Genomic DNA, 133428 nt, shown 5'->3' with positions numbered 1-133428 from the left:
TAGTTCACACATATTTTTAGTGGGAGACTGCATTCCAGATATCAAATATGGTTAATGATAATTATGCTCATTACCATGTAGGCTTATTTTGAAAATCTATGTTCATAAACATGTTCAAAAATATCAAAGTAAAATGTTTTCTTCACAAACATTTTTATTGAAATGGTAATTTCCGATGATTATGGTCAGTGAGCATATATAACTTCAATGTAACATATCTGCACAATTAACATTTTTATATGTGTTCCCAGAACAATTTTTTCTTTAGAGAAATTTTTAATGAGGGTGCATATTTTAGAAGCCAGATATAATTGATGTTCATTATGTTTAAAATCATAAACATTAACTTATAACATAATGAATTATAAATTTATATATATTATATATATATATATATATATATATATATATATATATATATATATATATATATATATATATATATATATATATATATATATATATATATATATATATATATATATATATATTTCCTTTTCTTCAATGCTTTAATTTGTCCCAGTGACAAGTTAAAAAAGTACCTCTCAAACCTATTTTGTAGAAAAGTGCAAATTTAAAAGCAGCAAAGCACGTTATTACGAAGAAAAAATGAAAGAAACTGTGAGAAAGATAAGTAGAAAGAAATGGAAAATCCGTGTCTTTGGTATTTTTCTGCAAGAAATTTTTTTCTGTAAGATTTTTATTCTTTAGGATTTTTCTGGAAGATTTTTTATTTTTTATTCTTTAGGGCTTAAAAGTAAGTAAGCATAGTGTCACAGTATGGTTCTCTTCACATATGTTATTGTGTTGAACTTGAAATATGAGCATAATTGATAAATGTCCAGTGCTCGCACCCAGTCCTGTAAACAAAAAGAAAAAAATGTGGGACGCTATGCGATAAGTACATGAAGTAAATGTTTTTAATTATATTAAATTAAAAAAAGTTTTTTTTAAATGAAAGTAAGGAGGAACATTAAAACTGAAAACGAACAGAAATTACTTCGTATATGAAAGGAGCCTTTTCTCCTCGACGCTCCGCTCTTTACGCTAAATTTTGAGTCTTTCTCTTAACTCTACTTTTTAAAACAGTAAAAAGCTTTAGCGTAAAGAGCGGGGCATTGAGGAGAAAAAACCCCTTTCATATACGAAGTAATTTCTGTTCGTTTTAAGTTCTAATGTTGCTCCTTACTTTCATTAAAAAAACTTGTTTTTTCTAATTTAATTTCTGGACGTTTTTGAATTAATACATGTTTTGATCTTGGCTTTCCGCACATAAATAATTAAAGCGAAATTTGCATATTAATTAATTGCAATTAATCGGAAGATTTTGAGAAAAAAGGAGCGAGGGAGGAGGCCTTGTTGCCTTCCAATTTTTTGATTACTTAAAAAAGCAACTAGAACTTTTAATTTTTTACAAACATTTTCGTTGGTAAAAAATATACTTAACTTACGAATTAATTTACGTAACGAACTTCTATATTCGTATGTTCTTATTGCGTGTATGAGGGGGTTGAACCATCGTCGATACCTCGCTCTTTACCCTAAAGCTTAAATTTTGTCTCAATTCCTTAAGAATGAGTTCTGAATCACAAAGGTCGTAGAATAAATAGTTGAAATTACTAAAAATACTTTAGCGTAAAGAGTGAGGTATAACGAGGAGATAAACCCCTCATATGTCTAATAATTTTTTTTCGTTTTAAGTTTTAATGCTGCTCCTTACTTTCAGTAGAAAAAACTTTTCATATTTATTTTTTCATTGTTTTTTCAAATAATGCTAGAAAAATCTGCGCCCCCTTCATTGAAATTCTCTTCCCCCATGACAAGTTTCTTTATGGAAATATCCTCCCATGTAACCCCCTCTTCAAATCTCCCCCCTAAACAAAAAATTCCCCCTGAAAACGTCTGTACACTTCTCAGTAACAATTACTGTATGTAAACACAGGTTAAAGCTTGTAACTTGCAGCCCCTCCCACGGGGACTGCGGGGGAGTAAGTCGTCCCTAAAGACATAGTTATTAGGGCTATCGACTATGGTAAATAAAATGGCTATCTCAGAATTTTGGTCGGTGACTTTTGGGAAAAAATGAGCGTGGGAGGGGGCCTAGGTTGCCTCCAATTTTTTTCGTCACTTAAAAAGGCCACTAGAGCTTTCAATTTCCGTTGCAATGAGCCCTCTCGCGACATTCTAGGACCACTCAGCCGATACGATCACCCCTGGGGAAAAAAACAAAAAATCAATAAACAAAAAAACACACATCCGTGATCTGTCTTCTGGGGAAAAAACGCGAAATTCCACATTTTTGTAGATAGGAGCTTGAAACTTCTACAATAAGGTTCTCTGATACGCTGAATCGGATGGTGTGATTTTCGTTAAGATTGTGTGACTTTTACGGGATGTTTTCCCCTATTTTCTAAAATGAGGCAAATTTTCTCATGCTCGTAACTTTTGAGGGGTATAACTGATCTTGATGAAACTTATATATTTAAAATCAGAATTAAAATGCGATTCTTTTGATGTCACTATTGGTATCAAAATTCCATTTTTAGAGTTTCGATTACTATTGAGCCGGGTCGCTCCTTACTACAGTTCGTTACCACGACCTGTTAGATACGAATGCAGTCAGTGGGTTTCTGATCTTCACGAGCGAGTATAAGCTGTGTTTTTTTCTTTTGATGTCTGTCGTACGACTTACACTGCAGCTAATCGAACAGTTAAGGAGCGACCCGGCTCAATAGTAACCAAAACTCTAAAAACCGTAATTTTGATACCAATAGTTACATCCAAAGAACTTAATATATATAATTTAACATTTAATATATGATTTTAAATATATAAGTTTCATCAAGTCTAGTCTTGCTAATCAAAAGTTACAAGCCTGAGAAAATTAGCCTTAGTTTAAAAAATAAGGGGAAAAACCCTTCAAAAGTCATAGAATCTTAACAAAATCAAACCATCAGATTCAGCGTATCAGAAAACCCTACTATAGAACTTTCAAGCTCCTATCTACAAAAACGTGGAATTTTGTATTTTTTGCCAGAAGACAGATCGTGGTTGCATGTTCGTTAGTTTGTTGTTTTTTTTCCCAGGGGTGATTGTATCGACCCAGAGATCCTACAATGTCGCAAGAGGGCTCATTCTAACAGAAATTAAAAGTTCTAGTGTCCTTTTAAGTGCCCAAAAAAATTAGAAGGCACTTAGGCCCCCTCCCACTCACATTTCTCCCCAAAGTGATCGGCTCAAAATTTTGAGATAGCCACTTTATTCAAAGTGTTCGAAAACCTAATTACTATGTCTTTCGGGACGACTTAATCCCCCACAGTCCCCGGGGGAAGGGCTGCAAGTTATAAACATTGACCATTGTTTACACACAGCAATGGCAATTATGAAGCGTACAGACGTTTTCAGGGGGACTTTTTCGCCTTGGAGTGTGGGTGAGTCAGGGGGAGGGGGTTACGTGAGAGGATCTTTCCATGAAGGAATTTATCATGAAGGAAGAAAATTTACATGAAGGGGGCTAAGGGTTTTCTCGAATTATTTAAAAAGAAAAACAGTGAGAAAATAAGTATTTTTTTCAACTTGAACTAATCAGCAGCATTAAAACTTAAAACGAACACAAAATATTACGTATATATGAGGGGTTTGTCTCATCTACAATACCTTACTCTTTACGCTAAAGTATTTTTAGTAATTTCAACTATTTATTCTACGCCCTTTGTGATTCATGGGTCATTCTTAAGGATTTGGGATAAAATTAAAGCTTTAGTGTATATTGCGAGGTATTGACACGAGGGCAAAACACCTCATATACATAATAAAAATACACATATAATTAAGTTCGTTACGTAAGTTAATTCAAAAGGTACGTATATTTATTACTAACAAAAACGTTCATAAAAAAATCTAGTTGCATTTTTTGCAACTAAAACTTGAAGCGACATTAAAATTTAAAACGTACAGAAATTACTCCGTATATGAAAGGGGTTGTCCTCTCCTCAACCCCCTAGCTGCAGCCTTGGTTTAAGGTAGATGATGCCAGTGACCGAAAATGATACTCCTATTTATACTCCAAATTATACCTTCCTGAGGAAAGTCCCCCTCCCCGCAGAAAACGCCCCCTCGGAGAACAACCCGCACAAAATACATCCCCCCGCAGAAAATACCCGCCGTGGAATATAGCCCCCATCTCCCATGAAAAATACTCCCGATAAATACCCCCTGGTAAATAAGACTTTCCAAACTTAAGTATTTTATTGGATTTTTGTTTTTTAGTTTTCGTTGGGGGGAGGAATTTTGGTACATGTGTATTATGCGGCACTCACTCAAGTTCACGCTGTGTAAAACTCGAGAAAAAAACTCGAGTTTTCTTTTAAAATTTTAAAACAAAGTTTATTAATCTAATTAAATAGCCATTGTGTTACAGGAATCGTTCTTAAGGGGAAAAAAAAATAACTGAAAGTAAGGAGCGACTTTAAAACTTAAAACGATTTTATTTTAATTTAAAAAAAATTCAAAACTTAAAAGAGTTTGACTCTTTCTCTCAACTTTACTTTTTAAAACAGTTATAAAACTTTAGCGTAAATAGAGGGGCGTTGAGGAGGGAAAAGCCCCTTTAATATACGGAGTAATTTCGGTTCGTTTAAGTTTTAATGTAGATCCTTACTTTCCGTTAAAAAATTTGATTTTTTTTCATTTAATTTCTGAACGTTTTTGAGTTAATACAGTTTTTGATTTTGACTGTCCGCACATGAATAATTGAAACGCAATTTCCAAATTAATTTTTTTTTTGGCTAAATAGCTTTCTCTTAGTTTTGATCGAGAGATTTTGAGGAAAAAGGGGTGGGGGAGGAGGCCTAGTTGCCCTCCAATATTTGGTTCCTTAAAAAGGCAACTAGAACTTCTATTTTTTTACGAACGTTTTTAGTAGTAGAAAATAAACGTAACTTTCGAATTAACTTACGGAACGAACTTCTATATTTGTATATTTTTATTAAGTATATTAGGGGGTTTCCCCTCGTTAATACCTCACTCTTTACACTAAAGCCTAAATTTTGTCCCAATTCTTTAAGAATGACCCCCGGATCACAAAGGCCGTAAAATAAGTAGTTGAAATGGCTAAAAATACTTTAGTGTAAAGAGCGAGGTATTTAGGAGGAGATGAACACCACATGTGCGTAATAATTTCTGTTCGTTTTAACTTTTAATACTGTTCTTTACTTTCAGTTGAAAAAACTTTTCTATATTTATTTTCTCATTTTTTTAAGTAGTGCTAGAATATTCTACGCCCTCTCATGGATATTATCTTCCCCCATAACAAATTACTCCATGGAAAGATCTTCCCACGTGAACCCCTCCCCTCAATCCCCCTTCCAACCATAAAATCCCCCTGAAAACTTTGTGCACTTCCCAATAACCATTACTATACTTAAACACTGGACAACTTTTGTAACTTGCAGCCCCTCTCCTTGAACTGTAGAGGAGTAAGTCATCCCCAAAGACATTGCTATTAGGCTTTTGGACAACGCCAAACAAAATTGCTATCTCAAATTTTTGATCCGCTGACTTTGGGAAAAAAAATGAGCGTGGGAGGGGCCCTAGGTTGCCTCTGATTTTTTGGTCACTTAAAAAGGGCAATAGAATTTTTATTTTTATTTAGAATGAGCCCTTTCATGACATTCTAGCACCACTGGGTCGATAAGAACACCCCCGGAAAAAAATAAAATAAACACGCACCGGTGATCGGGCTTCTGGCAAGAAATACGAAATTCCACATTTTTGTAGATGGGAGCTTGAAACTTCTATAGCAAGGTATTCTGATACGATGAATTCGATGGTGTGATTTTAGTTAAGATTCTATGACTATTAGGGGGTGTTTCCCGCTTTTTCAAAAATAAGGCAAATTTTCTCAGACTAGTAACTTTTGATTGGTAAAACTAAACTTGAAACTTATATATTTAAAATCAACATTAAAATGTGATTCTTTTGATATAGCTATTGGTATAAAAATTTCATTTTTTAGAGTTTTGTTTGCTATGGAGCCGGGTCGCTCCTTACTACAGTTCGTTACCACTACCTGTTGGATAGGGCAAAAAGTCAAAACTTCTGCGAAAAGAGCAAGGCATTGTGGAAGCGGCACTCCTCTCAATAGTTTCTTTTTGTTTTAAGTTTTGATGTTACTCCTTAACATCAAACTCCTTAACATCAAACTCCTTAACATCAATGTATCGACTTGATTTATACGAACAAAAGCTGTTAATACTGAAGAAGGGCGTATTTCGATTCTTCTACATGTATCGATTTGGTTTGTACGAACAAAATCTGTTAATACTAAAGAAGGGCGTATATTCGATTCTTCTACATGTATCGATTTGATTTCTACGAAAAAAGCTGTTAATACTAAACAATGGCCTATATTGGATACTTCTACATGTATCGATTTGATTTGTACGAACAAAAGCTGCTCAAACAGTTCGTGGTAACTAACTGTAGTAAGGAGGGAACCAGCTCAATAGTAACCAAAACTCTAAAAAATGTTTTGATGTCAATAGTTTCATCAAAAGAATTACATTTTGATGTTGATTTTAAATATATAAGTTTCATCAAGATTAGTTTTACCCGTCAAAAGTTACGAGCCTGAGAAAAATTGACCTCATTTTAGAAAATAGGGGAAAATACCCCCTAAAAGTCATACGACTTAACAAAAATCACACCATCAGATTCAGCTCATCAGAGAACCTTCTTGTAGAAGTTTCAAGCCCCTATCTACAAAAATGTGGAATTTTGCATTTTTTGCCAGAAGACAAATCACGGATGCGTGTTTATTTGTTTGTTTGTTTGTTTTTTTTTTGTTTTTTTTTTCAATGGGTGATCGTATCAACTCAGTGGTCCTAGAATGTCGCAAAAGGGCTCATTCTAATGGAAATTATAAGTTCTAGTGCCCTTTTAAGTGACCAAAATATTGGATGGCACCTATGCCCCTCCCACGCTCATTTTTTCCCCAAAGTCACCAGACCAAAATTCTCAGATAGCCATTTTATTCACCATAGTCCAAACACCTAATAACTATGTCTTTGGGGACGACTTACTCCCCGCAATCCCCGTTGAAGGGGCTGCAAATTACAAACTTTGGCCTGTGTTTACATATAGTAATGGTTACTGGGAAGTGTACAGACGTTTTCAGGGGGATTTTTTGGCTTGGGGGGAGAGTTGGGGGGTTACGTGGGAGGATCTTTCAATGGAGGAACTTCTCATGGGGGAAGAGACTTTCAATGGAGGGGGTGCAGGATTTTCTAACATTATTTAGAAAAAAACAATGAAAAAATAAATATGAACAGTTTTTTCTACTGAAAGTGAGGAGCAGTATTAAAACTTAAAACGAACAGAGATTATTACGCATATGAGGGGTTTACCTCCTCGTAATACCTCGCTCTTTACGCTAAAGTATTTTTAGTAATTTCAACTATTTATTCTACGGCCTTTGTGATTCAGGGGTCATTCTTAAGGAATTGGGACAAAATTTAAGCTTTAGTGTAAAGAGCGAGGTATCGACGAGGGGTGAACCCCCTCATATACGCAATAAAAACATACGAATATAGAAGTTCGCTACTTAAGTAGGTAGGTAGGTAATTTTATTCAAAAAACAATACAATAAACTTTCATTCATCAGCTAAAAAAAAAATAGGCCGCGATGGCCTGTAAGCATAGCTGACATCAAATACGATCCAATTCCTTAAAATATTTCACTTACATCAAAAATAAAAATAAATAAGATAAATAAACTACAAAAAAAGAAAAAAAAACACAAAAAAGAAAAAAAAACAAAAACTAATGGTCAATTTAACAAAATGGGGGGAGATACCCTTCTCTCAATCTAAAATACTCAACATTACTAAATGTTCAGAAGATGGGCCTTGAGGCGACACTTCAGCTGAGGCAGACTCTCTGATTCCTTAACTTGCTGTGGGAATGGATTCCAGACGGACGGTCCCATGTATCTGATGACCTGAGCCGACCGGGAAGTATTCCGAAACTCATGAACAAGATTATTTGAATTTCGCGTGTCATAATCATGATAGGAAGAACCCAAGCTAAAAAAATCATTTAAAATATCAGGCCCTTAACTAATATAAGTTAATTCGTAAGTTACGTATATTTTTTACTTATGAAAACGTTCTTAAGAAATTAAAATTTATAGTTGCCTTTTTAAGTAATCAAAAAATGGGAGGGCAACTAGGCCTCCTCTCTCGCTCCTTTTTTCTCAAAATCTTCCAGTTAAAACTATGAAAAAGCCATTTAGCCCAAAAAAATTAATATGCGAATTTTGTTTTAATTATTTATGCGCGGAGAGCCAAGATAAAAAAAAATGCATTAATTCAAAAATTTCTAGAAATTAAACAGAAGAAACAAGTTTTTTTTTTAATGAAAGTAAGGAGTGACATTAAAACTTAAAACGAACAGAAATTACTCCGTATATGAAAGGGGCTTTTCCTCCTCAACGCCCCGCTCTTTACGCTAAAGTTTTTTACTGTTTTGAAATATAAAGTTAAGAGAAAGAGTCAAACTTTAGCGTAAAAAGCGTGGCATCGAGGAGGAAAACCCCCTTTCATATACGGAGTAATTTCTGTTCGTTTTAAGTTTTAATGTCGCTCCTTGCTTTCATTTATAAAAAACTTGTTTTTTTTGTTTAATAATACTAAAAGAAGCGCCTCTATTCGATATTTCTACGTGTATAGATTTGATTTGTACGAACGAAAGCTGTTAATACTAAAGAAGGGGCTATATTCGACACTTCTACATGTATCGATTTGATTTGTACGAACCAACAAAATCTGTTAAAATAAAAGAAGGGCCTATATTCGATACTTCTACATATATTGATTTGATTTGTACGAACAAAAGCTGTTCATACTCGACACTTCGACTGATCCAAACTATCCTAGGAAGCCATAAGGTAGTCATCTCGAAGGTAGAAACATTTTGGAGGACTTGTAGTTTTGTTTCAGAAGGAATGAAGGTTTTTTTTAATAAAAAACTAATAAACATATTTTGTTGTTTTTTTTAAGTATTCGTCTACTAAAAACCTTGGTTCATGACTCTAAAATTATTCATTTTATTTCTTTTTCAGTTGGCTTGGTAGCCTTTTTGGCTGAAAGTTGACATTTTAACTGCAGTAGGTATGGCTGTTTTCTTGACTGAGGTTTTCTTAGCTATGGGCTTGGCAGGCTTTCCTGCCTTGGAATTTTCGGCTTTGACAGGCTTTACGAGCTTGAAAGAACCACTGACGCCAGTACCTTTGGGATTTATAACAATTCCATTTGCAAGGCAACGCTTCAAAGCTTGCTTAAGATGCATATTCACAACTTTGGCATCATTGCCAACCTGGAAATTCGCCATTATGTATTTGACAATGGCCTGACGGCTAGATCTCCCGCGTTCTTTCAGGTCAGCAATGGATTTGGTGACCATTTCCGTGTATTTTGGGTGGTTTACTGGTGCCTTGACCTTTTTATTCCCTTTAGGTTTTGCAGCCTTAGATGGTTTTGGAGCCTTTGCTTTCTTTTCCTTCTTGGCTGGTGAAGCCTTGCTCTGGGATTCTACAAATGCTGGTGCCACTGCAGCTTCAATTTAAGAGATATTCAATTCTTCTCTACTTCTCTCAATCACTAGTGCGACTAAATATCGTATATATGCATATTTTCGAAGTTTTGCGTTTATATTTCGGAAACCGCCGTACCCGGGTTAACATTTCTCTGTGTGCGCGACCTGAGAAATTTCAGCCGTGCTTGTGTTTGTTTGGAATGGCTTTATTCGAATTTTTGATTAGGAGGTAAGCTTTTGAGGAATGAAACCTATACTAAAGAATAGACAGATCCTTTTTTTATATGTAGACATTTTTTTCATTGCTTCATCCGTGGTAATTTGCCAGCAAAGGGACAGAGAATAGTGGAAATCCGTCAAAACTAGTGTTCGATGTCAATAAACATCTTTTTGCTAGGAGTTTAGATCCTTATGTCCGCTTTTTATTTTTTATTAGTGAAATCCAGTGCAAGTGCTTTCAGACAATGCAACATACATGCATGTGTGTTTGCAAAATCCCTTTGAAATTAATTCCGAAACTCAAACTAAATTAATTAATTCCGAAACTCAAACTAAAAACACAAAAGATAAAGCAACAAGAAACGACACCTAAATTTGAGGCTCAAAGTGTCAAACTCGTATTCCAATGAAAATAATTTCATTTTATTCTAGCACTATATTTAAAAGACATGAATTACGCTGTAAGGTTTCCTAGATGCGGAGGGAGGGGGGGGGTTAGTGGAAATGAACCGTTTTTATTTGTTTTGATCACAGCCTAAATAAAAGTTCAATACACATTCCACTTAAGACTAATTTACTTGTAACTTGAGGAATGTCCCTTTATGCAGTATATTTTTGACTTTGTTTGATATCGAACAAAGAAAATCACAAATTATCCTAATTGTAAAAAAAAAATCGACACATTTACAATCATTATATAAATATGAATAAGTAAGTAAAGAATGTCTGCCTTTTAGATTTTGGTATTGAAATATCTACTAGCGGTAGTACAGGGAGAATATGAGGAGGACAAGGAGGCTTCTAAAAACAGGCATCTCGGAATTTCTTTTCTTTTTTTTTGCCTTTTTTTTATCAGAATCCCCTTAGCACGACAGTTTTCAGCAAAAGATGAGTCAAAGGAACTCGGATGCATTTTCTTGTATTTCAAAAGGCCCAAAATATTGAAATTTTGAGGCTTGTATGTCAAATTTGTATTAAAAAATCACTTTATCTTAGCATTATTTTTGGAAAGATAAAAATAGCATGATAATATTTTTGAAATGCAGGGGAGGGCAAAGTTGAGGAAAACCGCTTTTATTTGTTTTAATCACAGGCTATCTGAAAGTTTATTGTAAGTTCCACTCAAAAAGGAATTGTTTTAATGGGAAAAATGTCCCTTTCTGCATTATATTTTTTAGTTTTGCTTAAAAACAAACATTAGAAATCATAAATAAATAAAAAGAAAACGCAAAAGGTTAAAACACAAATGGTAAAAAGTTTTTGCAAAAGTTGACTGCCTTGGAACACCGAGTGCTGTTGGCATCTTCTTTTTTATTTAGGAAACAAAAGAGGAAGCAAAGCTACTACATGTACATTTACAAATTTCCAACCGGACAAAGCAAGTGAACCCTGACACTTGTGTTTCTAGTAAGGCAGTGAGCATCATGAATAGCTTTGTCAACGATAACTTTGAAAGGATTACTGCGGAAGCCTCTCGTCTATCCTCTACAACAAGAGGTCCACCATCACTAGCAGAGAGGTTCAAACTGCTCTGAGGCTGCTCTTACCCGGAGAGCTGCCATGCAGGCTATTAGTGAAGGTACTAAAGCTGTAACAAAATACACAAGCAACAATAAGGGGGTTTTCCCCCTTTATTATCGCCCAATCAGCCGGTTCCTCCCATACAGCCCTTTTCTACTAAACCACAATGAAAAGGTTCCCTGTTTCGAAGGCAGGTCTCAATTTGCTTCTTGTATAGAAAGTAATATCTATCGGCGAATAGTTAAAGAGAATGGAAAAGGGGACTTCGACTTTTTAATGATATTCCATCGAAATAAATTTTAGAGGCCTGCGGGCCCCATTTGGAGCAGTTCATTTAATTTGGGGTGTTTTTGGATTTATTACGCTGGCCTAAATTGCCTTTTTGCGTGTTTCCTTTTCATTAAGATGTTTTGGATCTCCTTATTAGGATTGTATAAAAATGAGTGTTCATTTTTTTTTGGGGGGGGGGTATTTTTGGATTTATTAGAGTGGCTTAAATTAGCTTTTTGTGTCTTTCCTGTTCATTAGATAGTTTGGATCTTGTTTAATGCCACGTCGAATCTTATGACTCATTTCAGTAGCAAAGAGGCTAGTGAACTTGTAGGCTCACTTTCGGGGTCGAATTTAGCTGAAGATAATGAAGATTATACTGGCCCTGTTTCTTATACACTGGTTCCCTGTTTCGAATTATAACTTACATTCTAAAAAATTAAGGGAGAATACTTTGCTGGCCTATACTGGGCCAACTCTCCAGCATTGACTTTATTGAACTTTATTATGTATACTCTTCAGGTGTTGAGGGCCTATACTGGCCCTGTTTCTTATATACTGGTTCCTTTTTTCGAATTATAGCTCACCTTCTAAAAAGTTAAGGAAGATTATTTTGCTGTAAGACCATTGAGACTGACACAGTGAAAAGTGACTGTGTCAGTTTTTGCGTTGGCCAGGTCGAGCCAACGCAAAAAAGGTAAAAAAAATGTGACGAAAAATTGTTAGATAAACAAAAGTTTATCTAACAAGCACTATAAAGTACGCAATTGAAAAATAAACACCAAAACTCTAAGATAAAAGTAGAGTGAGAAGAGGGGGCTATTGATTTAAAATTTCAACTATGTTAGGGATGAACGTTCTTCTATATCTTTCAGTGGAAACTCTTATTGAGGTAAGAAGGGGATTTTTCTTGAAGCAAAGCGTGGGGGGGCGGGTTCGGGGGGGGGGGTTGAAATGATCACTAGGGAAAAGAGAAGTAGGACGAGGGTTGTGCACGGCATTGTAAGCAAAACGCAAGGAAAATTGTGCTCTCCTTTTCATAAGGGTGACTTAATTTACTCTCCGAAGAAGGGAAATGTAAGGCACTGTACCCTCATTGAAGATAATTCTTAGGCACCTTTTTTGAACTGCCTCTATTCTGTTTGACACTTTATTGGAGATGCCAGAATGCCAAACAGGACAAGCGTATTAGAGGGTAGGACCTACAAAGAGGCAGTTACAAAGAGGTAATTTCGTAGTATTAATAGACATTTCAGGGGGGATAGGACAGGAGAAAGAAAGAGGAGTTTATAGGAAACTAATTGTCAAAACTGTTGACTTTAAAGGGTTGACTCTCACATCACTAGCAACAGCTTCATCTGATTTTTACTCCAAGATGTCCCTTGGGTTACTTTTTAGATTTTTGATACATGTTTCTAAGACAGTTAAATCTTCAAAGAATTTCCATCTATTCGGGGATTCAACACCAAGACTGTTTATCATGGTAAGAAATAAAATTTGGCCTAAGAGGTTTCCTTGGGGTACACCATTATAAATTGGGAGGGGATCAGAGTAAACATTCAGGTATTTGACGACTTGCGTTTTAGGTCAACTAGGAAGTCACTGGTTAGTTTTTTTACTAATGTATTGTTGTTCATTAAATCAAAATCTTTTTGTAAGTCAACTGCGATAATATTGAGCCAGGTATTTCAAGTTTAATACATATGCTGTCCAAAAGGTGAACCAGATAGTGTGTGATAGAAGTAGAGCACACATTTCTGAATTGCCTTTGATCAACATTTGTGGTTATTTTTACTTTCAACCAATTAGCTAAAAAGCTTTTATGTAACTTGGAAAATACCTGAGTAAGAGTAATGGGACAGGGACTAGCGAAATCTTGTTTGCTACCCTTCTTTTTTACAGGAGCAATAAAACCTAATGTCTAACAACCAGGTAACTTACTAGTCGAGGTAGTTTCATCGAAGTTTCATTTAGACACTTCTTCAAAACCCAACTTTTTTTTAAAATAAAAAACTTTAGGGTAATGAGCGAGGCGTTGAGGAGGGGACAGCTTCTTTCATAAACGGAATAATTTCTGTTCGTTTTAATTTTTAATTTCGTTCCTTACTTACAGTTAAAAAACTCGATTTATTTATTTAATTTCTGAATGTTTTGAATTAATGCATGTTTTGATTTTGGCTCACCGCATATGAATAATTAAAACGAAATTTGCATATATTTTTTTTTGTTTGGCTAAATGGCTTTCATATAGTTTTGACTGGACAATTTTGATAAGAAAAAGGTAAGGGAGGAGGCCTAGTTGCACTTCAATTTTTAGCTACTTAAAAAGGCAATTAGAACTTCTTTTTTTTACGAACGTTTTTATTAATAATAAATATACGTAACTTACGAATTAACTTACTTAACGAAATTCTATATTTGTATATTTTTATTACGCATATGAAGGGTTCTCCCCCTTGTCAATACCTCGCTCTTTACACTAAAGCTTCAACTTGGTCCCAATTCTTTAACGACCCCTGAATCACAAACGCCGTAGAATAAATAGTTGAAATTAGTAGAAATACTTTAGCGTAGATAGTGAGGTATTGTGGAGGAGAGGAACCTCCTTATATATGTGCAATAATTTCTGCTCGTTTTAGGTTCTATCGCTGCTCCTTACTTCCACCAGAAAAAACCTTTCTTTTTTATTTATTTTCTCATTGTTCTTTAAAATAATACTAGAAAATCCTGCTAGTCGTCCCTAGGCCCCTTCATGGAAATTTTCATCCCTCGTGATAAATTCATCCATGGAACGATCCTCCCACGTAACTCCCTCCCCCAACCCCCTTTAATGTGAAAAATTTCCCCTGAAATCGTCTTTACACGTCCCCAAAATTTGCAGCCCCTCCCCCAGGGAGTTTGGGGGAGCTAGTCGTCCCCAAAGACATAATAAATAGTTTTTCAACTTTGTTGAACAAACAGTTATCTCAAAATTTGGATCCTGTGACTTTGGGGAAAAATGAGCTTGGGAGGGGGCCTAGGTGCCGTCCAATTTTTTTGTTACTGAAAAAGAGCACTAGAACTTTTAATTTTCATTAGAATGAGCCCTCTTGCGACATTCTAGGACCACTGGGTTGATACGATCACCCCTGGAGAAAAGAAAAAACAAATAAACACGCATCTGTGATCTGTCTTCTGGCAAAAAATACAAAATTCCTACTTCTACAGTAGGGTTCTCTGATACGCTGAATCTGATGGTGTGATTTTTGTTAACATTCTTTGACTTTTAGGGGGTGTTTCCCCTTATTTTCTAAAATAAGGCAAATTTTCTCAGCCTCGTAACTTTTGATGGGTAAAACTAAACTTGATGAAACTTGTATATTTAGAATCAGCGTAAAAATGTGATTCTTTTAATGTAACTATTGGTATCAAAATTCCATTTTTTAGAGTTTCTGTTACTATTGAGCCGGGTAGCTCCTTATTACAGTTCGTTACCACGAACTGTCTGATTAATATTTAGAAGGATCTAGTCTCTCAGAGCTTTTATTTTAAATTTCGACCAAATCCGGTGACATTGGGGGAACTTAGAGGGGGAATGATCGTAATGAAACTTGGTGGGATGAAGCTCTTGGCTCTTCCGACCTCGTCACAAGTGCCATATGAGCTCTTGGCTTTTCTTTTCTTTTCAACTGGCTAAAAATCAGCCTCGCTTTAGCTTCTTAAGCTTTTTCTTGTAAAATATGCTGCAAGTACACATGGCAAATAAAATGTATTTCTATTATCTAAGTGGTTTGAGCAGAAACTCTAACTATCTGTATTTTTAAATATTGGAAAAAAAATCTTGAATTTAATTTCTAATGGGAAAGATCTCACGCGGGTACATAGCTTTTAGTAGTAGTGAAAGCTAAGTAGAAAATGAACAGAGGCCAGAGAAAGAGCAAAAAATAAATAAAAATATATGGTCATAATCAGCTTAACACTGACAAAAATGCAATTTTCACCCTAAAAATACTAGTATTTTGATAAAAAAAAAAGTGAAACCTGCTGTTTTTAGTCATGAATGGGTTGAACTATTGTCCAAGATACGCATGGACCTGGGGAGTTGTGGTGGCACCGTAGTTTTTGTAATCTGAGTTGAGAAATATTAAAAAAAAATGGTTATCTCAAGGATGGTTCGTTTGGGCTGTTGATACTGAAGTTTTTGTTATCTCAGTTTGAACTATATGAAAATAGATGACCATCTCAAAATTTTTTTTCGAATGGTTTTTGGGGAAACGAGCATTGGGGGGGCTGGATGCCCTTCAATCTCTTTTGACTCTTCAAAATCGAACTAGAACTTTCACTTTTTAAGCAATGAGCCTTCTATGAATTTTATACGAGCTTCCCCTCCATAAGAACCGCATATACCCCCAGGAAATAACTCACAACGACTGCTTCCGGTCCCTAGGGGGTTGTTTTGAGACCAGAGTTTTTGTTATCTGAGTTTTAAACTATTCAAAAATATTTCGGAAAATCATACACTGTTTATCTAATGCCCTTGGGGGAAAAGGGCGTGGGGGGGCTAGTTACCCTCCGATCTATTTTGACTCTTAAAAAGTGAACTACAACTTGTAATTTCCAATAAAATAATATGTTAATGAAAGTTTAAATACGTTAAATGAGCTGAAAATTAATTTTAAAGAACTTCTAAGACGGAAAAATCCGTATTGAAATCGAAATTGGAGGTGGAAAATGTTAATCCTAAAGTGATAAGAATTAAGGTAAAAACCAAAGATTTGAAGAGCCATATTTAAATGCTGGTTGATGAAAATTCTTTTCTGAAATCCCAGTTATCTAGCCTAAAGCATACAATGATGAAGCTAGAAAGCAACAAAACAGATAAAAACATTATAGTCTGGAACGTGGCAGTGAATGATACTGGAAACGCTAAGGCCATTTTTGGTAATATAATTTTTGGCAGGCCTTAGGATTAATGAGGTACCAAACTGCGAGATAGCTGACGTTAAGCCTGAAAAAAGATAATAAAGGTTGCTATAGAAAATAAAGAGCTGAAAGTGGCAGTTCTAAAACAGGCTTGTAATCTTCCTAACTATCAAGGGCAATCAGAATGTTTTTTTAACCAATGATTCTCCCCGTATGTTTGAGAAGTTCGAAAAAAACTTTTGGCTATCCGAACTAGTATTCGTAAATCTAAAGGTTTTGAAACTTGTATTACGAGATCTATTCCACCATTTCTATGTATTTGTCGACTTTTTAAGGGCCAGTGGATATTTTTTTGATTGATGAAATCCCACCGGATATTAGTAGCCTGATTCAAACACATCGACAGCGTAGGCAAGGAAATGGCAGGGGCAACTCTATGGACTTGATTGCATGAGCGAATAAAAAAAATTTTGTTTAGTGAATTTGTGGAGATTCGGACATTTTATGTCTTTTAATAAGAAAAAAGTAGTGCTTATGAGCTATTTGTTGAGTTATTTTGGTTCGATATAACAAAAATAATATTAGTTATTTATTAATTGGTAACTTTTGCTGTCTGAGTATATTTATGAATTCACTTATTATTATTTGCTACATAGAAGGAGGTATACAAGCACGAATTCAAGGTATGTACATAGGGCTAAAACTGATTGTGATGTAACTTAAAGATAAAATTGAACTGCTTGAGTGAAATTCTGTGAAATTTTCTTAGGAAATTTACGATTTTTTGCATGATGATTGGGATGAGGTGACTTTTCATAGTATTCAAGGTGTAAATGAGCTGTCGAAGTATATTTTTGGTTGTGAATTAATGAATGATTTGGATTTGAATCGACAAGATCATTTAGCGCTTCTTCGTTTAAATTGTCAAGGGCTGAATAGTTCTTATGATTATTTATCTGAGTTCTGTTATAATGTGCAAAAAATGGATGTTTTTGATTTGACTAAAACTTGGTTGAGTGCTGGAAATGAAGAGCTATTCGATATTGAGTCTTATGATTTTTTAGGAAGAATAGGAGCGAGTTCAGGCCTGGTGGGTTGGTGGCGTACGTTAGATCTGGCCTCGAAGCTAGGGTAAGAGAGGATTTAGCGGTGTTTGTTGAGATGATGTGTGAGACTTTAGTGTTGGAGGCTGGAACCCAGACGCACGATAAATTTTTCATGGTTATTGTGTATAAACCCCCTTCAGTGCCGAATCAAAAATTTCTTGAATTGATTGAAACGCAATTAGAAAAGATCCCGGTGATGTCCGGATTGTGTAGTTTTATGGGTGATTTTAATTTGGTTTAATGCAACAGAATGATAAAACTTGCTGAAGCTTTTGTGATGTGATGTATAGTTTCAGTATGTTTCCTACTATTAATGTTTGCACAAGAGTAACGGAGAATACTTTTACTATAATTGATAATTTATTCGTCTGTAAGACCGATCAGACCAATGCATGTCTTTATTGTTTGTTGTGATATTAAAACTTCTCATTATGGTTCAATTACTCGTAATAGTTTTAATCAGGAGATTTTTGTGAAAGGTGATCTCTGGAAGTTTTGGGCAGGTCTGATTGGTCTTTTTTAAACCAGTTTACCACTTTTGGTGATAAATTTAGTGAATCGTATAGCAAAATCATAGATTTTCTTCGTGAAACGTGCATAAAAAAAGCAACACAGACAAGATGTGAAACCCAGATAGCCTTAAATAACATGGAGTTTTATTAAGTCAATTGAAAAAAGACATGCATTACATAGAAAAAGTATTTTAAGTAACAATGACTTGGATCGAGATATATATATATATATATATATATATATATATATATATATATATATATATATATATATATATATATATATATATATATATATATAAGAAATACAATATTGCATTTGACAAATTGTTAAGAAAGGTGAAACCGAATTATTTTACAAAGTAGTTTGAAGAGGCTAGGGTTCCTCTGCAAAGATTTGGCAAATTATTCAATCGGTTATTGTTGAGAAAAATTTACCATTGCCACAATTTGTTGGTAACATTTATTTTTTTAAAGTTGGAAGGAATATAAAAGCATCGATTGAGGAACGCTTTGAAGAAGGAACTTATGAGAAATATTTGCCTCCTCCAAGTGATACAAGCTTGCTATCACAGAAAATCAACGCTCTCAAAGTGACAGAATGTTTGAACGAGATGAACAATGGCACCACAGGATCTGACTAGGTTTCTCTAAGTGTTGTTAAGGCCATTTTGTCATCTATTTTACCCATGTTTGTGGAAATGGTAAATGGGTGTTTCAAGGATGGGACGTTTCCGGATATTTTCAAAAGGGCGAGAATTATGCCATTGCATAAAGGTGGTGACTGAGATGATTACAGTAATTTCGGACCGATATCGCTTCTACCTATATTTTCCAGAATTTTTGAAAAATTGATTTATGTTCAATTTTATGTTCGAATCGAACAGTGTTTAGAGAAAGATAAAAAAAAATCGTAATCAGTTTGGTTTCAGAAAGAAATACTGAACTGAAAATTCGTTGCAGTTTTTGACGACTTTGGTTAATGATGCTTTGGATAGTAAGATGAAGATCGTCACAGTATTTTTCGATATTTTGAAAGCTTTTGCCACAGTTGACCATGGAATTTTATTGAAGAAATTAGAGAATTGCGGAGTGAGAGGTAACTACACCAAAGAACCTACACCAAAGAAATGAAGCTAATGATGAGACACCTAAACCAGTGAAATCTTTAATATTATTTTCTGATGACATTGTATATACAGTGGCACGAAGGTCTGAACAAGAGCTGGTTCAGACGCTATCAGATGATATGGCCAAGATTGATAAGTGGATGCACCTCAACAAATTGAAACTCAATTATAGTAAATCAGCGTTCATAGTTTTTGGCCGTTCAAATTTGGTCATGCAACTGTGCCTCGAAGGAAATCAGTAAATTATATTGATGTCATTTTGGACGAAGTATGAAGTTTTTTTAGATAATATTCACTGTATCACTTCAAAACTTGCACGAAATATAGGAATTATTAGAAAAATGAAGCATTTTTTCCACAATATGTTTTAAGACTATTGTATTTTTCACTTGTCCATCCTTACTTGTTATATTATTGTTTGGTTTGGTCAAGTACATTCATTATTCACCTTAAACTATTACGTATATTACAAAATTGTGTTAATTGTATTTTGATTGGATATGATTCTCGGTTTTCAGTAAGATCAGCTTGTACAAAAGTCTGTATTATGCCGCTTGCTGGCCTATTTATTTCTTATAAGTGTCAGTTTATGTTTGATTTGTTACATTTTCCTGATTGTTTTGGAAATATTTTTATTACTCTATCGCAATCTCATAATTAGAATGTACGAAATTGTGCGGAATTTAGGGAACCACGTAAAAAATCTACGCGCTCTGGGTTTTCAATTTTTCAAATCTTGCCTGTTGTATGGAATATTATTCCTGTGAGTTTGTGGGAGGAGGCTGAGAGGCCAGCCTTTCGGGAGCTGCTTAGGAACCATTTTCTGGGTTGCTATGAATTCTGATTTATTTTTTTTATTTATTTGATTTTTTCTTGTCATGAAAATGATGAGTAATTGTGGTTGTAATTCTCATAAGCAGTATGTGATATTTGAGTTCTGTTTTGGAACCCGTATTTGTTTGTTAAGTTACGTTTATTGTTTATTTTATTATTAGCTCTTAATAATTTTATGTCTGGAGTATACCGGACAAGCCTAGATTTCTGGACTTCTTTTTTTTAGTTTTAGTTCAGAATAAAGCTCCCTTATAAAAAAAACCACCCTCTGAAGTTTATACGAGCACCCCTTCCATAAGAACCATATATACCCCCAGGGAATAGCTTACAACGCCTGTCCTCGGGCCTTGCGAGGTGGGTTAGACGCTGGAGTTTTTTATCTAACATTTTAAATATTTTTCACAAAATGGCTATCTCCAAATTTTTCCCAGATGTATTTGGGTGAAAATGGCGTAGAGGGGGGAGGAGCTAGTTGCCCTCTGATCTCTTTTGACTCTGAAAAGTTAACTAGGACTTTTACTGTCCAAACAAATGAGCCCTCTCTGAAGTTTATACGAGCTTCCATAAGAACCATATATACCCCCATGGCATAACTGCAACGCCTACCTCCGGGCCTTAGGGGTTTGTTTCGACACATAATTTTTTTTTATCTGGCCTTTGAACTATCTTTAACAAAATGGCTATGTCAAAGTTTTTATCCGATATATTTGGGAGAAATAGGGCGTAGAGGGGGCTAGTTTTCCTTGCTTTCAGTTCAATTTTGACTCTTAAAAAGTGAACTACAAATTTCAATTCTCAATCAAATGAGCCCTCTGAAGTTTATACGAGAATACCTTCCATAAAAACTATATAGGCCCCCACGGCATAACTTACAACGCCTGCCCCCGGGCTCTGGGGGCTTTGTCTACATCATAGTTTTTGTTACCTGACGTATAAACTATTTTTAACAGAATGTCTATCTCAAGGTTTTTATCTAATGCATTTGGGGAAAAGGGGAGGGGGGCTAGCTGCCTTCCGATCACTTTTGACTCTTTAAAAGTAGACTAAAACTGTCAGTTTCCAAACAAATGAGCCCTATCTTAAGTATATATACGTATCCCTTCTATTAGAACCATATATGCACCCACGACATAACTTACAAAGCCTGCTCCCCCTCCGGCCCTGGGGGTTAATGTCGACACTGGTGTTTTTGCTATCTGATTTTAGAGCTATTTTTAAGAAAATTGCTATCTTAAAAAAATTTTCGGATGGGTTTGGGGAAAAAGGATGGGGGTTAGTTGGCCTTGGATATCTTTGACTTTTAAAAAGTGAACTAGAGCTTTCAATTTCCAATCAAATGATCCCTCTCTAAATTTTATACGAGTATCTTTTCCATAAGAACCATACAAACCCCCAGGGTATAGCTCAAAACGACTGCCCTGGGCACTGGGCAAAACACCTTCCCCCGGGCCCTGCTGGGTTTTTTCGAGACCAGAGTTTCTGTTGGCTGAGCTTTCAACTATTTTAAAAAAATGGCTATCTCAAAATATTTATCTTATGCATTTGAGGGAAAAGGGTATGGGGGGGGGGGCTAGTTGCCTTCTTGTCTCTTTTGACTTTTAAAAAGTAAACAAGAACTTTCACTTTCCAGACAAATTAGATGTCTTTGAAGTATAGACGAGCATTCCTTCCATAAGAACTATAAATTCTCCCAGGACAAAACTCACAACCTTTTGCCCCCGGGCCGCGGGGGTTGTTTCAAAACCGAATTTTTCGTTATCTGATCTTTGAGCTATTTGATAAAATGGCTGTCTCAAAATTTTTATGTCACACATTTGGGAAAAAAGGGCTTGGGGGAGGCTTACAGCCATCCCATCACTTTTGAATCTTATAAAGTGAACTACAATTTTTAATTTCCAATGAAATGAGCCATCTCTGAAGTTTATATGAGTATCCCTTCTATAAGAATTATATATGCCCCCAGGATGTAACTAACAGCGTCTGCCCCTGGGCCTTGGGGGGTTGTGTCGAAACTGGAGTTTGTATTATTTGAGTTTTGAACTATTTAAACAAAAATGCTATCTCAAAATTGGGCCCTGGGGGGTTGTTTTGTTACCGGAGTTTTTGTTATCTGAGTTTTTAAGTATTTAAAAAAAAGGCTATGACAAAATTCTTTTGAATTGATTTGGGGGAAAAGGGCATGAAGGCGGCTTAGCTGCCCTTGGATCTCTTTTGACTTTTAAAAAGTGAACTAGAACTTTCAATCTTCTATAAAAGTAGCCCTCTCTGAAGTCTTTACGATCATCCCTTCTATAATATAAGCCCCCAGGGCATAACTTACACCTACTACCCCCCGGCCCTGGGGGTTGTGTTGAAACCAGAGTTTTTATTACGTGAGCTTTTAACTATTTTTAGCAAAATAGGTATCTCAGATTTTTTATCTGATGCATTTAGGGGAAAAAGGGGGTTTTCGGGGGGGGGGGGGCTAGTTGCCCTACAATCCCTTTTTACTCTTAAAAAGTGAACAAAAATGTTCCTTTCCAAACAAATTAAACCTCTCTGGAGTATATACGAGCATCCCTTCCATATGAACCATATATGCTCCAGAGCATAACTTACAACACCTCCCCCGGGCCCTGCTGGGTTTTTTCGACACCTCAGTTTTGGTGTTTAACTTTTTAACTATTTTTAACTAATTGGCTATCTCAAAATTTTTATCTAATGCATTTTTGGGAAAGGGAGCGGGGAGGGGGGCTAGTTGTCCTTCGATATTTTTTTACTTTTAAAAAGAGAACTAAAACTTTCACTTTTCAAACAAATGAGCCTTCTCTGAAGTTTATGCGAGCTCCCTTCCATAAGAACCATATATACCCCAGGGCATAACTTAAAACACCCGCCCCCGGGCCCTAGGGGGCCGTGTCGACACAGGAAATTTTCTTATCTGACCTTTGAACAATTTTTAGCAAAATGGTTAGCTCAGATTTTGTATCCGATACATTTGGGTTAAATAGGGATTGAAGGGGAGGAGAGCTAGCTGCCCTCAGATTACTTTTGATTCTTCAATTTTCCAATCAAATGAGCCCACTGAAATTTATACGAACATCCCTTCCATAAGAACCATATTACCCTAGGGCATAACTTGCAACGCCTTTCCCAGGCCCTGGGGGCTTTGACGAAATGTTAATTTTTGTTTTCTGACCTTCGAATTATTTTGTACAAGATCTCTATCTCAAGGTTTTTATCTGATGCATTCGGGAGAAAAAAGGGGGCTTACTGCAATCCGATCACTTTTGGCTCTTGAAATGGAAACTAGAATTTTAAATTTCCAAGCAAATGAGCCTTTTCTGAAGTTTATACGATCATCCCTTCCATATGAGCCCTTTATGCCCCCAGGGAATAACTTACAACGCCGGCCCCCTTGCCCGGGGGGGAGGGGGTTGTGCCAACATTGATTTTTTTTTACCTCTGAACTTTTTTCTTAACAAAATGGCCATCTCAAAATGTATGGCTATCCGCTTTTCCTTTAAGAAAAGCTTTAAAGGAATTTTGAACTTCCTGTGAGGTTGTTAAGAGAAAGGTTTTGAATACATAGTGATTGAGGAAGGGTGTTCTAAGCGGTTTATGCCTCAGGTGACTTGGTACTTAAGTGAGTTGTTAGTAGTAGAAATTGAATGGAAGAATCCTAAAACGATATTAACCTAAAATAAATAATTGAGTCAAAGTTGAAAATAATAAAATTACCACAAACAGAATCATTTCTTCCAAGTAGCGGAGATATTCCCTATCTGCTATCCCCTTCTTTTTTTATTCAAAAGTGATGATTTTTGTCAGTGGCTTCGTTGGGGGGAGGGGGAGTCGATCCACCCACAATAATTTGGAGAAAAAAAAATTGATTGACATAAAAACTCTTGCTCGTTGCAAGTCTCAACTTTGTTCTTTACTTTGGACACATAACTTTTTTTTAATTAATCCATCCTTGTTTTTATTTTTTTAAATGCACAAAAACTAGGGGTTAAGCTTCTTAATGTCTTCTGCATTAATATTTATACAAATTATATCGCGGTAAAAACCTTATCATCAAGTAAATAGACGAGCCTAGTTAATGGCAAAACTATGAAAATGTGCTATACTTCCTGTTTCGCCACCTTTGCTCAGGTTAAATAGTTTTCGCTGATAGGAAAGGGTCTTCCTAAAATCTATCAGTTCAATATAAGATTTCATTGTTTTATAACATACAAAATGGATATGAATGCACCTTGAATATTTACGAATAGGACAGACATGGGATCAATGAAAAACAAGAAATCATTGAAAACAAGGCTAATAAAATATTGTTCAGTTCAATTGCGAGATTTCGTCTCCTTTGGTACGGGATTTGAAGGAATTGGAAGGGGGATATGAATTTCATGGCAGATATGAAGTTTGAAGAATATCCCTTCCTTCTAATTTAATTTAGGATAGGACTTGATATGCATTATATCAGATAGCTTAAAAGCTTGAAAATATTGGGGAGACAATCTAGACCCTAATCATGTATTACTTTTGAAACGCTCACTTTTTATTTACAATTGTTATGCTAGCTTTAATTTATTTTTCTCTTACTTTAGAGATAATGAGTTCTACTCTGAGCCATTCTGATGGCACAGTTCAACCAAATCTCTTAGGCCCAAAACTAATCGTTGTCGTGAAAATGCTGACAGAGAAGGCTATAGAAGAATTAACTGCTGGGATCTGGCGTTGTGACTCCTGTGGCAAAACCGAGAAATTTGTTTTTGATGCTGGATCTTCATTATGACACTGGCTGTGAAAAACGTTCACCAATCGAGTGCGATGTCTGCCCTGCAATAGTTCGTAACTATAGAGACCTTGTTCCACATTTTTTTGAACATCTAATTAGAGAAACAAGAAGATGACTTATTTGTTTGTGTGAATGTATTGGCGATATTAAACAACATCTAACACTAAAATGTCCCTTTTCATCGACCTTGTCAGAACTAGACCTTCAGGGAAATGCATTGCTAGCGGTTTCACAGAATCCGTTCACTGGTATTTCCTCAAATTTGGGACCAAAAGTGAAAGGCCCAGGCAATCAGGAATCAAATAGCCACTTGCACAGTAAAAACCGTAGAAAATTAGAAAGACATCAAAGATTAAATACGGGAAAAAAAATATATAAGGTTGATGTATGCAAGAAAAGCTTTTCTTATTCAAGCAATTTGATTGTACACCAGAGGTGAAAACCGTTTAAGTGTGATGCATGTAACAAATGCTTTTGTCAGTCAAGTAATTTGATTGTGCACCAGAGCTTTTTGTGCACAAAAGCTTTTGTAACAAAAGCTTTTCTCAGTATAGCAATTTGTATAAACACCAGAGAACATGATGGAGAGCAATGAACCCCCCCCCCCCATCTACATCCTCTTTTCCCAAAACAAATTAAATTGAAATTTTGAGATACCAATAGTCCAATTATCATACAACAATGTCTTTAGGGTGGACACAATCTCCCAGAGCCCATGGGCAAGGGGTGTAAGTTATGCCCCAGGACATTTAATGTTTTTATTGAATGGGTGGTTGTATATGCTTTGAAACATATAAAGCTCATGTGATTGGAAGTTTTAGTGCCTTTTTAAGAGTCAAAAATAAATGAAGGGCAATCAGGTGAAAACCGCTTGAATATGAAATTTGCAACAAAAGTTTTTCTCAATCAAACAATTCGATTGAGCACAAGAGAGCGCACATAGCTTAAAACTGCTTAAGCGTGATGTATGTAACAAATTTTTTTTCTCGATCATGCGATTTGATTAAGCAGCAGAGAATGCATGCAGGTGAAAAACCGTTTAAACGTAATCTATGTAACAAATACTTTTCTCAATCAAACAGTTTGATTGTGCACCAGAGAGTACTTACAGGTAAAAAACCGTTAAAATGTGATGTGTGTAAGAAATACTTTTCTAGATCAAGCAATTTGAACGAGCATAAAAAAAACCACACATAGGTGAAAAACTGTTTATTTGAGATGTATGTAACAAATGCCTTTCTTTAATTGGCAATTTGATTAAACAACAGAAAACACACAAAGGTGAAAAACCGTTTAAATGTGATTTATGTAACAGATGCTTTTCTAATTCAAGTAGTTCAATTTTGCAACAGGAAGTGCATATTGGTAAAAACTGTTTAAATTTAATGTGTATGAAAATTCTTTCTCGATCTCACCATTTGAACGAGCATCAAAAAAAACTATATACATACGATAAACCCTTAAAACGTGGTATTTGTTAGAAGGAATTTTCTCAAGTGCTTCAAGGCCCATCAAGTATTTCACACACTTGAGAACAAAAAAAAACTAATTTTGAGGTGTGTGGTGTGGTTGAGGTTGAAATGTGTGCAAGTATCTGCTGTTTTAACTATAGTTTTTGCTGTTACACATACAGTGGATATTCAAAAGGACAGTAGTTTTTAAGCCTTTTGGTTTTCCTCTTGTCTTACTGAATTAGTCTGTATCTTTCTTGAGGTTGCTGTTTTCAAGTTGATTTTTCACCTCAGGGGGCAATCTTTGTGTAATCTTTGTAATGAATAATTTAAGTTAGTTTATAATTAGTGAAATTAGTGAAATTATACAATCGGAAATGCTGCATTAGTTTAAATATATAAATTTAAAACAATATATTGGCCATCAAATTTGCACTTGGACAATAATTAGAAATATTTTAAAGTTGATAAAATCAGAATATCCATATAAGCTACAAAAACATACGAGAAAGAGATAAAACCAAACGTGAAACTATCCCCAAATTATCCTAATGATTTTTATTTGATTTTGTGTAGAGGGCATATGAGAACTTACATATCATACCTCTTTCCCAACATCCTGGTTTTCCCAACATCCCCCTTTAGAATAATCAAACTGTATGCGGACAACAAAATAAGTTAAATTATGTATAACCCTTGTTTCAGAGGCTGTGCGGGATGTCGTTTGTGAAATCGTAGTTATTGAACTTTATAATTACACCCGAACATTTAAAATTTAATCATTGTTCAGAAGTAAGTATGGCTGGTTCCCCTCAAACTTATGTTCACTTTAGAAAATGTTGTAAAACTTGTAATTTTCAGTTAAATAAAGCCTGTTGGAAGTTTCCATGTCAAATCCTTCTATACGAAGTGGCCTGACAGAAAAAATGGTCATACATAGTTAAATTTTCTCTTTAATTAGGCTCCGCTATTGATCTGCCTGTCATAAATTTAATAGGTTCGAAACAGGGTCGATTTTCATTCATTCAGTAAGGATCTCAACTAAATTCTTAAGTTTATTTTTACGCTCCTAAATTTAGTCCCTTCTTTACTGCGAAATGAAACTGTTCTTAATAGATTCCAACATTATTATGATTAAGCTGGTGTAAAGACTACCGGATAGTTAAAATAACAAATAGTCTTCTCAATTCATTGTGTCTTTATAGTGGATGGTTTGGTTTTGGACCAAAATAAAGGAATTCTACACATAAATGATATATTTTTTTAAAATATATTGTTAGCCATTTTAATTTGCTTGGTAATCTTAAGTAATATTTGTAATTTAAAGTAAACAGGAGAAAATAAATGTCAATAATGGTTACATTTAGATTTTGTATATTCTATTATAGCTGTCAGCAAATGACTGAAGGGTTTAAGCTACTGTAGATATTTCATTCTCATTTGAAAGTCCTTCTATTTTATGCAAAGTATGTGGTTTTGTGTATTTTAAGGTGGAGACAATCATAGAAATCATTGTTGACGACTTTCGCAAGGGTATGATTGAGCTAGACAATCTACAGAGGTGGATAAACTCGGCCACGATAATTTATTCCTGCTTAGGGTATAAAACTAAATTCCTTATGGTTATGATAGGTGGCGATCGGTGTTATTTTCTAAGACGGATTTTAAAGTTTCAGTTTCTTTAGCTTCCCCTACTTAGTATATTATTCCCATAGCAGTAATTTTGTGAAATACGCTAGAACATATGTAGGATCAGTAGCAGGTCGTACAAAAGGTACCATTAAAACTGTCATACCTGTGAAAGTATATTATTATGATCTAAAAGTTAGAAGAATAGATTTTGCACAGGGTTGAATCGAGTTGAAATCAGATGTTTTAGTTACCCCTGCATAGGGGATAAAAACAAATATATTCCATTTTGGTTACGCCAGAGGGCACCGTTCATTAAGAGTTTCCGTTTACTACTTCTCCTTACTTTTTTACTCTGTTTTTCCTTTTCCTGAGTTTCCTTAATCACTGAATAAAGATAACGAACTTTAATCAGATTTGCGATGTATATAAATTTTCTGGATTCAATCCTAACAGGTCTTAATTTAATCTGCTTAAGTTGGTTTTGCTTTCTAAGATGTGGATACTTATTAAATCCAACTAAATTATTTTTCTTCTTTAAATTCTTTTCCAAGACTCCTTTTTAACCTTGTTATTTAAACCTGTCATTCATTCCATTTTGCTTCCCTTTCTGTGATTTGTATCATTTAAATTTGATTAGTCAACTATTAATTATTACTTTAAGACATGTGAAGAGTCATTTCTATGTTCTGGTACAGTTTACTTTAAAAGTTATTCTTTGTTTGAGGTGCACTGTTTTCGAATATCCGTCTTGACTATTTGTTGTTTCTTTTCCATTGGCTGAAAATCAGCCTCACTTTGGCTTCTTAAACAATTTAATTTTGTTTTGTTTTAAATCTTAAATCGGCTATAAGTACATAATGCAGTTAAAATAGGTTACTCTTACCTCTGTTAGTTGAGAAGAGACTTCCTAACTATCTATATCTTTAAAAACTGAATTCAATTCCTAATTGGAAAGATCTGACACGGGTATGTAGTTTTTAGTAGTAGATAATACCCAATAAAAAATGAATATATTGCGGGAAAAACAGCTGAAAATCATTAAAACATTTGGTCTTGAGCAGCTTAAAATAATTTAATTGCTTTTTATGTTATGTTCTACAAATATTGTTATTGTGAAAAAAATAAAAAATGTTTCTTTCATCTTCGGAAACTGCAGAAATATTTTTGAAAACTATTTTTTTCAGTTATGAATGGGCTGAAGATGTGTCCAGGGTCTAGTTTTCTTATTTGGGTTTCGTGGATAACTCAAGCAATAAAAGTTAAGAGACAACAAAGAAAATGTAAATCTGGTTGAAACATGCGTCGTTTTGAGAATCTGGCTAGGATAGCTAACAAAGAAGAAGTTATATATAGCATATAAACAAACATATTTTCACTTAGGCTCACAAATTTCCCTAATCCCTTTTTTCTGCGAGGCATTACTTTAAAGATTCAGTCAGCTTTTGCAATTATGATCAGTCAAATGTTTATCAATATTTACCACCGTTTTCAAACAAGATTCAGAGATATCGAGCCGTTCAAATAAGATTTTGTTGCTGGACACGATCAAGCGTTTGGTAAGAAACTTAGGATATGTCACATTCACAAAGAAAAAAAATAATAATAACAAAAAATCTGTTAATGTTAACATCGTAAATTGTTCACTTTCACTTTAAGTTTAAACTATTCAGCTGTTTGAACAAAACAAACGTTCGATTTTGCTTATAGTAACATTACATATAGAGCAAAGCAAACTAGATCTACGTTGCATGGGCAACGTGAGGTGTTGTGTCAACCTTTGCTCGGCTTCTTCGAGTAAAGTGTTGCGAGAGCAACACTATGGTTTTGTTTCCTTACTTCAACTAAACGCTGAAGCTGTTAATCTGTAAGGATCTTAAAATAAATACTAGGTACACCAAATCTCAAAAGTTGCAAACCCCTCATCACTCAAAATGATTGTAGCCTAACAGCCGATTATTATTTACAAGTCCCCTACATGTCTTACCACTGGAATCAAATTAGTCTTCCCATCAAATACACCGGAAACAGATAATAGGTACACCAACTAGCAAAAGTTGCGAACCCCTCATTTCCGAAGATGAATATGAACTAAACAGCCGACTGTTGCTTACAACTCCCTATATGTCTCAAAATTGGTTTTTGCCTATTTTTGGTTTAACTGTGTACCTCACTACTAAAGTTGTCAACCTTTATAAACTTTCAAACTGGTATATCTCACGAAGGAATTTTTCTCCCCAAAAATTTATGACATGTACTTTGATCAGCTCATCAAAAGCTATCGAGAAGAGCTATCATCAAGAACCTTAAAAATCTATCTATCATAGTTCAAAAGCTTACTTTTTTGCCATAGACCAAGTTTCTAACGTCATCATTTAGAAAGAAGCAAAGGATAAACTCTAATTTCCTTAGCAATGAGTAAACTTCTGAAGTTTAAGAGGCACATATGATATCATTTCTGTGTTAGCCTATTTTTGGTTTCATTATGTATCTTACTACTGAAGTAATTAACCCCTTCAAAATTTCAAACTTGTATATCTCTTGGAGAAATTTTTCTACCAAAAAATGGATGACATATATTTTGATCAGCTCATCAAGAGCTATCGACTACCGTCGAAAAAAATATATATCTGTCTCAGTTCAATAGTTGATTTTTTTGGCCGTAGGCCAAGTTTTGTCACGTCATTACTTAGAAAGGAGAAAGGATACACTTCAATTTCCTTAGAAATGAGAGAACTCATAAAGTTTAAGAAGCATATCTAATAGCATTTTTTTATATCACAAACTTTCTAACTTCACCACTTAGAAAGGAGCAAAGGATAAGCTCCAATTTCCTTAGTAATGAGAGAACTTTTAAAGTTTATTAGGCACATCTGATACCATTTCTCTACCGCAATCCCAAGTACGAAAAACCGAATAATAAACTCAGCTGAAATCACGAACAGAAATGCGGAGAAACACAAGCAAAACCATTCTTTTTGCACCAGGGAAAAGTTCTACGACGCTTTCCAAAATGCAAAGTCATATTCATCAATCCGGCCTAAGGTTTTTACTTTCCGTAAAAACCAAAGAGGTAAGACCCTTACCATTTTCTAGGAATAAGCTGAAATATGGGGGCGAGGGAAAAAAAAAACACGACAAAACCAAAGTGTCGGTCTCGCAACACAATTAGTCCATGAGCCCTGCAGGCAGCAGGGCGACGTCTGTATTCTGATTGGCGGAATTATTATCTGATGTTTATGACCTACTTTTTGCTGAATGGTTTAGCCTTGTTTGTTATCTTGATGCTGTTCTATCATTGCAACACTGTTTTTTCCAGAAATTGTGGGTATTCAAAAGAAACATCTGTGGTGTAAAAAAGTTCAAAGTCTATTTTATTAGAATCTTGCTGCATGCAGTAACACGCATTTCAGACAGCTTGTGATGAAACTAAATAATTACCAAAAATAGGTTAAAATTCTGTACAAGCTACTATTTACTATCTTGAAAAGTGGTTGGGTTAGGAAAATAAATGAAACTCTGGGACAAAATCACACTCTGGGAAGGTATTTTTAAACGACCGTTTTAAACCAGTTCTGATGTCTGTATCTTAGAAATTTGCTTAGGCTACTTGACAGGTTAGAATTTTGACAACAATATTGCATCTTAATTTTCAGTTTCTTAATATCTGGTTTTGAAAATAGAATTCCTGTTATTTGTGTAGAATTTTAAGCCATATCAATGGATTTTTTTAAATTTAGGAAATGTATTTCTAGATCTTTGAAACCTCTAAAATTGGGATTAGGGAAAGTTACAAAACTCCAAAACTTTTTATATACTTTGTTTTAGAAGATCTATTTTGCAAGGTTTCACTTTTAAAAAAACACAGATTTTCAAAGGCCAGGACTCTTTGGAGAGAGAAGAGAAAGACACAAAGTAAAACAAAGAAGTGGGGCGAAAAGAACAAAAAAAAAACCCAAATGGAAACATAGAGCAGGAGAGAGACAAGGGGGGCTACTCCAATGCAGCAAATTTACAATATATAATACAAATTATAGAATGAGAAGTAGCCTAGGCCTACATTTCATCAAGGATAAATAATTTATTATTTTAATTTTTTCTTTAAAAAAGTTTGGTCATTTATATTTTTAAATCCATTATTTAATTTGAGCCTATTTGTTGTGGAAGGTATTTGAACTCTCAATGAAGATCTGACTTAAAGAATATCTGAAAATCTGAAAATAAGAATATGTAAATCATGAAAGTAATTTCCTGGAGACTGGTAATCATACTGCCAAAGTGATAACTGCAAATCTTTAAGTTGACTCTGATTTAGTTAATTAAAAAACAACAATAGAGTTTCTTTTTCTGATATGTTTTGAAGTCCTGCAGGGTGATGAAAGAAAGGGCCAAGAATTTCTACAGCTTTAGTTTGTATTACCTAGAGGGGTTTAAAATGAATTTTTAATGTATTTAAATGCATAATCAGACAGTATTTTAGGTTAAATTCTACTAATAAATGGTAAAGAACATTAAGAATTTGAAGAGAAAAAATTTCTTTATTGACTTAAACACCTAAATTTTGGGCTAGTTTTATAAACTAGTATAATTACCAAATACCTATATGTCTTAACCCTTTTGATCCTACTTCCAGAAATAATTAGAAAGATCATTTGTATAAATTAAAAATATTAATAGTCCTTATATAGATCTCTTGACTATATTAATATCACCTAGAGAATGTGGCTGACACAGATGGACTTTAACTTTGATTTTATGATTTTCAAGTATGATTTTATTAAATCAATTGTTTTTCCACAAATGCCTCAATTTTTATTTTTTCAAACAAAATAGAAATAATTTAGAGCATTGAAAGTTTTTTTTTATTATTATAAAATATGCATGATAATGATAACCATTATTCAGTGAAGCTTTAATTTTATGCAAGAGGGCTGCATTTTTTATTCAGTTGGGTAACTTGATATATATCCAAACTGGCTTTTGGTAAAAAAAAAAATCACCCTCTATAACCATCTTCTAAAGTCTTATATGCCTCCAAGTAAAAATATCAAAATGAAAAGACAAGAAAAATAAAAAAAAAATAAAAAAACAACCAAATTACCCCTCTTTAGATTAAGAGAATAAGCCCCCTTGTTGCCTCCAAGAAATTCTGGATGCTCAAAACTAACAAATACAAGCCCTAAAATCTCTTATGTAAACAACTACCATTCCTTTTTTACCCTCTCATTTAGTCAATTTTGAACATCTGACTGTTTTGTTTATAATTACATATATTTTGGCTTTCCAGAGAGAGTTTGTTGATTTCTCTTGCTGTCACTAGCAATGTTCTGAATTCTATGTCAGTCTTTCCAGCTCATCATGGACAGGAGAGGGGAATAATTCTTAAAATTGGTTGTAAGAACCAACACAAAAGCTTAAAGAGGCCACTTCCAAGGTTTTCTCAGTCGCCTAAAGACTACCCCTCTCCTGTCCATGGTGAGCTGGAAAGACAGACATAGTATATAAAGTATTGCTAGTTACAGCAAAGGGAATCAAAAAATTCTCTTTACAAAACCAAAATACATATATAATTTTCATCAAAACAATTGAATGTTCAAAATGATTATCTGAGAATAAGTAATGGTATATGTTTACATAAGAGATTGTATGGCTTATGTTTATAAGTTTTGTGTGTGTCCAGAATGTCTTGGAGGCAATCAGTTGTATCAATTCACAGAAATATAGGAGGGGGGCTTATTCCCTAAATCAAGAGAGGGGGTAATTTGATTGTTTTTTCAATGGTAATGCCAAAAAATCTTTAAAAAATTAAAAATAACAGAAGAATATTTTGGATTAGGGGGGAGAGCTTGGGGGTGTGATGTCTCCTTCCCTGCCTAAATTCACTCAACTGGAGGCAAGAATTTTGTGGCCTGACACTTGACTCAATATGGCAAGTACTTCTGGAACTTATTTTTCCTTTATTTTTAGGAGAGGGGGGGTGTTCACTGGCTATTCCATTTCTAACCTAAACATTTAAGAAGAATTGAGGGGCCAATTATACTGTTCTTAGCTCTATCCCAGAACTACTTCATAGCATGGGCATGATCTGTTCAGTAATAACCATACATTGAGCATGATAAGATCTCCATGTTGTTGACTATTGTTCTGCTGGAGGATTGCAACTGCCTTTATTGACAATAATTATAGAAGCATTAACAGTTCCTTGTCTTATGAAGAACTATGGTCTCTGGAGAATTCTTGTTTGCTCTTGAAGGCTATCTGTAATCCTGGTTTAGAAGTTTAATTGTTTATTATAACCCAAGCACCTATAAAAGAAAAAGCAATATGTACAAGCAAGCCAGCAATTACTCATGCAAGGAAGAATCAATAAAGGCACACTATAAATAAGACACTAATGCAAGCAAAGCAAGGTGAGTATTCTACATCTCCTCTTCTTTATAAGCTTCTACTTCAAAGATCCAAGGGAATGACAGGTTTGACTAACCAACCAGAACAAGTGGTAAATCTGGTATCTCTCAGTATCTGGGTAGAGACATCCTCATTGCTCTGTGGAGGTATGGCTATAGGCCCTGGAGTTCTAAGGGCAAGAGGAGACGTGAATGCTTGCTCTGGAGATGATGGATCCAAAAGTGCTCATGGCAAAGGTGTGGTTCCAAATGGCGAGTTGTTTCCAGCTCCAAATAATGGACCATCAAAGATGGGTCTTGGTGAGGGATGAAGAGTGTTATCTGTTTTGGTCCCTAGAGGATCATCATTTGGACTCATTTGGGGCTGATGTGTTGTCAGTTCCTCTGGTAAGTTGAGCCATTTTGAGTCTTCACCAGATATGAGCAGGGAGCATCTCCAAAAACTTTGATTAGCAATGCTCTTTCCCACCTCTTTTTGTCACTAAGTTCGACCCAAACTGTTTGCCCTTCCTTCAATGCAGACAATGATTTTGCTGTTCAGTCATGGTAAGATTTATGAAATTCTTGTTTCTTTTGTTTGTTGAATCCAAACGACAAATAAGGCACTATTTTTGGTTTGCATTGTGATAAAATCACCAGTAGTATGGAACAAAGCTGGCAACTCATCAGCAATACTGCAGGTGAGTGATGACCATCATCAATTGGTGTGTTTTGATATTCAAGGATTGCTAAGTATGGATCTGATTTGTCCTCTAGTGCCTTTGACATGAGCTTTTCGGCACTTTGGACTGTCTTTTCAACAAGTCCATTAGCTTGTGGATATTTCGGACTGCTTGTTTTGTGGCTAAAGTCCCATATTTTGGCAAATTGACCAAACTCTGATGACAGAAAATTTGGAGCATTATCAGATGTGAGTAATTTTGGTATTCATGGCGACTAAATCGGCTCTTTAATTTCACAATGATAGCTGATGATGTCAATGAGTTGAGCTTATCAAGCTCAAAGAATCAACTATAGTAGTTGACAGTGATAAGATACTGTTGATTTTTCCAGTTGAAGATGTCAATGGCAATGTGTTCCCATGGCAGCTTTGGGATCTCTTAGCTTAGAAGCGGCTCATGTTGCTGCTTGTCATTAAAGGCATTGCAAGCATCACACTGTGATATACAGGAAGTGATATCTTTTGTGATACCAGGCCAGAATACGACAGTCCTAGCACACTGCTTGGTTTTGGTGATGCCAAGATGTGATACATGCAGTTGTCATAGGATCTCATGCTGCATAGATGGGGGCACTACAACTCTTGTCCCCTTCAAGATTATGCCTTGATTGACTACAAGTTCGTCTCTGTGGCTCCAGAAAGTCAAACAGCTGGAATCATACTGTCGGCGAGATAGGGGCCATCCATCAAGTATAGTCTGGCTTAATTTGCTTAATTCAGTACAGGTTACATTCCTGATTTTTCCATTTTCCCGTCAGATATTGGTAAGTTTTTGAAGAGTTGTCAAGGTCAGGTGTGTGCAACCTTGACAGAGTGTCAGCCACAGGTATTTCAGAACCTGGTCTGTATACAAATTTCAAACTATATGGCTGTATTGATAGCATCATGCGCTGTAGCCGTGGTGGCACTTTGGATATCAGTTTTACAAGGATGCTTTCCAGAGGTTTGTGGTCTGTTTTTATTGTTATGGTTCTGCCATATATATACTGGTGGAAATGCTTGCATCCCAATACAACTGTGAGCAGTTCCTTCTTCATCTGTGAATACTTCTGCTCGGTTTCACTCATTGAACGTGAGCCAAAAGCAACAACATTATCGTCAACTGCTAGTACTGCGCCTAGACCATGCTTTGATGCATCTACCTTTATCTCTATGTTTTGCACTTTGGGTCAAAGTATGCTAAGTTGCTGTAAAGGGCTGATTTTATCGTTGCAAGTGCCTTTTCATGACCTGGTTTCCATTTGTACTCATCAGCCCGTGCTAGCTCTCTTACGCTTTTGTTTACTGAGGACAAGTTTGGTATGTACCTTGACAAGTAGTTCAGCATGCCTAGAAATTTTTGAAGCTGCTCGCTGTTTTCAGGCAGTGGCATTTCCGTAATAACCCGAGTTTTTTCGGGGTCGGGCTTTATTCCTTCTGAGGTCAGAAGATGCCCAAAGTATGGAATGCTCTTTGCACCAAACACACATTTCTCTTGGTTGAACTTCACATTTTTCTCATGCGCACGTTCCAGCGCTGCTTTGAGTCTTTAATCGTGTTCACTGTCATCAGCACCACAAATGACTATGTCATCGACTATTAGGCCCAGATTAAGTTTTTCAGAAGCCTCTTCTATTTTTCTCTAGAAATTGTCTTGTGCTGAGTTGAGGCCAAAGGGGTACCTTTTGAATTTGTAACAACCACAGATGGTGTTAAAAGTTGTCAAGTCGGATGATTCATCATCAAGCATCATTGACCAGAATCCACTAGTGGCATCAAGTTTGGAGAAAATCTTAGCTCCAGCACACCTCTGGGCGATGCTCTCGAACGTTGGGATTGGATAATGTGGTCTTTTTAGGTTCTTGTTCAGGTCTACGGGGTCCAGACATATCCTTAGGTTCCCATTTGCTTTCTCCACTATTGCAACAGAATTAAACCAGTCATTAGGCTTTGTAACTTTCTCAATGATTTTCATCTGTTCCAGACAATTGAGCTCAGCCTTTAATCTCTTCTCCAACGGAAATGGTACCGTTTTGGGGGTTGAACTGTAGGAACTACTCCTTCCTTCAGCGTCAGCTTACACACACGAGGAAGTTGGCCAATACCCTCAAAGAGATCAGCATATTGGTTTATCATGATCTTGATTTGATCTGGGCAAGGTTGCATTGTTAGCACATCAAATATGAATTTGACAAGACCAAGATCAACAATGGTTTGCCTACTAATTATTGGCACTTTCTGAGTGTCGACCATGAAGAATTTGTGCTTATGTCCAGGTCTATCTTTGTGTTGTATTTCAGCTTCACACACTCCATATACGTTCAACTTCCCGTTGGTGTAGCTTGTCAGGATACTGTTGGTTTTGTTTAGTGTGGGACGGGAACATAATCTCTCATATTCCTTTAATGGAAGTATGTTGGCATCTGCTCCTGTATCAAGCTTGAAGCTGATGTACTTCTTTTGTGTACTGAAGTACAGATGAATGTGATAGTCTTTGGTTTGATTCATTGAATGAATTGAATCAATATACAACTTGCTTCCAGAGCTAGGGGAGAAGTCTAATGCATGTTTAGCCTGAAAACCGGAGCTTGTTCCTGCAATTTCTAGCTGGTGCACTGTTTTACTCTTGCAAACTCTAGCATAGTGGTTAATTTTACCACACTTGGACCATGTTTTTCCTTTTGCAGGGCACTTGTGTCCACAGGAATATTGTCCACCACACATATAACATTCAGGATATTTGCTCACCACATCGACTTCTTGTTTGATAGCTGTCTTGTGCTCTGCTTCATTCATAGTTAGTAGCTGTGCTTGGGTTTCTTCCATTGTTCGGCTTGTGTTAATGGCAATAGTGAGAGTGAGTGTTGATCCCTGTGTAAGCAACTTTTCTCTGATTTTGTCATTTCTTATATACCAAAAAGTAGCCTGTCCCTGACCATTCCATCTTCTGAATTCCCAAATGAGCAGTCTTTTGTTAAGATCTTGAGACTTGTTACATGTTGTTCAACTGTCTCTACAGCATCCTGGTTCTTTTTGTTAAATTTGTATCTGGCAAAAATGGGGTTTGCCACTGGTTTCACATAAGTGTCAAACTTTGCCAGGTATGCAGATACATTCTGTTCTGAGTGAGCAATAGTGAAGGTGTTGAATATATCCCTGCTTTTTTCGCCAACCCATAGGAGCAAGTATGAGCATTTCACAGTTTCTGCTTTACCACTAAGGGGGCCACTGAACATAAATTTTGCATGCTGCTTAAATCTCTTCCATGCATGTTTCAAGTTTTGGGAATTCCAGTTGATCGTTGGTGTTGAGCAATGAACTGAATCCATCTTTACTTGGTTACTTCTGACACCATGTAGAAGTTTAATTGTTTATTATAACCCAAGCACCTATAAAAGAAAAAGCAATATGTACAAGCAAGCAAGCAATCACTCACGCAAGGAAGAATCAATAAAGGCACACTATAAATAAGACACTAATGCAAGCAAAGTAAGGTGAGTATTCTACACCAGGTGTAGAATAATTTGTATGATTTGCTTCAAGAAAGGATATTTGCTAGAAGTATTTATCAAGAAGGTTCTTTTAGCACTTAGTTACTGCACATGAGGAACTAACAGCAGAAGACCAAGTTTAAACTTCTTGAAGATGAATTTGAGCATTGTCAAATATTTTGTCAAGGGTTTCAGTATTATTGTTATTGCTGGTGCCATTAATATAAAAAAAATACAGTTTAAAATGTACCGTAAACTAAACAGAGAAAGGAAGTCCTGTTAGATCCAAAAAAGAAAAAGTCAAGATCTAGAAACAAAGAAAAATATCTTTGCATAAAAAGATCAAGAAATCTACATTTACTACACTTCTTCAAACCATTAATTTTTACCATGTAAAAAAAAGTTTTGCTCTCTAATACTTTTGACCAACTTTGCCTATGCATTGTACTACATTCACATGATATCAGTCATAGAATCTAGAACAAACCCTAATATAAATTGTACATTTTCCAGATACTGAAAGTTGTAAATTTCTGTGCAAAAAGGAGGTATCCAGACTTTGTTACCTACATTATGTTCACTGGCTTCAGGTTGCAAGGGGCATAAGCTTGCAAGCAGAAGTAATTTTTGAATTAATCTGGAATCCCAACGATTGAAGACCATATTACCTTCTTTGAGCTTCCTTTTATGAAGAAGGGTAAGTTATTGTATCCTGAAACAATAGGACTGCATTCACAGTTTTTCTTTTTATCATGATGAGGGATCTGTAGCCAAGAAACAGGGAGATAAGGAAAACATCTTTACAAGGAAGGAGTTTTGAAAGAGGAAAGAAAAGTTCTTGTGCAGTTTCAGTTCTTTATTTGCCTATCTTACCTTTGCCTTTGTTTTTCTTTATTCTTTTGCCTATTGTTAACATGATACTACACCACTATCAATTCTCATGCAACATTTGAACTTCAGAAAACCAGAAAAGGCAGATAATGTCTAGCCCTGCTGCAGTTGCAAGTAAGTACATCACTAAAGAGTACACTGCTACAGGGGTGATATGTTTGAAAATTTTGAGGATGCAAGTTTTAAAGTTTTTCTCAGTATTGGGATTAGGAAACAAGGAGGATGAATTCCCCTGAGGGATGAAAAATATAAGGACATTCCTAATTTCTTGTTCAACCTCTTCTGATTGTTCAAAAACTAAAAGAGGTTGCCACATCTTAACAAAAATTTTGTGGTAAGTAAGAGTAAATGCACTCTTTCTGATTTATGAGGCCTATAGTTGAACCACTCTCAACAGGAGAAGGGGCACTGGGTCTCTAAATTCTTGTCAATGCAGTATCTGCTCAAACTACTTGTCAAGCCTAAATCAAAGCTAGTACAGTGGGCAGTAAGAGTAACTAGTACATGGGCAGTAAAGAGTAACTTTTGGAATCTTGATTGTATCTTACTTTTACAGGAGAGGAAGGGAGACCCTAAATCCTGGTAGCAATTAGATCTTTTAAAAGGCAATGAATGAATGATACTTTATTAACAAGAAAACTCTTATAGCATTAACTGACAAACTTGTTGCTTTCTGTTAGCTACACTACATTGTATATATAAAAACATAATTAGAATATAAAAATATACAGTAAATGAACCTAATATTCAACGCCCCGCTCTTTACGCTAAAGTTTGACTCTTTGTCACAACTCTACTTTTTAAAACAATAAAAAACTTTGGCGTAAAGAGCGAGGCGTTGAGGAGGGGACAACCCCTTTCATATACTGAATAATTTCTGTTCGTTTTAAGTTTTAATGTCGCTCCTTACTTACAGTTAAAAAACTTATTTTTTATATAATTTCTGAACGTTTTTGATTTAAGGCATGTTTTGATTTTGGCTCACCACACATGAATAAATAAAACAAAATTTGCACATTAATTTTTTTTTTGCTAAATGACTTCCTCATAGTTTTGATCGGAAGATTTTGCTAAAAAAAGGGGGTGGGTGAGGAGGCCTAGTTGCCCTCCGATTTTTGGTTACTTAAAAATGCAACTAAATTTTTGTATTATTTTTACAAACGTTTTTGTTTGCAATAAATATGCATACCTGACAAATTAACTTACGTAACGAACTTCTATATTTGTGTATTTTTATTGCGTATATGAGTGGGTTTGCCCCCTTGTCAGTACCTTGCTCTTTACTCTAAAGCTTGAATTTTGTCCCAAATCTTTAAGAATGACCCCTGAATCACAAAGGCCATAGAAAAAACAGTTGAAATTACTAAAAATACTTTAGCGTAAAGAGCAATGTATTGTGGAGGAGACGAACCACCTCATATACGTAATATATTATGTTCGTTTTAAGCTTTAATGCTGCTCATTACTTCCAGCTGAAATTTTTTTTCGTTGTTTTTTTTAAATAATGCTAGAAAATCCTCCGCCCCCTTCATGAAAATTCTCTTCCCTCATGATAAATTCCTACATGGAAACATCTTCCCACGTAACCCCTCCCCCGCGACCTGACCCCACCCCAACATGAAAAAGCCCTCCTGAAAACGTCTGTACATTTCATAATAACCACTACTATATGTAAACAATGGTCAGTTTGTAACTTGCAGCTCTTCCCTGAGGACTCTGGGGGATTAAGTCATCCCCAAAGACATGGTTATTAGGTGTGAGTATTGTGCATGGTTAAAACATTCAAGCTAATCACATGCTTATTAAAAAGATTTTGAAACATTTGATGGTGAAACAATCAAATTTCTAGAAGGTATGATAGATATTTTAAATGATTTAGCTGTTAAAGAGTGGATTAACTGACAGACTCCTGGGTATTTTACCCTATTTTTCCATGAGGTTTAGTTTTAAACACAGTTTTACAGCCATCGTTTGCCCACTGAGCTGCTGAAATCAGTTCTTGAACCAATATATCCAGCCCTTTACTCCCATATAAAAAATTTAGAATAGGCTATGTGCTTAGCATCTTCTTAGTCTAAAGTTACATAAATAATACGATCAATCCCTTACAATATATATTAGAAGAAAACACCTCATTTTTCCTAGTTTTTCTATTACGTTCAACTTTGGATCTCCTTTCCTCTAAAAGAGCACATACAATCGCCAAATCTGCTGGATCTGAAACCATAGTGAAAAAAGAAACCACCAATGCAACAGCACAAACACAGAAACAAACACACACCACAAAACCGAACATAAAAAAAGACAGAAGAAGAAAGGAAGATCGTTTTCTTACCTTAATAATTAATATAGATAAGTACAAACACCAAAAACAAGAAGAACAATAGGGAATTTTTTAAGACAGTGGGAAACAAGTCAAAATGAATATTTCGGCCCTATGTCCAAGGGCCATCCTCAGCAATAAAAATAAGAAAAAACAACTTACAAGAGGATAAAATCAATAAAACTAAAATTAACAGTTTTTCAAAACTGTCCCAGCATCCTTACCTCAGCGAAGTTCAACCAGGACTGATAAATAAATTGTAATGAAACGAGGCAATTCATTGAAATGAAAGAAAATGATTTAAAAACACGTTTTTAATGCCAGCCTAGCTTTTTTCGCTGCCGATCTTATAGGTCTATTTGTGACAGCCTCTGTGTTAATATCTATTGGTTTTTTATAATATTTCGTAAGTTCATTTTTAATTAAATTTGTCTATAGAGCATTCAGTGAATATTGTCCTAAATCCCTATTAAAGGAAATATTATTATTAATCTTAAGTCTGATTTCAATTGCTTCTCGAACTACTTGCCTTATGCCTAGATCGTTGCTAATAATGGGGGATTCTTCAAAAAGTATTTTGTGGCTAGGATTTTCGAAAACATGGCTGCTTAAAGCAGAATCAAAAGAAACAGAAGTAATATTAGAATTCAGAGCTTTGGTGATATCATCTTTATGTTTCTCGAAATTCTGGTGGGTTCTCCCTACATAGAATTTGCCACAGCCGCATGGTATTTGATAGACACCTCTTTGGCGGGTAACTGGAGTCTTATCTTTACCAGAATTTAGGAGATTTATCGTTTTCAAATTATTGGTAAATACAACATACAGATTATTTTGTGTGCATACTTCTTTAAGATTTCTAGTAATTTTTGGGATATATGGGAGGTAAATTATGTTTTAGGGCTTATCGGGATTCTCACATGGGAAATTATCATTGATTTTATGGGAGTGTCTGTTCACTCTACGGTTAACTGTATTATTAAGAAATAAAAGAGGATACCCATTTCCAAAAAGTATGTCCCCGATAAAGTCTAGTTCAGCCGTGATGTAGTTGAAAACTGTTCATTTTAGTTTTATTGATTTTATCCTCTTGTAAGTTGTTTTTCTTATTTGTATTGCTGAGGACGCCCTTGGACATTGGGCCGAAATATTCATTCTAATTTGTTTCCCACTGTCTTAAAAAAATTCCCTATTGTTCTTCTTGTTTTTGGTGTTTGTGATGGAAAGGCAGTGTGGTCTTCGTCGTTATTTATAGATAAGTACTTGAACAAGGCCTTAACCGTACTCATCCATCCAATACCTCATACCACAAATTGATTTTAAGTTTGTGATAAAAAAGAAATATAGTACATATATTACGAATATGGACTCAGTTCTGTGTTTTTACCATCCCTGAGTTCCCCCCCCCCCATACACAAGTGCGCTCAGGATAAATTGTGCATTAATATATTTATTGGATATTCCATTAGGTCAGATCTATGCAGAGAAAATTTACCCTTCTTGTACCAAAAAGCTGTGTCCTAGTATCTTAAATATTCCCCCCCCCCCTGACACACACACCCAATCATATAAATGGTTTTGCACACTTTTCAAAAATGCCTCGAATGTGCAATATTCTTCAACATTGTTGGTCAGAAATTATTCAATAGATGCAGTAATGTGCATGAGCAAGCTGACCCATTTTGCCAACATTCGTGTTTTAGAGAAAATGAACTGAATTTAAAATTAAGTTGCCATCAAGCCATTGGCCAATTGGACAGCCAAGACAGGTAGTCTGAGTGAGAGGCAAAGCTGGCATAAGCCTTTTTCAGGATTGTATAAAAACTGATGTCATTTTCACTTGTTGTTAGATTTTGTCTATCATCCATCCTATGCTATAACTAAGATGGATAGCCATAGAACTAAGGAATGATCAAGATTTTTTGTTTGACTCATGATGGACAATGTCAACTAGACTTGTAGGCAAAAAGGGGGAAGTGAATTTGCTTAGACTCACAGGCAAACAAGTGACATAAGCAGTACATTCACTGATCAATTTTGGCTTCTAGTTAATTTTTAGTTACATTGACCCATGATTGTGTACGTGCGTGTAGTCATTTCGCTTGGTACTTGGCTCTTCAAATGCGTTATCACTATTCCTCTAAATTTTTTTGTGATACATTGAATTTGCTGAGGTTCCTGCCCCTCCTATTTTGAAGTTACAGGAGGTTCGAAGTTAGTATTACAACCCCTAGTTGGCTTAGAAGCTGGTTTCACAAAATGAACGATGTGTTTTCAATTACAAGATCAGGCTGAATCATCAAAGTTGCTAACGTTGGATTGCTAACTTTGGAAATCAACAGTAATAAAAATTCTGATACATTTGTCTTCTTTAGCTTAAATGAAACTTGGAATGTGCAAGGGTTTACAGTAAAATCTGATAGCGTTGAGGACATTTTGCAGCGTAATGCAAAAAACATATTTTGACTGCCAATTTTGTAGTATAATTGCAATTTTTGACTGGGATCATGTAAAATCTGCTCTTCTCATTTTTGATTTCAATGTAATATGATATTAAGGGACTGATATTTTCGTATATTTGAATCTGACTGCAATCAAAGTAAAAAAAAATAATTACAATAGTTTCTATAAAATTTCACAGGGATAGTGCCAAATTGTTGCAAGTGCAAAAATTTCATATATTGTTCATTTTGAAACTGATGAGGATGTAGCATTAACCTGCTTACAAAATTAAAATTGCCACAGGCTGAGAGTTTAGAGAAAAATAATTTAATAAAACTAGTAGTCCGGTTCTTTTTTAGTCCTTTAAGTGCTTATCTTCGCAACAATATAAAGAAGAAATCGAAAATTTTACTTATGATGGTAATTACTAAACAGTAAGGAGACTGTGTACTAGGTCATTTTTTGTGAATTAAAGACTGTAAAAATATTGTGAAATTATGAAATGCATAACAATGCCTGTTCCTGTGTAACACCTCCATTCAGTGAAATATAATAACTTGATTAAGTTTATCAATTTAATTTTCTATGAAAATATCTCTAGTTTAGTTTAGATTTAGTGCATAATATGCTAATTATCCTAGGTTTACTTTGCTGCGCTCTCATGCAAAAATCGCCATTTTTGCATTTTCTACCACATATTTCTGGTTTTTACTGCATTCGCATTTGCGGGTCCATTAAAACAATTCAACTGAGCTATTGAAAACTGTTTCTACTTAAAAAAAAAGTTTTCTTGCTGAATTCAAAATTTTCAACTTTGCCATTAGCCCTTTAACTATTAATTCTGATCCTAACAACTCATCAAAGCACCAAGCCCCCCGAAGCCAACACAGCTTCATACCCTCCTACGACGTCCCAATCTGTCCAAAACCTCTCTGTTTACACCCCCCCCCGAAAAGTTCCTATTTCACTTAAATCATTCCTTGCGGTATCCTCCCACCCACCTGGGGACGATTTTCTTTCGATTTGGCCTTAGATGGTTGGCCGACAAGGACGATCTTTGGCAGTTTGTAATCCTTCATCTTTGGAATGTGCTCTAGCCATGTTAACCGTGCTCTCATTATAGCTCTAGGAAATGGGATAAAAATGACTAATTTGAATTGAATAGTTTTTCGTTTTTGGGACATCTGCTTTGCACGAGAAGTTTTGTCTAACAGTTCGTGGTAACGAACTGTAATAAGGAGCGACCCGGCTCAATAGTAACCAAATCTCTAAAAAACGGAATTTTGATGCCAATAGTTACATCAAAAGAATCGGATTTTAATGCTGATTTTAAGTATATAAGTTTTAGTATATAAGTTAAGTATATTAAGTATGTAAGATTTTAAGGGGAAAAACCATAAGATTCAGCGTATCAGAGAACCCTACTGTAGAAGTTTCAAACTCCTATCAACAAAAACGTGGGATTTTGCAATTTTTTTTGCCAGAAGACAGATCACGGATGCGTGTTTTTTTTTCCAGGGGTGATTGTATCGACCCAATGGTCCTAGAAAGTTGCGAGAGGGCTCATTCTAACGGAAATGAAAAGTTCTAGTGCCCTTTTTAAGTGACCAACAAAATTGGAGGGTACCTAGAACCCCTCCCACGCTAGTTTTTTTTCCAAAGTCACTGGATCAAAATTCTGAGATAGTCGTTTTATTCAGCATAGTCAAAAATCCTTATAACTATGTCTTTGGGGACGATTTGCTCCCCCACAGTCCCCATGGGAGGGGCTACAAGTTACAAACATTGACCAGTACTTACATATAGTAATGGTTATTGAGAAATGCACATATTTTCAGGGGGCGTTTTTGGTTGAGGGGGGGGTTATGTGGGGGGAACATTCCATGGAGGAATTTGTCATGGGGAAAAATTTCCATGAAGGGGGTGCAAGATTTTCTAGCATTATTAAAAAAAAAATACCTATCCAAATATTTCATTCACTTAACACAACTACCTTTCCAGATTGCGAAACCTGATCTCTATTTTTACAACATATTTTCAGGTAGAAAAGGTTAGACTTTTGACGAAATTTTTGAAGGGAATATTATAAACAGATGTTCAATAGGGTGATGGGACAAGTTGCAGTGTGCATTAAAACTAAAAGTGATTCTGGATATATTCATGTGTCAAATATATGACTAGAAATTATGTTGATTTAATGAATTAACTATTTTATTACCGAATGTAATTTTAGTAAAATATTATAGATTTTAGAGGGGAATATAAATCTCAGTCTAATTCAAATATTGGTTCATTCTCATTACTTTTCTCTTTTTTTTTTACCTTTTAGTAGTATTCTACATTTTTTTTTATTTAAACCCTAATCATGTATTACTTTTGAAACGCTCATTTTTTATTTATAATTGTTATACTAGCTTTAATTCATTTTTTTTCTTACTTTAGAGATAATGAGTTCCACTCTGAGCAATTCTGATGGTGTAATTCAACCAGAACTCTTAGTCCCAAAACTAATCGTTGTCGTGAAAAGGCTCAGAGAGAAGGCAATAGAAGAATTAACTGCTGGGATCTGGCGTTGTGACTCCTGTGGGAAAACAGAAAAATCATTTTTGATGCTGGATCTTCATTTTGACACTGGCTGTGAAAAACTTTCACCAATCGAGTGTGATGTCTGCCCTGCAGTATTGCGTGATTACAGAGAGTTTGTTCCACATTTTATGGAACACCAAATGGGAGAAACGAGACGATGCCCCATTTGTTTGTGTGAATGTATTGGTGATATAAAACGACATCTAATTATAAAAGGTCATTTTTCATCGACCCTGTCAGAAGTAGACCTACAGAGAAATACATTGCTAGTGGTTTCAAAGAATTCGTCTCCTAACAGTTGCTCAAATTCACATGAATCACAAGCGAAAAGCTTAGAAAATCGGGAAATATTTGCTAATAGTCACTTGGTCAGTAAAAACCATAGAAAATTAGAAAGACATAAAAAAAAAAATACGAGGGAAAAACTAGATAAGTGTGATGTAGGCAAGAAGTGCTTTTCTCATTCAAGAAATTTGATTGGGCACCAGAGAGTACCTATAGGTGAAAAACTGTTTAAATGTGACGTATGTAACAAACACTTTTCTCATTCAAGCAGTTTGAACCGGCACCAAAGAGTCCATACTGGTGAAAAACCGTTTAATTGTGATATGTGTAAGAAATGCTTTTCTGCAAACGGCGATTTGATTAAACACCAGAGAACACACACAGGTGAAAAACTGTTTAAATGTGACCTATGTAACAAAGGCTTTGCTCAATTTGGCCATTTGATCAGACACAAGAGAAAGCACACAGGTGAAAAACCGTTTAAATGTGATGTTTGTAATAAATATTTTTCTCAATCAAATAATTTGATCGTGCACCAAAGAGTGCATACAGGTGAAAAACCGTTTAAGTGTGACCTATGTAACAAAGGCTTTGCTCAATCCGGCCATTTCATCAAACACCAGAGGACACACACAGGTGAAAAACCGTTTAAATGTGGTGTGTGTAACAAATGCTTTTCTGTAAACGGCAATTTGATTATACACCAGAGAACACACACAGGTGAAAAACGGTTTATATGTGACGTATGTAACAAACACTTCTCTCATTCAAGCAGTTTGAATCTGCACCAAAGAGTCCATACTGGTGAAAAACCGTTTAAATGTGACCTATGTAACAAAGGTTTTAGTCAATCCGGCGATTTGATTAAACACCAGAGAACACACACAGGTGAAAAACCGTTTAAATGTGACCTATGTAACAAAGGTTTTAGTCAATCCGGCGATTTGATTAAACACCAGAGAACACACACAGGTGAAAAGCCGTTTAAATGTGACTTATGTAACAAAGGCTTTACTCAATCCGGCGATTTGATTAAACACCAGAGAACACACACAGGTGAAAAACCGTTTAAATGTGGTGTGTGTAACAAATGCTTTTTTGTAAACGGCAATTTGATTAAACACCAGAGAATACACACAGGTGAAAAACCGTTTAAACGTGATGTGTGTAATTAATATTTTTCTCAATCAAATAATTTGATCGTGCACCAGAGAGTGCATACAGGTCAAAAACTGTTTAAATGTGACGTATGTACCAAATGCTTTTCTGCAAGCGACAATTTGATCACACACCAGAGAAGGCACACAGGTGAAAAACCGTTTAAATGTGACCTATGTAGCAAAGGCTTTGCTCAATCCGGCCATTTGATCACATATCAGAGAACACACACAGGTGAAAAACCGTTTAAATGTGAGGTATGTAACACATGCTTTTATTAAGCGGTCCATCTGAACGAGTATATAAACTACATTCAGGTGAGAAATCCTTCAAACGTGATATTTGTTAGAAGGAATTCTCTAAAGTGCTTGAATTCCAAACAAGTATTTCATGCACGTGAGAAGAAAAAGTAAATTTGTAGGTGTGTTGTGTGGTTGAGGTTTGAGGTGTAAAATGTATGCAAGTATCTACTGTTTTCAATATAGTTTTTATGCGTTCATAGTGTGGACATTCAATAGGACAGTAGCTTTTAATCATTGTCCCGGTTTTCCGGGACGAAATATTTCCTGTTAAATGTGGATTTGGACTATAATTACCAATATTTTAAGCAACAGAATCTAAATATCTGTAAAATCTACAAATATATACAAGAAAGAGACAAAACCAAAAGTGAAACTATTCCCAAATTATCCTTTTAATTTTTATTTGAATTTGGGTAGAGGGGATTAAACGTTTTACAACCCTTGTCTCTGAGGCTGTGAGGGGGTTTCGTTTCCAAAAGCGAAGCTATTGAACGTTTTAATTATACTTGAACAATTTTTTTTTAATCATTGTTTAGAAGTAATTAGTGCTGGTTGTCCTCAAAATTCTCTTTACTTTTAACAAAATTCTACAATTTCTAGTTCAATGAACCCTTTTAGAAGTTTCTATGCCAAATCCTTTGGTTCAAAAAATCATATTGAAAAAATGGTTAAAATCACTATTGTTCTGGCTCCTATAAATTGGACAGACTCGAAACAAAGTCGATTTTGATTCATTGAGTAAGGGTCTCAGCTAAATTTTTAAGTTTATTTTGACCCTAGCTAAAAAAAATTCCTAAATTCTTTACTGTGAAATGAAACTGTTTTTAATAGATTCCAACATTATTATGATTAACCTGGTGTAAAAAAAACACCGGCTAGTTAAAATAACAAATAGTCTTCTCAATTCATTGTGTTTTTTGGCAGAAGGTTTTGTTTTGGACCAAAATGAAGGAATCATACATAGAATTATATAGTTTTTTTTTGCTTTATAGTTAGCTGTTTTTTTGGCTTGGTAACGCTAAGTAATATTTCCAATTTAAGGTAAAAAGAAGAAAATAAATGTTAATATTGGTTGTATTTAGGTTCTGTATATTCCATTATAGTTATCAGCAAATGACTGAAGGTTTTCACTTCTGTAAATCTTTCATTGTGTTGCAGAGCAACACTACTGCTTTCGTAGGTTTTTTTTTTTTTTTTTTTTTTTTTCACCGTGATCAGTGACCTTTGGCTCCGAAGTGGTAAGAGTTAAAAATTTGAGGTTTTTCAGAGGGAAGGAAAACGTGAAGCAGAGTAAAAAACTTCTAGAGAAGTTCCTAAAATTTCTAACAGTTTTCCATAAAAAAAATAAAACCGTTTTTTTCTTAGAAACTCTGCGTTCGATGTTTGGCGTCAAGTTAAGACGACCCTAGCTTCGGAAATAAACTTGTTAGAAATACAGTTATGCTGAACTCATGCAGAAATTTCATTTGTCTCTTCGAGAACCGGAGCACAAAATTCCGTAGCTCTTACAGATTTCCTGGAAATAATTCCGGAAAAGTCCATCTCGTTCCGATTTTTTTTTGGAATTTTCTCAAATTTTCGATTTTGATGTTTCTTATATTTTTATCGAGTAGTGCTATGAAAAGTATGCAAGAAGAAGTGAAGTGTTCTATATACCAAGTTGCTTCGTTCTCTAAGAAATAATTTCCGAAGTTTCGACGTTCTAGAGGTAACTTCTGTTCTGGACCAGCTAGAATTTTTTTTCCAACGCGGTTCGACAGGTCTCGATCTCCTAACAACTGGAGCTTACAATAGTTTCTCCGAAATAAAATTCCTTCTTTGGGTTTTTCTATTCGGAAGTTTTGTCATGCCCTCGGGGCAATTTAAATTTTTTGGTGAATTTGGTTTGTTTTATATTTTCCTAGCTTAGACCATCAAAAGTTAAGCAGAAAACTTTTCTGGACCAGCTAAACATTTTACCAAACTCAGTTTAGTAGGAGCTCGAAATAAAACCATATCAAAGATGCTTCAAGATAACAATCGAAGCCGCATTAGAAAAATGTCCTCTGAAGGACATAATGGAGACTGTTGCTCCGCAACTGTGTCCCGTAAGGCACAGTTGCACGTGTTGCTCCGCAACTGTGCCCTAAGGAACAGGGCACAGTTGCTGCAACACTTCCCGTTGCACAGGCAACGGAGGTCTAGTTCTCAGTTGAAAATCCTTCGGTATTATGCACAGTATTTGATTTTGGATATTTTAATGTAAAGAATCTCATAGAAATCATTGTTGCCTACTTCCATAATGGTATCATTGAGCTTGAAAGCCTTCACAGGTGGATAAAGTCTGCCACGATAATTTAATCCTGCGTAGGGTATAAAACTAAATCCCTTACGGTTATGTAGGATAGAATTAGCAGCTGTTTCCCCAGACAAATTTTAAAGTTTTCGTTTATTGTCATCCCTTACTTTGTAGATTCTGTCTATAGTCGTAATTTTGCGAGATGCGCTTGTAATGTTGATCATACGAAGGGCACCAATAGAACTATCATATCTGATAAAGTGTATTTTTATTAGTCTAAAGTTTATTTTGTCTCAAAATAAAACTATTCCTTAAGAAGGATGTTTTTTTTTATTGGAAACTGTTTTCAATTGTTTGTAACCTAACTTGGCGTAAGTTACATGCCGAACGTTTAATAATGTGCTCCATTCGTTGTTTTATTTCGGCAGAAGGTTTTATGCTGGACGAAAGTAAAGGAATTATAGGTATAATTGATATTTTCGTTTTGTTTTTATAGTTTGCCATATTGTTTCGCTAGGTTACGTGAAGTAATATTTCCAATGTAATGTAAACAGTAAAAAATTAAATAAATGTAATCAAGAGATCTATTTAAGTTTTGTATTTCTTTTTTATAATTTCAAGCCCACGTCTGCCCTTTTGAGGGAGTAAAGTGTTTCATCCTCAATTCCTTATCTATGATGCAAAGTAATGGGTTTCGAATTTTCGAAATGAAAAATATCACTGAAATAATTTTTGCCAACGTCCATCCTGGGGCTAAACGACTAAGCACAAACTTTTAGGTAGATTTGTCAAGACTACTGGTTTAGTTCATTCCCTATAAGTTTGTGTTTTTCTACATAGATAATAGTTTATTTTAGAGTTATCCTATTTAATATTTTAGCTGCTTTTATTATCCTTAATCTATCCGGTTAAATTTTTATATTTAGCTGTATGAGACAGGTTATAATAATATAACCTGATAAATCACTAGGGAAAAGAGAAGTAGGACAAGGGTTGAGCACGGCATTGTGGGCAAAACGCAAGGAAAATTGGGCTCTCCTTTTCTTAAGGGTGACTTAATTTACTCTCCAAAGAAGGGAAATGTAAGGCACTGTACCCTCATTGAAGATAATTCTTAGGCACCTTTTTTGAACTGCCTCTATTCTGTTTGACACTTTATTGGAGATGCCAGGATGCCAAACAGGACAAGCATATTCGAGGGTAGGACCTACAAAAGAGAGAAAAATTCTCAAATAATGCAATTTATGACATTTAAATTTATTACTGAGTTTGAGGAGAGAAAATGCAGTACTTGTACGTTTTAATAAATCATTAATGGGACAATCCCATTTTCAGTCATTTGAGATGGTAACAACCAGTAATCTCGTAGTATTAATAGACATTTGAGGGGGGATAGGACAGGAGAAAGAAGGAGGAGTTTATAGGAAACTAATTGTCAAAACTGTTGACTTTAAAAGGTTGACTCTCACATCAGTAGCAACAGCTTCATCTGATTTTTACTCCAAGATGTCCCTTGGATTACTTTTTAGATTTTGATACATGTTTCTAAGACAGTTAAATCATCAACAAACTTCTATCTACCCGGGAAATCAACACCAATATCATGGTAAGAATAAAAATTGGGCGTAAGAGGTGTCCCTGGGGTACACCATTATAAATTGGGAGGGGATCAGAGTAAACATTCAGGTATTTGACGACTTGCGTTCTAGGTCAACTAGGAAGTCATTGGTTAGTTTTTTTTACTAATGTATTGTGGTTAATTAAATCAAAAGCTTTTTGTAAGTCAACTGCGATAATATTGAGCCAGGTATTGGGTTTTTTCAAGTTTAATACATATACAGTCTAAAAGGTGAACCAGATAGTGTATGGTAGAGGTAGAGCGCAAATTTCTGAATTGCCTTTGATCAACATTTGAGATTATTTTTACTTTCAGCCAATCTGCCAAAAAGCTTTTATATAACTTGGAGAATACCTGAGTAAGAGTAATGGGCCGGGCACCAGCAAAATCTTGTTTACTACCCTTCTTTTTTAAGGGAGTAACAAAAACCTAATTTCTAACCACCAGGGAACTTACCAGTTGAGGTAATTTCATCAAAAAGTACTGACAAAGGTTCTGAAAGGATGTCTGCAAAGACTAATTAGTACAATTGGGATGTCTAGTGGACAGGTACTGCAGTTTTTAATGTGTTTCATTTATGTATAGCTAGCTGTTGGGGTGGCACTTCGTGCCACCCCAACACCTAGTTGGTGGGGGTGCTTCGGGCCACCCCGAACAGTTAAATCATCAACAAATTTCTATCTACCCGGGAAATCAACACCAATATCATGGTAAGAATAAAAATTGGGCGTAAGAGGTGTCCCTGGGGTACACCATTATAAATTGGGAGGGGATCAGAGTAAACATTCAGGTATTTGACGACTTGCGTTCTAGGTCAACTAGGAAGTCATTGGTTAGTTTTTTTTTACTAATGTATTGTGGTTAATTAAATCAAAAGCTTTTTGTAAGTCAACTGCGATAATATTGAGCCAGGTATTGGGTTTTTCAAGTTTAATACATATACAGTCTAAAAGGTGAACCAGATAGTTTATGGTAGAGGTAGAGCGCAAATTCCTGAATTGCCTTTGATCAACATTTGAGATTATTTTTACTTTCAGCCAATCTGCCAAAAAGCTTTTATATAACTTGGAAAATACCTGAGTAAGAGTAATGGGCCGGGCACCAGCAAAATCTTGTTTACTACCCTTCTTTTTTAAGGGAGTAATAAAACCTAATTTCTAACCACCAGGGAACTTACCAGTTGAGGTAATTTCATCAAAAAGTACTGACAAAGGTTCTGAAAGGATGTCTGCAAAGACTAATTAGTACAATTGGGATGTCTAGTGGACAGGTACTGCAGTTTTTAATGTGTTTCATTTATGTATAGCTAGCTGTTGGGGTGGCGCTTCGTGCCACCCCAACACCTAGTTGGTGGGGGTGCTTCGGGCCACCCCAAACCCCCCGCGCGCGTAAGTCGTTACGCGCCATATTAGTTACGCGCCATTGTAGTTGTGTCCCTGTGTCCCACCTGTGAATATAGATGGATATATATATGTTTTTAACTATGTAAAACTTGCAAATATACAACATTCTTCGATGTCCCATTGTCTGTGCATATAAATAAATTGTCAGGTTTACTGACTTTTGAACGTGCAACATAAAATTGTCCATGGGAAAAACAATCCGTATTCAGATCTATACCTCATTATTCTAATGATTGCCCTTGAGCTTTGTTGATGGTGATTGCTAATCGAACATTCCCTGTGTCCCCGTCGTCATTTATATATCCCCCTTTGCCCCCGGCGTCCCCGTTGTAGTTGTGTCCTGGTCGTCATTTATATTCCCAGTATCCCGGTTGTCATTTGTGTCCCAGTCTGTAATTTCTCTTTGAGCGTCCCGGTCGTCATTTATATTCCCTGCGTCCCGGTGTCCCGTTCGTCATTTGTGTCCCGGTCTATAATTTATCTTTGAGTGTCCCGGTCGTCATTTATATGTCCCGGTTTCTATTTGTGTCCCGGTGCCCCAGTCTGTAATTTCTCTTTGAGTGTCGCGGTTGTCATTTATATTCCCTATGTCCCGGTGTCCCGGTCGTCATTTGTGTCCTGGTGTCCCGGTCTGTAATTTCGTCAGTCGACAAACATGACGTCAGTCGACAAACAACTTCATGACGACATACAGCTTAATCCTTATAATGACGTCAGTCGACAAACATGACGTCAGTTGACAGACAGACACACAAACAAACAACTTATTTATATATATATATATATATATATATATATATATATATATATATATATATATATATATATATATATATATATATATATATATATATAGCTTTACTAAGCTGTTTTGGCTTTACTATAAACAGCTTTACTAAGCTGTTTTGGCTTAGTAAGCAACACATCCTTGACTTTACATTTGTAATACGCAGAACAAGATTTACATATTTCTTTTTCCATAGGTGTACGCAATGAGTTAGCTTCAGATTAGCTTTTTTAGCTGACTAGCAATGTAAGGTTTGTCATTAGAGCACTATTTTACTTTTTTTTCAGGAAAGGTTTCTAAGTATTTGGTTCTAATCAGATTTTGGAAGTAAAATACTTTAACATTAATGTAAATATTCCCCTTAAGAATTGGCCAGTTTTCATTAGTAATTGAAGTTCTGAACTCGAAAAGGCCTTCATTGTAGATTCAACGATCAGAGAATTGGGAAACAGAAAATGTATGACTAAAGCTGGAAAGTGGCTTTATTAATAAACAAAAATGGTAACTTCTTCCAAAAGGGGGCAAAGGAACAGGTGAGCTATAGAAAGTGTGCATATTTGTGCAAATCAGATCAAGAGTAGTATTTCCTTTGGTTGTTTGTATTTTTGCTATCTGATTTAAATTAAGGGAACTACAAAGGGATTTTAACTTTAGGTCATTAGCATCACCTGTTAGGAAAATAGCGACGTTTAGGAATTTGCAGAGAACAAAGTCGGCACTACCATGCATTTCTTGGAAGAACCGCTGTCTGTGTGCAGTGTTTGTATTGGGGAATAATAAAAGCAGCAAAAAATCATCAAATTAAAAAGGCAACGCAAAACTTTGGGTCTCACACTTACCCAAATAATTTGATCATTCTCTGAAACGTTGGGAGTACGGATTAATATTGGGAATAGTTGTTTTTAGGGTTGTAGCTACCTACAAATAATAATATTCTGCCTCCCATTTTACCTAGGGGGTAGTCATGAGGACGATGTTTTATGAATTGGGAATAGTTGTTAATTTTTAAAAGGTGAGAGTTCTGTGCCTGGACCTCTGTTACAGCAATTACATCAATTTTTGGTAATTGAAAGAGGGCCTCTAGTTCGGTCAATTTGTCAGAATTCAGGCTTTCAGTGTTCGTAACAAGGATCTTAGGAAAAGTAAAATTAGGAAAAATTTTAGGAACTAGAAGGGATTGAGAGGAGTTTGGGTCTGGGGAAGGAGAGCACTCCTTTTCAACGGGGATATCGTTAGCGTGGCTGGGAATTACAGTGGAATGGAGATGTTCTGTTAAACAGCTGTTGCCTGGTAATTGCCATGGTAGGAATGGTGATTCAGGTCTGTCAAGAAATTGCTGGTATGCGGCAAAGTATGGAGGGTATAGAGCAGCATACTGTAAGTGGGAAGGAAATAAGACTTCTGTATGCGAGTAATGGGAGGAGGTAACAAAGTGTAAAGGAGGGGACGTCACTCGACAGACAGACATAACACACAAACAACTTATATATATATATATATATATATATATATATATATATATATATATATATATATATATATATATATATATATATATATATATATGTATATATATATATATATATATATATATATATATATATATATATATATATATATATATATATGTATATATATATATATATATATATATATATATATATATATATATATATATATATATATATATATATATACTTTTTATTACTTTTCCTTACTATGTAGATTATAAATTTTAATCAGATTTGAAACACATGTGAACTATCTGGATTTAATCCTAACAGGGCTTGATTTAATCCGCTTAAGTTGTCTTTTGCTTTCTACATTGTGGAGAAGACTTGTTTAGTCCAACTAAACTTTTTTTCTGCTTGAAATTCTTTCCGATGGTTCTTTTTTAAAGTTTTGTTTTTATACCTGCCATTCTTTCCTTTCTGTGATTTATATTATTTACATTTGATTAGCCAGTTATCACCTATTAATTTTTAGTGTTTGATTTATTTTTGTGATCTTTAAAGAATATCAAAACACTTTTGTGTGGTATATGTGGTTTTTAAGTTAGCTTTTACCAATAAACAATAAGCAATAAACGTCTATTTGCAAAACATTTATTTTCTATGTGTTTATAACGAATTTTAAACTACAGAGAAGCAAGTGTTAAATAAAAAAAATATCTTATCAAAAACATAGAAAATCAAACTTTATATTTAATTAAATAAAAAAAACTAATTTTCTTAGCTGAAAGTAAGGAGCGACATTAAAACTGGTGGAGAAGGAGGTCTAGTTGCCCTCCAATTTTTCGGTTACTTAAAAAGGCAACTAGAACTTTTAATTTTTAACGAACGTTTTTATTAGTAAAAAATATACGTATCTTAAGAATTAACTTACGTAACAAACTTTCATAACCTTATATTTTTGTTAGGTATATGAGGGGGTTTGTACCCTCGTTAATACCTCGCTCTTTACACTAAATCGTAAGTTTTGTCCCAATTCTTTAAGAATGACCCCTGAATCAGAAAGGCCGTAGAATAAATATTTGAAATTACTAAAAATACTTTAGCATACAGAGCGAGGTATTTATCTCCTCCTAAATACCTCGCTCTTTATGCTAAAGTATTATTAGAACCCCTCATATGCGTAATAATCTCTGTTCGTTTTAAGTTTCAATGCTACTCCTTCCTTTCATTTGAAAAAAGTTTTCATGTTTATTTTTCATTGTTTTCTTATAGTAATGCTAGAAAATCCTGCGCCCTTTTCATTGAATTTTTCTTCCCCCATGACAGATTCCTCCAAGGAAAGATCCTCTAACATAGTCCCCTCTCCTCAGCCCCACCCCGAAACAAGATAAAATCCCCCTGAAAACGTCTGTACACTTCCCAATAACCATTACTATATGTAAACACTTGTCAAAGTTTGTAACTTGCAGCCCCTCCCCCAGGGATTGTGGAGGAGTAAGTCCTAAGAACGAAAATACAGATGAACCCAAAGACATAGTTATTATAGTTTTCGACTATGCTGAACAAAATGGCTATCTAAAAATTTTGATACGTTGACTTTGGGAATAAAATGAGTGTGGGAGGGGACCTAGATGCCCTCCAATTTGTTTGGTCGCTTAAAAAGGGCACTAGAACTTTTCATTTCCGTTAGAATGAGCCCTCTTGCGACATTCTAGGACCACTTGGTCGATACGATGTCCCCTGGGAAAAGGGAAAAAAAAATTAATAAAAAACAAACAAATAAACACGCACCCGTGATTTGTCTTCTGGCAAAAAATACAAAATTCCACATTTTTGTAGATAGGAGCTTGAAAGTTCTACAGTAGGATTCTCTGATACGCTGAATCTGATGGTGTTATTTTCGTTAAGATCCTACGACTTCTAGGGGGTGTTTCTCCCTATTTTCTTAAATAAGGCAAATTTTCTCAGGCTCGTAACTTTTGATGGGTAAGACTAAACTTGATGAAACTTATATATTTAAAATCAGCATTAAAATGCGATTCTTGTGATGTAGCTATTGATATCAAAATTCGATTTTTTAGAGTTACAGTTTACTACAGTTCGTTACCACGTTCGTTACCTTACTACAGTTCGTTACCACGAACTGTTTGATAAAACCCTCGGCTTAAATGAAAGGCTAAGCGCTATAAAGAAAAATATTTTCAATAAAACTATTATTTATTTATAAAAATATCTCGAATTCGGTAAGCATATGGATCGATATTCATAAGTTTAAAGACCGTTAAAACTCTTTTTATGTTTTCTGATAACTTCTGGCTCAACTAGATACGTCCTTTGACCACGTTGGCTATGCATGATCTTCGAAATTAAAGTTTAAAAAATGCAATTAAAAGAAATGTGTAATCGAAAACGAGGCTTATCTTCAGCCTTTAGAAAAGAAACAACGTCAAGACAGGTGAAGAGCCATTTTTGTGTTCTGATACAGTTTGCCTCAAAAATTAGTTTTCGTATTAAGTATACTTTTCCTGAAACATCTGTCTGCATTTTCGTTTTTACGGCACTTGGTATTTACCAAGTGACATATAGCGATCGCAATTTCTGTCTGTTTGTCTGTCTGTTGGTCTCGTTTTTGCTAGTTTGTGCACTTCCAGATAAGCTAGGATGATGAAAGTTGGCAGGCGTATCAGGGACCAGACCAGATTAAATTAGAAATAGTCTCTTCCCCGATTCAACCTTCTGGGGGGGGGGGAGTGAGCAAACAAGATAGTTGAGAAGAATTTTATTTGCCGATTAACCAAATGATTGTTCTTTTTAATTATTTCTTATGGTCTAGGGATATGATTCTATCATAGGGTGCAGGAGATTTCATGTTCGAATCTTGGACCACCCGAATTTTTACATGAAGATGGTCCGAAAATAGATACGTGATCAATATAGCGATCGCTGAAAGTTGGCAGGCACATGAGGGACCTGACAAGATTAAATCAGAAATAGTCACTTCCCCGATTCAACCTTCTGGGGGGGGGGCGAACAAAATAGTTGAGAAGAATTTTATTTGTCATTATCTAAATGGTTTGAGCAGAAACTATAACTATTTTTATTCTTAAATATTGGAAAAAATCTTGAATTCAATTTCTAATGGGAAAGATCTAACGTGAGTACGTAGCTTTTAGTAGTAGCAGAAAAAAGTGAAGAACGTCGAAGGACAATTTATGATTGTAAGTCACGCATTTTAAGTTCGCACACGAGCAGGAAATCTGTTAGGAGTGCTTAGTAAAAATTTTGACTTATTTTTACAGCTTTAACTTAATCAATTTCTTTAGTTATTGGCACAATGCCAATTTTAGATCCTTCTGATCCAGAATTTGATAGAGATATTGCTTCATTATTTTTGAATGATATAAAAAGTAAAGGTTTAAAAGCCCCTTTCAATTTTGATTCTTCAAGTCATTGACAACTGTGGGTAATATAATGGCCAAAGGAAGTGCCAGGATAAATATGGGAGATATTTCGGGGGTTAATTAACCGATATACCTATGAAGGGCAACAGCAACCGCTAAGTAAAAAATGAACATAGGCCGGAGAAAGAGCAAAAAATAAGTAAAAATATATGGTTATAAGCAGCTTAACACTGAGAAGAATATAATTTTTTCCCTAAAAATACTATTATTTTGATAAAAAAAATCTTTCGTCTTGGGAAAATGGAGAATTTGTTTTTGAAAACTGCTGTTTTTAGTTATGAATGGGTTGAACTATTGTCCAAGATACAGTTTTTTCATTTGGGTTTCGTGGGTACTTCAAGCAAGGAAAGCTAAAAAACAATGTAAATTAAGGTTAAAAACACATCGGCATTTTTTTTTCTTTCATTCTAAATGACATTTCCTCAGTTTCCTATCAAACGTTTGACCGTTTCTAATACAAAATCTTCTGAAAACAACTATTTAATCCAGACAAAGGAAATGGGGGGGTTGTTTCAGCACCGGATTTCTTTTATCTGACCTTTGAACTATTTTTGACAAAATGGCTATCTAGAATTTTTATGTTATGCATTTAAGAAACAAAAGTGTGGGGGAGGATCACTGCTCTCCAACCACTTTTGACTCTTGAAAAGTGAACTAGAACTTTCAATTTCCAATTAAATGAGCCACCTCTAAAGTTTATACGAGCATCCCTTTTATAAGAACCATATATGCCCCAAGGGCATAAATTATAACGCCTGCACCGGGGGGGGATAGCACCTCAGTTTTTGTAATCTGAGTTTTGACATATTAATAAAAAAAATGGATATCTCAGGTATGGTTCGGTGGGAGCTGCTGATACTGAAATGTTTGTTATCTCAGTTTGAACTATTTGGACAAAAATGACCATCTCAAAGATGTTTATCGAATGATTTTGGGAGAAACGAGAATTGGAGGGGGGGGCGAGATGCCCTTCAATCTCTTTTAGCTCTTCAAAATTGAACTAGAACTTTCAATTTCCAAGCAATGAGCCCTCTATGAAGTTTATACGAGCTTCCCCTCCATAAGAACGATATATGACCCCAGAAAATAACTCACAACGACTGCCTTCGGTCCCTGGGGAGTTGTGTTGAGACCAGAGTTTTTGTTATCTGAGTTTTGGACTATTTAAAAATAGTTCGGAAAATCTCACACTTTTTATCTGATGCATTTGGAGGGAAAGGACGGGGGGGAGCTAGTCATCCTCCGATGTCTTTCCACACTTAAGTAGTGCTCATGAAAAGTAGTGCTTATGAACTATTTGTTGCGTTGTTATGTTTCGATGTAACAAAAATAATATTAGTGATTTATTAATTGGTAACTTCTGCCGCAACAAATATTGTGTCTTTTTATTCTTTTTTTATTTATTTTTTTGTGCCTACAGGAACTTTTGCTGTCTGAGTATATTTATGAATTTTGTTATCATTATTTGCTACATATGAGGAGGCTTACAGGCACGGGTTCAAAGTATGTAGGTAGGGCTAAAAACTGATTGTGATTCAACTTAAAGATAAAATTGAACCGCTCAAGTGAAATTCTGTAAAATTTTATTAAGAAATTACTGAATTTTGCGCAATGATTGGGATGAGGTGACTTTTCAAAGTATTCAAGGCGTAAATGAGCCGTCGAAGTATATTTTTGGTTGTGAATTAATGAATGATTTTGATTTGAATCGATAAAATCATTTAGTGCTTTTCCATTAATCTTGTCAAGGGATGAATAGTTCTTATGATTATTTATCTGAGTTCTGTTGTAATGTGCATAACATAGATGTTTTGGTTTGATTGACACTAGGTTGAGTGCAGAAAATGAAGAGCTATTCGATGTTGAGTCTTATAATTTTTTTTAGGAGGAATAGGAGCAATTCCAGGCCTGGTGGGTTGGCGGCTTAGGTTAGATTGGGCCTCGAAGCTAAGGTAAGACAGGATTTAGCGGTGTTTGTTGAGATGATGAGTGAGACTTTGGTATTGGAAGTTGGAACCCAGCTGCAGGATAATCTTTCTTGGCTCTTGTGTATAAACCCCCTTCAGTGCCGAATCATAAGTTTCTTGGATTGATTGAAACCCAATTCGAAATGATCTCGATGATCCAGGTGATTTTAATATGATTTGATGCAACAGAATGATAAAACTGGTCGAAGCTCTTGAGATTTAATGAACAGTTTCAGTATGTTTAGTGTTTCAGTTACTATTAATGTTTGCACGAGAGTAACTGAGAATTCTGCTATTTTAATTGATAAATTATTTGTCAATAAGAAATTTAGTTAGCTAAAAGTTAGCTAAATTATACGATTATTGTTTGTGGTAATATCAAGTTTTTTCATTATGATTCAATTAATCGTAATGGTTTTAATCAGGAGATTTTTGCGAAAGGTGGTCTCCGGAAGCTTAGGGAAGTCTTGGGCAGGTCTGATTGGTCTTTTTTAAACCAGTTTACAACTTTGGGTGATAAATTTAGTGAATAGTATAGCAAAATCATTGATATTCTTCGTGAAACATAAAAAAAAGCAACAAAGCAACACAGATAAAACGCGAAACCCAGAAAGCCTTGGAGCACATGGAGTTTTATTAAGTCCATTGAAAAAAGACATGCATTATATAGAAATAGTATTATAAGTAACAATGACTTGGACCGAGATATATATAAGAAATGCAATATTGCATTGAACAAATTGTCAACAAAGGTGAAGCCGAATTATGTTACAAAGCAGTTTGAAAGGCTAAGGGTTCATCTGCAAAGACTTGGAGAATTATTCAATCGGTTATTGGTGAGAAAAATTTACCATTGCCACAATTTGTTGGTAATATTTATTTTTTTAAAGTTGGAAGGAATATAAAAATAATTAGAAACGTTAGCCTCCTCCAAGTGATACAAGCTTGCTATCACAGAAAATCAACGCTCTCGAAGTGACAGAATGTGTGAACGAGATGAAAAATGGCGCTGCAGGATCTGACTATTGGTGAACATGTTTGTGGAAATGGTAAATGGGTCTTTCAAGGAAGGGACGTTTCTGGATATTTTTAAAATGGTGGGAATTGTGCCATTGCATAAAGGTGGTGACTGAGGTGACTACAGTAATTTCAGACCGATATCGTTTCTACCTATATTGTCTAGAATTTTAGAAAAATTGATTTATTTTCAAATCAAACAGTATTTAGAGAAAAAGAATTTATTTTATAGGAATCAGTTTTGTTTCAGTAGGAAATACTCAACTGAACATTCGTTGCAGTTTTTGACGAATTTGGTTAATGATGCTTTGGATAGTAAGAAGAAGATCGCTACAGTAATTTTCGATAATTTGAAAACTTTTTTTTATCTGGCCTTTGAACCATTTTTAACAAAATGGCTATCTCAAAGTTTTTATCCATACATTTGGGGAAAATAGGGTGTAGAGGGGGCTAGATGTCCTTGATTTTAGTTCAATTTTGACTCTTAAAAAGTGAAAAACAACTTTCAATTCCTGATCAAATGAGCCCTCTGAAATTAATACGAGAATACCTTTCATAAAAACCATATATTCCCCCGCGGCATAATTTACAGCACCTGCCCCCGGGCACAGGGGGCTTTGTCTATATCAAAGTTTTTGTTATTTGACGTTTAAACTATTTTTAAGAAACTATGTATCTCAAGGTTTTTATGTGATGATTTTGGGGGAAAGGGGTGGGGGGGTTTAGCTGCCTTCGGATCACTTATGACTCTTAAAAAGCGAACTAGAACTTTCAGTTTCCAAACAAATGAGCCCTCTCTTAAGTATGTAAACGCATTCTTCCATTAGAGCCATATATGCCCCCACGGCATAACTTATAACGCCTGCCCCCCGTCCCTGTGGGTTTTTTTCGACACTAGAGCCTTGTAATCTGATTTTAGAACCATTTTTAAGAAAATCGCTATCTTAAATACTTTTTCAGATGGGTCTGGGGAAAAGGGTGGGGTGGGGGTAGTTGGCCTTGGATATCTTTTGACTCTTAAAAAGTGAACTAGATCTTTCGATTTCCAATCAATTGATCCCTCTCTAAGGTTTACACGAGTATCTCTTCCATAAGAACCATATATGCCCCCCAGGGCTTGGCTTACAACGACTGTCCTGAGCCCGAAGGGTTGTATCGATACCAGAGTTTCTGTTGGCTAACCTTTTAACTATTTTTGAAAAATGGCTATCTTAAAATATTGATCAGATTTATTTGGTGGAAAGGGGCATGGGGGGGGGGGGCTAGTTGCCTTCTGATCTCATTTGACTTTTAGAAAGTAAACAAGAACTTTCACTTTACAAACAAAATAGCCCTCTTTGAAGTATAGACGAGTATTCGTTCCATAAGAACTATAAATGCCCCCATGGCATAATATACAACTTTTTCCCCCGAGCCCTGGGGGGTTGTTTCGACACTGGATTTTTCTTTATCTGATCTTTGAACTATTTGTGACAAAATGGCTATCTCAAATTTTTATGTGATGCAATTGGGGAAAAAGGGCGTGGGAGAGGCTTACTGCCCTCCAATCACTTTTGAAACTTATAAAGTGAACTAGAATTTTCAATTTCCAATTAAATGAGTCCTCTCTGAAGTTTATATGAGCATCCCTTCTATATGAACTATATATGTCCCCAGGGCTTAAATTACAGCGCCTACTCCTGGGCTTTAGGGGGTTGTATCGACACCGGAGTTTGTATTATCTGAGTTTTGAACTATTAAAAAAAAACACTATCTCAAAATTGGGCCCTGGGGGATCGTTTTGACACCAGAGTTTTTGTTATCTGAGTCCCCAGGGCATAAATTAAAACGACCACTCAAAGGCCTTGGGGGGTTGTGCTGAAACCAGAGTTTTTATTGCGTGACCTTTTAACTATTTTTAACAAAATGGCTATTTCAATTTTGTCATCTGATGCATTTGGGGAAAAAAGCGTTTGTGGGGGGGGGGCTAGTTGCCCTCCAATACCCTTTTACTCTTAAAAAGTGAAAAAAATTTCCTTTCCAGACAAATTAGACCTCTCTGGAATATATACGAGCATCCTTTCCATATGAACCCTCTGTGGACACCAAGATACAGGTATTCTTTTATAATTATAGGACTTTCCAACCAAGTCTCAACCACTGATATCAAGTCCCACTTGCAACTACCTAAACCCAATAAACCATGTATTTTGTCTTCCTCAAACCCTTGAATGTTCCTTTGCACAATATTTATTTATTTTTTTTTTACCATGGCCTGCTAATTCCTAATTCCGCAAAATCTTGGCTTTCATTACTAAATGACTTTATGCGGTTGCTGAAAAAGGGTTTACTGTCCTTTCACTATGATATGTCGGGTCATTAGGGCTAATAAATTCCGCATTCGACCTATTAGAGGCCTGACTGGAAGAAGCCAGCATAGAGTTTTTGCGCCATATTGGATTTAAATTTGTCATTTATGACCCAAATTGACAAGGTTCATATCAAGTTGAGCAGAAATGTTGGGATACTGCGACACCTTCGTCACTTCCTACCATACCATCCAATGCGTAGCATATATTTTACTTTTATCCATTCATATACAAACTACAGTACCGTAGTTTACGCGAATATACTCAAGACCCATCTTCATCCACTTCAAGTTCTCCAAAATAAAGCCATGCGAACCCTTATGAGTTACCTTCCTGCACCAACATCTATTCCAGACTCATTAAACAGTTAGCAGTAATGGACTGTAGTAAGGAGCAACCCGGCTCAATAGTAACCAAAAATCTAAGAAACAGAATTTTGATACCAATAGTTATATCAAAGGAATCGCATTTTAATCCTGATTTTAAATATATAAATGTCATCAACTTTAGTCTTACCCATCAAAAGTTAAGAGCATGAGAAAATTTGCCTTATTTTAGAAAAAGGCGGAAAACACCCTCTAAAAATCATAGAATCTTAAAAAAAATCACACAATTTGATTCTGCGTGTCAGAGAACCCTAAGCTAGAAGTTCAAGCTCCTATCTACAAAAATGTGGAATTTTATATTTTTTGCCAGAAGACAGATCACGGATGCATGTTTATTAGTTAGTATTTATTTCCCAGGGGTGATCGTATTAACCCGATGGTTCTAGAATGTCACAAGAGGGCTCATTCTAACAGAAATTAAAACTTCTACTACCCTTTTTATGTAACCAAAAAAATTGGGGGGCACCTAGTCCCCCTTCCACGCACATTTTTTCTCCAGAGTCACTGGATCAAAATTTTGAGACAGCTATTTTGTTCAGCTTAGTCAAAAACCTAATATGTCTTTGCGGACTACTTAATCCCCCAGAGTCCCAAGGGGACGGGCTGCAAGTTACAAACTTTGAACAGTGTTTACATATAGTAATGGTTGTTATGAAGTGTACAGAAGTTTTCAGAGGGACTTTTTCGCGTTGGGGTGGGGGTTGGTCAGGGGAAGGGTTTACAATCTTACACTTATCTATGTAAAGATGTCACTAGCAAAACTCATCGGGGGGAAGTTGAGGAGGAGAAGCCCCTTTCATTTACGGAGTAATTTCTGTTCGTTTTAAGTTTTAATGTCACTCTTTCCTTTCAGTTAAAAAAAACTTATTTTATTTTATTTCTGAACGCTTCTGAATTAATGCATGCTTTGATTTTGATTCTCCACAAATGAATAACTGAAACGAAATTTGCATATTAGTTTGTTTTTTTGGCTAAATAGCTTTCTCACAGTTTCCATCCGCCGATTTTGAGAAAAGGGAGCGGGGGAGTAGGTCTAGTTACCCTCCAATTTTCGGTTATTTAAAAAGGCAACTAAAGCTTTTAATTTTTTACGAACGTTTTTATTATTAAAAATATACGTAACTTACGAATTAACTTGAGTAACAAACTTTTATATCGTATGTATTTATCAAGTTTATGAGGGGGTTCAAACCCTTGTCAATGCCTTGCTCTTTACACTGAAGCTTGAATTTTGTCCCAATTCCTTAAGAATGATCCCTGAATCACAAAGGCAATAGAATAAATAATTTAAGCTAATAAAATTACTTTAGAGTAAAGAGTGAGGTACTAGGAGGACGTGAACCCCTCATATGCGGAGTAATTTCTGTTTGTTTTAGGTTTTAATGCTGCTCCTTACTTTCAGTTGGAATAACTTTTTCGTATTTGTTTTTTCATTGTTTTTTTAAGAAAATACTAAAAAATTCTGCGCCCTTTCATGGAAATTTTCTTCCCCCATGACAAATTCCTCTATGGAAAGTTCCCTCCCACATAAACCCCTTCCCTCAGCCCTCCACCAACCCGAAAAATCCCCCCCCAAAACGTCTGTACACTTCCCAATAACCATTACTATATGTAAGCACTTGTCAAAGTTTATAACTTGCAGCCCCTCCCACGGGGCCTGCGGGGGCGTAAGTCGTCCCCAAAGACATAGTTATTAGGTTTTTCGACTATGGTGAATAAAATGACTATCTCAGAATTTTGATCCGGAGACTGATACGCTGAATCTGATGGTGTGATTTTTGTTAAGATCGTAGGACTTTTAGGGGGTGTTTTCCCCTATTTTCTAAAATGAGGCAAATTTATTCAGGCTCGTAACCTTTGATGGGTAAAACTAATCTTGATGAAACCTATATATTTAAACTTAGCATTAAAATGCGATTATTTTGATGTAACTATTGGTGTCAAAATTCCATTTTTTTGAGTTTTGGTTACTATTGAGCCGGGTCGCTCCTTACTACAGTTCATTACCACGAATTGTTTTATGCCAGAAAATCTACCCCCCCCCCCTCCATGAAAAATTTCATCCCCTAACAGAATATTCCTCTATGGAAAGTCTCTCCAATGCAAAGAACAAACCCCCCTCCCATCCCTATGGAGAAAGAAGAAAAATTCTTCGTAGGGAATATTTCACTTGAAAATTACTTTAGTTTTTCATTGTTTTTTTCAAATCTTGCCAGAATTGCACTGTGGAAAATTGCTCCCAGAAATCCCTCTCCAGTGGAAAGTTCAAGCGTTTATTTTTAGAGATCTTCTAAGAAATATGATTTTTCGTATGTATTAGAGCCCTGGTACATATATTTTTAAATTTTACTTCGGTTTTCCACTTTGAAATCCCCTCCGCAATCTCTCGTTCTTTACGCTAAAGTTTGACTCTTGGCCACAATTCTACTTTTTAAAACAATTAAAAGCTTTAGCGTAAAGAGCGAGGGATTGCGGAGGTGACAACCCATTTCATATGCGAAGTAATTTCTGTTCATTTTAAGTTTTAATGTCGCTCCTTACTTTCAGTTAGAAAAACTAGTTTTTTTATGTAATCTGAGTCAGGCACGTATACACGTTAATCTGGCACCTTTCTGCTTTCTAAAGAAGGTAAAGAACCTTAAGGCTCTTTCTTATTTATGGGTTTCGGGTAATTTCTGCCCTCTCACACTCAAGATTCTTTCTTTTTTTTCTACCCATTACAGGTATGCGAAATCTTTTATACCCCTCTTAGCCTAGTATTAAAATAGTGGTAATGGGAAATAACATGTTGTCCATCTTTTTTCTCTTAATTCTACTTTTTTTTAGCCAATAAGCCAAAAAGCCAATAAGCTTTTGTAGTTAGATTATTTTGCAGGAATTTTTAACACGTTTATACAGTATGACAATATTTCGCGTAGTTTTTGATCACGGTGTTTAAATCTTTCATTTACTTAACGAGAAAGCGAAGTCATTTGAGCTTCTGAGTAACCACTTTGAAATAAGTAACAAGATGATAAGAGATTCGACTGATAGAAATTCAGATATTAAGATTCATTGATAAAAGATGATATTATTTTCTATCTTGTCACAGAAGAATTGTAGCATTGGAACTTATTGCTCTCTCCTCAGACCTGTCAAGTGTCATTTGTCCGACAAGTTAACCTACAAGTTGACAAGTTAACTAAGAAATTAAATTTAAGTCTTAGCTGACATATTTAATTCGACGAATCAGATTAATTATTAGTTTTATTTCAATGTTTTCCACTATACAATTATTTTCTTAAGTAACAGACCCTAAAGAGAAACAGAATCAGCTTACAATTCTCATATTACCACTTCTTCGATTACATACAAAAATTACAAAATATAAGGCTCTCTAGGGCATTATGAATTTGCTTTCTGAGTCTATCGTATCTACACATTTAAAATTTTACGTTTGAAAAATAGTAAAATCAACCCAATCCCAAAAAAAGCGAATAACAATCCACATAAATTTTCACTTCGTCGGTTTTTTGACTAAATAAAAAAACAAGTTTTTTTTAACTGCAAGTAAGGAGCGATATTTAAACTTAAAACGAACAGAAATTATTTCGTATATGAAAGGGATTGTCCTTTACTCAACGCCTCACTCTTTACGCTAAAGTTTGAATCTTTGTCACAACTCTACTTTTTAAAACAATTAAAAAACTTTAGCGTAAAGAGTGAGGCGTTGAGGAGGGGACAACTCCTTTCTTGTACTGAAAAATGTTTGTTCATTTTAAGTTTTAATGTCGCTCCTTACTTGCAAGAAAACTTGTTGTTTTTTATATTTAATTTCTAAGCGTTTTTGAATTAATGCATGTTTTGATTTTGGCTCACTGCACATGTTAAAACGAAATTTGTATATTAATTTTTTTGGGCTAAATGGCTTTCTCATAGTTTTGATCGGACGATTTTGAGAAAAAAGAGGAGTGGGGGAGGAGGCCTAGTTACATTCCAATTTTTGGTTATTTTAAAAGGCAACTAGAAATTTAAATTTTTTACGAACGTTTTTATTAGTAAAAATATACGTACCTTACGAATTAACTTGCGTAACGAACTTCTATATTCGTATGTTTTTTACTAAGAATGACCCCTGAATAACAAAGGCCGTAGAATAAATAGTTGAAATTACTAAAAGTACTTTAGCGTTAAAGAGCGAGGCATTAGGAGGAGGTGAGCCCCTCATATGCGTAATAATTTATGTTCGTTTTAAGTTTTAATGCTGTTCCCTACTTTCAGCTGAAACAACTTTTTCATATTGAAATGCTAGGAAAACCTGCAACCCCATCATGGAAATTCTCTTTCCCTTTAACAAATTCCTCCATGAAAAACTCCCCCCATATAACCAGCTTCCCTCAACCTCTCCCCCCAATCAAAAATATCCCCTGAAAACGTCTGTATATTTCCAATAACCATTACTATATGTATTAAATAAAAAACAAGTTTTTTAACTGCAAGTAAGGAGCGACAATAAAACTTAAAACTTAAATTATTCCGAATATGAAAGGGGCTGTCCCCTCCTAAACGCCTCGCTCTTTACGCTAAAGTTTGACTCTTCCTCTCAATTCTACTTTATTAAAGAGTGAAAAACTTCAGCGTAAAGAACGAGGTGTTGAGGAAGGGACAACCCCTTTAATATACGGAATAATTTCTGTTCGTTCTCAGTTTTATTGTCGCTCCTTACTTGCAGTTAAAAAACTTGTTTTTTCATTTAATTTCCGAACATTTTTTAATTAATGCATGTTTTGATTTTGACACAGCACGCACGAATAATTAAAATGAAATTAGCATATTAATTTTTTTGGCTAAATGGTTTTTTCATAGTTTTGATCGGACGATTTTGATAAAATAAGGGATGGGGGAGGAGGCCTAGTTGCACTTCTGATTTTGATTAATTAGAAAGGTAACCAGAACTTTTTTAAAAACGTTTTATTAGTAATAGATATACGTAACTTACAAATTAACTTACGTAAAGAAATTCTGAATTTGTACATTTTAATTACGTATATGAGGGGGTTCTCCCCCTCGTCAATCCCTCGCTCTTTACACTAAAGCTTCAATTTGGTCCCGATTCTTTAAGAATGACCCTTGACCCCCCCCAATTTTGTGACTGAGTTTAGTGAAAGAGTCTGTAATTCAAAATGATTTAGAAAATTTTCAAACAATATTTCAAAGTAGAATATAGTTAATTAAAGATTTCAAAATTTTAAATCTAAAATGACCGAATGCAGAATTTTATCGCAGAGATATGATATTGTTTTTCATGTTAAATATTTAGCACAGAACAAAACCATAAGTATACTTAAAGTGATGAACTGTCCTAGTTTCCCAAAAATACAGACAATTTCTTGTTTACCTAAATAGTGATGATGAAGCAAATATTTACAATTAAGAAAAACTTATGAAAAACTTCAAACAGATTTTAAATTTAAAACACGAGGAGGTAATATAGAAAATATCTGGCTCACAGGATCTCAAGAATGGCGACAAAGGGTCAAATCAACATTGACACAGCCCTGGTGGTCCAAATTAGTTTAATCTTCTTGCATAACCTTTAATATATTTACAAAAACATGAATGCTAAAATTTTAAAAACAATATTCTAAAAATACCGAATAAAGATTTTTAGATCTGGAATTTTTTCAAGGATGTACACTCTGTAATAAATCACAATGTCACCTTTTGGTTGCAGCCTTGCACCATGAAGCTGTCTTCCACATGCCCTAAAATAATAAAAAAAAAATTTGCTTTAAAAGTAACCAAAATAGTGTTACATGGACAAGGACACAAATGAATAGAAATAATATGATGTTGGGAAAATATTTTGAGCAGAATACAAAGTGATGGTGGAAGGAGAAAACTTAGAAGAATCTCAAGGATGTTTTTTTTTTAATTTCTAAAAATTAAATCACAGAGAACAGTCGATCGAAAAAAAGCACTGAATACTTTACAAAAAAGAATATCAAGCTGTTACATATATATTGCTTTGAAAGTTTAATTGCTCAGATTTTCACAGAATACCAGATGGTCAAATTGTCATTTTCGTCATTTGGTCAAATTTTAATCGTTATTTAACTAATATCGTCTGTCTTATATTGTCTTACATTTTATATGTCGAAACCGATACATCGGTTTCGAACCGATAGAATACCGATATAATTTGCTGATAAATTCCCCTAAAAAAACCTTACCAAAAATTTAAACGGCCCACTCTCTGCCTATATTTATACTAACATATTTGTCCCTTGTCTGTTACACACCAAAGATTAGCCTCAATAAAAACTTCGTGTTTCTAAAAATTAGGCCATATACAAGAACTGTTTGATTTTCTTTGCCTTTCGTGATTAGCAGCTTCTGAACGCACAAAAATGGCGGATACTTGCAGAAGTGACAAAAAAAAAGTTAATTCTTAAGTTACGTATATTTTTTTACTAATAAAAACGTTCGTAAAAAATTAAAATTTATAGTTGCATTTTTATGTAACCGAAAAATTGCACGGCAACTAGGCCTCCTTCCCCATCCCTTATTTCTCAAAATCGTCTGATCGAAACTAAGAGAAAGCCATTTAGCCAAAAAAGGCATTAATATGCAAATTGTATTTTAATAATTTATGTGTGAAGAGCCAAAATCAAACATGCATTTCTAACTGAAAGTAAGGAGCGAAATTAAAACTTAAAACGAACAGAAATTACTCCGCATATGAAATGGGTTGTCCCCTCCGCAATCCCTCGCTCTTTTCGCTAAAGTTTGACTCTTTGCCACAATTCTACTTTTTAAAACAATTAAAAGCTTCTGAACACACAAAAATGGCGGATACTTGCAGAAGTGACAAAAAAAAAATTTATCAAAGAACCCGGTTTAGTTACATAAACATAAATACGTGAAAATCTTATTGATAAAAGCGTAATATATCTATTAAAACTGATTATTCAAATCCAAATTTCAATTACGGGACTTTGAATTTTAATCATTCACATATCAATGTGAAAAATTCACTTTACATTCATATGATATGGTCCCTTACTAACAAATCCATGCTCGGCACACTGGATACAGAGCACCTAGAGTTTTAAGTTTGGAGGAGGGATTTACTAAAATGTGTCGATAAAATCATCCAGTATGCCAACAAATGCGGACACATAAGCTAAATTTCCAAATTATATAGGTAGTTTTTTGCAAGGTTTTGCCACGTGGCGGTTACACTTTGGAAGCTCCCCCTTTTTCCCACCTTACAAGACCTCCTCTCCCCTTAGCTGCACCCCTGACTGGCTATCATGGTTTTTACCGATTGAATATTGGATCTTTCACCCACGCAAATGAACATTCATTAAACAGAAACTGCATGGTTTATTGCATTCCTTTTAGTTGTTTTCGTAGAAGACGAACGTTCTTGAAGTCACTATGTATTTTAAACATTGCTGTACCAGGCGTGTAATGATGAGTATTGACAGCAAATATACTTTGGTTCATCTCTGCTGATCTCTCCAACATAGTCAGACTTAGCTAGTGGCTTCAACCCCAATGACTCAACAAGCAAAATTATCTGAGGAAATCTGGTGCTACCTTCCGGATAAGTTGCGCATAAAAAAAAGACCGATAACCGATTTTTTCCCCCGATATTAGATAATGACACTGACCCTCATGTTGGCCCGACAATACCGGTTGGCCAATATATCAGTCAGGCCCTACACATAAAAATGTATTACCATGACTAATACTTGACTGCCATAATATTTGCGCAACTGAATATAAAAGAAAATACAATCGTAGAGAATCAGGTCCTTTAAGCTTTTATCAAACAGTTCGTGGTAACGAACTGTAGTAAGGAGCGATCCGGCTCAATAGTAACCAAAACTCTAAAAAAATGAATTTTGATATCAATAGCTACATCAAAAGAATCGCATTTTAATGCTGATTTTAAATATATAAGTTTCATCAAGTTTAGTCTTAGCCATCAAAAGTTACGAGCCTGAGAAAATTTGCCTTATTTAGGAAAATAGGGGGAAACACCCCCTAAAAGTCGTAGGATCTTGACGAAAATGAAACCATCAGATTCAGCGTATCAGAGAACCCTACTGTAGAAGTTTCAAGCTCCTATCTACAAAAATGTGGAATTTTGCATTTTTTGCCCGAAGACAAATCACGGCTGCGTGTTTATTTGTTTGTTTGTTTGTTTTTTTTTTTTTTTTTTTTTTTTTTTCCCCAGGGGTCATTGTATCGACCAAGTGGTCCTAGAATGTCGCAAGAGGGCTCATTCTAACGGAAATGAAAAGTTCTAGTGCCCTTTTTAAGTGACCAAAAAAATTGGAGGGCATCTAGGCCCCCTCCCACGCTCATTTTTTTCCCAAAGTCAACGGATCAAAATTTTGAGATAGCCATTTTGTTTAGCATAGTCGAAAATCATAATAACTATGTTTTTGGGGATGACTTACTCCCCCACAGTTCCTGGGGGAGGGGTTGCAAGTTACAAACTTCAACCAGTCTTTACATATAATAATGGTTGTTGGAAAGTGTACAGACGTTTTCAGGGAGATTTTTTTTTGTTTTGGGGGTAGGGTTGAGGGAGGGGGCTATGTGGGAGGATCTTTCCTTGGAGAAATATGCCATGGGGGAAAAAAATTCAATGAAAAGGGCGCAGGACGAATCTGGTGACGTTAGAAAAAAATGTCAAATTAAGAGCTTAATATACAATGCTGGGTGTTCGGAGCCTCTCTATTATGGAGTATAATTTGAAAATAACACAACTATACGAGCGATAAAACATATATACCACAACCATAACTACTGCTAAGAGATAACACAACTATAAAGCGAAAACAGGTGAAAACTAACGGGAAAATAAACGAACTAAGAGGTGGAAGGGGCCCAGAGAAAAACTATAATCCTTTTTCAATTTTGAGCCTAACTTCCGCAAAGGAGTAATAATGTCAGAAGCCCCGAAATACCCAATTATTTTCTTTTCAAACAGTTCGTGGTAAGGAACTGTAGTAAGGGGCGACCCGGCTCAATAGTAAACGAAACTCTAAAAAACGGAATTTTGATGCTAAAAGATACATCAAAAGATTCGAATTTTTACGCTGATTCTAAATATTAAGTTTCAATTAATTTAGTCTTTGTCATCAAAAGTTACGAGCCTGAAAAAATTTGCTCTATTTTGGAAAAAAGGGGGAAACATCCATTAAAAGTCATAGAATCTTAACGAAAATCACACTATCGCATTCGGTATATCAGAGAACTCTATAGCAAGAATTTCAAGCTCCTATCTAAAAAATGTGGAATTTTGTATTTTTTGCCAGAAGACAAATCACGGGTGCGTGTTTATTTATTTGTTTGTTTTTGTTTTTTTTTTCCCAGGGGTCATCTTATCGACCAAGTGGTCCTAGGATGTCGCGAGAGGGCTCATTCTAACGGAAATGAAAAGTTCTAGTGCCCTTTTTAAGTGACCAAAAAATTGGAGGGCAAATAGGCCCCCTCCCATGCTCATTTTTTTCCAAAAGTCAACAGATTAAAATTTTAAGATAGCCATTTTGTTCAGCATAGTCGAAAACCATAATAACTATGTCTTTGGGAATGACTTACTCCCCCACAATCCCTGAGGGAGGGGCTGCAAGTTACAAACTTTGACCAGTGTTTACATATAGTAATGGTTATTGGGAAGTGTACAGACGTTTTCATGGGGATTTTTTGGTTTGGGGGTGGGGTTGATGGGAGAGGGCTTTGTGGGAGGATCTTCCCTTTGAGGAATATGTCACGGGGTAAGAAAAATTCAATGAAAAGGGCGCAGGATTTTCTAGCATTACTATAAAAAAAAAATGAAAAAATAAACATGAAAACGTTTTTTCAAATGAAAGTAAGGAATAGCATTGAAATTTAAAACGAACAGAGATTATTACACATATGAGGGGTTCTAAAAATACTTAAGCATAAAGAGCGAGGTATTTAGGAGGAGATAGATACCTCGCTCTTGATGCTAAAATATTTTTAGTGATTTCAACTATTTATTCTACGGCCTTTTTGATTCAGGGGTCATTCTTAAAGAATTGGGACAAAACTTACGATTTAGTGTAAAGAGCGAGGTATTAACGAGGGTACAAACCTTCTCTTACACATAATAAAAATATAAGAATATAAAAGTTTGTTACGTAAGTTAATTCTTAAGTTACGTATATTTTTTACTAATAAAAACGTTCGTTGAATATTAAAAGTTCTAGTAGCCTTTTTAAGTAACCGAAAAACTGGAGGGCAGCAAGGCCTCCTTCCCCACCCCTTATTTCTCAAAATCGTCTGATCAAAACTAAGAGAAAGCCATTTAGCCAAAAAAAAATTAATATACTAATTTCATTTCAATAATTTATGTGCGTAGAGCCAAAATCAAACATGCATTAATTCAAAAACGTTCAGAAATTAAATAAAAAAAACTAGTTTTTTTAACTGAAAGTAAGGAGCGACATTAAAACTTAAAACGAACAGAAATTACTCCGTATATGAAATGGGTTGTCCCCTCAGCAGTCCCACGCTCTTTACGCTAAAGTTTTTAATTGTTTTAAAAAGTAGAATTGTGGCAAAGAGTCAAACTTTAGCGTAAAGAGCGAGGGACTGCGGAGGGGACAACCCATTTCATATACGGAGTAATTTCTGTTCGTTTTAAGTTTTAATGTCGCTCCTTACTTTCAGTTAAAAAACTAGTTTTTTTTATTTAATGGCTCTTAAAAGATTTAAACTGTTAGAGCCTCAATAGGAATGGTATATGAGAGGCAAGGGGTCTGGCCCCCTCTTACACCATGCTAGGGGAGATGTTCAACCGCTTAGAGAAACTTAAATTCTACTCTTAAGTACTTGAACAAAAGTTCTTTGGCAAAAGGGTTGATCCACTCACCAATCCTCTGGAGAAATGAAATTTTACAATTATCACCACAAAAGAAATTCTATTATTATGAAGTAATCATGGATCAATCGGGATCATTGCAGAAATAGAAAAAAATTGGTTTGGACACTGATCTAGGAATGATAATTATTATTTCGGTTCGTATTAAAAGTAAAAGTTTATTGCGAAAAGAAATTTGTGGTAATTTCGAAAAAATACCTGAAACCCCTCGAAAATGGTGTCAAGTCAAAATGAAAAGATTACAATTGGAAGCAGCATGGTAGAAAACCTTGAACAGAGAAATTGAAATTACAATTCCCAACCTCGAACAACAATGAAAATCACCTTTTTTGCATGGGTGATCTGTCTCCCTTTTTTTTCTTTCTTTTTTTTTCTAGGGCTATCGGATTATCAAAACATCACATAGAAGTTTCTAATGGATCATTTGAAAGTTATTTCTGATATATAAGTACTTTTTAAAATTTCTACCATCTGTAAGCACCATACGTCACTGAAAACGACACTTTTTGTGCCAATTCTCAAGGGGTGAGGCTAGTGAGCTACCACAACATCTCATACAGATGTTTAATTGCTCATATAAAAGCTAATGGTTATATCTACGTTCTTTTTATAAATTCCACCTTATACAACTTCCAAATAACACTAAAATGGCACTTTTGGTGTCAAGTCACAAGTGGAAAAGGTGGGACCAGTGGGCTGCCAGAACCTTTTAGAGTAATGTTTAATAGCTCAGGTGATAGCTATTGGTCATATCTACGTGCTTTATAACAATTCTACCATCCATAAATGCGATATCGCACTAAAAAACCACTTATGGTTCCACTCATCATCGTAATAATTATGGTCCAACATCCTTAACTGCAGGTTTACAAGAGCACCTCTCATGCACTCCTCCTTCAAATCCCTTTAGTAGGTTACTCAATTATGGTCCAGGTTCGAACCTTGGCTTTAGCATTAATAGAGACACCGGGATGACGACCGGGACACAGGGAATATAAATGACGACCGGGACGCAGGGACACAACTACAACGGTGACGCCGGGGGCACAGGGGGGATATATAAATGACGACGGGGACACAGGCAATGTTCGATTAGCAATCACCATCAACAAAGCTCAAGGGCAATCATTAGAATCATGAGGTATAGATCTGAATATGGATTGTTTTTCCCATGGACAATTATATGTTGCATGTTCAAGAGTCGGTAAACCTGACAATCTAACAGCAACACAGAAGTATCGAAAGAAGGGACTAAATTGACTTGAACTTTATACTTTTCAATCTTAGACATCGTGACGGATGAAAACTCGGAACAATCTATATATATAAAAATAAGTTGTCGTGTAATAAGTAAGTTGTGTGTGTGTGGGTCTGTCTGTCGGGTGACGTCATGTTTGTGTGTCAACTGACGTCATGTTTCCAACTGACGAAATTACAGACCGGGACATCGGGACACAAATGACGACCGGGACACCGGCACATAGGGAATATAAATGACGACACTCAAAGAGAAAGCGACCGGGACAAAAGGAATGTTCGATTAGCAATCAACAAAGCACCGGGACACAAATGACGACCGGGACACAGGGAGTATAAATGACGACCAGGACATAAGTAAAAAAAAAACTAAAAAAACTAAAAAAAAGGTAAAAACTACAAAAAAACTAAAAAGAAAAAAAAACTAAATACTAATAAAAAAACTAAAAAAGCTAAAAAACTAAAAAACTAAAAAAGAAAAAAAAAGGAAAAAAATGAAAAATAAAGGAGAAAAACAAAACTAAAAAATGAATGTATATACAGACCGGGACACCGGGATACAAATGACGACCGGGACACAGGGAATATAAATGACGACCGGGACACAGGGACACAACTACAACGGGGACGCCGGGGGGCACAGGGGGATATAAATGACGACCGGGACGCCGGGACACTCAAAGAGAAATCACAGACTGGGACACCGGGACACAAATGACGACCGGGACACAGGGAATATAAATGACGACCGGGACACAGTGACAAAACTACAAAGGGGACGCCGGGGGGGGCACAGGGGGATATATAAATGACTATAGCGACACAGGAAATGGTCGATTAGCAATCACCATCAACAAAGCTCAAGGGCAATCATTAGAATCATGAGGTATAGATCTGAATACGGATTGTTTTCCCATGGACCATTATATGTTGCATGTTCAAGAGTCGGTAAACCTGACAATCTATTTATATGCACAGACAATGGGACAGCAAAGAATGTTGTATATTCGCAAGTTTTACGTAGTTAAAAACATATATATATATATATATATATATATATATATATATATATATATATATATATATATATATATATATATATATATATATATATATATATATATATATATATATCTATATATATGAAAATAAGTTGTCTGTCTGTGTGTCTGTCTGTCTGTCAGGTGACGTCATGTTTCTGTGTTGACTGACGTCATCAAGTTAGTTGTCGTCATTTTTGCTACGACGGTGACGTCATTCAAGATATTTAAGACATATGTTCACGTAGAAATCCATTAATGTTTAAGTTTAAAATGACTGATGAACTTACAATGACAAAAGCCGATGAAGATGCTCAAAGAGTCTATGCCAAAAAACTTGCTGCTGATAGAGAAAGTCAGAAAAGAAAGCGTGCCGAGGAATCAAAAGAACAGCAAGGAAACAAGCTTGAGGCTGATAGAGAAAGAAAGAACAGAAAGCGTGCCGAGGAATCAAAAGAACAGCAAGGAAACAGGCTTGAGGCTGATAGAGAAAGAAAGAACAGAAAGCGTGCCGAGGAATCAAAAGAACAGCAAGGAAACAGGCTTGAGGCTGATAGAGAAAGAAAGAACAGAAAGCGTGCCGAGGAACTACCAGAGCAACGCGGAAGCAGACTTGCTGCTAAAAGTGAAAGTGAAAAAAGAAGGCGTGCCGAGGAATTACAAGAACAGCAAGAAATCAGGCTTGCTGCTGATAGAGAAAGTAAGAAAAGAAAGCGTGCCGAGGAATCACAAGAACAGCAAGAAATCAGGCTTGCTGCTGATAGAGAAAGTAAGAAAAGAAAGCGTGCCGAGGAATCAGAGCAACCTGAAAGTTATCGCCTGGCATTCAGGTACAACCCAGTCGATTATTATAGCTTGAGTAGATGTGTTCAAATCGGGACAATGTCTAAAATTTGTCCCTATTGCAAGGCCTTGAAATTCAATGGTGAAACAATGGGAATGTGTTGCGCCTCAGGAAAAGTTAAACTTCCTCTATTGGCTGCACCGCCAGAGCCATTGAAGACTTTCCTTACTGGAACTACGTCAGAATCTAAGCGTTTTTTGTCACAAATCAGAAAATACAACTCATGTTTCCAAATGACGTCGTTTGGAGCCCAAATCGAAAATCCAGATCAATTTATGTCTACTTTCAAAGTAAAAGGGCAAATTTATCATAGAGCAGGGTCCCTTCTACCATTCTCAGGCGAGAATCATAAATTTTTACAATTTTACTTCATCAGTGATAGAAATTCTGAATTGAATGCACGTTGCGAAATTTCTCCCAATGTTGAAAGGACAATCGTTTCCCAATTGCAACATCTTTTCCACGAAAATAATAATTTAGTGCGTCTGTTCAAAACAGCCATCGATTTGATGCCTACTGATACGCATAAAATTGTTATTTCCGCTGACAAAACGCCTCCTGGCCAACATGTGCGTAGATACAATGCTCCAACTATCGACGAAGTGGCAATCGTTATGGTCGGTGATCAGTTTTTACCTCGAGATATTATTCTTCATAAGCGAAACGCTCAGTTGTTAAGAATTGCTGAAACTCATCGATGCTACGATGCCCAACAATATCCTATCATTTTTTGGGATGGAGCCGACGGCTATCACTTTAATATTAAATTGATGAATCCAGCCACTAACAAAGAAATGAATAAGAAATGCAGTGCAATGCATTATTATTCCTATAGACTAATGATTCGGCAGGATGAAGAAAATTATATTTTAAAATGCCGTGAATTGTTTCACCAATTTGTCGTTGATATGTATGCTAAAATTGAATCAGAACGTTTGCTATATATCCGCCTGAATCAGACCAAGCTCCGCTCTGAACAATACATTCATTTGCGAGATGCAGTTATAAATGACGGTAATACCTCAAACGTTGGAAGATTAACAATTTTACCTTCGTCATATGCTGGCAGTCCCCGTCATATGCATGAATATGCTCAAGATGCTATTGCGTATGTTCGTCTCTATGGTCGTCCAGATTTATTTATTACATTTACATGTAATCAATCTTGGGACGAGATACTGCAGCTTTTACTTCAAGGACAATCGGCGGTTCATAGGCATGACATTACGGCCCGTGTCTTCCGGCAAAAGTTGAAATCACTGATAAACTACACAGTAAAACTTGAAGTGTTTGGGTCAGTACGATGCTGGATGTACTCAGTGGAATGGCAAAAACGAGGTTTGCCACATGCACATATACTAATCTGGCTACATAAAAAAATTACTTTTTAACATACTACATAAAAATTACTACATAAAAATTACTACATAAAAATTACGATTGCCGAAATTGATGATGTGATTTCCGCTGAAATACCTGATAAAAATGTCGATAAGGGGTTACATGATATTATTGTAAAAAATATGATACATGGACCTTGCGGTGCACTGAACGAAAATTCACCATGCATGGCCAAAGGAAGGTGCACAAAGCAATATCCTCGACTTTTAGTGTCAAACACAATTACTGGCAATGATGGTTACCCACAATATAGAAGAAGATCTACTGAAGATGGCGGTAAAACAGCAATAATAAAGAAGCGTAACGGTACCACCATCGAAGTAGATAACCAGTGGGTTGTTCCATATTCCCCATTATTATCAAAAACATTTAATGCACACATAAACGTTGAATACTGTAACTCCGTAAAGGCAATCAAATACATATGTAAATACGTCAACAAAGGCAGTGACATGGCAGTTTTTGGCTTGCAGCCCGAAATCAAAGATTTCGACGAAATCGTACAATATCAGGCTGGAAGATACATAATCAGTAATGAAGCTGTTTGGCGAATTCTTTCATTTCCGATACATGAACGTAGTCCAGCTGTTGTTCACTTAGCGGTACATTTACAGAACGGTCAACGTGTTTATTTCACGGAAACCAACGTGCAACAAAGAGTCCTGAATCCACCGGATACAACATTAACAGCTTTTTTTTCGCTTTGCAAAAATGATTCTTTTGCAAAAAAACTGCTGTATACTGAAGTGCCTTCGTATTACACGTGGAATACTAAAAATAAAGTATTTGAACGTCGAAAACAGGGTAAGTCAGTCGACGGCCAACCTACCATCTTCAAAGATACCACGATAGGAAGACTCTACACCGTTCACCCCAATCAACATGAATGCTTCTTTCTACGCCTGCTTTTGGTGAATGTACCCGGTCCGACATCCTTTGAGTATTTGAGAACTGTAAACGGTACTATACATGACACTTACCGTAGTGCATGCTAAGCTCTGAATTTATTGGAGAATGACCAACACTGGGATAGCTGCATCAATGACGCGTGCGAAACGTCAACCCCAAGTCAAATTCGTGCATTGTTTGGCATCATTTTAACAACTTGCTCTCCATCAGCTCCTACAGAGTTATGGGAAAAATATAAGTCAAAAATGTCCGAAGATATACTCTATCGAAAACAGTTAGAGACGTCAGATATGACTTTTGATTTTACATCAGAAATTTATAACTACACTTTAGTTATTATAGAAGATTTGTGCGTACGTATGGCAAACAAACCTCTTCAGGATTTGGAAATGCCTTCACCTAACCGTATCGCTGCTGTTTTGACATGTGTAGAATTGGATCGTGAACAAAGTTACAGTACGAGTGATCTAATGTCGTATGTACAAAATAACATTTCCAAGTTAACGTCGGAACAAAAAGACATTTATGATACGATAATGCATTGTGTCGATAACAACGTTGGATAAATTTTCTTTTTGGATGCGCCAGGAGGTACTGGTAAAACATTTGTGATAAAACTGATTCTGGCATCAATTCGATCAAAAAATGATATAGCGTTGGCAATCGCGTTGTCCGGAATAGCCGCAACATTGCTGCCTGGTGGAAGAACTGCTCATTCCGCTTTGAAATTTTTAATATATATGTATATATATATATATATATATATCACAGGTGGGACATAGGGACACAACTACAATGGCGCGTGACTAATATGGCACGTATATATATATATATATATATATATATATATATATATATATATATATATATATATATATATATATATATATATATATATATAATAAGTTGTTTCTCTGTTGCCATTGTAGGCTCTTCAGTCATTTTACAATTAAACATTTTTCCGTCCACGATCTTCTTACAATTAAGAATTTGTCTAAGAACGATTTTCTTAAATACTTTTAATGACCTCATCGTCATAACGAACATGACGACAACTAACTTCATTACGACATGACGACATGATGACATGACTTAACTCGAAAGTTGTGTGTCTGTTGCCCTTGTAGGTTCTTCAGTCATTTTACGATTAAATATTTTTCCGTCCACGATCTTCTTACAATTAAAAATTTGTCTTTGAACGATTTTCTTAAATACTTTTAATGACGTCATCGTCATAACAAACATGACGACATCTAACTTCATGACAACATGACGATATGATGACATGACGTCACTCGACAGACAGACAGACATACACATCCACATACAACTTATCTATCTTCTATATATATAAAAATAAGTTGTCTGTCTGTCTGTCTGTGGATCAGGTGACATCATGTTTCTGTGTTGACTGACGTCATGAAATAAGTAAGAAAAGAAAGCGTTCCGAGGAATCACAAGAACAGCAAGAAAACAGGCTTGCGGCTAAAGAACGCAAAACCGCGCAGTTAGATGAAAATCCACCTGGACAGCGAGAGTCAAAACATATCAAAACTGAAAATGATAGCGATGATGATTGGGTTTGGGATTTTGACTTGGATAAGGTCATCAATGCCTACCAGATTTAAGTTAAAAAAACAAAGGTTCGTCGATATGTACTTCATAGTGACGCTGAAAAATAAAGAAGAAAAAGAAAACTGAAAAAAGAAAAAAGGTAAAAAACTAAAAAAAAACTAAAAAGAAAAAACACTCAATGAGAAATTACAGACCGGGACACAAATGACGACCGAGACAGAGGGAATATAAGTGACGACCGGGAACCTCAAAGAGAAATTACAGACTGGGACACTCGGACACAAATCACGACCGGGACACAGGGAATATAAATGACGACCAGGACACAGGGACACAACTACAACGGGGACGCCGGGGGCAAAGGCGGAATATATAAATGACGACCGGGACACAGGGATTGTTCGAATAGAAATTACAGACCGGGACACCGGGACACAAATGACGACCGGGACACCGGGACACAGGGAATATAAATGACGACCGGGACACTCAAAGAGAAATTACAAACTGGGACACCGGGACACAAATGACGACCGGGACACAGGGAATATAAATGACGACCGGGACACAGGGACACATCATTAGAATAATGAGTTATAGATCTGAATACGGATTGTTTTTCCCATGGACAATTATATGTTGCATGTTCAAGAGTCAGTAAACCTGACAATCTATTTATATGCACAGACAATGGGACAGCGAAGAATGTTGTATATTCGCATGTTTTACGTAGTTAAAAACATATATTTATATCTATCTCTATTCACAGGTGGGACACAGGGACACAACTACAATGGCGCGTAACTAATATGGCGCGTAACGACTTACGCGCGCGGGGGGCTTGGGGGGGGGGGCGCGAATATATATATAGCGAATATATTATATATATAGATAGATATATAAATAAGTTGTCTGTGTGTCGAGTGACGTCATGTTTGTGTGTCGACTGACGTCATATTTGTCTACTGACGAAAGTACAGACCGGGACATCGGGACAAAAATGACGACCGGGACACCGGGACATCTATATATATATATATATATATATATATATATATATATATATATATATATATATATATATATATATATATATATATATATATATATATATAAATAAGCTGTTTGTCTGTGGGTCTGTTGAGTGACGTCATGTCATCATGTCGTCACGAAGTTAGTTCTCGTCATGTTTGTAATGACGATGACGTTCATTAAAAGTATTTATATATGGCATCATATAACCATTTTTTATATGATGTCATGCATAGCATAAATTTGATTGTTGAGTTTCCAATGCAACAGTTTTTATATATAATATAACATCTGTTGGAGGGCCCAAAAATCGAAAATTGCAGTTGCAGTTACTATAAATGATTATTCTTTGAACCCAACACCTGAACTGTCAAACGTGATAACATGTGAAATTTGACAACGTGGACCATCAGCTGCAACATCAGCAGTACGGAGAGCTAAAGCAAAGGCCATTGCTAAATTTTCTGAAGTAATCAAAATCTAGAAGCGTTTCCAAAATGAAAAGTGAAGAGCAAAGACACGGGTGGTTAGAAGATATGCGAAAACGACAATTAGAGCGTGTTAAAAATGAAAATAAAGATCAAAGACACTGTTGTCCAATATCTACCAAATTCTTCCTGGGCTTGGCTGAAATTTTGCATTACATAAAGTACTGGTAAATGAACATTCAAACGTTGAACGACATGGCTATAATTCTGAATATCGCAGCTGAATAGTCGCCAGCATTCTTCAGGTGGTATAATGCACCATCCTTTTACATAGGTTTTTACTTTATTTTGAGCCATGCACTGTTTATTTACAACAATTTTAATTGAAGCACAATCGTGTCCCTTGTAAATGTGTATATACAGGTACTTTACCAGACCTATATTTCATATATATTTGAACTAGCTGTTGGGGTGGCGCTTCGCGCCACCCCAACACCTAGTTGGTGGGGCGCTTCGCGCCCCCCCAAGCCCACCCGCGCGCGTAAGTCGTTACGCGCCATATTAGTTTTTTTGTAGTTTTTACCTTTTTTAGTTTTTTTCTTCTTTTGTATTAATGCTAAAGCCAAGGTTCAAACCTGGAGCCTCTCGGACCTAGAACCTGAAACATAACGCTTTACCAACTCAGCTACTTCGGCTTGAATACATTCGTTTTGAGCAGCTTCCTCGGGTGTTGCCATTGTAAGTTCTTCAGTCATTTTACAATTAGAAATTTCTCTTTCAACGGTCTTCTTACAAATAAAAATTTGTCTTTGAACGATATTCTTAAATACCTGTGTCCTGGTCGTCATTTATATTCCCTGCGTCCCGGTCGTCATTTGTGTCCCGGTATCCCAGTCTGTAATTTCTCTTTGAGTGTCCCGGTCGTTATTTATATTCCCTCTGTCCCGGTCGTCATTTGTGTCCCGGTCTGTAATTTCTCTTTGAGTGTTTTTTCTTTTTAGTATTTTTTAGTTTTTTACATTTTTTCTTTTTTCAGTTTTCTTTTTCTTCTTTATTTTTCAGCTTCACTATGAAATACATATCGCCGAACCTTTGTTTTTTTTAACTAAAATCTGGTAGGCATTGATGACCTTATCCAAGTCAAAATCCCAAACCCAATCATCATCGCTATCATTTTCAGTTTTGATATGTTTTGACTCTCGCTGTCCAAGTGGATCTTCATCTAACTGCGCGGTTTTGCGTTCTTTAGCCTCAAGCCTGTTTCCTTGCTGTTCTTTTGATTCCTCGGCACGCTTTCTTTTCTGACTTTCTCTATCAGCAGCAAGTTTTTTGGCATAGACTCTTTGAGCATCTTCATCGGCTTTTGCCATTGTAAGTTCATCAGTCATTTTAAACTTAAACATTAATAGATTTCTACGTGAACATATATGTCTTAAATATCTATAATGACGTCACCGTCATAGCAAAAATGACGACAACTAACTTCATGACGTCAGTCGACACAGAAACATGACGTCACCTGACAGACAGACACACAGACAGACAACTTATTTTTGTATATATAGATTTATGCGGCATAGAAATTTTTTTAAGCATATGAGAATTATATGTGGCGACATGACGATTATCACGAGTAATTATGGCGATTATTAGAATCTTTTCAATCCTATGCACATATACTGCAATCTTTTCAAATCAAGTATCATAAAATTTCAGTTTTGCAATTTGGGTAATGACGGTAATGGGGGTCCAAGGTGACGAACAATAGCCAATACGTCTTCAAAATGTTCAGCAAAAAAGCGTGTTGATCCAAAGAATGATGGCGGTAGTATTACTTTTTTTTTACCAACAAGCGAAGGCCCGCCCGGACACACAGCCATAGAGAGTGAGAGAGAGAAAAAAACACATACAACCCCAAAGATTCAGACATACATACAGACAAAGACGAACACTGGGACAAGCAAACTCCCGCTCCAGGCACGAAGGCACAGAGAGTGAGAGAGATAAAATCAAATACAAACACACAGATTCATATATACAGACAAAGACAGACACTGGGGCTAGCAAACATCCATCCAGACACAAAGGTGCAGAGAATTGGAGAGATAAAAACACACACAACACACAGATTTAGATGTGTAAACAGATAAAGACAGACACTGTGACAAGCAAACACCCACCGGGACCAAAAGGTGCAGAGAGCGAGAGAGATAAAACACATATACACACATAGATTTAGACATAAAAAGAGAAAAAGACAGAAGCTGGTACAAGCAAACACAAGCCCCAAACACACTGGCACAGAGAGTGAGAAAGACAAAAAACATACAAACACATAGATTAAGACATACAAACAGACAAAGGCAGAAACTGGGACAAGCAAACACCCGTCCCAGATACAAAGGCACAGAGAGTAAAAGTGAGAATAGCAAGTGCAAACACACAGATTCATACATACAAACACAAAAAGACAAACACTGGGACTAGCAAAGACCTACCCAGAAACACAGGCAAAGAGAGTGAGAGAGACAAGAGCACATACGAAAACACAGATTCAGTAATAAAAAACAGATAAAGACAGATACTAGTACAAGCAAACATCCACTAAAACAAAAAGGGACAGAGAGTGAGAGAAACAAGAAAACATACGCAAACAAAGATTCAGTAACATAAACACGCAAAAACAGACACTGGGACTAGCAAATGCCCACCCAGACCCACAGGCACATAGGGTGAGAGAAACAAAAACACATAGAAACACACAAATCCAGACACACAAACACACAAAGACAGTCACTGGGTTACGCAAACACCCGCCCAGACACACATGCATAGAGAGTGAGAAAGTCAAAAACACATACAAACACACACATTTAGACATACAAACAGACAAAGACAGACACCGGGACAAGTTGGCACCTACCCAGACACAAAGGCACAGAGAGTGAGAGCGACAAATACACATAGAAACTCGCCAATTCAGACATACAAGCAGAAAAAGAAAGACACTGGTACAAGCGAACACCTGCCCGGATAAAATGACAAAGAAAGCAATAGAGAAGTTAACACATACAAATACACAGATTTAGACCAACAAACAGACAAAGATAGATACCGGGACAAGCAAGCACCTACCCAGATACAAAAGCACAGAGAGTAACAGAGACAAAAACACATAAAGCACACAGATTCAGACATACAAACAGACAAATACAGACACTGGGACAAGCAAACATCCAACCAGACACAGAGTTACAGAGAGTGAGAGAAGTAAAAACACATACAAACACATAAATTCAGACAGACAAATAGACAAAGACCAACTCTAGGAAAAACAAACACCCGCCCGAAACAAACAGGCACAGAGAGTGAAATAGACAAAAACACATACAAAACACATAGATCAAGACGTATAAACAGACAAAGACTGACCTTGGGACAAACAAACTCACGTCTCGGACGCAAAAGAACAGAAAGTAAGAGTAACAAAAGTAAATACAAACGCGTAAAGTCATACATACAAACAGACAAAGACAGACATTGGGACTAATAAACATCCACCCAGACACACAGGCACGGAGAGTGAGAGAGACAAAAACACATACAAAAACACACACTGAGACATACAAGCAGACAAAGACAAACACCGGGACAATCATACATCTACCCAGACACACAGGAAAAGAGAGACAAAAACACATACAAACACAAAGATTCAGACATAATAACAGATAAAGACAGACACTGTGGCAAGCAAACACCCGCCCAGACACACAGGTACAGAGAGTGAGAGAGATCAAAACACATACAAACACATAGATTCAGATAGACAAACAGACAAAGATGGACACTAGACAAGCAAACACCCGTCCAAAGCACAAAGGCACAGAGAGTGGAAGAGACAAAAATAGATAAAAACACAGAGATGGAGACATACAAACAGACAAAGATGGACCCTGGGACAAGCAAACTCCCGTCCCAGATACAAAGGAACAGAGAGTGAGTGAGACAAAAGCAAATACGATCACATAGATTCATACATACAAAAAAGACAAAGGCAGACACTGGGCCTAGCAAACATCCACCCAGTCACACAGGTACAGATAGAAAGAGAGACAAAATGCAAACTAAAACACATACTGAGACATGCAAACAAACAAAGATAGACACCGGGAGAAGCAAACATCCACCCAGACACACAGGCACAGAGAGTGAGAGACACAAAACATTCAAACACAAAGATTCAGACATACAAACAAAGAAAGACAGACACTGTGGCAAGCAAACACCCGGCCAGACCCACAGGTACAGAGAGTGAGAGAGATAGAAGCACATACAAACACATAGATTCAGACCTACAGACAGACACAGACAAACACTGGGGCAAGCAAACACCTGCTCAGATACTCTGGGACAAAGAGTGAGAGTGCTAAAAACCTATTTGGATTTTTTCTCTATGATACTTTTTTTAGATGTTAGGCTACATTCTAGCTTTTTTGTTTGTTTGTTGCTATTCCACAGTAGTTTTAGTATTCCACCTACAGCGGGGACATCCTTATTTGGGCACTAAATCTTGCACTCTAGAAGATACACCCTTATTTGGGTACTAAAGCCTGCCTATACTAAACTAGAGCATTGACCTATTTGAGTGAACGATCTACATAATCCCGTCAGGAGGTGATTAGCAAATATTCGATCTCCATTAAATGAAAACAATTTTCAGCTAATATAATGCTTAATTTCAAGTGATGACAATTATATTAATGAATTTTAGGTCGTTTTAAAATATCGTTAAGTAATGGGGTATGCATAAAGGTGAAATTAATAAAGTCGTTTCCACTTTACGCAATGATACGCTCTTGGTCATCTATGAAGCAGCCTCCACGGGACCCAATTTAACCTCCCCCAGATCTACCCCTATTTTGTACTTGCTTTTTTACTTTTTTTAAATTAATTTTTTTTACTTATTTTTTCTAAATCATATTTTTAGAAACATTTTTTTCATGTCTTAAAATAAAATAAAAGAACTTAAAACAAAAAAAAAATCACTTTGATTTTTTCGAAATACGAAGAGAAGATGAAATAGATGTGTTAGTCGTGATTTTTCCTATTATAAAAATATTGTTTGTAGTGACATTCATTAGAATTGTCTTGGATTTGGAATTTTGGGCTTAGGATTTTTTTTACTTTGAATTTTGGGACTTAGAGTTTATGGGATTCATAATTTTTAGGCTATTAGCAGCTGGTTCTGTCAAGTGATTTTTTTAAGGGTGCCACATGATAATTGGTTGTGATATTGATAAACATTTTAGCCAAGTATTCTTAAATCTTTGTGATATTACCAAAGTCTTGTCTGATATTATCAAACATGTTGCACTACATTATCAAACTCACCTGATATAATGAGGATCCTCTATTCTATTATCGAAGCCTTACGTGGTATTGTGAAAATCAGGACACAGATTCAGACATACAAACAAACACACATACACTGGGATAAGCCAACACCCAACCAGACACACAGGCATGGAGAATAAGAGAGACAAAACACAAACAAATACACAGATTCAGACATAGAAACAGATACTGGGTTATTTCGTACACCAGCCCAGACACACAGGCACAGAGAGTGGGAGAGTGAGTGAGAATATAAATTAATTGATAACCTTTTAAGTTTAGGAGATTCTCATGCAATTTAATCCCTTTATAGCTCAGTAAGACTCTAGTCCCATTCAAGTCCACCCATTCAGCTGAACCACCCTTAACTTTACAATTAGACAATGAATTTACCTTTTGTCTGGTCTATATAAGGAATTCACACGAATCTCTAAAAATTCTCTTCTGCATTCAGGATCTTCTGACAATTCAAAATCTTCAAATACAATTTGTAGTCTTCTGTCACTTCTGTGTTTAACTAGCCAAATACATTCCTTTACTGCTGGCAATGCTGATTCCGATATTCTGCCTCTTGAAAAAATGTCAGCATCTGATATCATAGTTGTGCCGTTGATTAAGCCACCGCACCTTGGAGACTCTAAAATGAAATTGCTACAGTATACGCGACAGTAAGGTAAAAAAAGCTGAAGTAAAATGTCACACGAAAAAAAAAACCTATTTTATAGTACACCAAATTCTTGTGCTTTATTCAGTATCCATACATATGTTCCTTTTGCGACTAATTTGTCTTCTCTTTTTCTTTACTTATTAAAATAAAACTGCTGCTAGTAAAAAAATATATTTATTGAAGAAAACATGTTAAAATGATTGTTATACCGGATTGAATGAACTCTTCGGTACAAAATGACGGATTTACCAATCAACCCCCAAACAATTCAATGCAGCATAAGAAACGGTAAAAGGAAACAAATTCCAATCCTTAGGTACTCACCAACAAACAATACTGAATATTTATGTTTTTCAATCTGTCAGTTAAGATTAAGTACTTGTTTATGTTTTTTTTTTCTTGAAAAATAATGGTTAAACTAACAAAACATCTAAGATTGACTTTATACATAGGCCCATTTTTATTTCTTACCATGATAAACCGTCTTGGTGTTGATTCCCTGGATAGATGGAAATTCGTTGACGATTTAACTGTCTTAGATTAATGATTAACGACATTAATGATTTCTTAAAACGTAAGAATTCTGCATTTCCTCTCCTAAGACTCCCTAATAAATTTAAATGTCCTATATCGCATTGTTTGAGGATTTTTCTCTCTTTGGTACGTCCTACTCTCGAATACTCTTGTCCTGTTTGGCATCCTGGCATCTCGAATGAATTTTCGGACAGAATAGAAGCAGTTCAAAAAAGGTACCAAAAAAGTGTCTTCAATGAGCGTAAAGTGCCTTACATTTCCCTTCTTCCGAGAGCAAATCTAGTCACCCTTAAGGAAAGGAGAGCAAAATTTTCCTTGTGTTTTGTCCATAATGCCGTGCATAATCCCCGTACTACTTCTCTTTTCCCTAGTGATCATTTACCCCTCCCGAACTCACCCCCACGTTCTATTTCAAGAAAAATCCCCCTACTTGTCGCAGTAAGAGTTTCCACTGAACGATATAGGAAAATGTTCATCCCTCACATAGTTGAAATTTTAAATCAGTAACCACCCCCCCCCTTCTCACTCTACTTTTGGTCTTAGAGTTTTAGTGTTTGTTTTGGAATTGCGAACTTTGTAATGCTTTCTAGCTAAACTTTTATTTAAATTTGTTTTACCTGTTTTAACTTTACGAGTTTTAATCGTTTGACTTTTTATTGATTGCAATTTTATGATTTTGTACTGACACTTAACTTTGAATTCGGCCCTTTTGGGCTTGTGATAGCCGCTTTGTTGAAATAAATCTTATCTTTATCTTATCTTTTACATATATTTATTGAGAATGTATTGATAAGGTTAGATTTGCTCTGACAGGGTTAATTCTACTCCTTTGAATTTGAATTGAATGTGAATTTATACGTTCCAAACGTTGTTAATAAGTTAGCCGGGAAGTATACGGAACCTTATTGGTATCAAACCAAAAAAATCAACTAAAAGGAAGGAACAACATGCAAAATTAAAACGAATATAGATCGTTACATATATGATGTGGACTGCCTTCTTCTCAACCCCTCGCTCGTTACACTAAAACTTACAGCTGTTTGATAAGGCTAATAATTTTAACTTAACAGTCCTTATGTTTCAGCAATTTTATTGCTATTCAATTGCATGTACAACTAATTGTAAATTGATTAGTACTCCCCACTTCAGTTTTCTCTTTAAAAATTAGATTGTTGATAGTAATTGAAATTTTAGACAACATTTTAATGTTTAATCACAATTTTGATGAAGAATTGATTTGTTGAAATTTTTTAAATAATATTTTACTAAAGAATTCTGGGAGGGCGGAGAGGGATATTATTCTTCACATGGACGGAAGTTCTTCATGACTTCTGATGTTCTCCTCGGCTGAAGCGATCGTAACCTATAAAATAGGGGTCTCAGATATTTAGATATATTACAGACGTATATATATATATATATATATATATATATATATATATATATATATATATATATATATATATATATATATATGAATGGCAAAAACGAGGTTTGCCACACGCACATATACTAATCTGGCTAAATAAAAAAATTACTTCGAACGAAATTGATGATGTGATTTCCGCTGAAATACCTGATAAAAATGTCGATAAGGGGTTACATGATATTATTGTAAAAAATATGATACATGGACCTTGCGGTGCACTGAACGAAAATTCACCATGCATGGCCAAAGGAAGGTGCACAAAGCAATATCCTCGACTTTTAGTATCAAACACAATTACTGGCAATGATGGTTACCCACAATATAGAAGAAGATCTACTGAAGATGGCGGTAAAACAGCAATAATAAAGAAGCGTAACGGTACCACCATCGAAGTAGATAACCAGTGGGTTGTTCCATATTCCCCATTATTATCAAAAACATTTAATGCACACATAAACGTTGAATACTGTAACTCCGTAAAGGCAATCAAATACATATGTAAATACGTCAACAAAGGCAGTGACATGGCAGTTTTTGGCTTGCAGCCCAAAATCAAAGATTTCGATGAAATCGTACAATATCAGGCTGGAAGATACATAAGCAGTAATGAAGCTGTTTGGCGAATTCTTTCATTTCCGATACATGAACGTAGTCCAGCTGTTGTTCACTTAGCGGTACATTTACAGAATGGTCAACGTGTTAATTTCACGGAAACCAACGTGCAACAAAGAGTCCTGAATCCACCGGATGCAACATTAACAGCTTTTTTTTCGCTTTGCAAAAATGATTCTTTTGCAAAAAAACTGCTGTATACTGAAGTGCCTTCGTATTACACGTGGAATACTAAAAATAAAGTATTTGAACGTCGAAAACAGGGTAAGTCAGTCGACGGCCAACCTACCATCTTCAAAGATACCACGATAGGAAAACTCTACACCGTTCACCCCAATCAACATGAATGCTTCTTTCTACGCCTGCTTTTGGTGAATGTACCCGGTCCGACATCCTTTGAGTATTTGAGAGCTCTGAATTTATTGGAGAATGACCAACACTGGGATAACTGCATCAATGACGCGTGCGAAACGTCAACCCCAAGTCAAATTCGTGCATTGTTTGGCATCATTTTAACAACTTGCTCTCCATCAGCTCCTACAGAGTTATGGGAAAAATATAAGTCAAAAATGTCCGAAGATATACTCCATCGAAAACAGTTAGAGACGTCAGATATGACTTTTGATTTTACATCAGAAATTTATAACTACACTTTAGTTGTTATAGAAGATTTGTGCGTACGTATGGCAAACAAACCTCTTCAGGATTTGGGAATGCCTTCACCTAACCGTATCGCTGCTGTTTCGACATGTGTAGAATTGGATCGTGAACAAAGTTACAGTACGAGTGATCTATTGTCGTATGTACAAAATAACATTTCCAAGTTAACGTCGGAACAAAAAGACATTTATGATACGATAATGCATTGTGTCGATAATAACGTTGGAGAAATTTTCTTTTTGGATGCGCCAGGAGGTACTGGTAAAACGTTTGTGATAAAACTGATTCTGGCATCAATTCGATCAAAAAATGATATAGCGTTGGCAATTGCGTCGTCCGGAATAGCCGCAACATTGCTGCCTGGTGGAAGAACTGCTCATTCCGCTTTGAAATTGCCTCTGAACTTGCATTCTACAGAAACTCCCACGTGCAATATTTCCAAATCATCTGGGATGGGTAAAGTATTGCAGCAATGCAAACTTATTATTTGGGATGAGTGCACAATGGCACACAAAAAATCGCTCGAGGCTCTGGATCAATGCTTGAAAGATTTGCGAGGGAAGTCGAAACCCTTTGGCAGCACATTAATATTGCTTGCGGGAGATTTCAGGCAAACATTACCTATAATACCTAGATCAACTCCTGCAGACGAAATGAATGCTTGCCTGAAAAATTCTAATTTATGGGCACACGTAAAAACATTAAAATTAACTACAAATATGCGTGTCCGATTGCAAAACGATGACTCTGGTCAAACATTTTCAGATCAATTGCTGGCAATGGGAAACGGAAAGCTCCCAGTAGACTCAATTTCAGGACGTATACAACTACCTGCTGATTTCTGTAATTTAGTGACGTCCAAAAATGAATTGATTGAAAAAGTATTTCCGAATATTCTAAAAAATTATAAAAATAATAAATGGCTAAGTGAAAGAGCGATTCTCGCACCCAAAAATATAGACGTCCACAAAATCAACAATATTGTTTTGACCAAGATTCGAGACCAGGCAGTCCTTTACAAGTCAGTCGACACAGTTTTGGAACCAAATGAAGCGGTTAATTATCCATCTGAATTTTTAAATTCCATAGATCTTTCAGGGTTTCCACCACACGTGCTACAACTAAAAATAGGCGTACCAATAATACTTTTAAGAAATATAAACCCACCAAAGCTTTGCAATGGCACTCGACTTGCCGTAAAAAAAACAATGGAAAACCTAATAGAGGCCACAATCTTGACAGGGCCTTTTGAGGGTGAGGCTGTTCTTATTCCTCGCATTCCCATGATTCCAACGGATCTGCCTTTTCAATTTAAAAGATTGCAATTCCCAATTCGATTAGCATTTGCAATCACCATTAACAAAGCTCAAGGTCAATCATTAAAAAAATGTGGTATAGATCTTAATACTGATTGTTTTTCCCATGGACAATTGTACGTTGCATGTTCGAGGGTCGGTAAACCTGACAATCTATTTATATGCAGCGACAATTGGACAGCGAAGAATGTTGTATATTCGCAAGTTTTACGCAGTTAATTTGTATTTTGGAACCAAATGAAGCGGTTAATTATCCATCTGAATTTTTAAATTCCATAGATCCTTCAGGGTTTCCACCACACGTGCTACAACTAAAAATAGGCGTACCAATAATACTTTTAAGAAATATCAACCCACCAAAGCTTTGCAATGGCACTTGACTTGCCGTAAAAAAACAATGGAAAACCTAATAGAGGCCACAATCTTGACAGGGCCTTATGAGGGTGAGGCTGTTCTTATTCCTCGCATTCCCATGATTCCAACGGATCTGCTTTTTCAATTTAAAAGATTGCAATTCCCAATTCGATTAGCATTTGCAACCACCATCAACAAAGCTCAAGGGCAATCACTAGAAAAATGCGGTATAGATCTTAATACAGATTGCTTTACCAATGTACAAATGTATGTTGCATCTTTGAGGGTCGGTAAACCTGACAATCTATTTATACGCACAGACAATGGGACAGCGAAGACTGTTGTATATTCACAAGTTTTACGTAGTTAATTTGTATTGTATCTATCTATCTATCTATCTATATAAAAACGAGTTGTGTGTATGCATGTTTGTTTGTTTGTAAAAAGAGCGTTTGCATATGACGTCATTATTAGTACATACGGCTTTGTATATGGACAAACAATGGGAAAGCCAAGAATGTTGTATATTCGCAATTTTTACGTAGTTTGAAACACATATATAAATCTATCTATATTCACAGGTGGGACACAGGGACACAACTACAATGGCGCGTAACTAATATGGCGCGTAACGACTTACGCGCGCGGGGGGGGGCTTGGGGGGGCGTGAAGCGCCCCACCAACTAGGTGTTGGGGTGGCGCGAAGCGCCACCCCAACAGCTAGTACATATATATATATATATATATATATATATATATATATATATATATATATATATATATATATATATATATATGTACTAGCTGTTGGCCATTGTTGCCACCAACACCTAGTTGGTGGGGGCGCTTCGCGCCCCCCAAGCCCCCCCGCGCGCGTAAGTCGTTACGCGCCATATTAGTTACGTGCCATTGTAGTTGTGTCCCTATGTCCCACCTGTGAATATAGATGTATTTATATATATATATATATATATATATATATATATATATATATATATATATATATATATATATATATATATATATATATATATATATATATATATATATATATATATATATATATATATATATATATATATATATATATATATATATATATATATATACACATATATGTCCCGGTCGTCATTTGTATTCTCTATGTGCCGGTGTCCCGGTCGTCATTATAACGCTTTACCAACTCAGCTACTTCGGCTTGAATACATTCGTTTTGAGCAGCTTCCTCGGGTGTTGCCATTGTAGGTTCTTCAGTCATTTTACAATTAGAAATTTGTCTTTCAACGGTTTTCTTACAATTAAAAATTTGTCTTTGAACGATATTCTTAAATACCTGTGTCCTGGTCGTCATTTATATTCCCTGTGTCCCGGTCGTCATTTGTGTCCCGGTATCCCAGTCTGTAATTTCTCTTTGAGTGTCCCGGTCGTCATTTGTGTCCCGGTCGTCATTTGTGTCCCGGTCTGTAATTTCTCTTTGAGTGTTTTTTCTTTTTAGTATTTTTTAGTTTTTTACATTTTTTCTTTTTTCAGTTTTCTTTTTCTTCTTTATTTTTCAGCTTCACTATGAAATACATATCACCGAACCTTTGTTTTTTTAACTAAAATCTGGTAGGCATTGATGACCTTATCCAAGTCAAAATCCCAAACCCAATCATCATCGCTATCATTTTCAGTTTTGATATGTTTTGACTCTCGCTGTCCAGGTGGATCTTCATCTAACTGCGCGGTTTTGCGTTCTTTATCCTCAAGCCTGTTTCCTTGCTGTTCTTTTGATTCCTCGGCACGCTTTCTTTTCTGACTTTCTCTATCAGCAGCAAGTTTTTTGGCATAGACTCTTTGAGCATCTTCATCGGCTTTTGCCATGGTAAGTTCGTCAGTCATTGTAAACTTAAACATTAATAGATTTCTACGTGAACATATGTCTTAAATATCTTGAATGACGTCACCGTCAAAGCAAAAATGACGACAACTAATTTCATGACGTCAGTCATCACAGAAACATGACGTCACCTGATGCACAGACAGACACACAGACAGACTACTTATTTTTATATATATAGATATATATATATTTATACATATATGTATCATTATACAAATCATTAAACATTATATACAAATAGGAAATAGTGCCGGTAGGCATGTAAATGTAATGTTTTGTCGCTGCATAGAAAAAGATTATCATAATTCAAGGGTTACTATTCTCCCCCTCCCTATTTAGCACCAATAATTAAGACACAGACCAGAGATATTCCAGGGAGCCAAGAGATTAGGAATTAAGATATCAGGTTTCATCCAGTACCTCTGTAATGCTCATTCTATATTTGTATGAACGTCCAATGAGAATTAGATTGTTTGGCCACTGAAATGAATCCCTTGAAAGATTTGCCTCCCCTTCCCACAAAATAACCCACCACCCTGCTTATGATAGCTGTATATATAGATCTGAATTTTTAAATTCCATAGATCTTTCAGGGTTTCCACCACACGTGCTACAACTAAAAATAGGCGTACCAATAATACTTTTAAGAAATATAAACCCACCAAAGCTTTGCAATGGCACTCGACTTGCCGTAAAAAAAACAATGGAAAACCTAATAGAGGCCACAATCTTGACAGGGCCTTTTGAGGGTGATGCTGTTCTTATTCCTCGCATTCCCATGATTCCAACGGATCTGCCTTTTCAATTTAAAAGATTGCAATTCCCAATTCGATTAGCATTTGCAATCACCATTAACAAAGCTCAAGGTCAATCATTAGAAAAATGTGGTATAGATCTTAATACTGATTGTTTTTCCCATGGACAATTGTACGTTGCATGTTCGAGGGTCGGTAAACCTGACAATGTATTTATATGCAGCGACAATTGGACAGCGAAGAATGTTGTATATTCGCAAGTTTTACTCAGTTAATTTGTATTGTATCTATCTATCTATCTATCTATATAAAAACGAGTTGTGTGTATGCATGTTTGTTTGTTTGTAAAAAGAGCGTTTGCATATGATGTCATTATTAGTACATACGGCTTTGCATATGCAGAGACAATGGGAAAGCCAAGAATGTTGTATATTCGCAATTTTTACGTAGTTTAACTCCTGCAGACAAAATGAATGCTTGCCTAAAAAATTCTAATTTATGGGCACACGTAAAAATATTAAAATTAACTACAAATATGCGTGTCCGATTGCAAAACGATGACTCTGGTCAAACAGTAGACTCAATTTCAGGACGTATACAACTACCTGCTGATTTCTGTAATTTAGTGACGTCCAAAAATGAATTGATTGAAAAAGTATTTCCGAATATTCTAAAAAATTATAAAAATAATAAATGGCTAAGTGAAAGAGCGATTCTCGCACCCAAAAATATAGACGTCCACGAAATCAACAATATTGTTTTGACCAAGATTTGAGACCAGGCAGTCCTTTACAAGTCAGTCGACACAGTTTTGGAACCAAATGAAGCGGTTAATTATCCATCTGAATTTTTAAATTCCATAGATCCTTCAGGGTTTCCACCACACGTGTTACAACTAAAAATAGGCGTACCAATAATCCTTTTAAGAAATATCAACCCACCAAAGCTTTGCAATGGCACGCGACTTGCCGCAAAAAAAAACAATGGAAAACCTAATAGAGGCCACAATCTTGACAGGGCCTTATGAGGGTGAGGCTGTTCTTATTCCTCGCATTCCCATGATTCCAACGGATCTGCTTTTTCAATTTAAAAGATTGCAATTCCCAATTCGATTAGTATTTGCAATCACCATTAACAAAGCTCAAGGTCAATCATTAGAAAAATGTGGTATAGATCTTAATACTGATTGTTTTTCCCATGGACAATTGTACGTTGCATGTTCGAGGGTCGGTAAACCTGACAATGTATTTATATGCAGCGACAATTGGACAGCGAAGAATGTTGTATATTCGCAAGTTTTACTCAGTTAATTTGTATTGTATCTATCTATCTATCTATCTATATAAAAACGAGTTGTGTGGATGCATGTTTGTTTGTTTGTAAAAAGAGCGTTTGCATATGACGTCATTATTAGTACATACGGCTTTGTATATGCACAGACAATGGGAAAGCCAAGAATGTTGTTTATTCGCAATTTTTACGTAGTTTGAAACATATATATAAATCTATCTATATTCACAGGTGGGACACAGGGACACAACAACAATGGCGCATAACTAATATGGCGCGTAACGACTTACGCGCGCGGGGGGGCTTGGGGGGGCGCGAAGCGCCCCACCAACTAGGTGTTGGGGTGGCGCGAAGCGCCACCCCAACAGCTAGTATATGATATATATATATATGAGATATATATATTATGATAGCTGTATATATGCATTTGCACATATATATATATGAGATATATATATATATATATATGTATATTTGAGGGCCAAGACAGAGTTGGACAATTTGGGCGTTGAAATGTACTATTTCAGGCATCTGCCCTCCCCCACCAACACGAGAAGCCTCTGACCTCCCTTATTATATCTGATGCGCAATAATGATAGCTATCTTAGTTATAACTAAACATAATTTAGTGGTAAATCAAGTGAATCAAGTTAGTTAAATCAAGCATTAACATAAATATGTATATTTGCCGTTTATCTTGTTGAAGAATTTTATTGATATTCATAGGTTATAAAAGAGCTTACCGTAATGTGGCAACCTCTTTACACTTCTCTTCTCGCATCGAAGACCTGATGTTCCGAGAGGGCACACACACTTGCATTCAGCTCCAAAGAATCCGTAGTTTTGGCATTCCAAGATCTTTCTGCAACGGTTTGCCCAGGTATCTGGAAGCAAACTATTAGAGATATTTCAAATGTGTTCTTTTATTTTATTTGTCTAACACTACTTTTTAATGTGACTTTGAATAGCAAATATAATAAAATGATGCACTTTAATTTACCATTTGAATTTCTGACTCAAAAGCTCAAATGTTATTATTGAAACTGACGCTAAGGTAAAAAGATTAACACCAATAATGAGGTTATAATCGAGCTCATCGTTGGCAAGGTACTCCAATCCACGAAAATACAGGACGGATGGGGGAGAGGAAGAATTTTTAAAGGTTTCATGTTTTATTTTAATAAAACAGGAGAATTGATAGCATACAATGCAGGATAAAAATCACGGGTAAATTCTCCTTAAAAGTGGAATGATAGAGATAATTCAAGGCGTAAGCTAAAGGTACATCATTCCCATATGTTATTTTCACCATTTCACTCAAAGATCTTTATATCTAGTATTACTTGTTAAAAAATAATTATCTTCTCCTAGGCGATTTTCGTTTCACTTAAGGCGTTTATACTCTCCAGTAGAAATATTTTATCAATCTGATGAAACCGTTAAGTCGTTTATATTTGAAGGTCCAGGTATTTTATGGCACTGTTGCCAGGGTGTAAAAATTCAGAAAGGTTTCGGGCCAATATCAATCACAATTTCTTCTCAAAGTGAAAGGACTCGCTCAAGAACTATCAATATCCCAATGACGAAGATCGTGTAATAGACCCTTGGTATTTGAAATTAACCACAGTAGCTGTTCTATTGTCCCGACCAATTAGGTGAAAGGACGGACCTTCATTGTAGTTTATAAACATGCTTCCGTAAGTTGACCGTTTTTTTTTTCAAAAAAAAATATTTATTATGTGTGTGTAAAGAACAAATTTTTGTTCTTTCTTTTTAGTTCATTCAGTAAAAAAAGAGCTTTAGACTACAGAGAGCTTTAAAAATTATTTTTTAACTCTATTCTAAAGTAAAACTAATAACGCTTGAGCAAATTTAATTAACGTTAAATAGCGTTATTTGAAGTAAATGCTATTTCAAATACCACTCTATGAACTCCCGTTCTAAAATATTCTATTACTAATAGAGGGGACTTTAAATATGGCTTGAAATTATGAATTTAAAGCTTTAAAAATAACGAAAAAAGCGCAAATTTAATTTTACAGAAACAAATCTGACTTCAAACCATTTTATGTTACAAGGTAGAAAATACGACCTTTTTCTTTGAAATCATAGGACTTAATTTGCAAACTAAAATCAATGCAAAAAGATGAATCTTCTGATTTATTTGCTTTGTCTAATAACAGTTATTTTACTTAGTGCCTCACCTATTGCAATATTTAGTACCTCGTTACTAAAGCTTTTTCTTATAGCATCATAGCATCTTTGACAAATTTTGTTTCTTGTTTTTGTCTTCAGATTAATCATTACTCAGTAAACAGAGAATTTAGAATTAGAATAGAATAGAATAGGTTTTATTTGCACAATCTCTCGTAGGCATAAAACTAAATGGCGCTTGTGCTTACAAAAAAGAAAAAAAGATTAAATCAAACGACAAAAAAAATCAGAAGACAAATAGTTTAAAATCAACAATTGTTATACTAAAAAAAGATACAAAGAAAGGGATGAATGAGTTGGAAAAACGATTTGTGCGTGAAGGAGGTGCTACTAATCTGTCAAATTTCTTCAACCTAGTACTTCGATGTTTCACTAAAACTGGTGGTAGTATCGATCTGTATTTATCACTTCTGAGAAGATATTGGCCAAATTCAAGGATCAAACTGAGACGACGCTCTTGAAGAGAGGGAATTTGTAAAGTGGATAATGCTAACTTATATTCGGTAAAAGCATCGCACAATATTACTTTGACTGCTCTTTTTTGTATTGACTCAAGCTGGTCACTTAGGTAAATAGTGTTATTGACTTGTGGGCCCCATACGGGACATGCATACACTAAAATTGGTCGAATGTAAGTAAGGGCTATCCTTAGTTGTGTCACTGAAAAACCAAATCGACGCATTAGTATAAGTGTCCGCATCGCACTATTTGCCTTTTTGATAATTGTATCGACATGGAGGCTGAAAGAGCAGTCGATGCTAAACTTGACACCAAGCACTACTGCCGAAGATTCACTAGGATAAGGAGGAGGAGGGCACACAAAGTCTCTCTTCAGGGGATTAAAGCGAAGGATTTTAGTCTTTCCTTCGTTGATTTGGAGGCTGTTCGCAGTACATTCATCTTTGAAGTTGTTGGTTATTTCGTTACAGAATTGGGGGACAGCCTCAGACTTCTAAACAATGTACTTCGGTAGGACTGACAAGTCGTCTACATACTTAAATCTTTCTTCATAGCCGGAAAGGACGAAATTTATCACTGCCAAAAACAGTAGACTATCGAGCTTAGTACCTTGTGGGGCTCCGCATGTAAGCTTGACCTATTCGGAGTCAGTATCTCCTGGGAAAAGACTGTAAACGCACTGATAGCGGGCTTGTAAAAAATTGATCACTAAAAGGAGAATATGTTTTTGCGCACCCATGGTAAGTAGATTTGTGATAGCAACGGAATGGCGAATAAGATCAAAAGCCTTTCGGTAGTCTACGAGGAGAAGGTCGACTATAGCACTTCCTCGGTCGAGCAACTCGACAATGAGATGGTACATCCGTACTAAATAAACAGTTGTGCTGCTGCCTCTTAAGCATCCATACTGATACGGGTCTAGATGTGCAGAGACCTGTGACATAAGTTTGCGGTAAATAAACGTTTCTGCAACTTTAGAAAGGTTCGGAGTTATTGATATAGGCCGGAGTTGATCACAAGATTTTGGACACCTTACTTTTGGAATAACGCGGACATATGCTCTTTTCCAAGCACTAGGGAATACTTGGTGAAGGAAACATCGGTTGATTATAGAAGAGAGTGGCTTAGCAAGAAAAATGGCGAATTCACGTAACAGCTTTACTGGAAGCTCACCTGGGTAGGACGCACAGTTCGCTTTCAGTCTTAGGAGTTCCTTATAAACAGTGAATTCAGAGACCTCACATACGTCCTCAATCTCTGCACCAGCAATGATAGTATCAATTTCTGATTTGGTGATTGATGGAAATGAGGTACAAATGTCAGCAAAAAAAGAATTGACTTCATTAGCTGAGGTTAAGGTACCCTCCTCTTTGAGGAGCCTTAGATCTCTGAGTGTTGTCTTACCGGTAAGTCTTTTTACTGAGGAATGCCATTTGTGGGGGTCTATTGTGAGTAAGGGAGTAATTTTATCCCTCACATACTGCCTCTTGGCACGCTTGTTCAGTTTAACAATATGATTACGCAACTTGGCTGAAGCTACGGTATCACTAGCGATATGAAGGCGACAACGGGTTTTTATTAAATTCTTTAGATCATTGGTTATCCACGGTTTATCAGTGTCACTCACAGTAATGACTTTTACGGGAAAACAAGTCTGAAATTGCTCCTGAAGCAGAGTATTCAGCTTATTGACTTTAATATTAATATCCTGTTCGGAGCAAATGTCCTCAAACTGATAATTACCGATCCAGCGACCAAATGTAGATATCGAGTCCTCAGTAAGTGGTCGCACCGTATATTTGACTCGTTTTGGCTTCGGAATTGCCGAACTGGCTTCCCAGAAGATGATAAAGTGATCAGAATTCAGAAGGGGTCCTAGGGATCTCGGTGCGTAATAAAAGTCTGTCAAGTTTGTAAAAATCAAGTCAAGTATGCTGCCACTTTGATGGGTAGGTATTGTAACGGCTTGTGGCAAATCTAAAATATTTGAAACCCATTGCCTATTAGTTTGATTGAAGTCTCCGGCAATAACAAAGCCAGGAGAGACATGCTTGCGGCGCATTTTGTCTACGAAAAACTGAATGTGTTCAATCAAGTCTTTCCTGTTTTTAGCACTTTCAGGATAATAGACCGAAGCAACAATTAAACATGAAAATCTTTTTGATAAACGTGCAGGTTTGCATTCGGTCCATAATATTTCGTGGTCGGAGTCAAAAGGCTCACTTAACAGGCTTGAGGATAGGTCATTACGAACATAAAGTCCAACGCCTCCTCCTCGACGATTCAAGCCACGATCGTGACGCGTATTAAAGTAGCTTACGTAACCTTTGATGCGCGCCGATTCGTCAGAAGTGTCCCAACATTCGCTTATTGTTATTATTGAGGCGTTGTTCTGCCAGGCAATAACTTCAGGTGCATCAGTTTTGTTGTTCAAAGATCTAGCGTTACACACAAGTATATTTGGCAACTTACTTTTAGCTAAAGGACGTTCGGGCTTAAGAACGGGCGGGCTATCCTGGATGGGGCACACGGGAGTTTCGTCAAATCTCTTCAGACTCGGTATTTTAGGTGCTCTGGATATCTTGATTTTCACCAGGTTTTGCTCAAACACTTGTTTTGGCGAAGAACAATAGTCACGGCTTGTCACTAGTACCGAAATAGCACACCCCGTACGCCTTTTCCTTTCAATTTTCCCTGCCCGACATCCACGTTTCTTTCCTGTCGGATTGTTTCCATTGGTGGACGATGCGCCACCTGTGACTTCTCGCAGTAAGTGCAATGCAGTTAGCGTAGTCAAGATAGATGGCGCCAAAATGGTAGAATGGAAACGCAACTTTATTAAGTCATTTTTTGGCACAGCGACGGCTTCAACAGGAGTGATTCTGGTACTCAAAAATAGAGCGAAAAAAACTGCATAAGTCAATATCATTCTCACCATGAAAAACCAACTTCCGCGCACAAATAAAAAGGTAAACTATGGTAGGATGTTTTGCTAGCCGGACGGCGCAAGTGACATCTACCGAAAAAAAAATTTGATATTGGTATGGAGGAATTACTAAAACCTGCGGGTGACACCGTTGGATTACGGTGGTCCTTATCTTTATTCCCATTAATATTAAAGGAGCATAGAATTAAGTCTCTCGATTCAGTCATCCAGGGATGTTATTCCTTTTAGACACGAAGAAAATGGCCTATAAGAATAGAGGAAACATGAGGGCTACCACAGTTGATACATTTCGGAGAAGTTGCTTGAAGGGGGGAAGACCTGGAAAATTTCTACTGCCTAGCACAATGAAAACAGCGCACAGACCTGTACCAGTTGGATAGTGTGTGATTATGAGACTGACATCTGTAGCAACAACGTGGTGGTCTCACAAACATATGAACTTGGAACACTTCATATCCCACTCTTATGCCAAACCGCAGAGCATTTGAGAGTATGAATCCATCGTAAAAGTCAATTTTACAGCCATCGATTTTACTGTTCGCTTTGCATCAATCATACCATCACAGCCCTTAAACATAGCAAGATAAAAGTTCTCCTGCATAGTTTTCAGTGTTCCTTGGTGTCTTTGTTCACTTAACTTGACATGACAGTTTTTCCATACGCCAGGAATTACGTCACAAAAGTATTTCGTGCAATCGTGCATACCACAGAAGACAGCGTTAGTTAATAATTATTGTCCGATTTTATTCACCTCACAGGAACTAAATGAATAACCCAAATATTTACTGGCTTTATAAATCCCTCCGTTGATAGAATTTCTGGGAAGTGTGTACAATCGAATCGCTTATCCCGAGCAGTTTAAGGATTTAAAAATCCAGCTTGTACTACGGCACTTGATATTCGCTATTGCTCGCATCTGTTGTTGCTGTTGGTGTAATTGAATGGAGCTTCCAGAATTTCTTCTCTATGCTCCAGGATCTTTTTTCATTTTTATCATCAACCTAGAAAAACCAAAAAAAAAAAAAAAAAAAAAAAAAAATCTTCACAGTCATGCTTTGTCGTACTGATTAATCTACTACACACAAACTAACAATTAGTCTCTTACCCTGTCAAAAATCATAAAATATCAAATAATTCAATTATAAATACAATAATTAAAATAGTCGAAAATTCAGACAGTGCACAAATCCAAAAAATTTACAACTAACAAAATCTTTGCACTTCCTACATAAAGAGGGATGTCCTACCTCCTTAGGAAATCCCTCATTGTAGTGGCGTCAAAAATTACCAAAAAATAATTTAAAAAAAACAACAGTCAATACACTTTCATCATATATATATAAAAAAAAATTACCAGATTTGAAATATAATTTAATTCAACAGACTGACAACTTGCTTTCATTAACAAACATATATAAAAACAAGTGGTAAATCCAATACCAACCAACAAATAAAAATAAAACTTAAATATATACCCCCAGCAAATAAAAAGTAAACTAGATTATATATATTTTGATTATTCAACCATAAAAAAATAAAATAAAACAAAATCCTATAAATCATTCATACTTACACATTTTTATATTTACAATTTTAATTTACAATTATTTAACAGGGGAGGAAGAACCGGACATTTTTTACAATACAATTCATGCATTGCCATACACCCACATATACTACGCTATTCATCTCTGACAATACAAGAAAAACGGCTTGGCACACCTAAATTGAATCTGGTTTAAATGCAATAACTAATTATTCAATATAGGTAAATGTTTTAAAACTAGGTCTGTAGATCACACTTAATTTAATCCATATCAAAAATTCTTTAAATGATCTTTTAATTAGCTTATGTCACTGAATTAATTCAAGAACAAACCAGAAATCAAATTTGATAAATTCAATCTAGATAAATGTTTTCACTTTGAGCTCTGATACATTTTTTCATTTTTTGGCCTAAGGTGCTCCATGCTTTGCTTATTTTAGCCTTCATTTCATTCATTGACCCTTGACTCATCCCGAGATCCAACCCTTGAAATCAATCAGCAGTTTAACGTACCTAAGCTCTCCTATTTGTTCAAGTTGTTGTCTGTTTATAAAGACTGCCAAACTTTTTACTGTAGACCGGCGCTTAGTTGCAGGGACGCTCGGTTTCATCTTTCAATCTTATGTAGTCTCAAAAGATTTATCAATTATGTACTCATAGCGTATCAAGTTAGCTGGACAACCTTACCGCACACCATAGTGTGGTAAACTCTATGAGTTTATCATATATACAGACGTTGTAACGCATGTTCACAAACTAGGCTTTTAGCAGTCTCACTGGCTTCGGCTGGACTCGTTGTTTCTCGGTTATGAATAGAGCACTAGTGTAGAAGGATCCGAAGGGGGAAAAAATGAGTTCTATACACCCCATTTTTGGGCAAACGCCAGCTCTATTTCTCCTTATTTTATGTTGTCTTTCACCTCTGAATCTGTCTACGACAACTAAGGTCAATATCTTTTTGGCTTTGTCCATGAGGCAGATCCAAATGCCCCGATAGCTTTTGCTGTCGCTTCTGTAACCCTAAATAAACACTGAATAATTATTGCATCCCTCCAATCTTGGGGTATGTACTCACTCTTCCAAATCTTCCTGAGGAGATCCTTGAGCGTCCTGACAAAAGATAGGCTCTATACATACAGCACAGGTGGTAACCCTTCCTCTCCTGGAAGGTAGGCTACAGCTTTTCTTTGAGGGTATTGATCTTAGGAATTATAAACCGATCATAACATATTGATCGTAGGAATCAAACAGTGCTTGAAATGCCAACCCCTTACACACTGGAAGAAGAAACCCGGAAGACAGAAAAGGACATGGTTATTGACAGTTAGAGGCTACCTCGAGCCATTGGGAGGTTTAAAGAAGCATGGGAATCGCCAGAATGGACAATGGATTCAGTTAATCGAGCCAGTCGCACTTGAAAGAGAACGATGGAGGTACGCTTGTCGGTAAATTCTGGATGCCACGATGGGCTTGGACAAGGCTTAGCCAAGTGCATATAAGTAATTAAGTTAGGAATAACGAATTCACTAATATCTGAAGTTCATGGATGATAAACATTTTCAAATTTTATTAACTAGTTCTGCTTTTTTGTTTTCATTGTTCAACTTGCCAAAATTTGAAAGATGTGGCAGTGCCCTAGAGTTTAAATAGTTGTGAAGCAATCTAAACGATAATCTTATACGATGCCGTTTTTAGGAATTAATAGACGGGTCCAGATGGGTCCAGCAGCAATTTGAAGTTCTTGGCACTTTGAGAAGGGTTGGAAATCAAATTACTGTTAGATTAGAAATGGTGAATATGAAACCACTGCAACAATGCCAATTATTGTATCTGCTTCGATCTCGTAGGTTTTTGGTGTTGGGTTGTTGCCTCTGAATTATTTGTCTTTACAGTTTTTACTGTTTGGTAAATGACGACTTATATTTATTGACGACACGACTGCCTGTCCATGGATTATTCTTTATGGTTGATTGTGTATGGTTATGCTGTTTGACCTATGTGATTGTATGGATGAGTAGGGTTAAGGCCTCATTCAAGTGCTGATCTATATTAGTCACTAATGTATGAAAACTGTCTTTCTTTTCTCCTTCTGTCTTCTTCTTTCTTTTTTTCTTTTTTTTAATGTGTTTGTGCTTTTACATTGGTGACTTCTCTTTTCATTATATTATATAAATTATAAATGTAGAATATAATTATTTATAATTACAAAATATTATAAAAAATAATATTATAGAAGACTCTATGAATATTTTTGCCCAGTCTAATTTAAGACAACCTGTCCACATATCTAATGAAAACCGAAATTGTAGACAGGCGAAATCTGTTGCAAGGCAAAGAATACTTATTCAATCTAATTGATAACTTCTCATTCATTGATTTCAAGTTGGTTTTTGTTGTTTGATTCGGTGTCTTTTTTCCTCTCGTGCAGTTCGCTTAAAAAGATTAGATTTTGCTGTTGTTTCTTCTTTGTTTCTTTTTTTCTTCTTTCTTTTTTTTGAGCACTGAGGACGACTTGGTGGTGGTCCTTGTCGAAATATTTGTTTGTTTTTCATATTTTGCTACTGGCTGATAAAATCCTCGTTTTTCACCTATTTGTTTTTTCTCTTTTCATTTATTATTTCCTTTCTTTGTTTTCATATATAATAATAAATATAAACCAGCAATTTTACAGCAGATATTCAATAAGGAACGATAAAAGAACAGAAAAAATATTACCTTTACACTTGTATGCAAGGTTGATAAGAAGAGCATCGTAGTGATCTACAGGATTGTTTGACCGTAGAGTGTGTTCAAATTCAACCATTTTCGGTAAAATTGTGGCTATTGTACGATTTTTTGCAAAAATCTAAAAAAAAATCAAAATCCTTAAAAAAGTTTTTTTTTCTACGAAATAAATGCGTGCAAAACCTGGTTGAAAAATACAAAATTAACAATTTTCTACAATTTTGATATTCAGTAATGACTACTTTACTTTTTTACCATTATTAAATTTTTCGAGAGGTTGTGAAGTTTGAAAACTGTCGGCTTAAAAACTTGGACACAAATAGATGGCGAAGCTGGTTGATAAGCCTAGACTTACCAATAGATTATTTAATAATTCAGAGAGGCTCAAACAGATGCAGAAACATAGAACACAGAAACACAATGCAGATTCAGAGAACCACGCTCATTTTCATGACATTTTCAACACCTTTCATTTTTTATTTTCACCTAGAAAAACTGTTGTCGTTTTTTAATTTGTTTAATGATGCCTACTATACCGCATGCCAGCAAGGTACCTTGAACTGGAAAGCAATATAAATACCCTTTCAAGCAGTCCATGGGAACAAACTGTAAGTAAAGAATGACTTATATCTATATTAAGCGACACTTCAAAAAAAGAAAAAATTTTGATAAAACAATCGAGTTTGATAACATTAAATAGATCAAATGAATATCCTTTTATTGTTGATTCAAAATGTTTAGAATTGATCTATTTCAAAACTAACCTTAGAAAGTTGTTAGCTTAAGAAGATTTTCGTAAATTAAAAAAAAAGGATTGAATATTTTTAGTAGGGGTATGATTTTACATGAAATTACATGGTATGAAAATTGCAGCATCGCATTTGGCATATCCCAAAATTCTATTAAGATAAGATAAGTTTATTTTTTCCCACTTCTAAAAATATAAAAAGAAGTTGAGTAAATAGATGAATAAAAAAAGAAAACAAGAAAAGAAAAATTCAATTAATACGAACACAAATACAAAGCACATGGTTAGTCAAAAGCACAAAATTACTCTAAAAAACACTCCTATAGCCTTTAATACTAAATACTACAAACTGAAACAAGTAATTTAGGCTTCTCTTAAACACATCACACCCTTGAGAGCCAACAAAACTAAGTGATCAGGAGCTAGAAAATTTTGGAAAATCTAACTATTCCTAAAATACAAAAGGAAGACTTAATAGAACCTTCAAATAACGGCAAAACCGTGATTGGACCTTTAATTGCTCCATCTTTGATTAGGAGTCCGACGTGGACGAGATACATAATGCGTGCGGGAACGTCATGGTGGAAAACAGTTTAGCCTGTACATTTGCCATAACTATACTTGAGTGGATCAGGTTTAGCATAGCTTGTGCACAAATGAGCTAAAACGTAGTCCAATGAATCTTTTCGAGTGTGCCACTCATTGAGCCATAAACAAGGTCAAGATGTTTCAGAAGAGTAGATTTTTTGTTGTTGCACCTTCCACAATAACAGTCAAAGAAGCAGTATCTCTCCCCACGGTCATTGTAAACAAGGAATTCAGTTTTGGCAGTGTTCACAGTAAGTCCTGAAGAGTCGTAACAGGAGATCAATGAATGCAAGTTATCCTGCAGTGCAGATAAACCAGAACTAATTAACAGGACATGACCAGCATAGCAAACCAATCTTAGATCACAAAAGTTTTCAGCCTTTATATGTAGTTCAGCCTTTGTTGTATTTGTCACAATTATTGTCACCGTGTTAAACATCACAGGACTCATGATTGAACCCTGTTTTAATCCTCGAATCAAGTGTATAGCTGCTAATCAAAAGCTGCTAATATATCCACGCTTTACAAATATGCGGAGTTTCCTGAAGCCTAAGAATTGAAAAGAATACACTTTAAAAAGCGGTGAGCATATACACAATTTAAATGTTTACGGAAACTGAATTGTCTACTGTCTAAAACACACTTTTTTTTAAACATATTTACCTATACCAGACAGGAAAGGCCTGCGTGCGTGGCCTCATAGTGGCACTAAAGTGCAAATTTCACGAGTTTTTCAAACCAAGTTCAGTTATCAGTGCTAAAAGTAAAGATCACCATTTAGTAGAGTCTAGGGTCAATTAACATCCAAAATTAGGAAGGGTGGTTACCTGGGGCTTGGACAGGGCTTACCCAAGTGCATATAAGTAAGTAAGTTAGGGATAACGAAATCACTAATATTTGAAGTTCATGGAAGATAAACATTTTCAAATTTTATTAACTAGTTCTTAACTAGTCATGAGCTAGTATTAAGCAGTTAATCTTTGGCCATCTGTCACCCTTCATCCGCAGAACTTGGCCTAGCCATCTAAGCCTTTCTTTCATTATAGCCCTAGAAAGCGGGATTGAACAACATATTTCATATAGCCTACTGTTTGAAATGCGGTCAGTCAGCCAGGTACCCAGAGCGATCTGTAGGCAATTTCTCTGGAAAATATCTAGTAAATTTTCAGCATCTTTTCAAAGCACCCATGCTTCAGAGCCATATTTGACCACTATCATCACTGTAGCTTCCAATATTCTAATCTTGGTTTGCAGACTTATCTTCCTATTCTTCCAAACTCTTTTTGACTATGAAAAAACAACCTGAGTCTTGGCTATTTTACTTTTAACAATGATCACCGCTCCCGCCGTCTTTACTAATAATGTTGCCAAGGTAAGTGAAGCTGCCCACCAGATAAATATTTTTTCCCACAAAGGATTTGAATTCCCAAGGGCCTCGGCTAAAGTAATCCTTTCTTAGCAATCCTTTCTTAGCAATCCTTTCTTAGTCTTCCAAAGAGCCTCAGGCGCAATCTCAGCGTGTCACAGTCACGCCAAAGACGATACTACAGCTTGGAACTTCTTTTGGCTACGCTTGCGTGGAATCCCATGAAAAAACCAAGTTTCCATCATATCCTTTCAAACAGTTCGTGGCAACGAACTGTAAGCAGGCCAACAAAAAGCAAAGTGGCTTAATAGTAACCGAGACTCTAAAAAACCAGATTTTAATGTCAATAGATACATCAAACGAATCGGCTTGTTATGTTGATTCAAATATATAGGATTCAAGTTTAGTGTTACCCATCAAAAGCTAAAAGCCTAGGAAAATTTGCTTGATTTTTGAAAAAAGGGGGGAACAATGAAATTTAAGGAGTCTTGATGAAAATCACATCGTCATATTCAGCGTATCAGTGATCCTGACTGAAATGGTTTGAAACTCTCATATGCAAAAATGTAAAATTTTGTATATTTTTCCAGAAGAAAGACCATAGATGCGTCTTTGTTTCTTTTTCTGTCTGTTTGTTTTAGTCACCTAATCAAAATTTTGAAATAGCCATTTTGTTCAGCATAGTTGAAGAGTCCAGCAACTATGGCTTTGGAGATGATGGACTCCCCAAAGCTCCTGGGGAAAGGTCTGTAAATCATGGAATTTTCCAAGTTTTTACGTTTACTATTTCTTATTGGAAAGTATACAGGCATTTTTTAGGGGGAAGGGGTGAATTTTATGCTAAAGGTTTTTTCCACGGGGAGGGAAGCCTTTGGGGGTAGAACTTTACAGGGGAATTTTGTGCTGAATTCCTTTTTGATAGAATTCCTATACAAAATTCTTTTCCTTAGTCTTACTTTATCTTCGTAGACTTAGTTTTACGTGTGCATATGTTTAGGAGAATTTTCCGGGGGAAAATTTCACAAGGTAGGAATTCTCTGAGGGCTCTTTCAATAGGGGGCAATTTTCCACGAGAGAAATTCTCCATGAGCAATTTTTCGCGGAAAAAATTCCTCTGGGGAGTTTCCGGTGGGAGCAACTGTCTACTAGGGGGAGGGGGAATTTGCAAGATAATAAAGTTTCAGTGTAATTTAAAAAAATAATCAGAAATTTAAGTCTCTTTCAAATGAAAGTGCGCTAGGAGAACTTTTTTTTCACGAAATCATCCGCGAGAAATTTTCCGGGAGAATTTTCATTGAGGATGGAATTTTCTGGGAGAATTTTTCTGGCTGGGGGGGGGGGGGTATTTTACGTTGGAGTGACTCTCCACGGAGGTATTTTTCATGGAAGGAGGAGATAGGAATTTTCCATGGAGAGTAGCTGGATTTTTCGGCATTATTCCAAAAAAGATCAGAAATTAAATTTTAAAATGCGGGTTTTTAAACTGAAAGTAACGAGCAACATGCAAACGAAAAGGAACAGAAATTATTTCGTAAGTGAGGGGATGTCTACTCCTAAATACCTCACTAATTACGCTAAAGTGTGGCTTTTTGTCCCAATTCTACAAGGACTACTCCTGAAAAACAGGGACCTTTTATTTAGGGCAATAAGAAGCTTTTATTTCAAAATAATTAAAAACTTTTGCATGGAGAGTGAGGGAATGAGAAGGGGGAAATCCCTATCATATACGTAATAATTCATCTTCGTTGGAAGTTTTGCTTGTTACAATCAGTTGAAAAATTTTTTTTGTTTAATTCAACTAAGCACCAGCTCAGGAAAACTTCAATCATGGTTATGCTTAAAGATTATTAAGGCTTAGCCGAAGTCCAGATGTTTTACTCCCTAGTCAATTCTTTTTCCGATGTGGCAAATCAGTCAAACACAAAGTTATCAGTTTTCTTCGCCATTTCCACTAAACAAATATGAGAAAGTTGAACTCAAGGGGTCTCTTACTCAAAATTACGATTGTTGCATTATTATTCTTCGTAATTTGGCAAGTACTTAGGAAGATTAATTTCTAAAAGAACAATATTCGAGGAGAAAATTAGAGAAATAATTATTCAAGGTGATTTTTTTTGGTGGAGGGGGGGGGGTCAACTCTTAAGTAAGAAATACCAGGGAAACACAGGAACATTAAACATTTTGCAGGGATAATTAAGCATTTGAAAAGTTTGGGGGGGAATCCCTCCCTTGCGTGCGGGCCTGTGGTCTGGTCATAATTATTTGCCAGGGTGCGGTAAAACTTGTGGAAATTATAAATAAAAAGTACATGTTTTCAGCGTTTTTACTTCATGCAGACCTATTTACACAAAATAAAATTTAAATTATTGCTTGCAGCGAAGTGACCAATTTACTTTATTTTATCAAACAGTTCGTGGTAGCGAACTGTAGTAAGGAGCGACCCGGCTCAATAGTAAACGAAACTCTAAAAAACGGAATTTTGATGCTAGAAGATACATCAAAAGAATCAAATTTTCACGCTGATTCTAAATATATAAGTTTCAATTAATTTAGTCTTTGTCATCAAAAGTTACAAGCCTGAGAAAATTTGCCTTATTTTGGAAAATAGGGGGAAACATCCCCTAAAAGTCATAGAATCTTAACGAAAATCACACCATCGCATTCGGCGTATCAGAAATCCCTATAGCAAAAATTTCAAGCTCCTATCTAAAAAAATGTGGAATTTTATATTTTTTGCCAGAAGACAAATCACGGGTGCGTGTTTATTTGTTTGTTTTTGTTTTTGTTTTTTCTTTTCCCCAGGGGTCATTGTATTGACCAAGAGGTCCTAGAGTGTCGCAAGAGGGCTCATTCTTACGGACATAAAAAGCTCTAGTGCCCTTTTTAAGGGATCAAAAAAATTGGAGGGCGCCTAGGCCCCCTCCCACGCTCATTTTTTTCCAAAAGTCAACGGATTGAAATTTTGAGATAGCCATTTTGTTCCACATAGTCAAAAACCATAATAACTATGTCTTTGGGAATGAATTACTCCCCCACAATCCCTAGGGGAGGGGCTGCAAGTTACAAACTTTGACCATACATATAGTAATAGTTATTGGGAAGTGTACAGACGTTTCAAGGGGATTTTTTGGGTTTGGGGGTGGGGTTGATGGGAGGGGGCTATGTGGGAGGATCTTTCCTTGGAGGAATATGTCATGGGGGAAGAAAACTTCAATAAAAAGGGCGCAGGATTTTCTAGCATTACTATAAAAAAACAATGAAAAAATAAACATGAAAACGTTTTTTCAATTGAAAGTAAAGAATAGCATTGAAATTTAAAACGAACAGAGATTATTACGCATATGAGGGGTTCTAAAAATACTTTAGTACAAAGAGCAAGGTATTTAGGAGGAGATAAATACCTCGCTCTTTATGCTAAAGTATTTTTAGTAATTTCAACTATTTATTCTACGGCCTTTTTGATTCAGAGGTCATTCTTAAAGAATTGGGACAAAACTTACGATTTAGTGTAAAGAGCGAGGTATTAACGAGGGTACAAACCCCCTCGTACACATAATAGTTTGTTATAAAATAATATAAAAGTTTGTTACGAAAGTTAATTCTTAAGCTACGCATATTTTTTACTAATAAAACGTTCGTTAAAAATTAAAAGCTCTAGTAGCCTTTTTAAGTAACCGAAAAATTGGAGGGCAGCTAGGCCTCCTTCCCCACCCCTTATTTCTCAAAATCGTCTGATCAAAACTAAGAGAAAGCCATTTAGCCAAAAAAAAAAATTAATATACAAATTTCATTTCAATAATTTATGTGCGGAGAGCCAAAATCAAACATGCATTAATTCAAAAACGTTCAGAAATTAAATAAAAAAAACTAGTTTTTTTAACTGAAAGTAAGGAGCGACACTAAAACTTAAAACGAACAGAAATTACTCTGTATATGAAATGGGTTGTCCCCTCCGCAATCCCTCGCTCTTTACGCTAAAGTTTGACTCTTTGACAAAATTCTACTTTTTAAAACAATTAAAAGCTTTAGTGTAAAGAGCGAGGGATTGCGGAGGAGACAACCCATTTCATATACGGATTAATTTCTGTTCGTTTTAAGTTTTAATGTCGCTCCTTACTTTCAATTAAAAAATCTAGTTTTATTATTGAATTTAACTATACGGGTCCATAAAAAAAATCTAAAGCTAGAGTGCTGCTTGTGTATTTGTATATCTGAATTTGTATCCGGATAAGACAACAATTACACAGGACAACTACCTACACCTAGCATAATTTGATTCATATAAACGGTTCCCAAATTTCCATACTTCTTGGCAACCTTCCGTCGACAGTTTCTGGGAACAGCGGTTACAACTAACTAATACTTCACTGAATCACTCAAGAACAATCCAAGTTGTTAGTCCCTTGTCTAATTCATATATTCTCACGCGTTCCGATAACAGCTGCATCTAGCCTTTTGAGGGGAATTTTTGACTTGGGAACACAAATATGTAAAGTATTTTAAGGGACTTGAACCAGCAAGTATATATTATAGAAATAAGTTTCTGATTGTTGAATAGAATATTTTTTCCTCTATTTTTTGATACCCCACAACAACAATTTCAAGTGTAGAAATCTAGAATGCAAACCGGAAACTGGTTTTATAATTATTTTGGAATTAAAAAAAAAATAATTGTCTGCTCTAAAATTTGGTTAAGGCAAAATATTCACCAGATTTTTTTCTATCTGTTAAAATAAAGACCACCGAGATCACTAAGTCAGGAACGACAGGCAAACTCCAAATGTTTAACATGGGAGGTATAGGAAGACTCTTTGAGAGCCTGTCCTGCCTTAAAAGTGGCTGCAAGTCTACACTTCCTGAAGACAAGGCCTCTATAATACTATCTAAAAAATAAACTCCTTATCAAATTTGAAGATATTTTGTAACGAAGTAATAATTAAAAATATTTAAAGTTAATTTTAAACTAAAATTTATAGAAAACAGACTGCAAGACTTGCCGTTTTATGGTAGTGCATCACTGATTTGTAATTGTAAGGAACTCCATAGCTGGAAAACACATCTTTGTCTTTTCGAAAATCTCTCTCATCCACAGATATATTATCCAGAAAAACAACTACGTGTTCGTCACGGTCGTGTCGCGTGTGCTCGTGTGCCAGTCCAAGTGCGTGACCGATTTCATGGGCTATTACGTTCAGCTAAAATAAAATTGTATAGGAAAAAAACTAAATCTAACCGAGATATTTTGTTATAAATGAAAAAGGAGAACAGAGAGAGAGAGAGAGAGAAAAAAAAAGGTGAGGATAGTAGAAAGTAAATTTGCATACACAGCTGTTATTTCCAGAATGAAAAAAATCTCTATGAGAGGGTGGGATAGGAATAGAGAGAGATAAGAATATTGTCAAACAAGCACAACTTCCAAATAAAAACGTTTTATTTAACAATTTACCATAATGACCAGATTAGGCAACACCCTAGACTTTGGTTCATCGAATAATTGTCATATTGTGCGAATGGAACTTTCTGGACGGGCCTGAATGCACAAACTATGCTGTGGACTGTTTTTATTAATATTTATCTCCATCTTTACCCCTCTAAAAGGCTTTGAATATTCAATTAGGGAAATTTTTGCGTGATAAAGGGAAAACTTAGAATAATAGATCAGAATGAGGCCAAGAGGTGTTTCAGCCTCATACCTTTGCTACATCTTGATTTACAAGATTTTGAAAAGCCTTTTGAACAGGAAAAATGGAAGATAGGAGCTTGACCACATCAAAAAGCACAATATCTGGAAGTGTGGAATAACAAAGTTTTCAGTTTTAACCCTCTCTGGATTCTATCTTATCAAGCAGGACACTAATTATAAGTCAGCTATATGCTTTTCAGACTAGCTGATGCATTAGTTTTTAGAGAAATTCTTTAAAACAAAATTTCATTCAAAACAAAAATGTTTATTGGACTGCTCAATGTTGAAAAATAACAAGTATGATATCAAAAATAGCTATTCATCTTTAAATGTTTCATTTTAACAATAATGAAAAGCAAATAAGGTAAGGAAAGACAATTTAAATAAGGTACGCAAATACAGTAAGAAACTGAAAAATGAAAAATAAGAAGTAAAATCTTACGTTACATTCCCTGTCCTTTCCAACGTTCACTGGTTGCCCTTTTGCCAATTTACTTCTTCCTACAAATGAAAAGCAACCCTTTTCTCGGCTTTGGAAAACCAAGTAGTGCTTTTCCTTAGCTTCCCTGTTATCAACAAACTTTATGCATGTTTTTTCAGTCCATTGCGTCATAGCTTTCCTTATGTCTTCCTTCTTGGTAGATCCTGTAATCAGAGAATCAGTTTACGATGCAGTTATATGATAAACTTATAATCTATATTAACATAATTTAAGGAAATGGTCCCCTGTCCCACCACATATATTTTAGTAATTATTTATAGTTTTTGTAGCTCAGTAAAGGGAAGCTGCTCCCTCCTGCTCCTGAGTATTCTCAGATTGTCTACGATTTTGAAACATTTCGCCATTTGTGGTTATATAAGAAAAAATCCAAATTTCCATTTTCTGTTTTGTTCGTCAATTTTGTCAAGTTTGTCGAAGTATCTAGAATGGTTTTACAGGTCCGTGTTTCAGATGTGGCACAGAGAGAACATTAATCTGAAAGCACTAGATATGAAACAGGTATTGAAATTTTCTGCTCAAGGATTAAGAAGATTCCAATTTTTGCCTGGCCTGTCCTTTTCAAATAGTTCGTGGTAACGAATCAAACAGTTCGTGGTAACGAACTGTAGTAAGGAGCGACCCGGCTCAATAGAAACCAAAACTCTAAAAAATGGAAAAAAATTTTGATACCAATAGCTACATCAAAAGAATCTCATTTTAATGCTGATTTTAAATATATAAATTTCATTAAGTTTAGTCTTACGCATCAAAAGTTACGAGCCTGAGAAAATTTGCGTTATTTTAGAAAATAGGGGGAAACACCCCCTAAAAGTCATAGAATCTTAACGAAAATTACACCATCAGATTCAGCGTATCAGAGACCCCTACTGCAGAAGTTTCAAGCTCCTATCTAAAAAAATGTGGAATTTTGTATTTTTTGCCAGAAGGCAGATCACGGGTGCTTGTTTATTGGTTTGTTTGTTTTTTTTTGTTTTTTCTCAGGGGTGATTGTATCGACCCAGTGGTCCTAGAATGTCGTAAAGTGTCTCATTCTAGCGGAAATTAAATTTTGTAGTTCCCTTTTAAAGTGACCAAAAATTGGAGGGCACCAAGGCCCTCTTTGGCTTTAAAAATTCGAGATAACCATTTTGTTCAGCATAGTAAAAAAAAACAATAATTATGTCTTTGGGGACGACTTAATCCCCCACAGTTCCCGGGGAAGGGGCTGCAAGTCACAAACTTTAACCATTATTTACATATAGTAATGGTTATTGGGAAGTCTACAGACGTTTTCAGGGGGCTTTTTCGTGTTGGGGTTGGTCAGGGGATGGGGTTACATGGGAGGATCTTTCCATGGAGGAATTTATCCTGAGGAAAGAGCATTTCCATGAAGGGGACGCAGGATGTCCTAGCATTATCTAAAAAAAAACAGTGAGAAAATAGATAAAAAAAAATCTTTTTCAACTGGCAGTAAGGAGCAGGATTAAAACTTAAAACGAATAATAACATTACATATATAAGAGGGTTCGTCTCCTCTGCAATACTTTACTCTTTGCGCTAAAGTATTTTCAGTAATTCCAACTATTTATTCTACGGCCTTTGTGATTCAGGGGTGATTCTTAAAGAATTGGGACAAAATTCTAGTAGAAGCTCCTCATATACGTAATAAAAAATACAAATATTGAAGTTTGTTACGTATTCGTAAGGTACATGTATTTATTACTAATAAAAACGTTCGTAAAAAAGTTCTAGTTGTACTTTTAATGAAGCAATATTGGGAGGCAAACTAGGCCTCCTCCCCACCTCTTTTTTTCAAAACTATCTGATAAAACTATGAGAAAGCCATATGGCAAAAAGTAAAAAAATCTAATTTCGTTTTAATTACTCATGTGCGGTGAGCCAAAATCAAAACAAGCCTTAATTCAAAAACATTCAGAAATTAAATAAAAAAATAAGCTTTTTTAATTGCAAGTAAGGAGCGACATTAAAACTCAAAACGAACAAAAATCATTCCGTATAAGAAAGGGGTTGTCCCCCCCCTCAACGCCTCGGTCTTTAAGCTAAAGTTTTTGTTGTTTTAAAAAGTAGAACTGTGAGAAAGAGTCAAACTTTAGCGTAAAGAGTGAGGCATTGAGGAGGGGACAGCCCCTTTCATATATGGAATAATTTCTGTTCGTTTCAAGCTTTAATGTCGCTCCCTACTTGCAGTTAAAAAAAAACCTTCTTTTTTATTCAATTTTATCTAACATCTTCCTTCTTTTTAAAACATCACCTTAAACCTTCACCTTCAAATGTTCACATCACCTTAGATTAAGTAGATCCTAATAGTGTGAAATGCCAAGCAAACACGTTGCATACTTTCTTGCGTTAAACATTATTTCATACTGAGCATGTCCTAATTTCTTCACTCTTATTTCTTTCCCTTCAAAACATTAAAGCTTTTTCACACTGCCATTTCAAAGCTATTAAACGCAAGAATCTAAAACAGAATATGATTGATCTGCTACAAATAATATCAAACAGTTCGTGGTAACGAACTGTACTAAGGAGCGACCCGGCTCAATAGTAAACGAAACTCTAAAATATGTAATTTTGATACTAAAATATACATCAAAAGAATCAGATTTTTATGCTGATTTTGAATATATATATTTCATCAAATTTAGTCTTTGTCATCAAAAGTTACCTTATTTTAGAAAATAGGGGAAAACACCCCTTAAAAGTCACAGAATCTTAACAAAAATCACACCATCGCATTCGGCATATGAGAGAACCCTTTAGCGAAATTTTCAAGCTTCTATCTACAAAAATGTGGAATTTCGTATTTTTTGCCAGAAGACAAATCACGGGTGCGTGTTTATTTGTTTTTTTTTCTTTTGTTTTTTTTTTCTTTTCCCCAGGGGTGATCGTATTGACTAAGTGGTCCTAGAGTGCCGCAAGAGGGCTCATTCTAACTGAAATGAAAAGTTCTAGTGCCCTTTTTAAGTGGCCAAAAAATTGGAGGGCACCTAGGCCCCCTCCCACGCTCATTTTTTCTCCAAAGTCAACAGATCAAAATTTTGAGATAGCCATTTTGTTCCGCATAGTCAAAAACCATAAGAACTATGTCTTTGGGAATGACTTACTCCCCTGGGGGAGGAGCTGCAAGTTACAAACTTCGACCAGCGTTTACATATAATAATGGTTATTGCGAAGTGTAGCCTACAGTCGTTTTCAGGGGATTTTTTTTAGTTTTGGGTTTGGGGTTGAGGGGAGGGGGCTATGTGGGAGGATCTTTCCTTGGAGAAATATGTCATGGGAGAACAGAAATTCAATGAAAAGGGCGAAGGATTTTCTAAAATTACTATAAAAAAAACAATGAAAAAATAAACATGGAAATTTTTTTCAATTGAAAGTAAAGAGTAGCATTGAAACTTAAAACGGACAGAGATTATTACACATATGAGGGGTTCTAAAAATACTTTAGCATAAATAGCGAGGTATTTAGGAGGAGATAAATACCTCGCTCTTTATGCTATAGCATTTTTAGTCATTTCAACTATTTATTCTACAGCCTTTCTGATTCAGGGGTCATTCTTAAAGAATTAGGACAAAACTTACGATTTATTGTAAAGAACGAGGTATTAATGAGGGTACAAAGCCCCTCATATACATAATAAAAATTAATGAATATAAAAGTCTGTTACGTAAGTTAATTCTTAAGTTATGTATATTTTTTACTAATGAAAAAATTCGTCAAAAATTAAAATTTATAGTTGCCTTTTTATGTAACCGAAAAATTGCATGGCAACTAGGCCTCCTTCCCCATCCCTTATTTCTCAAAATCGTCTGATCAAAACTAAGAGAAAGCCATTTAGCCAAAAAAGGAATTAATATGCAAATTTCATTTTAATAATTTATGCGTGGAGAGCCAAAATCAACCATGCATTAATTCAAAAACGTTCAGAAATTATATAAAAAAACTAGTTTTTTAAACTGAAAGTAAGGAGCGACATTAAAACTTAAAACGGACAGAAATTACTCCGTATATGAAATGGGTTGTCCCCTCTGCAGTCCCTCGCTCTTTACGCTAAAGTTTGACTCTTTGCCACAATTCTGCTTTTTAAAACAATTAAAAGCTTTAGCGTAAATAGCGAGGGATTGCGGAGGGGACAACTCATTCATATACGGAGTAATTTCTGTCCGTTTTAAGTTTTAATGTCGCTCCTTACTTTCAGTTTAAAAATCTAGTTTTTTTTATATAATAGCATTTAGAATCAAATTTATATTCTTACGGATCTTAAGTAAATATGTGTTAGGCTCATTGTGAAACATGCATTACAGTTCCTAAAAAGAGAGAGAGAGAGAGTTCCTAAAAAGAAGTCTAAAAAGAGGTTTCTGCAAAGTACTTATGCAATTTATTTTTTAAAGTGAGTACGATAAAAAAAAATGTAGTGATTTACAAATGCTTGTGTAAACTTTTTGGTGAAAGTTTGATTCTTTCTCGCAACTCTAATTTTTAAAACAATAAAAAACTTTAGCGTAAGGAGCGGGATGTCGAGGAGGAAAAGCCCCTTTCATATACGGAGTAATTTCTGTTCGTTTGAAGTTTTAATGTCGCTCCTTACTTTCATTTAAAAAAACTTGTTTTTTTATTTAATTTAAACCAAGATTGAAATATCGTTTTTGACCTGTGTGGCTTTGAGCCAATAATGGGATTTTTTCGAATGGTGAAAAAGAGTCTTATTGATAATTCACGATACTGGATCAAATCAAGGAGTTATAAAGGTTTTACATTTTGCAATTTGATAAGTTTATGAGGGTGTAAATGGTAGACCAAACACGAGAGGCTGAGAAAAGGCAAAGTGCCCCGTTCTTGCAAGAACTTAATTTTAAACTGGATTTATTACCGGCACTTTCGCAGAAAGTTAATACGATTCCTGAACTTTCGGATAGCATTGGTGCCATACAAGTACAGTTAAGTAGCATTATTATGGAGTTATCTAACAATGCTAAGACTAACGATGAAATTAAAAATGAGCTGGAAAAGGTGAAATCTAACCTAGCAGTCTCTTATGAACGAGCCAACAAGCTCAAAACAGAACAGAAAAGAACGAATTTAATCTTCTATAATTACACCCCTCAACAACTCGACGATTATACTCTGAAGCAAGAAATAAAGCGATTTTTAAATAGTACTATGACGTCTGTGATATACGTGACATTTTTAGATTGAAATAAGGGCTGATAGTAGTAAAACTAAACTCAGTTGAAATCAGAGATGATATTTTAAGAAACAGCCTGTATTAAGAAGGTTTGGTCTATCGGTGGCTGCGGATTACACAGCTGTACTAAAGGAGGCCCGTGAACATTTAAAGGAAATGTTGACTCTTGCGCGAAATGACGGCCGTGATGCAAAGTTAAGAGGTCACAAATTGTTCATCCAAGGCTGAATGTTCAGGTACGATGGAAATTCAATAGTCGAGATTAAGTGTAATTTGAAGCCAGTACAAAATCCTGGTTCATCCCGTAGTGTAGGCTCCCAAATGATCCCAATAATATTCCAATGAGGCTAGATAGTGATACCAGTGACAGTGATACTGAGACATTGGTACTATCGACCAGCAATCCTCCGACAGTATCGACAACTGAAAGACCTGCTAGTGCTATTGTCAGCCCTAATGACCTACATGGACCAGGTACTCATAATGTAGCACCCGAAGGAAGCCCTTCGCACAAGACAGAAGTCTTATGAAAGACATCGTGGTGGTTTTTCACGTGATTTGTATGATAATAAACACCGAATTGTGTTAACAGATATAAATAACCGCAGTCGTGAGTATTATCATGTTGCCTTTTCCCCGACTAAGACTAGTAACGTGCAATCTCAACCAAAGGCTAGTGATGTTAACTTGCTAACAAAAAGTGTAGAAACATAGGAAATAGAGGGCCATATGCTGAGTCTAGTGTCATGGAGCATACAAGGATTACGTGATAAGTTGACCTATTTATATGACGATTTATTTTCGTTTGATGTGATTTCGCTTATTGAAACATGGAATAATTGTTCCCCTATATCACGTCTACCCCGGTATTTGGTTGAAAGGACCTTGCGTAATATAGCATGAAGTAATAGACATTCTGGTGACATTTTGGTTTTGGTCAAAGCATCTGCTATTGAAGGTTATGAGAGAATTAGTTGTAGATCTGAAAACTTGCTTTGGCTGTAGAATTTATTTGACATTTGGTAAGCAATTAATTTCGGGTGTTGTGTATATACCTCCATAGAATAGTTCGTATAATAGATAAAATACTTGGGAAATTTTAGAAGAAGAAATTTCGTTAATACAAGAAAGTTATAGAGATCTGGAGTGTGTGTTGATGGGGGATTTCAAAGCTTATACCGGCCTGGAGGCTGAGATCCCAAGTGCTGATCCCAGATTTAGGTGATTTTGTTGCAGAATACCACGAAGCAACAAGAATGAAAAAAGAAAATAAATGTATGGAGAAGAAAGCTCCTGGTGTTTTGTGGGGAACATGGTCTGATGATTGCAAATGGTAGGTTTGGGAATGATGAGGGTAGGGGCCAGTTCACTTGCCTTTTGGGTCCAATTCCAAGTGTTGTAGATTATGTGCTAATCAATACGCAATTTGTACCTGAATCAATTAAAATGGGAGTATTAGATTTAGTTGGATCTGATCATAGAGCTATTAAGATTGGGTAGTTTCTGGACCACGGTTCACCAGTAAGAAATATTTACAATGATGATTACGGAAAAATAGGCTAAGAAAAATGAATTAGAAATGATTTAACAGATAAAAATATTGAGGAATTTAAAAGGGAGCTCTTGGAGTCACATGTAAAAAATAAGTTGAAAGCGTTTGGTAAAATTTTAATAAAAAGAAAAAAAAAGAGTACGAGACATTGCTGATGATTTTAGAAATAAAGATTTTAAAAAGTTTTGGGGCTATATGAAACATGATAGTGGAAAGGTAAAAGTTAATATCCGGGTTGTTTCACAAGCTGACTCATAGCCTGATTACCTTAAACCTTTGGAAGGTGATTATATAGATCTTCAGGGAGGTAGCGGATATCCCAGAGATAGTTATTTATCCTATGAGAGAACATGATTACATTTTGATGGGTGATGTGAATGGCCAAGAGATTAAGTCGATATTTAAAAATTTAAAAGGTGGTACTGCTGCGGGTACTGATGGTATACCAATAAAGTTATTTAAGAATTTTCTTTCCATTTTAATGCCAATAATTGTTTTTTTCTGTAATAGGGTGTTAACGTCAGGGCACTGGCCAAGCGCTTGGAAAACATCGTTGTTTATACCACTTTTTAAGAGAGGAAACTCTAAGGCTCATGAAAATTATCGTTTTGGTTAAATAAAAATAATTTATAACATGAGGAACAAGGAAGTTTCAGGACAGGTGGGGGACAATAAATAGTGTGTTTATTTTAAAGGCATTAATAGATAAATATGGAAAGGGTAAAACTTGTCTTTATGTGGGATTTCTGTATCTCCATAAGGCTTTTGATAGTGTCGACAGAAAGTTATTGAATGATGCCATGCTAAATATTGGCCTTCCCCATTCATTTGTTAGATTGATAGTGAGCATGCTAACTTGTGTGAGTGGAATCATACAAGTTGGCAATAGGTTTTTGAAGCTTTTTGGTATTAAGCGGGGAGTAAAACAGAGCAGCACCACTTCACCTAAGTTGTTTAATATTTTTATAAATGATGTTGTTAACTTTCTAGAGAATAGATGGGCTCCGAAAGTTAGCCTAGTGACTCAAAATTATCTCTCTTATTATTTGCAGATGATGTTGCTTTGATGGCTAATAAACCACAAGATCTACAGACACTTTTGAATCTCATAGCAGAATATTTGCAGATAAAAAAAAAAATTAAGGCTGAATATTGAAAAGATCGAAGTTGTAACTTAAAAAAAAGTTTGTTGGGGGGACTGAAAAATATGCATTTAAATTTAATAATAAGGAACTAATTATAAGTAAAAGAATAAAATATTTAGGAGCAAGCATGAATATAGCGCTAGTCAAAATGGATTCAAAAACATTGCGTGAATTCCAATGGCTAGGATTTTAGATCGTTTTGATTCTTTATTAATCCTATTCTTTCAGAAGCTGCCGTGGTACTTTGGTTAATCCCCCCCCCCCAGAAAATAAGAGTTGTCAATACAGCTACTGATCTACTCTATTCTGTCCCGACAGGGAGTCAGTTAAGTGATGCAATTCTATTTAACCTCGTCCAGGTAGTCATACGTACAATTTTTATTTTTTATTTGTTATTTTTCTTTTGGAAGACAGCCCGAAAAAACTTTAACAAAACGGCAAGAAGCAGGAAAAAAACATGCAAAGAAACAGAGTAAACTCTAACAGAGGGTGTATATATGTTCCAAGGACCCCCCCCCCCCACACTTCTAGCATACGTGCCTATGTCTAGATCTTAAATATTACTGTATTTTTTAAATAGAGAAAATCCTCTTCACAAAAAATAAGTTAAATGGATTACCTACTGAAGAATCTATCAAATACGGGACAATTACAAGCCCATCATCGTCTTTTGGCCAAAAAGAAAATATCTGTTTACGAAATGACCTGAAACTTGGCTGACGCAAATCATCATAAGCTTCTTCAGTATATAACATGTCTCCAAGTCTTATGAAATCTTCACTCTAAAGTAATCAAGAAAACAATCGGTATTCAATTGTAGAGGGACAAAAAGATTACTAACAAAAATCTTAAAATTTTCGATCAAAAACTTTCGATCTTTTGATTTTTTTTAAACTTAATATAGACAGCCTTGACCAGTTTACAGAATTTAAGAAAAAAAATACCGGGTATAATTTAAATAAAGCACAGGAACAAAACAAGAAGAACAACAAATTTCAAATGATAAAAATCTGAACGTTTCGATTCCACCTCCAGGGCGTTTTCAACTCCAGGTAAGGATTTCACCTATCAGTGGGATTTTTTTTTCATAATGTGAAGTTTTTTTATTTTAATGTTGTTTTTATTCCACTGCATTATTTAAATTATAACCATTTTTCTCTCTTGAATTATGGAAATGGGAGAGCACTGTGGCCTAAAAAATTATTTACTTAACCGGTTCCATTTGGTAGGGCTAATTGAACCTGTTCGAACGTTAGAATTGTCATATTAGATTTCCTTTCTAATCCTCTCTAATGAGGTATTTCCTTTCAAGTGAGGTATTTTTAACTTAAGAAGAAGTGATCGGATCTTAATGAAATCTAATGTTTAGAAGCATATTGTGTCTCAGAGCTCATATCTTAAGTCCTGACAAGATCCAGTGAAGGGGAAGTTGGGGGGGGTGAACCTAAACTCTTGGAAAATACTTAGAGTGGAGGGATCGGGATGAAACTTGGTGGAAAATAAGCAGAAGTCCTAGATACGGGATTGACATAGTCAGAATGGATGTAGCTCGCTTCGGGGGAGTTGGGGGGAAGATTAATTATGAAAAATTAGAAAAAATGAGGTCTTTTTGACTTACGAAAGAGTGATTGTATCTTAATGAAATTTCATATTTAGAAAGACCTCGAAGCACAGATATCTTATTTTAAATCCTGACCGGATACAGTGTCATTAAGGGGGGACCGGAAATTTTGGAAAACGCTTAAAGCGGAGAGATGAGGATGAAACTTGGTGGAAAGAATAAGCACAAGTCCAAGATAGGTGACTGACATAACCGGACCGGATCTGCTCTCTTTTGTGGAGTTTGGGCGGGGGGGGGGGGGTGTAATTAGAAAAAATTAGAAAAAAAGAGGTGATCAGATCTTAATAAGATTTGATATCTAGAAGTATCTTGTGCTTTAGAACTTTCATTTTAAATCTCGACCAGATCCAGTGACATTGAAGGGAGTTGGAGGGGGAAACCGGACTTCTTGGAAAACGTGAAAATCATGATATTTTATGAATGGGTGATCAGACAGACATCCCTGTAACCTATGTTCAAAAAAGTTCTCGTTGTTTTTCAGATGGGGGACTGTAATTCCACTAAAAGCAGATTGCATCTATTATGATTACGGTTGGTGCAGTTTTATATTGATTTGACACCATGTTTAAAGGCTTCAGACTTTTTTTTTTGAAATTCTCACAATTTTTTCCTACAATGAACTGTTGTGATTAAGATTAATCAAAATAATAGGTATTAATTTTAATTTGCTTAAAGTTTAATTCTTCTTCATTTGATATGTTTTTTATTGTCAAAATATATTTTTAAATTTTCGGTTACTACGGCTCAGAGTTCGTCCTTTAACAAGTTTCAACATAGTAAACTATGCTAACAAACATCAAACTGAAATAAAACATCGGATTTTTCTTATCAAGAATATGGTAAAGAACAACGTAGTTTTTATTTTTTATTTGTTATTTTTCTTTTGGAAGACAGCCCGAAAAAACTTTAACAAAAAGGCAAGATGCAGGAAAAAACACACAAAGAAACAGAGTAAACTCTAACAGAGGGTGTATATATGTTCCAAGGACCCCCCCCCACTTCTAGCATACGTGCTTATGTCTAGATCTAAAATATTACTGTATTTTTTAAATAGAGAAAATCGAAAAATCGAACAACGTAGTCAGTAATGACTGCACTACCAAACAACTCACTTTTGTCAAAAATCGCATCTTATTGAATTTTCTTATTGCATTTTTCAAAGAACAAACCAAAGCTACTCCGGTAGCAGTCACTCGAATATGACATCATACTCCAGAGAGGCAACTTTTCAAAAGATACTTGTGTTATATTATCATGTCAAAGAATACGTGTGAGTAGCACGGCCATTACATCTATTTTGGCCTACTAGTTTTCAGAATCCATTGCACTCGCCCATTAAATAATATGATTTGAATTCAAATAACTCTGTAGTTTCATCTGACAAATAGGTAAAGCAAGCCTCGGGCGTAGAGTCTGCAGTATAGAGAGGCCTTAGTGCCCAAATAAGGGGGCTCACCTGTTTGCTGGAATGGCCATACTGCTCGTGTTCTACATTATCTTGTATACGAAGATGCAGTTCGTGTCAAAATTTTTATTTAATTTTTAATATTATGTTTGTTTACTTACAAAAAAAAACTAGATACAGAACTTTCTTTCAAATGAGCTCTTTGATGTCTCTGTGATAATTTAGCAATCCACTATCGGTGACTAAAAAAAGGCAAAAATAAAAAAAGGAGACATGTCACTGCCTCCCATGCCAAAAAAGATTTTCCTTGTAGTTCAAGATGGGTAGCTGCGATTCTCTTAAATTGGGTTCTCGTCTATAGTGATTGTTTAATATTACAGTTATAAGAAATATCTAACACCATTGTCTGAGGTGTGATATTTTTAATAGGACAGAGTTATTTACATTAAAAATTCCAATCAAACAGTTCGTGGTAACGAACTGTAGTAGGGAGCGACCCGGCTCAATAGTAACCAAAACTCTAAAAAATTGAATTTTGATATCAATAGCTACATCAAAAGAATCGCACTTTAATGCTGATTTTAAATATATAAGTTTCATCAAGTTTAGTCTTACCCATCAAAAGTTACGAGCCTGAGAAAATTTGCCTTATTTAGGAAAATAGAGGGAAACACCCCCTAAAAGTCGTAGGATCTTAACGAAAATGACACCATCAGATTCAGCGTATCAGAGAACCCTACTGTAGAAGTTTCAAGCTCCTATCTACAAAAATGTGGAATTTTGTATTTTTTGCCAGAAGACAAATCACGGGTGCGTGTTTATTTGTTTTTTTTCCCCAGGGGTCATTGTATCGACCAAGTGGTCCTAAAATGCGACAGGAGGGCTCATTCTAACGGAAATGAAAAGTTCTAGTGCCCTTTTTAAGTGACCAAAATAATTGGAGGGCATCTAGGCCCCCTCCCACGCTAATTTTTTTCCCAAAGTCAACGGCTCAAAATTTTGAGATAGCCATTTTGTTCAGCATAGTCGAAAACTATAATAACTATGTCTCTGGGGATGACTTACTCCCCCACAATCCCTGGGGGAGGAGCTGCAAGTTACAAACTTTGACCAGTGTTTACATATAGTAATGGTTATTGGGAAGTGTACAGACGTTTTCAGGGGGATTTTATTTTGTTTGGGGGTGGGGCTGAGGAGAGGGGGCTATTTCGGAGGATCTTTCCTTGGAGGAATCTGTCATGGGGGAAGAAAAATTCAATGACAAGGGTGCAGGATTCTCTAGCATTACTATAAGAAAACAATGAAAAATAAACATGAAAACGTTTTTTCAAATGAAAGGAAGAAGTAGCATTGAAACTTAAAACGAACAGAGATTATTACGCATATGAGGGGTTCTAAAAATACTTTAGCATAAAGAGCAAGGTATTTAGGAGGAGATAAATACCTTGCTCTTTATGCTAAAGTATTTTTAGTAATTTCAACTATTTATTCTACGGCCTTTCTGATTCAGGGGTCATTCTTAAAGAATTGGGACAAAACTTACGATTTAGTGTAAAGAGCGAGGTATTAACGAGGGTACAAACCCCCTCGTATACATAATAAAAATATAAGGTTATGAAAGTTTGTTACGTAAGTTAATTCTTAAGTTACGTATATTTTTACCAATAAAAACGTTCGCTAAAAATTAAAAGCTCTAGTTGCCTTTTTAAGTAACCGAAAAATTGGAGGGCAACTATTGGAGGGCCTCCTTCTCCACCCCTTATTTCTCAAAATCGTCTGATCAAAACTAAGAGAAAGCCATTTAGCCAAAAAAAAAAGAATTAATATACAAATTCTATTTTAATAATTTATGTGCGGAGAGCCAAAACCAAAAATGCATTAATTCAAAAACGTTCAGAAATTAAATAAAAAAAACTAATTTTTTTAGCTGAAAGTAAGGAGTGACATTAAAACTTAAAACGAACAGAAATTACTCCGTATATGAAATGAGTTGTCCCCTCCGCAATCCCTCGCTCTTTACGCTAAAGTTTGACTCTTTGCCACAATTCTTTTTTTTTAAACAATTAAAAGCTTTAGCGTAAAGAGCGAGGGATTGCGGAGGGGACAACCCATTTCATATACGGAGTAATTTCTGTTCGTTTTAAGTTTTAATGTCGCTCCTTACTTTCAGCTAAAAAAGTTAGTTTTTTTTATTTAATAGCATTGAAAAGAGCTACTATTCAATGCCAAGCTGTTTACACTAAGAATTAAAAGCCAAAACTTCAGGAGTTTTTGAGATTTTCGTTGGCCAGAGTTCATTTTTCTTATGGATGATTAGATGATTATGTCTCTAAAATTTTAAAAGTTTGTAATCTTGTCTGAGGTTGGATACCCCTCCTGTACTCCTGAAAATGGGAATTGCTGCTTATCCACACAGTTGGATAGTTGTATTTTCCTTGTAGTTCAATACGGGTAGCTGCGATTCTTCTAAATTGTGTTCTCATCTTTAGCGATTGTTTAATATTCCAGTTGTCATTCCTATGTAACTTTTCTATTTTTCTAGGTTCATTCTTTACTAGGTTGCCCCTATGGAGACAACCTTGATGGTGAACTTATGTCAAAAAAAATTATATTACAAGCACAAACTTTAAGGTTTACAGTGTGAAGTATCCTTAAAGGACCGTAATCTTGTCTTAAATTAAAGATTGAGTTTTGACAGAATACTTACCATTCGTTGTCGTGAGTACTGTGAAAGGGTTTCGCGAAAAACTACGAAAGAGAAAATCCAGAAACCAAAATGCTGCAACATGTTCACTATTTAATTCTAGAGACTACATTGTTCAAAAATTTATTCTAGCAAAATTTCTCTTACTTCTTGACCTTCATGCTTATTTTGATTTTATTTTGTCAGCAAAGTATTTAATGCTCTGGCACTAATTCTGTTGAACTACTAAGAAAAAAAAGTGCAAGCAAAGCTAAGTTTTTGATTTTTAAGGTTTTTAAAGTGCCAAAACAACCCAACCAAATAGTCTAGTGGTAAACAAGAGGGGGAGTGGAAGAAAAGAAGGAAAATGCTAATTTATTAGCCTAAATCATTTAATCAATATGTACAACAAAATTTTAAAAAGGCTTTAATTTTAAAGAATTAAAAAAAAATAAAAAATTGAAATAAAACCTAAGAATTATGGCCATATTTCTTAAAAAAAGTTAAAAAATAATGAAAATGAAAGATATAAATGCATCACTAAACATCTTAACCGAACAACTTAATTGTTCGACAAACAACTTAAGCGAAAAAATAATTAGATTAAATAGTTATTTTATAACACCATTAGATTAAATAATCTATTGGTAAATATTTCTGAACGTTGATTTAATGCATGTTTTGATCTTGGCTCTTTGCACATAAATAATTGAAACAAATTTGCATATTAATTTTTTTTGGCTAAATGGATTTCTAATACTTTTAATCGGAAGATTTTGAGAAAAAAAGAGCGACAGAGGAGGGGTAGTTGCCCTCCAATTTTTCGATTACTTAAAATGGCTACTAGAACTTTTAATTTCTTACGAACGTTTTCATTAGTAAAAAATATACGTAACTTACGTAACGAGCTTCTATATTCGTATGTTTTTATAGCGTATATGAGGGGGTTCACCCTCTCGTCGATACCTCGCTTTTTACACTAAAGCTTAAATTTCGTCATAATTCCTTAAGAATGACCTCTGAATCACAAAGACCGTGGAATAAATAGTTGAAACTACTGAAAATACTTTATTGTAAAGAAGGAGGTATTACGAGGAGGTAAACTTCTCATATGTGTAATAATATTGTTCGTTTCAAGTTTTAATGCTGCTCCTTGCTTTCAGTAGAAAAAACTTTTCATATTTATTTTTAATTGTTCTTTTCAAATAATACTAGAAAATCCTGTCCCCCTTCATTGAAATTATCTTCCCCCATGAAAAGTTCCTTCATGAAAATATCCTCCCACGTAACCCCCCTCCTCAAATCTCCCCCAAAACCAAAAAATCCCCCTCAAAACGTATTCACACTTTCCAGTAACCACACTGGTCAAAGTTTGTAACCTGCAGCCCCTCCCACGGGGACTGCCGGGGAGTAAGTCGTCTCCAAGGACATAGTTATTAGGTTTTTCGACTATGGTGAATAAAATGACTGTCTCAGAATTTTTATCCGGTGACTTTGGGGAAAAACGAGCGTGGGAGGGGGCCTA

At 35.6% G+C, this 133428-nt stretch overlaps 2 protein-coding genes across 2 annotated transcripts; one reads left to right on the top strand and one right to left on the bottom strand.

The window, feature by feature from the left end:
* Nucleotides 1-32195: 32195 nt before the first annotated feature.
* On the top strand, nt 32196-51395 carry LOC136037252 (zinc finger protein ZFP2-like). The gene is made up of 2 exons (XM_065719885.1): nt 32196-39240; nt 46642-51395. Exons 1-2 carry the CDS (start codon nt 39231-39233, stop codon nt 48243-48245), a joined length of 1614 nt encoding a protein of 537 aa, XP_065575957.1. The 5' UTR covers nt 32196-39230; the 3' UTR covers nt 48246-51395.
* A 19408-nt stretch (nt 51396-70803) lies between these two features.
* On the bottom strand, nt 70804-132086 carry LOC136037249 (low choriolytic enzyme-like). Its single transcript, XM_065719869.1, has 8 exons — nt 131928-132086; nt 126814-126976; nt 118255-118457; nt 117127-117324; nt 109419-109548; nt 100281-100421; nt 90432-90675; nt 70804-70993 (listed from the first exon to the last, which is right to left on the bottom strand). The coding sequence occupies exons 1-8, from the start codon at nt 132006-132008 to the stop codon at nt 70873-70875; spliced, it is 1281 nt and encodes a 426-aa protein (XP_065575941.1). The 5' UTR covers nt 132009-132086; the 3' UTR covers nt 70804-70872.
* Nucleotides 132087-133428: the final 1342 nt, after the last annotated feature.

The sequence above is a fragment of the Artemia franciscana genome, chromosome 2, assembly GCF_032884065.1.
Source record: "Artemia franciscana chromosome 2, ASM3288406v1, whole genome shotgun sequence".
Taxonomy (NCBI): domain Eukaryota; kingdom Metazoa; phylum Arthropoda; class Branchiopoda; order Anostraca; family Artemiidae; genus Artemia; species Artemia franciscana.
The sequence above is the reverse complement of the archived record's forward strand: the minus strand, read 5'-3'. Positions and strand labels throughout refer to the sequence as shown.

Coding starts and splice junctions, on each gene's coding strand:
- LOC136037249 (XM_065719869.1), bottom strand. CDS start 132,008: ATGTTGCAGCATTTTGGTTTCTGGATTTTCTCTTTCGTAGTTTTTCGC. Junction 90,676..100,280: donor AAAGAGGTTGCCACATTACG/GTAAGCTCTTTT, acceptor ATTTCATTTTAG/AGTCTCCAAGGTGCGGTGGC. Junction 70,994..90,431: donor TTATATAGACCAGACAAAAG/GTAAATTCATTG, acceptor TTATTATTTTAG/GGCATGTGGAAGACAGCTTC.